Source organism: Mercenaria mercenaria, chromosome 4, assembly GCF_021730395.1.
Source record: "Mercenaria mercenaria strain notata chromosome 4, MADL_Memer_1, whole genome shotgun sequence".
In the NCBI taxonomy this organism is placed as follows: domain Eukaryota; kingdom Metazoa; phylum Mollusca; class Bivalvia; order Venerida; family Veneridae; genus Mercenaria; species Mercenaria mercenaria.
In genome coordinates, this window is record NC_069364.1 from 4,445,109 (window position 1) to 4,557,614 (window position 112,506).

Genomic DNA, 112,506 nt, shown 5'->3' on the forward strand with positions numbered 1-112,506 from the left:
ATTTGATTTTTACCAAACTGGCACACAACTTGTATCACCATAAGATCTTGGTTCCTTTCTTGAACTGGCCAGATTCCATTATGCGTTCAGAGTTATGGCCCCTGAAAGGGCCAGAATTAGCTATTTTGACCTTGTCTGCACAATATTATTATTATTATTATACCAGATTTATATAGCGCCCTTTTCACGATTAATTTCACGTTCAAAGGCGCCTTACATAGTTCAAATGCAGCCACACAGGGCGCATAATTCATCCTCTACTAGTACAGACACAGAGCGATCTGACCAGAGGGACAGAGTGAGACAAAGCCCCCAGGACAGAGAGATCAGAAATCAGATACAGGCTTGTCCGGCTAACTTAGCTCGTTGCGAATAGACAGCCTGGTTCTTTAACGTGCCCAGTGATACACGCAAGGATTGCCTGGGTTCCTGACCAGTACACCTCTAGTTGGGTGAGAAACACTGAAAAGCGTTTCTGAAAATTCCCGAGTAGCTGCCGGGGATCGAACCCCCGACCTCAGGATTGGAAGGCCAGTGCGCAAACCACTGAGCTATCCGTCCACACCACAATAGCAGCTTCATTTATGATTTGAATTTAATCAAACTTGTACAAAACTTGTGTCACCATAAGATCTCGGTTCTTTTCTTGAACCGGCCAGATCCTTTAATGGGTTCCAGAGTTATGGCCCCTGAAAGGGCCAAAATTAGCTATTTTGACCTTGTTTGCACAATAGCAGCTTCATTTATGATTTGATTTTAACCAAACTTGCACACAACTTGTATCACCACAAGATCTTGGTTCCTTTCTTGAACTGGCCAGATTCCTTCATGGGTTCCAGAGTTATGGCCCCTTAAAGGTCCAAAATTGGCTATTTTGGCTTTTGCAGCCATATAGAGACGTCGTTTATGGTTTTATTTGATACAAACTTCCAAAATATCTTCAACAACAATAAATCTTGGATTCCATGACAAATCAGATCCAATCGTAGGTTCCAGAGTTATTTTATATCTGATTACCTCCCCTGATTGTAATCAAAATGGATTTATATCAGTAAGTACTTATAGGACTTATCTGAAATTTCGTTATTGTCATTAGTTGGACTGAGCCAATCAGGGTAGATAACTATGGACTGATTTTATTTCAAATTACCTCCCTTTATTTCAAATTAAAATGGTTATATCCCCGTAACTAATGAAGATACTGATCTGAAATTTCATTTATGTCAACAGATTTATTTGGCAGATCCTTCTTTTGTTCACTTACAATAATTTTTTTTTTAATTACTTCCCTTTTACGTTACTATAAATAGCTTATTTATCCCCCCACCAAAGGTGAAGGGGATATTAGAAATGCTCTCCGTCCGTGCGTCCGTCCGTCCGTCCGTCCGTCCGCAACGATCTTTGTCCGGAGCCTAACTCCAAAAGTACTTGAGGGATTTTCTTCAAACTTCATACACTGATAGAACACATTGGGAGGAAGTGCAGTGTGCAAGAACAATAACTCTACCTTGCCTATTTTTTGAGTTATTCCCCTTTATCATATTTTCTTAAAACATTTTGTCCGGAGCATAACCCCAAAAGTACTGGAGGGATTTTCTTCAAACTTCATACACTGATAGAACACATTGGGAGGAAGTGCAGTGTGCAAGAACAATAACTCCACCTTGCCTAGTTTTGAGTTATTCCCCTTTATCATATTTTCTTAAAAAAAATTGTCCAGAGCATATCTTCTTCATGCATGGAGGGATTTTGATATATCTTGGCACAAATGTTTACCACCACGAGGTGGAGTGTCATACGCAAGAACCAGGTCCCTAGGTCTAAGGTCAAGGTCACACTTAGAGGTCAAAGGATACAAGAATAAAAATCTTGTCCGGAGCATTTCTTCTTCATGCATTGAGGGATTTTGATATATCTTGGCACAAATGTTCACCACTACGAGACGGAGTGTCATGCGCAAGATCCAGGTCACTAGGCCTAAGGTCAAGGTCACACTTAGAGGCCAAAGGTCAGATACAAGAATGACTTTGTCCGAAGCATTTCTTCTTCATGCATGGAGGGATTTTGATGTAACTTGGCACAATTATACACCATCATGAGACGAAATGTCATGCGCAGTTCCCTTCTTTAGAATTACTTCCCTTTGTTGTTACTTTAAATAGCTTTTATTGTAACTTTTTCATTACTATTCGTAGGGAAAAATCGAGACCACTTTTCTGTAGTACAACAAACATGCTAAATCCAATTTTGAGGTGTATTTTGACCAGTCTCTTCCTAATAAAGATTTTTGTGTGGACTTGCAATTTTTATCTTTTTATTTATTTTTTTTTAAAGATTAACTTCCCTTAGTTGTTACTATAAATAACTTATATTGTAACATTTTTATAATTGACCCTAGGGAAAAAACAAGACCACTTTTCTGTGGTACAGCATAGATGTTACTCTCTAGTTTTAGGTGTATTTTATTAATTTTATTATATATAAGGTATCTCTACCTAGTAAGGAGTTTTTTGTGGACTTTAAAAAACAAAAGACTTACAATGATTACTAAACAACTACAAAATTAACATTCCATTTGCAAATACAGCTGCTATAGTAAAGAAATTTGCTTTGACGGGCATATATTGTGACATTCTGGCACACTTGTTCCCTGTTAGCTTTCCATTCCTTCTTTTTACAGTAGCCATATAGAAAAACATCATAGCTATACTCTTCATGAAAATTAATAAAATTTAGCAGTAAACCACCTCACTACTGACTTATTCTTTCTTCCACATCTTAAAACCCCTGATGCGGACCACATCCTTCAATTATGATATGCCCGGTGGGGGGATTAGCCATGTCTGACATGGCTCTTGTTTTTAGTAACTTTTTTGTTATTGGCCGTAGGGAAAAACCGAGACCACTTTTCTGTGGTACAACATGGATGGTACCTTCAATTTTTAGGTGTATTTTGACATATCTGTACCTTGTAAGAATTGTTTTTTCTTTTTGGTTAAATTTCTTCCCTTTGTTGTTCCTGTCCTTTGGACTTAGATATTTTTTCTGAGGACCTTCTTGTCCTCAAGTGCAATGATAACAGGTGAGCCCTCATGGCCCTCTTGTTAGCTCACCTGAGCACAAAGTGCTCAAAAGTGAGCTTTAGTGATCGCCCTGTGTCCGTCGTCGTCTGTCCGTCCGTCCGCCGTCAACAATTTGACTGTTAACACTCTAGAGGTCACATTTTTGGCCCAATCTTAATGAATCTAGGTCAGAATGTTACCCTCAATAAACTCTTGGATGAGTTCGATATTGGGTCATCTGGGGTCAAAAACTAGGTCACCAGGTCAAATCAAAGGAAAAGCTTGTTAACAGACACAATTTTGGCCCAATCTTAATGAAACTTGGTCAGAATGTTTCCCTCAATAGAATTTTGGACGAATTCGATATTGGGTCATCTGGGGTCAAAAACTAGGTCACCAGGTCATATCAAAGAAAAAGCTTGTTAACACTCTAGATGTCACAATTTTGGCCAAATCTTAACGAAACTTGGTCAGAATGTTACCCTTAATAAAATCTTGGACGGGTTTAATATTGGGTCATCTGGGATCAAAAACTAGGTCACCGGGTCAAATCAAAGGAAAAGCTTGTAAACACTCTAGAGGTCACAATTTTGGCCCAATCTTAATGAAACTTGGTTAGAGTGTTATCCTCAATAAAGTCTTGGACGATTTCGATATTGGGTCATCTGGGGTCAAAAACTAGGTCACCAGGTCAAATCAAAGGAAAAGCTTGTAAATACTGTAGAGGCCACATTCATGACTATATCTTCATGAATCTTGGTCAGAATGTTAATCTTGATGATCTCAAGGTCCAGTTACAATCTGGGTCATCTGGGGTCAAAAACTAGGTCACCAGGTCAAATCAAAGGAAAAGCTTGTTAACAGACACAATTTTGGCCCAATCTTAATGAAACTTGGTCAGAATGTTTCCCTCAATAGAATTTTGGACGAATTCGATATTGGGTCATCTGGGGTCAAAAACTAGGTCACCAGGTCATATCAAAGAAAAAGCTTGTTAACACTCTAGATGTCACAATTTTGGCCCAATCTTAACGAAACTTGGTCAGAATGTTACCCTTAATAAAATCTTGGACGGGTTTAATATTGGGTCATCTGGGATCAAAAACTAGGTCACCGGGTCAAATCAAAGGAAAAGCTTGTAAACACTCTAGAGGTCACAATTTTGGCCCAATCTTAATGAAACTTGGTTAGAGTGTTATCCTCAATAAAGTCTTGGACGAGTTCGATATTGGGTCATCTGGGGTCAAAAACTAGGTCACCAGGTCAAATCAAAGGAAAAGCTTGTAAATACTGTAGAGGCCACATTCATGACTATATCTTCATGAATCTTGGTCAGAATGTTAATCTTGATGATCTCAAGGTCCAGTTACAATCTGGGTCATGTAGGATCAAAAACTAGATCACCAGGTCAAATCAAAGGAAAAGCTAATTTACACTGTACAGTTATGACCATACCTTAATGAAACTTGGTCAAAATGTTAATCTTGATGATCTGTAGGTCAAGTTTAAATCTGGGTCAGGTGGGGTCAAAAACTAGGTCACTAGGTCAAATCAAAGGAAAAGCTTGATAACACTCTAGAGGCCACATTTATGACTGTATCTTCATGAAACTTAGTCAGAATGTTAATCTTGATGATCTTTAGATAAAGTTTGAATCTGGGTCATGTCGGGTTAAAAACTAGGTCACCGGGTCAAATCAAAGGAAAAGCTAGTTAACACTTTAGAGGCCACATTTATGACCATATCTTAATGAAACTTGGTCAGAATGTTAATCTTGATGATCTATAGGTCAAGTACAAATCTGGGTCAGGTGGGGTCAAAAACTAGGTCACTAGGTCAAATCAAAGGAAAAGCTTGTTAACACTCTAGAGGCCACATTTATGATGTATCTTCAGGGAACTTGGTCAGAATGTTAATCTTGATGATCTTTTGGTCAAGTTCGAATCTGGGTCATGTCGGGTCAGAAACTAGGCCACGGGGTCAAATTAAAGGAAAAGCTAGTTAACACTTTAGAGGCCACATTTATGACCATATCTTAATGAAACTTGGTCAGAATGTTAATCTTGATGATCTTTAGGTAAATAGGTCAGTTGAGTGATACAGGGCCTTCATGGCCCTCTTGTTTTATGGATTTAGTCACATTTGTTAAGGTGATTCTGCTTGGGCTATTTTAGGGGCTGTCAGAGCAGAAAAAGAAAAAAAACAGTGAATTGATTTCTTATCATGAACTCCTTGATTGGTTGTTAAGGAACTTTCAAATGTGTTTAAATCAATTTGCTGGACTGTGACCACTTTTAATGGCAACCAGAGCAAAAAATAATACTAGAGCACCACAGTTCACTGTGTGGAACTTATTTCATCCAAAGCATTGTGCATATCATACCTTGAGAATCATTGGTCAAAGAATTCTGTAATTACTGAGTGGAAAGTAAAATAAAAAACAATCAGACGGATGACCAGTGCTATCACATAATGTGTCTATGTGGTCACTTCGCATGGCAGTGACATTGATCTTTGACAAACAAACATTCAGAATTAAGAGGGGTCCATGGTGTATGTCCTTTTTATCCCCCGCAGAAGGCAGATGGATACTGTTTTGGCCGTGTCTGTCCGGATGTTCGTTCATCCATCTGAAATTGAAAATGCATATAATTCAAAAAGTATTTAAGCTTGAATCACCAAACCTCACATAATTATTAACACATGACATTTGCTCACGCATAGTATTATCCCCTTGACCCAGTAAAAACAGTTTTCCCCCTTTATTTGTTTGGAAAAAATTGGAAATGCTTTTTAATTCAAAAAGTATTTCTGCTAGAATCCCCAAACCTCACAAAATTATTAATTAGCACATAGCCTTTGCTCACACATAGATTTATCCCCCATTGACTTAGTAAAAGCAGTTTTTCCCTTGATTTTTTTTAAACAAATTAAAAATGCTTATGATTTAAAAAGGATTTTAATTAGAATCACCAAACCACACATAATGATTAATTAGTACATAACCTTTGATTACACATAGTTTCACCCCCCTTGACTCATTAAAAGCAGAGTTTTTCCCCGTCATTTAAAAATACTTAAATTAAAGTTCAGTGTTTTTAGCCCACCATCATCAGATGGTGGGCTATTCAAACCACTCTGCGTCCGTGGTCCGTCATCCTTCCGTCCATTAACAATTTCTCATTATCGCATCTCCTCAGAAACTACAAGAGGGATTTTGACCAAACTTTGTCAGAATGATGTATTGGTACCCTAGTTGTGTCCCCCTGAAAATCAGACTGGTTCAACAATTTTTTAGTGAGTTATGGCCCTTTGTTTATTTCTATAATTTACATAGATTTATATAGGGAAAAACTTTGAAAATCTTCTTGTCCAAAACCACAGAGCCTAGGGCTTTGATATTTGTTTTGAAGGATCATCTAGTGGTCCTCTACCAAGATGATTCAAATTATTTCCCTGGGGTCTAATATGGCCCCTCCCCGGGGGTCACATGGTTTATATAGACTTATATAGGGAAAAACTTTGAAAAACCTCTTGTTCAAAATCACAGGGCCTAGGGCTTTGATATTTTGTATGTGACATCATTTAGTTGTCTTCTACTAAGATTGTTCAAATTATCCCACTAGGGTCAAATATGGCCCCGCCCCGGGGGTCACATGGTTTACATAGACTTATATACGGAAAAACTTTAAAAATCTTCTTGTCCAAACCACAAAGCCTAGGGCTTTGGCATTTGTAATGTAGCATTATCTAGTGGTTCTCTACCAAGTTTGTTCAAATTATCCCCCTAGGGTCAAATATGGCCCCGCCCTGGGGGTCACATGGTTCATATAGACTTATACCGGGAAAAGCTTTTAAAATCTTCTTGTCAATAACCTACAACATTCAAATTTGGACCACATGTATGGTTTTGAGTGGCAAGATGAACCTTGACATGAGTTGACCTTGATTTTGACCTAGTGACCTACTTTCACATTTCTGTAGCTGCAGCCTTCAAATTTGGACCACATGCATAGTTTTGTGCACTGAAAAAAACTTTGACCATGACATTGACCTAGTGACCTACTTTCACATTTTTGAAGGTACAGGCTTCAAATTTGGACCACATGCATAGTTTCATGGTTCGAAATGAAATTTGACCTTGATTTTGACCTAGTGACCTACTTTCACATTTCTCGAGCTACAGCCTTCAAATTTGGACCACATGCATAGTTTTGTTTACCGAAACAAGCTTTGACCTTTACATTGACCTAGTGACCTACTTTCACATTTTTGAAGGTACAGGCTTCAAATTTGGACCACATGCATAGTTCTGTGTTCCGAAATAAAATTTGACCTTGATTTTGACCTAGTGACCTACTTTCACATTTCTCGAGCTACAGCCTTCAAATTTGGACCACTTTCATAGTTTCGTGTACCGAAATGAACTTTGACCTTAAGATTGACCTAGTGACCTACTTTCACATTTCTGTAGCTACAGGCTTCAAATTTAGACCACATGCATAGGATTGTGTACCAAAACAAACTTTGACCTTGACATTGACCTTGTGACCTACTTTCACATTTTTGAAGGTACAGGTTTTAGATTTGGACCACATGCATAGATTTGTGTTCTGAAGTGTAATTTGACCTTGATTTTGACCTAGTGACCTACTTTCACATTTCTCAAGCTACAGCCTTCAAATTTGGACCACTTGCATAGTTTTGTGTACCGAAATAAATTTTGACCTTAAGATTGACCTAGTGACCTACTTCCAAATTTCTCAAACTATAGCCTTCAAACTTGATGCACATGCATAGTTTTGTGTACAAAGAATTTTGTCCTTGAAATTGATCTAGTGACCTACTTTCACATTTCTCAAACTACAGCTTTCGTATTTGGACCACATGCACAGTGTTGTGTACGGAAATGAAATTTGACCTTGAGCTAGTCAATAAGTCTTGAAATTTCGAACACTCAAAAATGGCACATTGGTGGGCGCCAAGATCACTCTGTGATCTCTTGTAATTAGAATCACCAAACCTCACATAATGATTGATTAGCACATGACCTTTGCACGCATGTAGTATTATCTCCCTTTACCTGAGTTTTTCCCCTTGCTTTGGTAAAAAATAGGGATTTTTGACTGTATCTAAGTAATCTATTTATGGATCTTAATGAAACTTTACACAAATATTGATCACTATACTATAGAGCAGTGGTGGATGTGCAGTTTTGTCAGGATATTTTCATTAACCAGAGTATTGCCCTTTAATTATTTTTCATTCCATTAAATTAATTCCCACATAACAAAGTAATCCATTGATGGATCTTCATGAAATTTAATTCATAACTTTATCATGACATCAGGAGTTCTAACTGACCAATCAGAGAACTGCATTTTCAAGTACCTGCCAGTTTCCACTTGGGTAAAACTAAGTATTTTTACAATGAAGTTATAGTGACTTTAGAAATAAATATTAAATTATTTCAGAAATCAAATTATATTTTATATTTTTGACTGCACATGCCACATATGATGTTAGAAACTACAAAACTTTGAAGTTTCATTGAAATTTTTAATGGATTTAATACCTTTATTTTAGTTACAAGTTTGAGATTTTACACAGGAGTCTATGACAAAGTTTGAGTAAAATGTAATCATTACCAAAGTGTAATTAGTATCATTCCGCAGTGTTTTGGACATGTTAAAATTATGAATACATATATCTTTCATCAGAACCTCTTCAGTTACTGGGCAGTGGTGCCTGCAGAATTTTGTCAGGATCTCTTCATTAACCAGAGTTATTGGCCTTTAATTGTTTTAAAATTCATAGATTCCCACAAAACAAAGTAATCCATCGATTGATCTTCATTAACTTAATTGGTCACTATAGAACTGAGTTTTCCCCTTGATTTTGTAAAAAATAGGGAACCAACAAACCATTGCAGGGTCCTTTTGTACATAACTTGTGTATATCTGGATTAGAATATACTCCCATCATTCTCAAAACAACTTATTTGGTTGGGGATATAAATGCACTGAATTTACTTGTTTAAGTAACAGTCACCACACCTTGACGTTTGACCCACTGACTTCAAAATCGATAGTGTTCATCTACTGTCCAATGGCAATGTGCCTGCAATGTTTGAGAGTGACAGGTCAGATCACTTTCAAAACATTGTAAGTAAATGGTTTTTGTACTAAGTTTGACCTTGATCTTTGGCCCTATGCCTTCAAAATGAGGGTCACGGGTAATATGCCTGATTAGTAAGAGGATCATCGGTCAGCGAGTTTTCAAGATGTTGTGTGGAAAATGTTTTAAGGTCACCTGAGCTTTGTTCAGGGTGAGCTATTAGTATAGGTGGATGGTCCGCTTCCATCGTGCTGCATCCATCAACAGTCGTCCGGTGTCCTGCATTAACATTTTTACTTAAACATCTTCTCCTCTGAAACTACTGGTTAGAATTACACAAAACTTGGTCAGTAGCATCTTGGCATGGATCATTATCATATTTATTCAAATGGTTCACCTTCGCCCCTTTATAAGGCCGCCAGAGCTAACTTCTCATGAACCGCTAAATGGATTTTCATCAATCTTGGTCTGTAGCATCATTGTAATGGTTCAGCTTGGTCCCTTTTTGGTGCCACCAGAGCTAAAAGTAGAATATATTTAAACAGCTTCATCATGTGTATGCATTTTTGGGCTGTCGCAGCAAAATATAGAAAAAACTTTTAAATAACTTGTATTGTAATTAACTGTTCACCAAACTTGGTCAGAAGCAAGGTCAGATGGTCAAGGTCCATTTCATGTGAACGCCTGAGGCCTATTTGGGCCTCTTGTTGTAACAAAAATTGCTGTGACTTTTGACTCACTGACCTTAAAACCAAATGGAGTCATCAACTACCCATAAGCAATACCTACCAAGATTGAGGATCCTAGATTCAGGCCTTACCGCGTTCCTACTTTTTCCTACATTTTTAAATGCCTCCTACTTTTTCCTACTTTTTGATGAAAACCTACTTCTCCTACTATTTTGCTTGACATAAAAAAGGAAAAAAAATAAACAGCCTTTTCAGTAGTTATATTTGCAGATGATGGACTCTTGATGTGTTGCTGGCTGTTTCTGGAGCCATTTCAAGATGAAATACTAGTATAGATACACTCCTACAAGAACCTCAAAAAATGATTTGTATGGCTCTGAAATTACTGGAATTTCACAGCTTCCAGGGGCTTCGGGCCTCCTCGACCCCTGGCTAGGGCTTTGCCATGGATCCACCGCGGGGGCCTGGCCCCCAGCAATATTTTTAGGTTTTACAAAATTTTCTACATGCACCCATGCATTTGGTGCCTCCTGCAATACATTGCCTCATATCAACGTACCTATAATCCTATCAAACCATATCTTATATTTTGGAAACTCCATAAGCATAGTACTTGTTTTATGCTGTGATGCTCTGCTGAAGGTGCTTGCTTAAATAGCACATTTTATTAGTGTTTTGGTTTGGGTTTGGAATACATTTTTATGTTAATAACCTCCTATTTTTCCTACTTTTTTGTCCGCAAACCTCCTGTTTTTTATCCCCCGACGAAAGTCGGAGGGATATAGTTTTGGCGTTGTCCGTCCGTCCTTCCGTCCGTCTTTCCGTCCGTCCGTCCGTCCGTCCGTCCGGAGCCATATCTAGGAAATGGTTGGGAATATTTATTTAAAACTTCATATACATGTTCACCACAATGAGTTCTTGCGGCCCGTCAAGTTTCAGTCAGATTGCCCAAGTAACACCAGAGTTATGGCCCTTAGAAGTTTCTAGTGTTAACTATATAGGGTACTATAAATATGGCAATTTCTGCATCATAACTTTTGATATATTTGACCTAGAACTATGAAACTTAAACAGAATTTAGATCACCATAATGTGGTTGTGTACACACAATTTCATTTGGATTTATTTGTAAATTAAGAGTTATTGCCCTTTAATTGTATAAAAATCCACATATTTGTACATAACAAACTTACCATTTGGTAGAATTTCATTAAATTTCTTTCATTCTTTTCCATGAACATTTATTGTAAACATGTGAAGTTGTGTACCCACACCTGGTCACCCCCTTACCTTGATCACACACCCCCCCCCCTACCCCCCGGCACCCCCCCCCCCCCCACCCACCCAAAAAAAAAAAAAAAATCATTCCTTACTTTAGATTTTTTTCAAACAAACTTCATATACATGTTCACCACTATGAGGTTATGGGGCCCATCAAGTTTCAGACAGATTGTCCAAGTAACACCAGAGTTATGGTCCTTAGAAGTTTAGGGTACTATAGATCTATAGATATGCCAATTTCTGCATCATAACTTTTGATATATTTGACCTAGAACTATGAAACTTTAACAGAATTTAGAGCACTATAATGTGGTTGTGCACAGACAATTTTGGACGGATTTCTTTTTGTAACTTCAGAGTTATTGCCCTTTAATTGTCTAAAAATCAACATATTTGTACATAACAAACTTACCATTTGGCAGAATTTCATTAAATTTCTTTCATTCTTTTCTGTGAACATTTATTATAAACATGTGAAGTTGCGCACCCACACCTGGTCACCCACTTGCCTTGGTCACACCTCCTCCCCCTCCCAACCCCCCTCCCAAATTTTTTTTTTTTTTTTTTTCATATTTTAGATTTTTTTTCAAACCTTCCAAGTTGTACCATTCCCCCACCTCACTTCTCCACCCAGTCATGCCCACCACTGATCATGCATCCTCTCACCCCCCCCCCCCCCTCCAACTTCACCCTTTTACCTTTTTTTTTTCATTTTTAATTTTCAATCAATATTTATAATCAACATGTGAAATTTTGTTTCCTCTCCCGTTCCCCTGCACCCCCACCCCCTAAAAAATATATATATTTCCATTCCTTTTTTTTTTTTTTAAATGTTCAAACCTTCAACATGTTAAGTTGTTACTGCACAAACCTTGCCCTCAGCCATGTTCAAGATATCTTACCTGTGTTCTCTTAAGGACATCTGATCTTTTAAGTTCAAATGTACATGTAAAACAGCAACACCTGGTGCCAAACCACTCAAAGACAATATTTCATTCCAGTTAAACTTCAAGCTCACATTTCAATTAACTGCATTTAATTTTAAAAGCTAACCTTATTACAGTAAGCATATCCCATTCAAAATAAATTCTTTAGTCAGGATCAAAGTATCATACATTTATTATGTACTCTTTAATTAAACATTTGTTTTCTGTTAAATTGATTTTGACTAATGAAATTATTTGCTTCTTATTAACATCCTTAACTTTTTGCCGGATATATCTTTTTGCCATTCCTCACCACAAACCCTTTCGGCGGGGGATACCAATTCATCGAATTTGCTTGTTCCTACTTTTTTGTGTAGGGACCGTCTACTTTCTCCTACTTTTTGGCAGGGCCATGCTAGAAGGCCTGTAGATTAAGCGATCTCAAGATATTTAGCAGAAAGGGTTTTGGTATTACCAGTCACAGTGACCTTTGACTCACAGACCTTAACGTCTATAGGCTCGTGCTCTATCAACGAGCAATACGACTGCCAAGTTTGGGGCTGTACGCACTGACACAGTTAAAGGTCATATGGCCACTTTCCAGCTTTGATGGTGGAGGAAGACCCCAGGTGCCCGTCTGCGCATTATTTCATCACGAGTGGGCACCTGGGTAGAACCACGGACCTTCCGTAAGCCAGCTGGATGGCTTCCTCACTTGAAGAATTCAACGCCCCGAGCGAGGCTCGAACCCACATCAATGAGAGGCAAGTGATTTGAAGTCAGCATCCTTAACCACTCGGCCACGGAGGCCCCTGGATTTAACTCCCTGGGGCCGAAATGCGACTATAGGCGTTATATTTTCTACCCCTGTAGCGTCGATATGCGACTATACGCGCGTTATCAGGACTCCCCAGGACGGCGATTGACGAGTATAGTCGCGGCACCGAGATCATGATGATTGCGATAAGTACTTGTTGATTTTTGATAATCTTGACAAAAGCAAAATTTCTTTGCATACTGGCTATTATTTCTTTGATGTAATAATTACTAGTTGTGCTAATAATTAGTTCCCTTGTTAAAATAAATGTCTGTAACTATGCGGTAATGTAAATGAAATAAAAAGACGATCTCCGCTGTGTTTCGTTCATACTGTATTTCAAAAGAGTAAAATAATAACGTCGACCAGAGATCTTTCTTAAAATGATGAAAATATTTATTTATTATCATGCTGATTCTGAAATATCAGTTCCGCCGGATGATGATTCCGACGATGCGATTCCATTGTCAGATAAAACGATAATCAAGAGAGCGCACACTAAGGTGGCAAACAGTAACAAAATGGCTGCCCTAGCGCACAGTAAGGCTTCTGGGTAAAAATATTCGGTACTTAACGGCGAATATTCCAATATACGGTCTTGGATGCAATGTGAATGATCATTGGGGGTATATTCAACAGCTTATACACAAACTGTTAGGGAATGTGACACAACTTATTATACATGGATTTAAAGGTAATGTTAATTTCCTTTAAATGCATGTAGTGCAAAGCGCATACTTTGAGGATGAATAGGATGTATTAAACAATTTTATATGTAGGTGTCAAGAAACGCCGTTAGTGAACATGGTGAAGAGCCAACAATTACTATGCCAGGGAATTTGACACCATTTACTGTTCACCATTTTAAAGGCATTTATATTGTCTTTCAAATGCTTGAACATGCAATGTTCTATCTTGGGGATGAACTGGATAAAAAACAAATCTATACCTTAAGTTTTCTTGGAAAAACGTCGTTCGGATCACTTTTGAACAGCCCAAAGACCCTATATTAGGGAATGTGACACCATTTGTTATACATCATTTTAAAGGTATTTAAACTGTGTTTCAAATACATTAAGAGCTAGATTCCTATCTTGGTGATGAAGAAGGAATATCATTCAATCTTCGACCTTAAGTGTTCACGGAGGACGCCATTCGGAGCGCTTATGAACAGCCCACAGGCCCTCTTTCAGGGAATGTGACACCACTTATAATATATCATTGTAAAGGTATATATACTATCTTTGAAATGCATTAAGACCCGGGTTTTAATCTTGCGGATGAATAAGGTACTAGTAGTTCATTCACCTTAAGTGTTCTTGGAGAATGTCGATTGGAGCACTTTTGAACAGCCTAAAGACACACATTCAGGGAATGTGACACCACTTGCCATACATCATTTTTTAGGTATTTATATTGTTTTTCAGATGCATCGAAGCTCATGTTTCTATCTTGGGGATGAATTACGTAAAACATTCAATCTTTCACCTTAAGTCTTCATGTAGAAAGCCTTCGGTGCATTTTTAACAGCCCACAGACCATCTTCCAGGGAATGTGACACCACTTGCTATACATTATTTCAAAATATAATAGTGTCTTTCAAAAGCATTTAAGATGAAGTTTCTATCTAGGGGATGAATTGGATATATTATTCAATCTTGTACCTTAAGTATTGAAGGAGAAAAGCCAGTTGGAGCACTTTTGAACAACCCACATACCCTTTTACTGGGAATGTGACACCACTTGCTATACATCATTTCAAAGATACTTATATTGTTTTTTAAATGCGTTCAGACCGAATTTCCTATCTTGGGGATAAAGCGGATATAATATCTAATCTTGTACCTAAAATCTTCTCGGAGAAACGCCGTTTGAACATTTTGAATAACCCACATACCCTCTTTCAGGGAATGTGACACCACTTGCTGTATCTCATTGTTAAGATATACCTATTGTCTGTCATATACATTTAGGTTTAATTTGCTAACTTGGGGATGAATTGGGTACATTGTTCAATTTCGTGCCCTAAGTATTAAAGGAGGAAGCCGTTTTGAACATTTCAACAGCTCACAACCCTCTTTCAGGGAATGTGACACCACTGGCTATACATCATTTCAAAGGTACTTATATTGTCTTTCAAACACATATAGGCTCAACTTCCTATCTTGGGAATGCATGAAGAATATTATTCGATTTTGTATCCGAAATATGAAAGGAAAGAAACGCCGTTTTTAGCATTTTGAACAGCCCAGAGACACTCTTTCAGGGAATATGACACCACTTGCCATACATCATTTTGCAGGTATTTATATATTCATTCAGACGCGTTGAGACTCATGTTCCTATCTTGGGGATGAATTAGATAGATCATTCAATCTTGTACCTTGATGATTCTTAGAAAAACGTCGTTCGGAACATTTTGAACGGCCCACAGACTACGCTGTATTAGGGAACGTGACACCATTTGTTATACAACATTTTAAAGTTATTTGTACTGTCCTTTAAATGCATCGAGAGCTAGGCCCCTATTTTGGGGATGAATAAGGTAGATCATTCAATCTTAGACCTTGAGTGTCCATGAAGAACGCCGTCTTCTTTGAGAAAGCCGTTCGGTGCATGTTTGAACAGCCCACAGACACTCTTAGGGAATGTGACACCATTTGTTATACATCATTTTAAAGGTATATATACTGTGTTAAAATGCATTAAGAACCATGTTCCTATTTTGGGGACGAATAAGGTAGATCATTCAATCTTCCTCCTGAAGTGTTCATTGAGAACGCCGTTCGGAGCACTTTTTGAACAGACAGACCCTTACTCAGGAATGTGACACAACTTGCCACACATCGTTTTGCAGGTAATTATATTGTCTTTCAGACGCATTTAGGCTCGTGTTTCTATCTTGGGGATGAATTAGTTATATCGCTCAATTTTGTACTTTGATGGTTCTTGGGAAAACGTCGTTCGGAACATTTTTAACGGCACAGAGACACTCTATTAGGAAATGTGACATCACTTGCTATACGTCATTTTAAAGATATTTATATGACACCACAAACGATACATGTATGAAGAGGTGATTAAATACGGTAGTTTAAATATTCCAATTTGTGGTTGAAAACGAATACAATACTAGTATTTCTGCAATGTTTTTCGGACTTGAATTTTGTTATAGTGAAAGAACCTTTTCTGGTATTGAAAAGAAATGTGACTGAAGTTTCTAGAACGCTTTAGATATATATAAATGTATTTACTGTTTGTTTGTTTTTTTTTTTTGTTTTTTTTTTTTTTTTTTTTGTTTTTGGTTTTTTTTCTAGCTCGCATCTCAGTCAGAAGGAAGTGTTTTGCTATACTCGAGAAATTATTAAAGGGACTCCTTTCGATTCATTTAAAATTTCACGGTTAATGTGACACCATAATTGGCACAAAGTCGAAAAGGTAATAGATATACATGTACAGGATATTGATGTACGTAATTTATTCAGAATAGTATCAACTTTCTAACTTGGAGATGGAATAATGCGTTTTTGCCTATTGTAAAACAACAGAAATATGTATTATCACTAAGTTTTTGATACAATTTGAACGGCCCTTTTATGACATTGAACGTACATTATTTGAAGTATCACATGTACATTTGTATAAGATTGTCTTAACAATACATTCATTCTCATTTCATTACCTTAGGAATCCCTTTATAAGTATAGAATCGCTATTAACCGATCGGTCATACATAAGTTATGTTCAGACAATTTCTTTTCAAATACTACACCCTAATATTTAGTTGAAAATGTAATGTAGGCCTATATACATTTTAAAAAGGATAGTTATTTGTTTCAACTTGGGCATGGAAATATGTTTTCTGGATTACTGGAATACAACAGAAATGTATATTGTTACATTTTAAACAATTTCTGTCATTTGAAAGGAATGTTACATGGGTATTGAAACTTTCTTTGCTCTAAAACATTTCAGTGTGTGATTATGTGTGTGTGCGTGCTTATGGGTCAACTTACAAACTCACTTATAACCAAGACCCGTTTATCGGTTTTCATGAGATCGGTTACAAGGTTCCATGCAAAGCAAGAGAAATACTGGAAGAGTTGTCAAGGTGACATTTGCGTTGGAGACAGGATTCACATTATACTGAAGCCATCTATCGAACTTGTCTACAATCCAAACGTGGAATTTTGCGTGACCCGGAATCTGCTGCTTTATACATAGACTATTAAGGCATTAATACTTTTTTTTTCAATTATGATAATAGAAAAAATTTAATGGCCAACACAGAAAAAATATCTTCTAAGGACGTATCGTTCCAAACGAAAAACGATTATATACATTCGGGCGATAAAGGTAACCATGAGAAAATTAATTCCGATAATACAATTTAGTATAAAAATCACTCTAATCACTCTTAAGAGTAGTGACAACAATACTATATATAACTACCTAGTTTCCAAACGATGTACAAAACCATATATACTTGTACGCAACTGCAAATGACGCGTGTTAGTTGCAAATGGCGCAAATGGCGTTTTTACAACTATTTCCCAAAATATGTATGCTAGGTTAAACAAATTATAATATAGATAATAGATAAACCTGAAAAGTCAAAGGCAAACAGAACCAGCCAATGGTTGATATATTTTTCTAACGAAACGTGATACAATTTACTTTTAGATAATTATGTGAGTATATTGCTGCACATAATAAACAAGAAATATCTTTAAAAAGGGTATTCGGCGTTTGTGTATACGCCCGCGCATTTTTTTACATAAGAAATGCATTATTTCTTGACAAAATCATGACGCTTTACAAAAGAATGTTCCGGTGCAGTTTTGAAATAATACTACATTTCTGTCACTTTTTGGTAGATATACCAGCAAATGTTTCAAAGTCAATCAAACACTTGAATAATGGCCATTAGTTTAATCAGGCGGTGGAAATCATTACACGAGATAGCCGCGCTCACTACGACCACGAACTACGCTACACATAAATAGTTACACAAATAGTCGTGTACTAAAAACAATTATCATTCAAGTAAAAGTATAAATACCTCCTGTCTACAGTAGCCTATTGTCACATTGAATGTCGACTGTCGCCGATTGAGGGCAACACACGACAATCAACGCGACACACGACACAACGCACGACATAGCAACTCGACGGACGACAATGTACAACGGCACACGACATTTTAACATTTAAATGTCTCATTGTGGCGCTAGGTTTTGGCAAAAAATAGTGCAGTAACAATTGAGTGTCATTGTTCATTGACGAGTGTCGTGTCATGTGTCGCGTTGAATGTCGTGTGTCGTATCGTGTGTCGGGTTGAGTTGTCGTGTGTCGCCCTAAGAATGCGACACGCAACATTCATCGCGACACACGACAATGTACAACGACACTCGACATTATATCGCTCAAATTTCGTGAAATTGTCGACTATTGCTTAACCACGACATTCAACGTGACACACGGCAACAAGCAATGACACACGATAGTCTATCGCGAAATGTCGCGGAATTGTGGCATGTCGAGGTAATTTAGATCAGATGTTGTTGTTGTAGTTTTTTTCTCCAAAAATCGGTCATTTTCAATTAAATATTGCGATAAAGTACTTAAAATTTCTTTATAAACTTTACATGTATTTGTAGAACTATTCAAGAACTATTTCATAGAAGTATAGCGCAAGGCTCAAACTCGACCCTAAGCCAAAAAAAAAAAAAAAAAGCAAAAAATGCACGAAAATACACCTTATTTTTCTAATAAAAAATATTTCACATCAACTAAGGCTCTAAAGTAACACGCTTTGGTGTATATCAATTATTTCTATGGAAATAAATAGTATTAAGTAAGTTTTGTCCGTCTGTACGATCTGTAGACTTGCTATAGGAACCGTATAACGATAATTTTGGTCGCCCTTTTCCCGAAACATTCATCAATTTCATTTTATTATAAAAAGCGTTAGGAGTAATATATCAAACTGAATTTCTTTTAATAAGTAGTTGGAAATATTGTCTAAACGAATATATATATATAAAAAAAATTTTCTTCACCGCATTTGCTGAACTCATATATAAGCCGTAAAATAAGGAAAAAGTGCTTATAAAATATTTCTTTTGGGTAGATAACTGCAAATAAAAACTTGTTTTGATAGAAAATGACAAAATCTGAAAGTTTGTGCCTGTTCGTCCGTGTGTACGTAATTATTGGTAAAAGCTGTATTTCCGTACTTTTCCGTACGGAAAAAGTCTGTGTTCATTAACTTCACATAATTGTAGAATGTCCCAATCACAATATATTTTGATAAAATAACTTTTATAACTTAAACATTGTCTAAACAGATTTTTTGTAATTTGTATATTTTTACGCCGACGGTTTCGTCTGGGGACCGTCTCAAAATGTACCATTTTTCGTGAAAAAATGCAAACTTCTTCATATATCAAATAGAGGGATGGGCCTTGTCAAAGGAGTCATATCTTCATAACCTGATGTCAAATTTTAATAAATGATACCTTATTGCAAAGGACATGCCAGTACCTAGAGAAAACAGGCCAAGTCGGGTTCGAACCCAGTCTGCTAGGGGTCAAGGTTATAGGTCAAAGTCTGCTTGTATTGTCAAAATATGAACTTTTCAGAGCAGTCAAGACAGTCCTGAAAACTCAACTTAGTCTTGGTCAGCACCCCACCGCATATAACAACTTTGGTCATTTTCTGGTACCTGTCCTGAGCTCTGATGGCATCATATGGATTTGTAAGTAGCTTAAACGTAAAACTAAGACATCTGCAAACATATTTATATATGGTATAGGTAGGTACCTGGGGTGCAGAGACTCGAACACGGGTCATAATCTAACTTCGTGTCATTAGTTTAAATTACAATACTGTACCTCCATGTATTACCTCCCCTGACAACTATGGCACACCCAGGGGTTCAAACATGGTCTTAATCTGTAGTCAGGACCCGTACCTAGTCGACATTGCATAAAAGTGGTACAAGTCAAAAGTGATCCAGCTGGGTCGAAAATCTTTAAACCTGGTCAAAAAGTCATTTCGAACCCTACCTTGTAGCCGTATATGACACGCCCTGACTTCTAGGGCTATCCCAGATACTTTAACATGGTCTCAGTCAATAGCCAGGACTCCCACCTACATGACAATGAATAATATATGTATATCACTGGCATAGGGGCTCGAACCCTGTATAAAACCTCTTAGATATGGTAAAAATAGGAACTTAGAACACCAAATGGTGACCCTACATGTCCCACCCGAACCCTATAGCTATCCAAGGTATTCGAGCAACATTGTCTCAGTTGATAACCAGAACCCATACCTACACGGCCATGTATAATACGGGCATATTTTTCTTGAAATCATTTTATGGTATCTTAAAATCTTAAATTATAATTTGTGATAATGTTAGATACACACTATTTTAAGGAAATGCTTTTAATAGTATCAACGTTAATTACGGATATCATGAAATGAATTTAAGAAATCACAAAATAATACATGAACAGTACTAATTATGTCATCACATATGTTTCACCTTTGTAATGATGGGAGGAGATACCACAAGTAGCTAAGGATAGGGTCTGTTGAGGCCCTGAGCAGGTTGTATCTCCAAGAAGGGACTAGGGACTTGAAAGACTCAACACCACATGATCATTTAGTGGTACTGATTTATGGTGTTGTGGTTTCTTCAAAAGTTATTGCCCAACACATCTATATTAATGCCTATGTTTCTGTTGGAGTGTCATTGCTCTCACCTCTTACCATCAACAAACTATTTACCCATACCCGGGATGACAACAAACTAGTGATCATTGCATGCTTCATGTCTGCAGGAATACTTTTTCATTGTTTGAAATATCCAGGTGTTCATTTGCCATGTGTGGCCAAAAGCTACTGAGAGGCGCTACGTAGGTCTTGTCTACAGAGAGACTATATTTTAGCACATAGACTTCTTAACAGGATTGTGGTACGGACTAAACATTGATTTCAACATTATCAGATACATGATATACAGTGTCCACGGGCCTGATACGGATTTTGTCATCTTTGGTTATGTCTTTCAGGGTCAGCTATTGCTGTTATTATTTTTTGAAACATGAAGAAGGTGAGATAAGGGTAAAATTTAGTTTTTTTATGTTTTTGCGTTGTTTTAAATTTAATTGGAAAAGACATTTGAAACGAGTCACCATTACTGCTTTCAAATTTCAAAAGAAATATATTTTCTTTATGACAACTGGTGCAGGTCTATTTGATTATTTTCTCAGATTTTGTGAATTGTTGGGTAGATCCGTTTGCCTTTGAATTTTCAGGTTGATAATGTAATAATATGTTCATTCTAGGATTATCTTTATCACGCCATTTGCAGTATTAACGCCATTTGCACCACACTATTAACGGCATTTGCACTATAAACGCCATTTGCAACAAACTTTAAACTATGACGTACCGTTTGGGTCAAAAGTCTGAAATCGCTCGAGCGATACCATAATACACGGTTAGCGTGTAAATTTACACGCTTACCGTGTAAATTTACACGCTTACCGTGTATTTCAATCGGTAGATCTATAAAAGTACACGCTCACCGTGTATTTTTACGCGTTTACCGGGTAAAATATACGCTTAGCGTACAAATTTATACGCTTAGCGCGTATCGCTCGCTTGAGTTACACTTTTAAATAAATTAGCCAATCAAAATACATGTTACAAAGGAAGATATTTATAATGTTTATGATTGAATTATTACTTTTAAGGAAACATACATAATATTTTCATTATATTACGAAATGTTTTGCCACTGTAAAGATGATTTCAGTCAAGTAATATATTCTACTGTATATATGCTTTTATTAAAGACATGTATATTTTTTCTTATATCTTACCTGAAAAGCCTGCTTTATTCTTATTTTCGTCAGAAAAGAACAAGCATTTCAAGTCTAATTCCACACATCAAACATATATAAAACTTGTACTTTACATTTTAAAATGCCATTTGTTATCATATATCTATTTTTCTACAACTTCAAATAATATATATATAAATAATAATAGTATTTATTTTTCTCCGACTTTAATGACATGTACATAATTGGGGATGGGGGGGGGAATCGAGCGGATCCATGTCACTGAAGTTGCTGTTTTAAGTGATCTACCGGAAATCATTACGTAACTTTATGCAAAATGACATGATAAAACATATGTCACCTAGGTTATCAGAACAGGAAATCCTTTCGAGGTTCACTAGAGCGGATCATAAAATTTACTGAAGCATATAAGATGGCTTTGATATGATATAATTTAATGCCTTCGGTCATCAATGCCACTACATATGAACGAACACGGATTAATATATCGCGTGGCGGAGCTGTCTTGTGAAACGAAAATAAAAATTTCACAGGATATCTAGTATTCTAAAATCTGTAAGAATATATTTGGAAATTTAATGGACATTTATTTTTAAAACGATGAACGTGTAGTAACTAAAAATGTAAATTCGTTAGATATGAATCAAGGACTTAAACTACTACTGATGGGAAATACCTAATATCTGGAACAACTGATACGTATTAGATCTTCCTGCTAATATAAATCTATAATTTTCTATTTTTTAATTTACATGCTGGATCATTTTCATATTGAAACTGTATCGCGCGCAAAGTCATTATCCGTAATTTAATAGAATAATTATGATAAAGCTGAATTCCGCAAAATATAGAACAAGATTTCAAGTCTAGAACACTCTTCCCTGCTGCAACACGCCTCCCCCTTCCCCCCCCCCCCTCCACTCTCTCTCTCTCTCTCTCTCTCACACACTCTCTCTCTCTCTGTCTCTCTCTCTCTTAAATCTGACCGCTGCCATTTCATATTTTCAAATAAAAACTTTCAATTCGAAGAATCAATAGAAACGTCGTTTGCAATAGCATATTTGACATTTATAACAATTGTGTGTCAAATGGAAGTGATTACCACAAAGTATATAATTTAAAAAATGAATATTAATGAAACAAATTTAGAGGAATCTGACAGTATTTTGCTGATGTCCTACAGGTCGTTTTATAAAATAGACATACGACACATTAGTTGATTTGCAGGTAAAAACATTACAGTGACAGTGTGCATAATACATTTTGTATACCTAAACCATTTCGAAAATATACTTCCTTCAGATACCTGCAGGGAGAGCGCCGATCTACGGATCGGAGAATTGTGAGTTCTTTCCTCGTGCGGGCCGTGAGTTCTCCGTGACGATTTGATAAAAGACACTGTGTTCTGAAATCATTAGTCCCCAACCTCTGATTCATGTGGGACAGTTGGCACTTACTTGCGGAGAACAGGTTTGTACTGGTACAGAATCCAGGAAGACTCATTAGGTTAACTGCCTGTCGTTACATAAAATGAAATACTGTTGAAAAACGGCGTTACCGCCCCCCCCCCCCCCCCCCCCCCCACCACCACCAACAACCCCACATAAATTCCTTGAGATATCTTTTCTCAAACTCTAAGAAAAAGGATATGTAATGCTGTATGTGTTTCCTACAAATGAAATAAAAACACGTCGGAACGAAATGTAAACTTTTTAATGTGTTCATTTACTTAAAATATCAAGAAACAGTTTTTCTCCAAGAAGACATAAAATGGAAAATTGAATGATCTACATTATTCATCCGTAAGATAGAAACATGACTCTCCATGCGTCGGAAAGACAATATAAATACCTAAAAAATGATGTATGGCAAGTGGTGTCACATTCCCCTTAAAGAGGGCCTGCGGGCTGTTCAAAAGTGCTCCAAACGGAGTTCTCCATTAACACTTCAGGTGGAAGATTGAATGATCTACCTTATTCGTCCCCAAGGTAGGAACCTGGCACTTAATGCATTTTTAACACAGTATAAATACCTTTTAAATGATGTATAACAAATGGTGTCACATTCCCTAAAAAAATGTCTGTGGGCTGTTCAAAAGTGCACCGAACGGCTTTCTCAAATAAGACGGCGTTCTTCATGAACACTAAAGATCTAAGATTGAATGATCTACCTTATTCATCCCCAAGATAGGAGCCTAGCTCTCAATGCATTTAAAGGACAGTACAAATAACTTTAAAATGTTATATAACAAACGGTGTCACGTTCCCTAATACAGAGTAGTCTGTGGGCCGTTCAAAATGTTCCGAACGACGTTTTTCTAAGAATCATCAAATATTGAATGATATATCTAATTCATCCCCAAGATAGGAACATGAGTCTCAGTGCATCTTAATGAATATATGAATACCTGCAAAATGAAGTATGGCAAGTGGTCTCACATTTCCCGAAAGAGTGTCTGTGGGCTGTTCAAAATGTTCAAAACGGCTGTTCTCCTTCAATACTTAAGGTACAAGATTGAATAATATACCCAATTCATCCCCAAGATAGGAATTTCATCTTAAACGATTTTAAAAGACACTATAAATATTTTTGAAATGATGTATAGCAAGTGGTGTCACATTCCCTGAAAGAGGGTATGTGGGCTGTTCAAAAATACCCCGAATGGCATTCTCCAGGAACACTTAAGGCGGAACATTAAATGACCAACTTAATTCATCCCCAAGATAGAAACCTGCGCCTTAATGCATTTCAAAGAGAGTATAAATAACTTTCAAATGATATATTATAAGTGGTGTCACATTCCTTGAAAAAGGGTCTGTGGGCAGTTCAAAAGTGCTCCAAATGGCTTTCTCAAAGAAGACGTAAGGTGAAAGATTGAATGATTTACGTATTTGATACCCAAGATAGAAACATTAGCTTCAGTGTTTCTGAAAGACGATATAAATACCTGCAAAATGATGTATCACAAATGGTGTCACATTCCCTGAAAAAGCACCTGCGGACTGTTCAAAAGTGTTCCAAACGGCTTTTTTCAAGAAGGCTTAAGGTGGAAAATTTAATGATCAAACTTATTCCTCCCCAATATAGAAACATGAGCTTCAATGCATCTGAAAGACGATATGAATACCTGAAGAAAGATGTGTGGCAAGTGGTGTCACATTCCTTGAAAGAGTATCTGTCGGCTGTTCAAAAGTGCTCAAAACGGCTTTCTCCAGGAAGACTTTAACTAGAAAATTGAATGTTTTTGCTAATTTATTCCCCAGATAGAAACATGAGCTTCAATACGTTTGAAAGACAATATAAATACCTGCAAAATGATGTATGGCAAGTTGTGTCACATTCCCTGAAAGGATATCTGTGGGCTGTTCAAAATGCTAAAAACGGCGTTTCTCCTTTCATATTTCGGATACAAGATTCTTCATGCATCCCCAAGATAGAAAGTTGAGCCTAAATATGTTTGAGAGACAATTTAAGTACCTTTGAAATGATGTATAGGTAGTGGTCTCACATTCCCTGACAGAGGATCTGTGGGCTGTTCAAAATGTTCAAAACGGCGTTTCTTCATTAATACTTAAGGTACAAGATTGAACAATGTACCCAATTCAGCCCCAAGTTAGAAAGTTAAATCTAAATGTATTTGACAGTCAATACGTATATATTTACAATGAGGTACAGCAAGTGGTGTCACATTTCTTGACAGAGGATCTGTGGGCTGTTCAAAATGTTCAAAACGGCGTTTCTCCATTAATACTTAAGGCATAAGATTGAACAATTTACCCAATCCATCTCCAAGTTAGAAAGTTAAACTTAAATGTATTTGACAGAAAATAGGTATATCTTAACAATGAGGTACAGCAAGTGGTGTCACATTCCCTGAAAGAATGTATGTGGGCCGTTCAAAATGCTCAAAACGGCGTTTCTCCGAGAAGATTTAAAATACAAGATATACATAGATATTATATCAGCTTTTTCCCCAAGATAGGAAGTTCGGCTTAAACGCATTTATAAAACAATACAAGTATCTTTGAAATGAAATGATGTATAGCAAGTGGTGTCACATTACCTGTTAGAGGGTATGCATGCTGTTTAAAAGTGCTTCAAACGGCTTTCTAAAAGAATACTTAAGGTATAAGATTGAATGATCCAAATCACTGCAAAAATGTTCTTTAGCGTATTTTTGTTGGGCGAAACATGAAATTTGCACTTTAATGTTATGTTATATTTATCGTATTATTTGTTAATTTCTTCGCATGCATGGTTCTTGTGTCGATTTCCGTGTAACAGAGCAATAACACTCCGGGAGAACTACGTTCCAACGTAAGTCATGTCTCAACGATATCATGTGACAATATCTCGACGATGTCTGGTTACGGTATCGCTCAATATCACGCGGCTTATATAATTATCATTTATAATAATTACTTTGGTTATATTTTCTTGTGTCTTTGCATGAACATGTATTCAGGTTTTAAAAGTAATCGCATAAATTGATTAAAACATTTAGATTTTAAAAACAGTCGTCTTTTACTTGAGAAAATAGAAGTGTTTTGCTATTTTCCAGAATAAAAAATATAATACATGTTTGCAAAAACAATACTTACAGACAGTCAATGGGCGATTGAAGGCAATGTCAGTTTTAATCTTAGAAATATATTTTTGCAACTGCTTTATCATAAACAGGCAATATTTTTTTAATATCACGTTCCTCATTCTAACCGATGATGTTACTAACTCTAAACGCGACATATGCAAGCGTTACTGACACTCATCGAATTCTTGCGGCTAAACACATTACTTATATTCGAGTAAAATATACCAGCAAGTCTAAATATGACTGAAAATCTGATTTTATTCAAAGTGTGTAGTATTTTCTATCCGGTTGTCCATTTAACGGTTTCCCCCAAGATATATTAGTCCAAATGAAAGCAAAATGTACGCGGTGGCACAGAGTTGACTTATACTACTGCATGCGCACACCTTAATTATAATTATGTCTGCAAACAGATCTTTTAGAAGCACATACGCGACGAAGCAACATAAAGTTAGGATGTAATTTTAGGGTACATTTGTATTAGATTTGTATCAAGAAATATGCACGCTTCTACAGCAGAAATACTGCGCGACTTTAGGAAGAATGAATGCATATTTCTCGATGCAAATCTAATAATCTTTTTATAATTACTACACGTGTATTATTCATTATATCAATGATATAGATTTTGTTCTTTAGCCCGAGTTTAACTGAAAATGTCGTGGTTAAAGAACTTAAAAACATGACGACATTCATGAATCTATGAAAGTGACGACACAATTGACGACGCGCACCCAATATGAAACTGGAACGTCAATATGGAAAAATATTTCTTGCACACCGGACTGGCGTTTCCGTTGATTTTACCCATGCCGACAAAACCCATCTGACACCCCGTGCTCTCGTTCTGTCAATGACAACTAGCGTTTTATGCATTGATTATATATGGTATTGTTTATGTGAACTACGAAATATCAGGTACCTTGAGAGATTCTCTCCGTCCCTTTTACATGAAGTATAGTTCTCGGTCCAAAAACGTTATTTTACAGAAAGAACATACCATTACGCTAGAAACGATAAAAACTAAGTGGGACTTTGTTATTGTGCTTCACTGAAACGTCATGACGTCACTTCAGCTAATGGACGAAAATTCCCCGCGCTATGCGTACATACCCTACTATAAGAAAGAGTGCTGCAAATAAAGTCTTTATATTTGCTTTTTTTTTCTTCTATAATTTGTAATATACGGTATGCAAAAAATAATCTGTCAGAATAAAACGCTTATTTGTTTATGATATGCAAAAGAAAAATTCAGTCATGTGTTTACGAATCGGATAGAAATATCCGTCCTGAGGACACCTGCGCCTTGTTTCGGGTTATGACGTCTCAGGTTCCTAATACATTCGCACGTAATAATAATTATTATGTGCGGACAAAATTAGTGACACGCTTGCACATGATGACGAAAACATTTGTTACGAAATAGCTATTTTTTGTGCAAAGCTCTGGAAGTAATGCTTCACGATCCAGATAATCTATACAGTATTGGTTAACTGCGTAGTACTACGCATGTATCAGTTATTACGTGTTCTTACGTGAACACGGACTATTTAATAAGTGTGAACGTAAAAGCTATTTTGAGCCGATTTAGTAACATTAATGAAGCGTTTACGTCCCTCTGATAAAAGATATTAAGGTTCGTGGTGATGGAAGGCCCTAGGTGCCCCACTGAACATTATTTTATATACGGACGGGCATCTTTGTAGTGCAAACGACCTACTGCGAGCGTACTGGATTGCTTTCTTACATGAAAATCCCACACTCAAAGCTGAATTTCAAGCACATAATTGAGAGGGCGAGTGATTCGAAGTCAGCGACTTTTGGCCTCGGAGGTCTTTCACATTATAACTTACTATGGGCGCACAGAATATACAATGCCAATTTTAATGATTTTTGTAAAATTCATACAAAATCCTATTATAGATCTTGCGGATCATACATTAACCTTTAAAGACTGAAAATCTTTTTTTAAAGGAATCTATTGTAACAAAACCAAATCTTTTCACAAGAAATCGGGGGAAAAATGTAAAACTATACGGGATTTCAGTAAAATAAAAATATCTCATTAAATTAATTGTGAATTTTAAAAAAGCAAAGGGATTAAACAGACCTAGTAAAATAGCGAAATGATCAGGTATAAATACTCGAGTCACTGCGAACATAGATTGGAGGGAAGAAATAAAAACTGATTCAATGAGATTGTTGAAAAGCAAGTTTATTTTGTTTTTTTGTTTTTTGAGAAAGGGACGCAGTAAAATGTAAATTTGTCTGAGACTAAAATAAATGCTTATATTTACATACCTTTCAATTCAAGGGAAGGAAAAGGGCGAACTAGTAAAACGACAATGTAAAAGAGATTCGAGTAACTGCACGACTTTTATGAATTTAGTTTGAAAAAGAAAATTAAAAAGGTAATGCAATAAACTGCATGAGTATGGCGTTCCGTAGTAAAACGCAAGTTTCGTGAATTTAATAGGGACATTGGGAGATGAAAACAATGCGAAATAATGAAATTTTAAGGAAATGCGCGTGTTTAAATAGGACGAGGAAGACAGAAATGCAATAATGTATAAAATTGTAATGTTCTTCCAAGTATTAAAACCTTACATGTTCTCGACCCACTTTTAACGTAAAATGTAAACATTGAAATGAATAACATGTATACACTTTTTTAAAACTATATGAGCAATGGTTCAGCTGAACACCACTATTGTGTAGAAGTCACCAACAATGCTTACAACATTCCATTGTATTTAAATTAAATGAAAGTATTTCTATAGCGAACACCTGAAAATTCTTGTTTCTATTTGTAGAGCATTAGCTTTACGTTTTAATTTTCATGCTGAAATTGTACATAATTGTATGCATCCATTTCAAATACTTTTACACCAGCCTGCGTAAGACTATAATGTGTAAAATGATAACGACAACTGAGCCGCACCATGAGAAAACCAACATATTTGGTTTGCGACCAGCATCCGCGCAGACTGGATCAGGATCCATGTTGTTCGCTAACGGTTTCTCTAATTGCAATAGGCTTCGACAGCGAACAGCATCGATCCTGACCAGACTGGGCTGATGCACAGGCTGGTCTGAATCCATGCTGGTCGCAAACGTACTATGTTGGTTTTCTCATGGCGCGGCTCAAATACATTTGTCGTTGTACCATGCTCAGACGTCATCCAGTCATTTATGAAAGTGTCTAAGAAATGTTCCCAACGTAAATATAAAATGTAAGTATGAATTTTCTACAAGTTCAAATGGTAATTATGATGCTGAGACTTTGCAACACTGTACGTGAGACGTTGTCACATATTGTCCGTTATCGTTGCGGCCTTGCAACATTTATGTAGCTTACATAAGTTTATTTGTAGCTAGTTCGTTTTATCTTTCATAATTCTGCAAATAGTTAAAATTGCTTCCACACATAAAACTCATCTTTTCAGTAAGGAAAACGTAGAATCAATGCTTTATTGCACATAATAATTGAATCAACAAGGTCATACGGAGCGACACCGTAACATTGTCGTTGAGATATGTCACATGATATCGATGAGACCTGACTTACGTTGGAACGCAGTTCTCCTGGAGTGAATAATGTAAGTCTAAATTTCTAATCGAAGTGGATAAAATGTAATTTGTTACCGGTATATGTGTATAATATCAGATGACAACGAGATAACGTGTACATCACAGGAATTAATGCCGTTTTGTACTTCTTTTATACGTTTGCAACTTATGACATTAATTTTAAAACCTTTGAATAGAAAATAATTTTACTAGTTGCAAAGAAGGCAGAGTATAAGGTATCCCTACCTTGATTTTTTAGAATTGAGATCCTTTTTCTACATTTACATTGACATCTTTAATAACAAACTCCAACGCAGTGATCTCCCTTGCCGCTTCGCTCATAGATCACTGCCAACACAACATTCACGTGACCATTGTTCATCACGTGACAATCTGTTTTAAAATAAACTTATATGTTGATATAATAGAAATCTACCAAATTTTTGACAATAACATAATTGTCTTGGCCAGCAGGAAAATATTTAAAAGCCTCTATCTGTTTCGGCTTGGGGTCAATGGCAGCATTATTATCGTGAACGGCGTCAAAGATTAACGTCGACATACTCGTTTGTTACTTTCAGTTTCGTTTCAGGATACTTAGTGGTCGTGTAAATAGATACCCATTTTCATTCAAAATCGTTATTTTTTTTATTATGGAACATTCGCCTGTGCTAAAAGAAGTGTAAACTTGGAAAACATTGGGGAAATATTAACTAAATAATTATAAAATTAAAAGAAGTCCACTTAGCTGAATTTTAGATAAAAACATTGTGTTGGCAGTGATCAATGAGCGAAGCGGCAAGGGAGATCACTGCGTTAGAGTTTGCTTCAATAATTGTAAAATTATCTCGCATTTCCCATCGTTTACATGTAAGGCAATAACTATGACTCTGTTGTGCATTTAAGTAAGTTCTGCGCTTTTGATAAACCGGAAGTAAGCCGTAACGTCACTTATCGTGATAATGGTCAGACACTCCTATTACTTTTCCCATAGACTCCCATTATAAGATATTACCCTGTCACATGTCCCAAAATTGAGAAATGACCATTAAAATGTGATTCTTTCAGTAAGACAGCATTTCAGACACATAAAAATAGCAATTTTATATAGGCTTATCCGATCCAATTTCTTACAATTTTTCTTCAGACAAACCTACCCCCTTTCTTGAATGGCATTTACAGGCAAAATGCCCACTGTCACCTACTTTTCTAAATACTGAGTTGTAAAGTCTACCATTCAGCCAGACACTAGTAAAATATTCCAAATTTCTCAGAAAACATTATATTGCTTGATTTTGACACAAATTTTATAATTGTAAACATAACCTTTTTATCCAATCAGCTTACGTCTCATTGAATCTTACGGGTTTCCCTACACTTTTTTCAACCAATCCAAAGCCGGCTTGCAATAACAACATCTGACCTAAAGAGAATATAAAATTTCACTGTAGTAATTACATGCCTTTCAGTTATTATTATTTTAAAGTAAACACTTACCAAAGTAACAAATGTGTTGTTTTCACTCTCATCTAAAATTCTAGCCACCAGTACCATTTTATGTATAGTATGTCACAGTGTCTTATGTCAGCTGTGCTGAAAATATGAAATAAAACTGCATTTTCTTCTTTAACTGACCACCATGAAGTCAATGTTGAGGCAACATGTCTAAAACCCCTCCTGTATTGAGTGCATGTAGTCCCCTTTAAACAAACACTACTTACATACAATATTAAACATAAATGCTGCAGCAGGGTACTGTTTTCATACCCCACCCATCACTAAAAACAGTGATTTTTTCATTGTCAGCACATTTTCTCATCCTAGGGGATTACTGAAAGTGACTTAAGCATTAAATAGACAGTAAACAAACACTAGCTGATATTTATATAGAGCTTACACACTATATACACTACCATCACAATATTTTAGGACTTACAGGTCTTTCAAATAAAGCCCCACTGCAGTTGTTTTCATCAGTTTCTGGCCATAGGGCCACAGATAAAAGCTGCTATTACTAATAAAGACACAATAACTTGCAAAATAACTGCAACATTCAATAAGGAGAAGCATAATCTTGCACAAAAAAATAAAAATTACCCTTGAAAAGTACTTTACTCTCAAATAAATAGCTGTCAAGCATCACTAGAGTGCCATTTTTAGGTTATTTTCACACAATTTTAGACCATGGACAGCCTAAATACATCTTTTAGAACACATTTTTACAATTAAGACTGTCTGTCAAACTTCCTGTAGATAAAATAACATTTCCAAGCCCAAAATACCTTACTGAAACAGTTAAAAGTTGAAATATTATATTATAAGAATTAAAGGGAGATAATTCACTTCTAATATGTACCAATATTTCAATTCTGATTACTCCTGGATTCAATTTTGGCATTTTTACTGACAAAGTCACTATTACCAGTACTGAAAATAAGTTATAAAACCTGTACATAATGCTGTAAATCTATTTAGACATGTGTAAACCTATCCAGAAGTCATTTTGGCAGAATGAGAAATAATTTTCCAGCTCTATCCAACAAAACAGCACACATAGACTATCATTTGATCCTCAGAATGCCTACATAATGTGACTGTAGCCTGAACACTTACAAGTACAAGTAAAATAGCTATATTTTGCAATATGAATTCCAATTGAAACACACAAACAACACCTTTTACAGGATTAGTGATTCTGGGGGCAGTGTCTTTTTCTCTTGAGAATATATCACAAACTTCTTGTGCTTCTTCAAGCACTTTTTTGACATATTCTTTTGAGCAGGAAGCTTAAAGATATCCTTACATTAAAATTTCAATGTAACCCCTGCTTTCAATTCAACTTTTGAGCCACTGAATCAGTGAAAAACATCTGAAATTAATTAAACATTATCACTAGTCACAAAAAAAGGACAATATAAAACAGACAAAAATACATCCCGCAGACTGTTATTGCTTCAATGAAAAGAGAAAAAGTTTCCATATATAATGCAGAAGATTGTAGGAGCAAATTTTAAGTTATGCCTGTCTGAAAGAATGTATTTCAGTGTCCTACCTTTACTATTCTTCAACAATAACCACTCTGGCACTGTCAGTAAACAGGTTTCCTGCAGTCTTGTCATAAAATTTTCATGGAATCATAACCGGTAATGTCTGTATGGAGACCTAAATGAAAGATTTATGAAAAGAAAACTATACATTCATCTTACACTCCACCCCTCCTTATGTTGTGCACACAAAGAAAATTCTCAGACATCAAATACTGCAAGTATCACCTTAGTCACATGCAATCACCTGTTTGAAATAATACCAATGCCAAAACTGAGGACCCCTGGTGCTGATAATGACTGAAAATATCTACCTAATGGACTAAATTCCTGTAATTTTATTGCTGAACAACCTAAGAGGCTTTGATTATCCTAAAACAATCCAACAGAAGAATGTACAATCACAAAATCTTCCCTCAGAATCAGTTTTTTCAGTTAATTCACTAGTGTAGAAAATTCACTTTAGGTCAGACACTCCTATTACTTTTCCCATAGACTCCCATTATAAGATATTACCCTGTCACATGTCCCAAAATTGAGAAATGACCATTAAAATGTGATTCTTTCAGTAAGACAGCATTTCAGACACATAAAAATAGCAATTTTATATAGGCTTATCCGATCCAATTTCTTACAATTTTTCTTCAGACAAACCTACCCCCTTTCTTGAATGGCATTTACAGGCAAAATGCCCACTGTCACCTACTTTTCTAAATACTGAGTTGTAAAGTCTACCATTCAGCCAGACACTAGTAAAATATTCCAAATTTCTCAGAAAACATTATATTGCTTGATTTTGACACAAATTTTATAATTGTAAACATAACCTTTTTATCCAATCAGCTTACGTGTCATTGAATCTTACGGGTTTCCCTACACTTTTTTCAACCAATCCAAAGCCGGCTTGTAATAACAATCTCTGACCTAAAGAGAATATAAAATTTCAATGTACATGCCCTTCAGTTATTATACTTTTAAAGTAAACACTTACCAAAGTAACAATGTGTGTGTTTTCACTCTCATCCAAAATTCTAGCCACCAGTACCACTTTCTGTATAGTATGTCACAGTGTCCTATGTCAGCTGTGCTGAAAATATGAAATAAAACTGCATTTTCTTCTTTAACTGACCACCATGAAGTCAATGTTGATGCAAGATGTCTAAAACCCCTCCTGTATTGAGTGCATGTAGTCCCCTTTAAACAAACACTACTTACATACAATATTAAACATAAATGCTGCAGCAGGGTACTGTTTTCATACCCCACCCATCACTAAAAACAGTGATTTTTTCATTGTCAGCACATTTTCTCATCCTAGGGGATTACTGAAAGTGACTTAAGCATTAAATAGACAGTAAACAAACACTAGCTGATATTTATATAGAGCTTACACACTATATACACTACCATCACAATATTTTAGGACTTACAGGTCTTTCAAATAAAGCCCCACTGCAGTTGTTTTCATCAGTTTCTGGCCATAGGGCCACAGATAAAAGCTGCTATTACTAATAAAGACACAATAACTTGCAAAATAACTGCAACATTCAATAAGGAGAAGCATAATCTTGCACAAAAAATAAAAATTACCCTTGAAAAGTACTTTACTCTCAAATAAATAGCTGTCAAGCATCACTAGAGTGCCATTTTTAGGTTATTTTCACACAATTTTAGACCATGGACAGCCTAAATACATCTTTTAGAACACATTTTTACAATTAAGACTGTCTGTCAAACTTCCTGTAGATAAAATAACATTTCCAAGCCCAAAATACCTTACTGAAACAGTAAAAGTTGAAATATTTAATTATAAAGAATTAAAGGGAGATAATTCACTTCTAATATGTACCAATATTTCAATTCTGATTACTCCTGGATTCAATTTTGGCATTTTTACTGACAAAGTCACTATTACCAGTACTGAAAATAAGTTATAAAACCTGTACATAATGCTGTAAATCTATTTAGACATGTGTAAACCTATCCAGAAGTCATTTTGGCAGAATGAGAAATAATTTTCCAGCTCTATCCAACAAAACAGCACACATAGACTATCATTTGATCCTCAGAATGCCTACATAATGTGACTGTAGCCTGAACACTTACAAGTACAAGTAAAATACAGTGAAACACCGCTCGCTCGAGGTCGCAAGGGGATGAGCAAAATGCTCGAGTTATCCATGGGTTCGAGCGACCCAAACATTGACCAACATACGAAGAAAATTGAAGTTTGTTTTACCAATTGTCATTGAGACCATTTGCAGAGGAAACGGTGATGCGTAATGATAACACACTCGTGACATTTTCATTAAACGTATTACAAACGTTATTTACGGCGCATGTGAAGAAACAGCTAAGAAATTTTATTTCATTTATTTATTTTTTTTTTTTTTTAAATACTATAATCGAATTCGCAATTTTCTTCTCCAAATTTAGATCTACTAATTATCGTCTCATATTTATGAAAAGGCTATCTTATTTCCTTTATTTGCAATGCAATCAACTGTTGATTAAAATATTAAGATCTCATAATTATCTTCTCGATCCCGCAGAAAAAAGTAATAATTAATAACAATTTTGATCAATAAAATTTTTCTTCCACCTTTCATCAACAATTAATCTCATTATTAGATCAAATATACCGGCAAACAAAAACTTAAGATAATCGGGGAATAGACCATGCAATTCTCACGACGTGCGAAAATTTTAGATTAACCGATACATTCTGACCGCCGAAGGTGTGAAAAATTTTGACATCTCTGCTCGAGTTTGCCATAAGCAACATAGAGTAAATTAATACAAAGGGACCAGATGTCATGCTCGAGCGATCGAGTTATCGATGCTCGACCAAGCCATGGTAATTCCACATAGAAAATAGAAGGAAATTGGCCGGGACCTCATGAATTGCTCGAGCGAGCCCGGGTGCTCGAGTTATCGATGCTCGAGCGAGCGGTGTTTCACTGTAGCTATATTTTGCAATATGAATTCCAATTGAAACACACAAACAACACCTTTTACAGGATTAGTGATTCCGGGGGCAGTGTCTTTTTCTCTTGAGAATATATCACAAACTTCTTGTGCTTCTTCAAGCACTTTTTTGACATATTCTTTTGAGCAGGAAGCTTAAAGATATCCTTACATTAAAATTTCAATGTAACCCCTGCTTTCAATTCAACTTTTGAGCCACTGAATCAGTGAAAAACATCTGAAATTAATTAAACATTATCACTAGTCACAAAAAAAGGACAAATAAAACAGACAAAAATACATCCCGCAGACTGTTATTGCTTCAATGAAAAGAGAAAAAGTTTCCATATATAATGCAGAAGATTGTAGGAGCAAATTTTAAGTTATGCCTGTCTGAAAGAATGTATTTCAGTGTCCTACCTTTACTATTCTTCAACAATAACCACTCTGGCACTGTCAGTAAACAGGTTTCCTGCAGTCTTGTCATAAAATTTTCATGGAATCATAACCGGTAATGTCTGTATGGAGACCTAAATGAAAGATTTATGAAAAGAAAACTATACATTCATCTTACACTCCACCCCTCCTTATGTTGTGCACACAAAGAAAATTCTCAGACATCAAATACTGCAAGTATCACCTTAGTCACATGCAATCACCTGTTTGAAATAATACCAATGCCAAAACTGAGGACCCCTGGTGCTGATAATGACTGAAAATATCTACCTAATGGACTAAATTCCTGTAATTTTATTGCTGAACAACCTAAGAGGCTTTGATTATCCTAAAACAATCCAACAGAAGAATGTACAATCACAAAATCTTCCCTCAGAATCAGTTTTTTTCAGTTAATTCACTAGTGTAGAAAATTCACTTTAGGTCAGACACTCCTATTACTTTTCCCATAGACTCCCATTATAAGATATTACCCTGTCACATGTCCCAAAATTGAGAAATGACCATTAAAATGTGATTCTTTCAGTAAGACAGCATTTCAGACACATAAAAATAGCAATTTTATATAGGCTTATCCGATCCAATTTCTTACAATTTTTCTTCAGACAAACCTACCCCCTTTCTTGAATGGCATTTACAGGCAAAATGCCCACTGTCACCTACTTTTCTAAATACTGAGTTGTAAAGTCTACCATTCAGCCAGACACTAGTAAAATATTCCAAATTTCTCAGAAAACATTATATTGCTTGATTTTGACACAAATTTTATAATTGTAAACATAACCTTTTTATCCAATCAGCTTACGTCTCATTGAATCTTACGGGTTTCCCTACACTTTTTTCAACCAATCCAAAGCCGGCTTGTAATAACAATCTCTGACCTAAAGAGAATATAATATTTCACTGTAGTAATTACATGCCTTTCAGATGTTATTATTTTAAAGTAAACACTTACCAAAGTAACAAATGTGTTGTTTTCACTCTCATCCAAAATTCTAGCCACCAGTACCACTTTCTGTATAGTATGTCACAGTGTCTTATGTCATCTGTACTGAAAATATGAAATAAAACTGCATTTTCTTATTCAATGACCACCAGGAAGTCAGTGTTGATGCAAGATGTCTAAAACCCCTCCTGTATTGAGTGCATGTAGTCCCCTTTAAACAAACACTACTTACATACAATATTAAACATAAATGCTGCAGCAGGGTACTGTTTTCATACCCCACCCATCACTAAAAACAGTGATTTTTTCATTGTCAGCACATTTTCTCATCCTAGGGGATTACTGAAAGTGACTTAAGCATTAAATAGACAGTAAACAAACACTAGCTGATATTTATATAGAGCTTACACACTATATACACTACCATCACAATATTTTAGGACTTACAGGTCTTTCAAATAAAGCCCCACTGCAGTTGTTTTCATCAGTTTCTGGCCATAGGGCCACAGATAAAAGCTGCTATTACTAATAAAGACACAATAACTTGCAAAATAACTGCAACATTCAATAAGGAGAAGCATAATCTTGCACAAAAAATAAAAATTACCCTTGAAAAGTACTTTACTCTCAAATAAATAGCTGTCAAGCATCACTAGAGTGCCATTTTTAGGTTATTTTCACACAATTTTAGACCATGGACAGCCTAAATACATCTTTTAGAACACATTTTTACAATTAAGACTGTCTGTCAAACTTCCTGTAGATAAAATAACATTTCCAAGCCCAAAATACCTTACTGAAACAGTTAAAAGTTGAAATATTATAATTATAAAGAATTAAAGGGAGATAATTCACTTCTAATATGTACCAATATTTCAATTCTGATTACTCCTGGATTCAATTTTGGCATTTTTACTGACAAAGTCACTATTACCAGTACTGAAAATAAGTTATAAAACCTGTACATAATGCTGTAAATCTATTTAGACATGTGTAAACCTATCCAGAAGTCATTTTGGCAGAATGAGAAATAATTTTCCAGCTCTATCCAACAAAACAGCACACATAGACTATCATTTGATCCTCAGAATGCCTACATAATGTGACTGTAGCCTGAACACTTACAAGTACAAGTAAAATAGCTATATTTTGCAATATGAATTCCAATTGAAACACACAAACAACACCTTTTACAGGATTAGTGATTCTGGGGGCAGTGTCTTTTTCTCTTGAGAATATATCACAAACTTCTTGTGCTTCTTCAAGCACTTTTTTGACATATTCTTTTGAGCAGGAAGCTTAAAGATATCCTTACATTAAAATTTCAATGTAACCCCTGCTTTCAATTCAACTTTTGAGCCACTGAATCAGTGAAAAACATCTGAAATTAATTAAACATTATCACTAGTCACAAAAAAAGGACAAATAAAACAGACAAAAATACATCCCGCAGACTGTTATTGCTTCAATGAAAAGAGAAAAAGTTTCCATATATAATGCAGAAGATTGTAGGAGCAAATTTTAAGTTATGCCTGTCTGAAAGAATGTATTTCAGTGTCCTACCTTTACTATTCTTCAACAATAACCACTCTGGCACTGTCAGTAAACAGGTTTCCTGCAGTCTTGTCATAAAATTTTCATGGAATCATAACCGGTAATGTCTGTATGGAGACCTAAATGAAGATTTATGAAAAGAAAACTATACATTCATCTTACACTCCACCCCTCCTTATGTTGTGCACACAAAGAAAATTCTCAGACATCAATACTGCAAGTATCACCTTAGTCACATGCAATCACCTGTTTGAAATAATACCAATGCCAAAACTGAGGACCCCTGGTGCTGATAATGACTGAAAATATCTACCTAATGGACTAAATTCCTGTAATTTTATTGCTGAACAACCTAAGAGGCTTTGATTATCCTAAAACAATCCAACAGAAGAATGTACAATCACAAAATCTTCCCTCAGAATCAGTTTTTTTCAGTTAATTCACTAGTGTAGAAAATTCACTTTAGGTCAGACACTCCTATACTTTTCCCATAGACTCCCATTATAAGATATTACCCTGTCACATGTCCAAAATTGAGAAATGACCATTAAAATGTGATTCTTTCAGTAAGACAGCATTTCAGACACATAAAAATAGCAATTTTATATAGGCTTATCCGATCCAATTTCTTACAATTTTTCTTCAGACAAACCTACCCCCTTTCTTGAATGGCATTTACAGGCAAAATGCCCACTGTCACCTACTTTTCTAAATACTGAGTTGTAAAGTCTACCATTCAGCCAGACACTAGTAAAATATTCCAAATTTCTCAGAAAACATTATATTGCTTGATTTTGACACAAATTTTATAATTGTAAACATAACCTTTTTATCCAATCAGCTTACGTCTCATTGAATCTTACGGGTTTCCCTACACTTTTTTCAACCAATCCAAAGCCGGCTTGTAATAACAATCTCTGACCTAAAGAGAATATAAAATTTCAATTACATGCCCTTCAGTTATTATACTTTTAAGTAAACACTTACCAAAGTAACAAATGTGTTGTTTTCACTCTCATCCAAAATTCTAGCCACCAGTACCACTTTCTGTATAGTATGTCACAGTGTCTTATGTCATCTGTACTGAAAATATGAAATAAAACTGCATTTTCTTATTCAAATGACCACCATGAAGTCAATGTTGAGGCAACATGTATGATCCCCCCTCTGTATTGAGTGCATGTAGTCTCCTTTAACCAAACACTCCTTACATACAATATTAAACATAAATGCTGCAGCAGGGTACTGTTTTCATACCCCACCCATCACTAAAAACAGTGATTTTTTCATTGTCAGCACATTTTCTCATCCTAGGGGATTACTGAAAGTGACTTAAGCATTAAATAGACAGTAAACAAACACTAGCTGATATTTATATAGGCTTACACACTATATACACTACCATCACAATTTTTTAGGACTTACAGGTCTTTCAAATAAAGCCCCACTGCAGTTGTTTTCATCAGTTTCTGGCCATAGGGCCACAGATAAAAGCTGCTATTACTAATAAAGACACAATAACTTGCAAAATAACTGCAACATTCAATAAGGAGAAGCATAATCTTGCACAAAAAAAAAAATTACCCTTGAAAAGTACTTTACTCTCAAATAAATAGCTGTCAAGCATCACTAGAGTGCCATTTTTAGGTTATTTTCACACAATTTTAGACCATGGACAGCCTAAATACATCTTTTAGAACACATTTTTACAATTAAGACTGTCTGTCAAACTTCCTGTAGATAAAATAACATTTCCAAGCCCAAAATACCTTACTGAAACAGTTAAAAAGTTGAAATATTATAATTATAAAGAATTAAAGGGAGATAATTCACTTCTAATATGTACCATATTTCAATTCTGATTACTCCTGGATTCAATTTTGGCATTTTTACTGACAAAGTCACATTACCAGTACTGAAATAAGTTATAAAACCTGTACATAATGCTGTAAATCTATTTAGACATGTGTAAACCTATCCAGAAGTCATTTTGGCAGAATGAGAAATAATTTTCCAGCTCTATCCAACAAAACAGCACACATAGACTATCATTTGATCCTCAGAATGCTACATAATGTGACTGTAGCCTGAACACTTACAAGTACAAGTAAAATAGCTATATTTTGCAATATGAATTCCAATTGAAACACACAAACAACACCTTTTACAGGATTAGTGATTCTGGGGGCAGTGTCTTTTTCTCTTGAGAATATATCACAAACTTTTGTGCTTCTTCAAGCACTTTTTGACATATTCTTTTGAGCAGGAAGCTTTAAGATATCCTTACATTAAAATTTCAATGTAACCCCTGCTTTCAATTCAACTTTTGAGCCACTGAATCAGTGAAAAAACATCTGAAATTAATTAAACATTATCACTAGTCCACAAAAAAAGGACAAATAAAACAGACAAAAATACATCCCGCAGACTGTTATTGCTTCAATGAAAAGAGAAAAAGTTTCCATATATAATGCAGAAGATTGTAGGAGCAAATTTTAAGTTATGCCTGTCTGAAAGAATGTATTTCAGTGTCCTACCTTTTACTATTCTTCAACAATAACCACTCTGGGACTGTCAGTAAACAGGTTTCCTGCAGTCTTGTCATAAAATTTTCATGGAATCATAACCCGGGAATGTCTGTATGGGACCTAAATGAAAGATTTATGAAAAGAAAACTATACATTCATCTTACACTCCACCCCTCCTTATGTTGTGCACACAAAGAAAATTCTCAGACATCAAATACTGCAAGTATCACCTTAGTCACATGCAATCACCTGTTTGAAATAATACCAATGCCAAAACTGAGGACCCCTGGTGCTGATAATGACTGAAAATATCTACCTAATGGACTAAATTCCTGTAATTTTATTGCTGAACAACCTAAGAGGCTTGATTATCCTAAAACAATCCAACAGAAGAATGTACAATCACAAAATCTTCCCTCAGAATCAGTTTTTTCAGTTAATTCACTAGTGTAGAAAATTCACTTTAGGTCAGACACTCCTATTACTTTTCCCATAGACTCCCATTATAAGATATTACCCTGTCACATGTCCCAAAATTGAGAAATGACCATTAAAATGTGATTCTTTCAGTAAGACAGCATTTCAGACACATAAAAATAGCAATTTTATATAGGCTTATCCGATCCAATTTCTTACAATTTTTCTTCAGACAAACCTACCCCCTTTCTTGAATGGCATTTACAGGCAAAATGCCCACTGTCACCTACTTTTCTAAATACTGAGTTGTAAAGTCTACCATTCAGCCAGACACTAGTAAAATATTCCAAATTTCTCAGAAAACATTATATTGCTTGATTTTGACACAAATTTTATAATTGTAAACATAACCTTTTTATCCAATCAGCTTACGTCTCATTGAATCTTACGGGTTTCCCTACACTTTTTTCAACCAATCCAAAGCCGGCTTGTAATAACAATCTCTGACCTAATGTAGAATAAAGCCTGGCCTCGTTATATGGAAATGTTAGCTATTTTATGAATTAATGTCAACCCCGTGAGTAAATTAATTAAAACGGCAACATTACTATCTTTCTAATGATATAGTGTGAAATTTAGACGTTTGAAACGTAATAGTCCAAACTATGTTTTAAAATCAGCGTGTAATTTGCGGATCTCTTTAATCACAAGCAAATATCTAAAAAAAAACACGTTTTATTTCATCATATTATAGCCAAGATGTCAATTTACAGTTGTGAGAAGTTTCATTAAAATCTACTTTGTAGGGAAAATTTATTCACGAAAATCTTATCACAATTATGATATTCTCATAGACGCATATATTAAAACCAAAAGCTTGTGAGAGATCCACATTTTTCAAATCAGTGTAGCAAAAAATCAAGCGCACGACCCTACCTTTTTTATCTGCTAAAGTGTCTAAGTATATTCTAAAGTTTTCAAGAGTCTGGGTTTAATGAAATTCTACAATGTAGAAAAAGGTTTTATACGAACGTGTATAACTACCTAATACAAAAGCAGTTCGTTTTAGGCAAGTTTTGTTGTTGTTTTGTAAGGGATATGAAACGCCATTATTGTTTTTAGTTAATGTGATGTATGTCATTTTACTACATTACCATTCAATTAAATATTACTATATACGTTTATTGTCTTAAGACTTTTGTCTTATTTTTAATAGTTCGGTAATATATAATGCACATAAAAAAGATGTGTACAACAGTATTTGTATGAAATGGATGTTATGTAACATTCGGATGATATTTTTTGTAAGATTCATATTTACATCTTTGCCTTAATAACAGTAAATATGAATAAGACGCATAACATACAGTTTTGAGTTTATTCACAGAGAGAAGTTTTTGTATGATAAGACGATCTTTATGGCCGGTTCTCAAAATTGTTGGCGACTTGGAGAGGTTATTAACCAGAACGATTAAATTGGTCCAAAAAATTCGTCTTATAAATTTTGGGAACCGAACCATGAGTTTAATATGACTCTGTTAACAATGAATGTCAGTTTATATTTTCAATTGTCATTTAGATAATATGAATAAAAGGGATGTATGAATTCTATATTTGTTAAGTTTTATGTCTGCATCACATTTTTGTGCCAATCAAAATTGTTTTTTGGGCACTTAGTGTTGCTCTTGACCGTCCGTCCGTCCGAATTCGTGTCGTGCATATCTCAATAGGGAGTCGTCGAACCTAATATGAATCTCATTCAGCATATAGAGTTGTGTACCTGGTACTTTAATTTTTGGATTTAACACAATCAGACCAGAGTTATGGCCCTCGATTTAGTCAAAAAATGTGAATAAAGAAGGCCTTTGAGTTTGTGTCGCACGTATGTCAAAAGGTATTTGACCAAGGCTTATTAAGCGTTATAGTACATTTGTAATATTACTAGGCATGTGAAATGGTACGTCTGGGCTTTTCTTTGAGATGTCACTAAGCCAGACTAGAGTTCCGGCTCTTAACTTTGTCAAAATATGCATAACAGGGCTTAAAATTTGTGTCGCACGTGTTGACCTAATTGCGCTATACATAACAGGAATATTATTCAGCATGTTAAGATGTGCACCTGGAAGTATGTTTGAAATTTTCGTCCGTCAGAAAAGAGCTTTTCATTAAGGGCATACGAGTTTTTATCGCATGTATTTCAGAAAGTATCTGTCATAAGGTCAAAAACACGGAATATTATATAGCATATGATGTTGTGGACTTAGTCTAGTGTTCTGTTTGGGATTTCACTCAGCCAGAAAAGAGTTATGGTCCTTGACTTGATGAACATACACATGAATAGCCTAAAGTTTGTGTTGCATTTATATTAAAATATATTTGATCTAGAGACATGAATCTTCTTCTTCTTCTTTTACGATAATGGCCTCGTTCAATTACTGATACATTTTGACCATGCTGGGCGGGAGTGGGGTGGGGCGGTGGTTGAAAAAATGAAAGACTGTCAGGTTTCCCGAGCTACTCAGTCCACTTAGTACTTCCTGGCAGTTTGTGATAAAAACGGTGCAAAAACCTAACACCATATAGCCTTAAGTGTAAAACATGTACATACATAAGCTGTCGTGCAGGAAAAGAGAAATATTAGTGCGGTTAAAAACAGGATAAAAACAAGTATATATAGTAATCATGGTTGGAACATCGATGCAGCTAGTGATGATTTGAATCCGAAGATTGTTTCAGCACTGATTACATGAGATGGTAAAACGTTCCACCCTACCACAGTTCTGGGGAAGAATGAGTACTTGTAGTAGTCAACTGTGGTAGAAGGTATTTACAGAGGTAAGTGATGGTAATGTCTAGATTATCTAGTAACTGAAGCGAGATATTGTTTAGGATCGACATCAACATAATAATGAACTATTTAACAAAAAAAAAACTACCAACTTCCTTCTGGATTGGAGGGAATTCCAACTTAAACTGGTTAGGACATTTGACTGTGCCCGGGGTATACTTGCTATAATTATTTACTACAAATCTCGCAGCTTGCCTCTGAATATTTTCTAATTTGTCTGTATCCTTCTGATGGTAAGGATCCCAAACACTGGAACTATACTCTAAAGTTGGTCTATGGTGTTATAGGCAGCTGTTCTGGTACTACTTTTAGCAGAATGTATATTACGTTTTAAGAAACCAAGACTTTGACATGCTTTACTGGATATTTTGTTTATATGAGGGGACCAAGAAAAGTTAGATGTTACTTCTACATCTAGGTAAGTATCTTGACTGACAACAGACAGAGGCTGATCATGTAAGGCATAGACAGTATTTACTGGTTTTCTGGATCTAGAAACATGCATGATATGACATTTGCTCACGTTAAAAGGCATCTTCCATTTTTGCTCCCATAATGACAGACTGTTAAGGTCCTGTTGCAGCTGACCTGAGTCTGCCTTTGACTTAATTGTTCTGTAGATAACACAGTCTTCTGCAAAAAAGAAGATACAGAACCCGGTAGGTCATTTATGTAGAGCAGGAATAGTGGAGGTCCCAGGACGGACGACTGGGGGACGCCTGATATAGCGGGAGCCAAGCCAGATGTTGCCCCATCTACCACCACCCTTTGTGTTATACGTCCTAGGAAAGCTTTGATACAGGAATGTGCAGAGCCCCTGATGCCATAATGATCCAATTTTAATACGAGCCGGCCATGGTGAACTACATCAAATGCTTTACTAATGTCCATGATGGAAACATCAACTTGGCTTCGCTGTACTGATTAAGCTAAGTCATGAATAAAACCAACAAGTTGGGTCTCGAAAGACCGCCGGGCACGAAAACCACGCTGGTTGTCCACCAGGATGTTAAATTTGTCTAAGTGATCCGTGACATTTCTGACTACAATGTGTTCTAATAGTATGCAAGTTATACATGTCAATGAGACTGGCACCCGCCCGCTTAGCTCAGTAGGTAAGAGCGTTGGTCTACGGATCGCAGGGTCGTGAGTTCGATCCTCGGGCGGGGGTATGTTCTCCGTGACTATTTGATAAACGACATTGTGTCTGAAATCATTAGTCCTCCACCTCTGATTCATGTGGGGAACAGGTTTGTACTGGTACAGAATCCAGGAACACTGGTTAGGTTAACTGACCGCCGTTACATGACTGAAATACTGTTGAAAAACGGCGTTAAACCCAAAATAAACAAACAAACAATGAGACTGGTCTATAATTTAAGCTTGAAACGTTTCACCTTTCTTTAAAGATTGGTGTTACGTAAGCCTCAGACCAATCTGAGGAAACAATTCCACTATCAAGAGATATTGTAAAGATTGGAGTTATTTCAGTTGCACATTCTTTTAAAATTCTAGGTTTGATTTGGTCTGGACCTGCTGCTTTGTACGGGTTTAAATTTTCAAGCAATTTCTTAACACCATTTTCAGTTACTTTTATTTTGGACATGCTAGCAAATGGGCTAGGACAAAGATTTGGGACTGGCTGATTTCTAATGTTTGCAAGTCTTGTGGTCCAACCCTTTTGTATTATCGCACATTTGCAAAGTTACCGAATATTTCTTAATGTACAGTAGTATTATATATGTTTTGATGTAATGATAGTTTGCTGTTGTATATATATTTACATATGTATCTGTATATTATTGTCTTGATGTACATTTACCATAATGTCTTGTGTAAAAATTACAACAAAATATTATTAAACTGTAATTTGGTAAGCTTGGACTGGGGTCATTTGTAAATACTGAAGAAAAATGTTTATTTTAATTTCTGACTTATCCTTGGCACTAGATTTCAAGACACCATTTTCTCTCAGAAGAGCAACACCACAACAGTCATTTTTCAAACTTTTAATCACACCCAAGAAACGTTCAGTTGTGCAATCTATAAAGGAATATTATTGTGCACCCGATTTTTTTTATTTCAGTTTGCAAGACCAGAGTTATGGCCCTTGACATAATCAAAGTATGCTTTTAGGGTAAAAACGTTTATGTCCCGTGTGTCTCAAAAATGATTTGACCTAGAAGCTTAAAACATGTCAGGATTGTTATATAGCGAGGGAAGTTGTGCATCTGTTTGAAATTTCTGTCAGGTACACTAGAGCATATTCCTTCACTTAGTGAAAATCACACATAAAATGCTTAGAGCAATAACAAAGACAAAATGTAAACGACAGAAACCCTACATATTACTCTTCACAAAGCGTACGCAAATTGGAAATGTTCAATGTACATAATGTTATAAAGACAGAAAAGAATTGAAACATTCAATCAATCAACACGTATACACTGCACACAATAAAGTACGGCGGATTGAGGCACCCTCGCTCACTGCTTTTAAAACGGCATGTCCCCAGATCGTTCGACAACAACAAAAAAAATATTTTTAAAATATCTTGAAATAAATGCTATATTTCTTAAGAAGGCTTTAAAAATTAATTACTGACAAATTTTATGTTATGGAAACACATGATAATTTGCTGTTTTTACTACTTTTTATGATGAAAGTCACTCTTTTACTCCAGGTAAACTGTCTCGATTATAAATACAACACACATGTATCTTTATTTTGGAGCCATTTTTCACTACTTCAGCTATAGCGCTATTGGTTATGACGACGGGAAAATGTCTATATTGCCGCGGCAGTCCGGGGTTCGATTCCCGACTCGGTCATCTTTTTTTTCTTGATTTGAACTTTTAAAAAATTTTAGAAACAAAAAATCATATTCTAATGTTCATAATATGACCAAAACTTCAATTTGAAAGAAAGATTATTTTTTAGCCAAATCTGGAGGCATGCTGCTTTAACGATCAGTTTACGACATGCTAATAACGAGAAATATATTTATCTTCTAAGAACGCAGAATCACTGAAACTGTTTGTTTAGATGTGTAAATGATTGACAAAATACGTAGACTATAAGGACACAACAAACAAAGAACACATTTGGACACAGCATTGGAATGGTCAGTGGCAAAAGCACCACTGGAGAATTTGAATAGGTTTATGATACATATCAAGCTTAATGTTTAACCCCATCACAGATCAATTAACTGAAAGTTATTCTCGCCGGATGATTCTGTGAAAAACGAAATGATAACAAAACGCAGACAATAGAAAATATGAAAGATGCTCGTGTAAAAATGTTTATAAAACAAACCTAAAAAAAAACAAGTATGCAGAGAGGAAGATTTTGAAGAGTCCGATGATACAGGCCAGAACAAAGTTACAGTATCAGAACAGATCTGTCCCAGTAGGCGTTATGAACTATTAGTCGGAAGTACTCCTCCTGTTCCGTCAGTCACATGGCCTAAGACCAGAGTTATTCTTACTGTATCTTCTATATGGACAAAATACACCATTGCAATTCTGCCTGCATTCCAAACGCCCTATAAATATCTGCACTCAACAGAAGTATTCAAGAGAAAACTTCCAGCCAAAATAAACATGGAATTAACATGCTCTTTTTCCGCCACCATCAACCAAATCACGTATGAAGAATACTCTCTAAATTCTGTCAAATTGTACATGTACCTAGTATTTCATATTTCCTCTATTGAATTATGCAATTTATCGCAGGCTTTTCCATAAAAAATTCATCAATATTCGCAATCAAACGTTGGACTATTTTCCGCGTAACCACTTCCTTATTAGGGTCAACCAATGGCAAATAAATGTGCTCTGGTGCCAAATGCAGCATTCAAATGTAAATTCGGTTAACACTATACATGTGGTGTGTCTCAAAATATTTGGTTTAGAACCTCTTAACAAAACGTTTTTATAACATACAATCGAAAATTGCCATGATCAAAAATCTTACGTAAGCCTGTAAACGACATCTTTATAGATATTAAATTTTGATATGCTTTGTCGCAGAATGTTCTTAAAAATTAAAAAAAGATCAGAATAATGATGACAAAATATAGTATTTTCGCAGTTATGATATCCAAGGTTATTATTTTCTCGAACAGATCCACGTCGGATACTGTTTTAGCCTCAGGCAGATATCATTACGATAATTTTATTACCCCTGTGTAAATTTTAAAAAGTTATGATACAAATTAATTTAATTAAAGCGCTTTTTGGACATTGATGTTTCCAAGAAAAGAAAATTACTTTAAGCACTATAATGCAAAAATACAGGTTTTTCCCCCAGATGTTAGCTTTTACCTAAAATTTCCTTTCTTATTAACCTTATTCGCCTTAGCAACTGATTTAAATATCACATTAGTATAAAAAAGAAATGAATCAAAGGTCGGTGACAAAACCAAAAACTGGCATCTGTTTTAGCTTTAGCTTACGTTTTTGTTAAGTGGCAGGGGCCAGTTTTGCATTTGGCCCGGTTACGTTTTTTAAATGAAATAGACAGATGCACTTTAAAGGCATTTATATTCAACTGGTTATTTATGATGTTTATAGAACTGAGTACTCCTGCGTACCAGTAGTTATTGTGTAAAGTAAATATGTGCTTGAATCGATTTTCCTAGCTCCGTGTAGACGGCCGGGTCTAAAGTCTTACCTGATGTAACGGAATTCAGACGAAAGGGAAACAGTCATCCATCCGTCCAGATTCAGCTCAAAATTGCAGAATAAGTAAACTGTTATGAGACACTTTTCTTCCCACCATTATTTTCGTCTGGCCACATGCTTTGAAAATATACATGTGTTTTAGGTCAGTCATTTGCAGATGATACGGTACAGGTCGCGCAAGGTGTGAGTTTTGGGCCATTTTTGCCTCAAGATTTAGTGTCCTGAAACCTGCGTTTTACTCGTTTTTATCACAGAAGCAACAGAATCGGCAGTCTGAAAATGTCACATAATGAAGTGCTAAGTCAATTCGCTCAACACTTGCCTTGAATTTATCAAAATTGGATTTTGCATGCTTTTTATCGCACTGGTATCAGCGCAGATTTGTGGAATTTTCAAATCTCCATAATACTAGAAACATCAAATTATGGAAGCCGGAGTTAATGATACAAAACGTAATCTTTAATGTTTACAAACATGATGTTTACAAAAACGAACTGTATATTTATAGTGGACGCAACTTGATCCCGATGGTTGACCTTTGTATTATAATACATAATGAGGCACAAACTATTATTGAAAAGGAGTGTAGATAGACAGACAGACAGACAGATATGTTATTAACGTCTCACTTTCATACATAATAATATAATATACAACAATATGAAGTATACGATATAAAATGCATAAAACCACTCAGCATTGAGTTATGAGAGACAAGTATAAAACTTGTGAGTGTAAGAAACATAAATGTGTGTGAATATAAATAAGTGTATCGGAAAGTTTTAACTGATCAAATGTAAGTACTACTCAAGCACGGTATTTGCAACTATAACATGTTTATGTTATTATTTAGAAAAGGGGCATCGGATAGTGAAACCATTATCAATGACAAAATAGTTGTACTACTTTTGAATCGTATTGACTATAAAGAAAAGCCTGAATTACAAATAAAGAATTAATCGACTTTTCCGATAATGTTTTCGTAATCGTTTTTTATTTATATACATACTTTGATACTGAACTGTGTACTAACTAATTCCATATAAATGTACACGGTTACCCTAAGCACCCCTTATTTTTACAATGAAATAATCAAAATGAATAATTAGCATAAGGTCAACCATCGCGGTCAAGTTGCGACTACATGTACTGATGTATCTGATCATTGTTTGATTGCTTTATTATGTATTATAATGCAAAGGTCAACCATCGGGGTAAAGTTGCGTCCACTATAATCGAACAGTACCATAACAATGTTTACAAAATAAAGTGATGTAACGGTAAATGCGTGAGAAATACTGCAAATATATACCCGTAAAACTGGAAACTAGAAACTTATTAACCATTTAGTTTCATGTAAATATATGAAACAGTGGTGTCATTTTGACTTTCGGTGATATTTTTTTTTTTTTTTTAAATACAGTTCACAATGTGTGGGTTAGTCGCTATAAGGTCTTAACAGTTGACTTTGAATTATGTAGTTTGTTTTGATTAACATCGGAATGATATATCCATGAAGTCAGCAAATCTCCCGAACGTCACGAATAAGAAAACTATAGTGGACGCAACTTGACCCCGATGGTTGACCTTTGCATTATAATACATAATAAAGCACAACCTATTATTGAAAAGGAGTGTACGTAAAACAAGAGTTGCACGAGAAAAAGGAAATATAATTTTTTGTAAATATAAATTAGGTTATTGGAAAGTTTTAACTGATCAAATGTAATTATATATACTTTGATACTGCACTGTATACAAACTCATTCCATATAAATATGTACATGGCTACCCTAAGCACCCTTGATTTCCACAATGAAATAATCGATATGAATAATCAGTATAAGGTCAACCATCGCGGTCAAGTTGCAACTATTATACAACTATTTGTATCACCTGTGTACACAAAGAAACAAAGAAACCTATTGTCCGTTAAGTTTTGACCTGGCACTCATTAATCTTCGCCAATATTTTCGGGCGTTTTCGTTATTTTACGCGACATTTGTGTCCTTGAAATATCTAGATTTATCAAAATAATCAATTCAGGTAACCAAACGGCACAGTGGTCTAGTGGTAAGCTCTCCGACTTGGGAACACGTAACCATGGGTTCGAATTTATTTTAACAATTTTTTTAAAATATAATTCCGTGTGCTTTTATTTGTATTTATATTGCATTATATTACGAAATATTTCATTTTGTGTTGTTAACAACAGTACTTAGGGAGAGGACAACCTTAAGCTTATAAAGCTTCCTGTCCAATCCTTTATTGTATATTTGTAATCATGTTGTAAAAATATTGCAAAATAAAATATGTTTAAACCAACAACAGTACTTCGAATTGTCCGTTGAATGATCGAATACATGTCCGGTCCTGAAGATTTGAACAACATTTTGTAGGACGGTTTTATGTACGTAGAAGACTGTTGATGAATAGTAGAGTATTTCATTGATAAATCATGACTGGAACAAACAACCCTGAGATTAGTGGCAAAAACGTTTTGTCCGCACAACTATACCTGCGCACGATACACGATGGTATATAATCGGCTTTTCAATAGTTATATCGTTGTTAAGGTTCGGACACCGAAAATGAATGTACGGAAACATACGGAATATTCACGAGTGCCATGTCAATACTTACGGACAATACATCAATCATGAAACAATTTTGAAGATTTTCGTCTCCGCATTACATTTATTAGTTGCTAACGTTTATCTCAAGCACCCAACGATGACCTAAACTGCCGTTTCGGTCAACTGAGCACCAAAATATGCCTAAATTTTGTAATAAGGCCGTCTTTGGACTAGTCGAACTAATCCGAAGTATACAGTTTGTTTATATTGTGACGGTCAAACTGTAACGTCGGACCAAAATATGCCAAAAACTGAGTGGAAATTGAGTTCAATGAAGTTTGCATTTAACACCAAATTCTGCACTCTACTTGTAATACATAATAAACACAGATGAATACCTGATAATCTTGCTTGTCTCTATCAGTAAATCGGTAAAAAATAAGTTAGTTTCAAAACGAAACACGTTAGCTGAAATCCTATGTAAACAACTGCCCAACTGCATTTGTAATCATTCCAGCATGGCCGTACCGAGAGACTAAATTTTACCGAGGCAATTGAGTATGCGCGTTTGTTCGTGTTTATATTGTTCTTGATGGAGCTCCTGGTTTATCTCATTCGAAATTAAATGTAAAAATGTAAAAATGTTCAAACAATTTTCCCTACAACCAAAGTTCCGTCTAATGTTGCTTTCATGCTGAAAAGGACATTATTTTTCTGTACAAATGTTCTTCTTTCATACAATTACAAGGATGTTCCTAAAAAGACTGGATATCAGAATACAGAGAAAAGAGCAGAATGCGTTTTAAAAAATTGTTTGCAGCGTAAAACTAAAATAAAACGTTATTAGGTTGAAAAGAACATTCAAATGTATATTAAATAATGATTAAAGCATAAATGAAGTTTCAATTGATCATGATACCACATATCCACGCGGCATTACCTATCGTCTGCATGTGACGCTTCAACAGCTACTTCGCGTTTACTATTCGTCTAAATAAGTGAATATAATCGCACCGTTGTCCATCAATGATATTTTGATAAAAATGAAATACTTATAAACTATAATGATTAATCATTAAGTTTCAAATGATTTGTTTAGCACAAACAAATTCATCGGTTTATTTTGAATCTTAACCATACTTTGAAATCAGATTTTGTTTGGAAAAAAATTGAATTTATGTTGTAGGAAATTAAACATAAAATAGCCAGAAAACGTAGGTATGTAATTTTTTTCTGGCGGAGCATGTAATCTACCCCGGGTCCGTAAATTATTGCTCCGGTTATGAGTGCCCAAGTACGACATGACGATGGGAGGGGTGCGAATTTCAATTCGGGATCCGAATTTTACACGAGTGAAAAATGCAATCCTTGTGAATGTTTGGAAATAGTTATTTCGTGGAATTTAACGGGCCTATTTTATTACATATATAGGGTAGTCAGGGTGTAGCGCAACCAATTCCGAAGCTACTCTGCGGGGTGATGTGAAAAAAAGGGAATCCTCTTCCGTTTGTGTGGGTCAGTTGAATCTACCCACGGGTAAAGATTCTGAGAATAGAAAGAGAACTTATGGTTTCTTGTAAAAGCGGCTGGTCAGTATGACCTGCGTAGATCTATATATAATGCTCATGATAGGCATGTAGCTCAGCATACTAACATACGCACGGGCATATCGTCATTTTTCGACGATAAAAATATAAACAAAGAAATTTAATAAATACAGGGCGTCAAGTTACCTATATTTACCCATATTTTCCTATATTTTAGCCCTCTACCTATAATAACCTATAAAATCCTATATTTTGCCAAAATACCTATAAATACCTATAATCTGGAAATTTTGTGGTAAGCAAGGAATACAAAGGTCATTCAAACCATTAAAAAGAAGTAATTCTATGATAATTGAGTTTATAAATATGCTGTTACCTTTTAGGCATTGAAATTTGTATTCCTTTCAGGTGTAGCGACCCTGCCCAGCCCAGCTTTAGGAAAGCTTTAAGTAATGGAAGTTCTTTTTTCAATTGGAATATTTTCCATTTCTTAAAGCTTTCATGTATAAAAATGTGAATAGGAAATGCACATGTTTTTATTTTGTTTTCAGAATAAACAAGCCTTAATGTTTCATAATTAAGCCTCATAATGCCTGCTAATAAGAGTCAGTTTCGAGATAGGTGGCTATCAGAAGTAGATGGCAATGGACATGAACTGAAATTATGGTGTGTCAAGGGGAAGAGTGACTCTTATGGTCACTGTACATTGTGCAAAACTGACATAAAGTGTGATAATGCTGGACTGAGACAAATTCTTCAACATGCAAAAGGCACTCAACACAAGAAGTTAAGTAAAGTTGCTTTCTCATCAACACAAGCTAAACTGAAATTTAAACCTCCAACAGCTGATGAAAACCCATGTTCAACTTCAGAAGGAACAGTCCATGGTAGCATTAGTGAATCACCAGCTTCCACCTCAAAGCAAAAGCAAATTTTAAGCTATTCATATGCTAAAGATGATGTTATTTCTGCTGAAGTATTGTGGGCAGCAAAATGTGCCTATTCTAATATAAGCTTTAGAGCCAATGATGGAATTGGAGAAACATTCAAAGCTATGTTTCATTGTCCAATAGCAGATGGATTTAGTATGAGTCGAACAAAATTGTCATACCTCTTGTCTGATGGGTTAGGACCTTCCTTCACCAAACTGTTGCTGTATGATGTGAGACAGTCAAGTAACTATTTTTCTCTTCAATATGATGAAACTACTCAGGCTCAAGTGAAGAAGCAAATGGACCTTTTAATAAGGTATTGGTCTCCAACGTATGATGAAGTCTGGTGTAGGTATTACAAATCCTTGTTCTTTGCTCATGCAGATGGAAAGACTGTTGCATCAGCAATGGTAGAGACTCTTCTTGGGGACACTGTACCAATTAAATATTTAATTGCACTTGGCAGTGATGGACCAAATGTCAACAAAACAATTTTTAGGGGAGTGTCTAAACAAATTAAAGAAACTTCACCTCAGTGGGAAGGACTATTGAATGTTGATACATGTAATCTTCATACCATGCATAATGCATTTAGCAAGGGCATTGAAGAGTATGGTCAAGAAGCAGAAGACCTTGCAATAGCCTTATTTGGTTTGTTCAAGATCTCACCAGGCAGGAGAGAAGACTACAGAGACATTCAGATAAGCTTGGATCTTCCAGAGGAGTTATTCATTAAGCATACTGAGGTTCGTTTGCTAAGCATTGGACCAGCTTTGGAAAGAATTGTAAGGCAGTGGTCAGGTATCAAGGCATATGTTTCAAACCTAGAGAAAAATGCTAAGACCATTCCAAAGAGTATCAATTTCAAACTGAATAGGGAATTTATACAAAGACCTGATGTCAAGGTGAAACTATTATTCCTGCTGTCACTAATACCTTTGTTTGAAGAGTTTCTCAAAGACTTCCAATCTGATGTCCCAATGATACATCTTCTGTACAGCCGAATGTCTATGCTAGTGGCCAAGATAATGAGGAGATTCATCACATCTGAGTCTGTGAACAACACATCACCAGAAGACTTGAAGACATTTGACTTCAGTATTGTTAATCAGCTTAGTGATGAAGATATTGTCTTGGGAGAAGCACGACAGAAAGTATCAAACATGAAATCATCAGCAGCTCAGCACAAAGAAATCCTTGGAATTCGAGCATTCTTCACCTCAGTATCAAAATACTTGGTCACTCGACTTCCTTTCCAGAACAAACTTATAAAGTCATTAGGTTGCCTGTCTCCAGTCAGAAGATTTGAAAAAGACTCTGTAATTGATGCTGAAATTTTGTCCAGAGAGATGCATTTTGATGAAAATATGACTGTTAATACTGTGGATGAATGAAAGGTATATCAAACAGAAGATGATTTGAAAGAAGAAGATAGAATTGACCATTATTGGAGACAAGTGTTTGTGAAGAAGCTTGCTAGTGGGCAGCTCAAGTACAGATTTTTACCCCAACTTGTCAAGAAAGCTCTGGTATTACCACATGGAAATTCAGAGGTTGAGAGAAGTTTGTCAGTGAACGCTAGTGTAGTGACTAAGGACAGAGTTGCCTTGGGTGAGGACAGAGTTGCCTTGGGTGAGAAAACTGTTACTGCCATCAGAACTGTGAAGGACATAGTTAAGTTCAGTGATCCTGTAGATGAGCAACCTCACAAAATACCATTAAACAGTGAAATACTTCTGGCAGCAAAAATGGCCCATAACAAGTATAAACAGAGGATTGAGACAGAAAAAGAAGAAAGAGAGAAAAAGAAACAGGAGAGATAGAAAGAAAGGCTTGAAAAGAAAAGACTGGAAGAACTTGCAACAGAAGAGAAGAATAAGACCTCCTCCATGCTTGAAAAAGAAAAAGCCCTGCTTAAAAAAGAAATGGAGATTCAGACAAGGTTGACTGTAGCAGAGGAACTGTTAAAAGATGGGAACAAAAAGCTTTCTAAAGCTGTTGAAAGTAGTGACATGCAAGGTGCTTCTGTAGCACAAATGATGATAGCAACAGCCACATCGAAGATAGAGGGTATATGAAAGGAAATAGACAGGGTACGTGAAAACCAAAGGGAAGTTGAGCAGCAAAAGAGACAGTTACTGGTTAACAGACTAGATAAGTGCAGTTCTAAATCATCAAGCAAAGGAAAGAAACAAGAATCAGCCATATCAAGTTCCAAAAGCTCTGCCACTGCTTCAACAAGAACTTCAAAATCTGAACCAGACAAGCAAGCTGCCTCTTCTTCCAAGTCAAGTCCTTCATCAGAAAAGCATTCATCCAAGAGAAAGAATAAAGATAAAGAAACAGATGCCAAGAAATCCAAGAAGGTCTAATGTAACAATATTATAGGACCCTGGGTCAAGGGACTCCATGTGTTATCATGTTTACAGAGATCATGGTATTCATAAGTATGAAACTGTTGTAATTTTGTTCTGTAGATGGTTTGATTATAATTGTTTTCTTTTTCATTCATGTACAAATGCAGGCCCAACACAATATTTTATACTTGTAGTAACAATGTACTGATATATGTTGTTAGCAATATGGCTTGGTTTGCTTAATTCCCTGTTAAACTGATTTGAGTACCAGTATTGGTAAAGTTTTGTCTGTTGGTGAATTAATAGTTTATTATGAAAGTAAGATATATGTTAGAATATTATTTGTTTAAAATCATAAAAGTAGCTACTTTTTCTGTTCCTTTGTATTTTATGTTTAATAAAAGAGAGTGCTGGTAGGTGGTGGAGGAGGATAAAACACTTGTCTGACTTGTTTTCTTCATTATAAGCAACCTATATAATCCTATATTTCTGGCCCCCAAATACCTATATTTCAGGATCCTACCTATATTTTTGACTCCCAAAAGCACTTGACGCCCTGTAAATAATATTTGAGGGCTGAGTGGATGAGGTGTAAGATGAAATGAAGATTCAAAGAGACTTTTTACACACATTTAATGTTGAACTGTGATAGAGGTATACAGTACGTCCTGCCTTAGCGGTTACCTACAGGTATTAATTAAGCAGCCTTAAGTAGCCAACCAAGAAACTTCCCAAACTGACTTTTCTATTGCTGTAAATGAAAAGTTCTAAGATAATGTTTCGACATAATTATGGGCAACCTTTGACCCTCATCCTTGCCTGATGCAACAGTACTGGAGCTTATGTGAAACCAAAGTACAATGTATGACATGAATTGTTTGAGACAGACAGTATGGATAATCTTAAAGCTGTAAGACTTAAAGTGTACTACACGAATATACTTTTGATTCGACCGGTGTTCGCCCGTCTGTCTGCCTGTATGTTAGCAATTTCGTGTCCACACTGTAACTCTTGAACCCCTCGAAGGATTTCAAAAAGTCTGACACAAATGTTCACCACATCGGGACAACGTGCAGAGCGCATGATCTGGATGGCTCGTTTCAAGGTCAAGGTCAGACTTAGGGGTCAAAAGTCATATGAGTGTGTTTAGTGTCCGCTCTGTAACTCTTGACCCCCTTGAAAAATTTCAAAGAAACCTGACACAAATGTTCACCACATCAAGACGACATACAGAGCGCATGTTCTAGATGGCTCGCTTCAATGTCATGCTTAGGGGTCAATAGTCATATGAGTGTGTTTCGTGTCCGCTCTGTAACTCTTGAACTGCTTGAAGGATTGTAAAGAAACTTGGCACAAATGTTCATCACATCTAGACGACGTGCTGAGCACATGGTTTGGATGTCTCACTTCAAGGTCAAAGTCACGCTTAAGGGTCAACTATCATCGCTATGTAACTCTTGAACCCCTTGAAGGATTTCGAAGAAACTTGAGACGATGTGCAGAGCGCATGGCTAGCCACAAGGTCAAGGTCACACTTAGGGGTCAAAGGTCATACCTTCTGGCGTAAATTGCTCTGCACTGCCGTGCTCTTGTTCTGGTATGATAAATATAAAATTACAGATTTTTATTCGTATAAAATACTCGTACAATTTTGTTACCGTTAGGTTCAACACATCTGATCAAATTAGTTTTGCTTTCTAAATTTGATTATTAAAGTCTATAATTTCTATTGAAGAATTTGACGAAAAAAATTATTCCGTGACTCTTCTTGGAATGAAAGTAACTACATACATCTCCAGTTGATATAAGACGTTGTTTTTTTTTTTTGTTTTTTTTGTTTTTTTTTCTCATGTGGGATCTTTTGAATTTTCTTACATTTATAGTATTAAGGTTTCTGTCTGTTTATCTCATTCGAAGTAACCAAAAGCTTCTTTTTCTCATTTTGTTTTACAAATGCAACTTATGTCTTACCATGTAATGAGATCCAAGCAACTAAAATGGCAAAAACACTAACTTTGCGGCATTCATTTCGCTATTTACATTTAAAAGCAGTTTCATCGGACCATTTTATCTTTTATATAGTATTGTAGATACTTTTTGCAAGTGTTTAGATTATGATGCAAATGTATCTGATAACGCATACTGTCATTTTCATACAGTAAAAACAATTTGACTTGATTCAGTATTGTATCTGATAAATCTTTTAGATATTACTAAAATTTCTTTACTTACGTGTCTAAATCATGAATGAATCATGAAAGGATATCAAATTATGTTAACCTGGCATCCACTTTTTGTAAAAGTGGTAAAACTTTTGTTGATACAGACCAGTATGATATCACCTACATTTAAGCACGGTGAACATTTACAGTGAAATAAAAGTGCGCGTCTTCAGTAAAAATATTATATGAATGACAATTGTGAAATATTTACTAAGCTGTAGGACTAGGAGTACCAAAATCTGCAAAGGTAAATTTAAAATATATACTCAAGTACATTTTTTACCGTATCCCAGAGTTTGAGATATGCATATGCAACAGAAATGTTTTGTCAGTTAATGAACTAGCTAAAAATTACATTAAAGAGCGGAACATCTTTATAGAACGGCTAAAACGTCGAGATGTGATATTTCTTCAAGCATATCCTCGTAAATAGGAGTTCGAAATTGGTGCAATCTGTAAACATTGCGCAATTATTTGTAACAGTTTTTATTTAGGGGAGGAGGCGGGGGTATGTCGTGATTAAGATCAAACAAATTATCCAAGCTACGGTCTTGTATTTTCTTCTGAAGTTTACAAGTCTACAAAAATATAGTTTACTAATATATGCGCAAACATTGGCACACTAGCCTCATACCCTCGCCTGACCTGTTTCATTGCTTTTTTCGATCTTTAATCCTTTTTATTTTAATGCTTTGATTGCAAATGTTACTCAGCAATCAGCAGAGAAACTAAGTGTGCAACGCTACGCGTCTGGGAGTGACCTCTACATTACTGACTGGTATTTTCGGATGCTGCTGGAGAATATTGAAAACACTAATCGGAAATGCGCGCACCAACCTAAGTCTGATACTGACATTTTCAAATGTTCTAAACAATATTACAGCAATATACTGTATCCAGTGAGAGACATATATGCAACATTTAAACAACTTTTACCGTGTCGTTTTTTTTATAAATTTTGTATAATTCATGATATTTCTTCAAACACAAGTAAAGACACATTTCAAAGTGATGGCCACTGCCCAAAACGTTTGCAGAGAAATCACTTTGCCATTAGTTTTTTCTCTCCAACATTGAAAAAGTAAGGTCGATGACTGTGGGACTGTTTCAAATTTTGCTTACTTCATTCAAAACTTAGCATGGACAGGAGTAAAACCTACCTACATTTCTTCCACAATATGTAATCTAAAGAGTAAAGGCAAAATATAGAACTTTTACCGCATGAAACACAATATCTTTAAAGATGTCTAACACTAAACCTTCTGTTTCAGACGTAAATTTACTTTAAACAGCAAGAGATCACTTATCAAAAGAAAAAAAAGGTTTATTGTAGGAACTGAATACTCTTCAAAAGGAGGTATTCTATTACATGGATCATACCTAAATAGAGAATGACAGGCTACAGTCTTTTCATATCAAAGTTATCAAGTCGAGGTTGATATGGGAACCTCACCTTTCCGCCCATATCTGCTGAGCCTGATAACATTGATATCGAATGGCAGTAGTTTGTTCTTCTATTTATCATGAAACTCTTATAACCTGCCCAGAACAACATAATTATGTCCCCACCCCTTATTTTGTAAAAATTGTACATGTCCCGAGCACTGAAAATTTCACTTCCAGTTCCAGACTCAGCATGGCCGTAGCGAGCGACTAAATTTTACCGAGACATTTGTTTGAGGTTTTTAGGGAAATCTGAATGATATAGGCATAGTGCCGGCAGGGATAAGTGTGTATGTGAGGTGGGGGGGGGGGGCGGGGGGGACGGGGGGTTCTCATATAGGAGTAAGGTTGCCGTATTGAAATGCTCAAACAATTTCTCCCCACAATCAATGTTCCGTCTTATGTTGCACACATGAAGTCTTTAAGACAAGCTCTTCTATCATCCAGTGACAAGTATGTTACTAAAAAAGACTGGACATGCGATTAAATGAAATAGTAAAACACACTACAGAAATTAGAGCCGAACACGTTGAAATGAAATTGTTTGCTATAACAAAAATACAATAAAACTTCATTAGTTTGAATAAAACATTCAAAGAGATATTGAGTAAAATGATTAAATCATAAATTAAATTTCATCTATTGATTACGATACTACATGTTCAATATTCACGTCTGCATATGATGCTAACACAACTACTCCATGCTGAAGTTTATTATTCTTCAAAGTATGAAAAAAATAAACTATAATGGGTATCTATCAATTGTTTTCATAAAAATGAAAAAGGTGTCATATTTTGAATATAATACCTCGTGTCCACCCGGCACTATTAACTGTCTGTATGTGGCGTCACAACAACTTCGCACCACTGAAGCTCGCCATCCTTTCCAGTAAGTGAAAATAAACTTCAGCTGGGTTAATCAAAATCTCTTTTTTTTTAAAAAATGAAATATGCATCTTTCAAAAGATATATATAATGCCTGCATGTTAAAAGTTTTCACTTAAAGTTTTATATTAATGATTTTTTATAACAGTTGCATGTAAGACATTTCTGTAAAGACCGAAGGAAAATCAAAGCCCTGAAAGGACTGATAGCCAGTGCTTTTTGAGTGATATTTCAGGGTTAGGTTATAGGTTAGGTTAACTTTGACATTCCTAGAATATGTCGCCAGTTTATGCTGTTAACCAATCAAAACACCGTCTCTCTATGCTGTTAACCAATCAAAGCACGCGGAATTTGTTTATGAGTGTTACATTACGAGTAGAATTTTTGTTATGCGCGAGAGTGGGTTCATGTAGAAAAAGTGATTACGAATATTTCGAATGTGAATTTAAAGTTCATGATTATTCTAGATTCCGTTGTTGTTTATTTTTGTTGTAAAAACAGAGGTCCTCAGTTGCACACACACACTCAAACAATTACAAGATTATAAAAAATAAATGCGGAACTATTTTTTACGCGATCAGAATATTTGTGTGATGCGGTCACAAAGAAATAGAAGGAAAACTCAAACGACTTGAGATTGAAACTTGGTAGTTGATTAAGAGCTATAGCCGGTTGCTAAAGCACTGGCTTAAAACGGATTTATGACATTAAAATTCATGGCCCGTGACATTAATTTATTTCAAAAGAAAACGTGACTATTGTAATGAATGCTGATAAACCTTTTGTACCTGAGGATTCTGATTTTTAGTATTTTCTTTATTAATTTTAACGTGTAAATGTTCTGTTTATATTTATACATATAAAGCAGAAACAGCATACGTCTTATTGGATGTTCCATGTACTATAACAATACACTTATTATTGAAATGAATAATAAATAATGGACGATTTCTGAGTTTTAGAAGTAACTGCCAAATTTAGACGAACACATATATCTAACAACATTTTTAAGATACTAATTTCTTTATCGTCTCGTTCAAGTTTCACTTTAAATCACCTGAAATAACTGGGGAAAAAATCAACTAAAAGCAAAATATTTTGTACGATGATAAGGTATGAAAACTTTTCTGGGAGAGTATACAAACAACCCCATCACTACAATGCTCATGATAGGCACGTAGTTTCGCATGATGTAAGTATGGATTCCTAGTTATTTTTCGAATGGTTTAGCTAAAAGGTTGTGTGTACTCTTGTCTACACATAGAGACTATGATGGAAAGCAAGTGTTTAAAGTTTCAAAGCCATATATCAAACAGTCTAGACAAAATATGGAATGATACGCGAAATGCTACTAATTTCTATGTCAAAATGGGCCATAACTACGCCATTATCATTGTCCTTGTTATGTAGTCTTGGAATCTACATGGTGGTAAACAAGTGGTTAAAGTTTTAAAAGTTTAGACACAATATTGACTGGTTCGAAAGAAAATTAACTGCTTTCCAAGTCAAAAAGGGCCAAAATTCAGCCAGATATCTTTGCTATGATTACATACCCTTGACTACAGATAGAAATCATGACAATGAACAAATGTTCAATGTTTCAAAGACATACTTGTATTTCAGATAATTTTGAGAAAACATAGACTTGTACAAATTTTGAACCAAGCTTCAAGTCCAAAAGGGCCATTATTTAGCCAAAAAACTTGACAGAGTTATGTACTCTTACCTACAGATAGAAACTGTTATAACAAACAAGTGTTCAAAATTTCAAAGCCACATGTCATAAAGTTTTGACAAAACATGGACTTGTACGAAAATTGAATCAATTTAAGTCCAAAGAGGACCATAATTCAGTCAAAATCCTTGACAGAGTTATGTACTCTTGCTTACAGATAAAGACTATTACAGTAAACACGTGATAAAAGTTTCAAAGTCATATGCCATACACTTTGCACAAAATATGACGTGATACGAAAAATTTAACCAAGATTTGTAGGTTAAAAGGGGCCATTATTCAGTCAAATTCCTTGAGAAAGTTCTGTATTGTTGCCTTAAACTGGACACGATGATTGTACACAAGTGTTGAAAGTTTCAAAGCTAAATGACAAAAGGCTTTGTCAAAATGTGGACTGGTACGAAAAATTTAACAAAGGTATGACGCTGACGCTGACGGCGACGCGGTTGTGTGGCAAAACATTACGGATTAAATAAAGCTACGAAAAGTGCAATACACGTATATACTTTTCTAGAATGATAAATTTTACAAATTAGTATTCGTATAATATAATCGTACAATCTTGAACAATACATTTTATGTAATGTAGCAATGGTATGTGTAAGCGTGTAAAAAAAGCCATAATTGACCGGAAGATCTTCTTCATTTTACATCTGAAAAGTTAAACTTCCAATAATTCATTACATTTACAGTATTAGGCTACTGTCTTTTTCTTTCGAACGGAGTTATCCAGTGCTTATTTATTCCCATTTTATTTTACAAATTTAATGACACTGCAACTTATGCAAATATTACCAAGTAATGTGATCCCAGGTACTAAAAAGGCATAAAGAGTTTCTTTGCGGCGTTCATTACGCTTCATACATTTTAAGATAAAAAATTTTCTACAGTATTGTAGATATTGTTTCATTAAGCGTGTTTAGATTAACATTTTTTGACTGCAAAACTTTATTTACTATTATATTTGGTAAACCTTTTGAAGATCACTAAAATTTCTTTAACTGCATGTCTTATTCATGAAACAATATCAAAATACGTCACCCTGACATCCATTTATTGTTATAGCGGTAAAACATTTGTTTAAAATCACTCACTGTACTAATAAACTCCCTTAAATAATGGGGTGGGGATAGGGAGTAGGGTGGTAGGTAGCCTTCAGTGCTATAAACAGATTATTTCCAATTTTAACTCCATCAAACTTACTTGAGCGATTACTTGCATTAAGAGATATGAAATGCGCGCATATTCTGAAATATCTCACATATATCACACAATTGTAACGTCGTATCGAGTATTTACGCTTTTGTAAATTTGTCTGTTCCATATTTTGCATAACATACCTATTCGAAAATGAAAAATTGAAAACAGAATTACTAAACCGAGATTAAATACTACCGGAAAGCCTGTTAATTCATACAGCTAGGGCAAAGTAAAAGACAAAGACTAAAAATAATGGCTGCGGTAAAAAGATATCGGGGCAGTTGAGGCAGAAATCTCGACCGAAGCAAGTGAGGCAGAAAACATGACCGGGGCAAGTTCAGAATTTGTACAAGTCTATGTTTTGTCAAAACTATATGAAATACATGTATGTCTTTGAAACTTTGAACATTTATTCATTGTCTTGATCTCTATCTGTAGTCAAGGGTATGTAATCATAGTACAAAATATTTTAAGGTTAAAATTTTCCTGTTATTTCAGGTGACTACAGAAATTTGAACGAGACGATAAAGAAATTTATATCTTAAAATGTTGGCAGATACTTCTAAAATTGGTAGTTACTTCTAAAAATCAGAAATTGTCCATTATTTATTATTCATTTCATTAATAATAGGTTTATAATTGTATTACATTGAACTTCCAATAAAACGTACGTTGTGTCTGCTAAGGTTTAAGAAGAATATTCCCCAAGCCGATAATTGATATCGGTCAGAGTTTATGTATATATATACTAAAACTCAGAATCCTTAGGTACAAAAGGTTTATCAATGTTCAAAATTCATTCGCATTATTCTAGGAAAGTCGAAGTTAACCTTAACCCTTACCTTGAAATATAACTCAATAAGCACTGACAATCAGTCATTTCAGGGCTTTGATTTTCCTTTGGTCTTAACAAAAATGTCTTATATGCAATTGTTATAAAATCCTTATTATAAAACTTTAGGTGCAAACTTTAAAAATACAGGCAATAGATATATTTTCTGAATGTTGCATATTTCATTTTTTTGTAAAAAAGAGCATTTGATTAACCCAGTTGCAGTTTATTTAAGAAATAATTTATAGCAAAAGAGTGTATTAACACTATTTATGCACGATGTGTGATTATACGTCGGACGTAATAATTTCACCAGGGCGCAGTCCTCGTGAAATTATTTGTACGACGTATCACCGCCCGAGTGTATAAATAGTGTTAAAACACGGTTTTGGTATACATTATTTCGATGCTATATGCCCTTAATCCAAAACAGTAGATTAAATATAGTAGCGTTGTTTCTTGGTCGCAACAAAAACATTGACGTCGCCGCACGTTAACGTGACGTCATATTAGCGTAAGATCGTGTTAACAGAAAAAAGCATATTAGAATTTCACTTACTGCAAAGGATGGCGAGCTTCTGCGCGAAGTTGTTGTGTCGCCGCATGCAAGCAATTGATAGTGCCGGGTGGACACGAGGTATTATATTATGATCAACATATGACACATTTTGGATATTTCAAAAGCCAAATGCTGAATCCTAGGATAGTTTTAGGATAACATTATCAGTATGGTCTGTATAAGAAGGAATTATATATATTTATTCAAAAAATGGTGCTCCCCTCCCCACCTCCATGCACTTATGTCTATGTATACAGTATAGTTAGTGTGGTATTACAAAAAATCGTTCAGATAATTCTACAAGCAAATCACTTTGTATGTTTATTATTTGACACCATAAGCTAAATTTTTGGTCGAGACCAAAGCGACAAAATCAACATGGCGTCTGAAATTCAAAATGGCCACCAAGATGGCCGCCGATTTTCTAAGACTATAAAAATGATTATCTAAGTAAAATTTATGTTGGAAGTAGGCAAAACGGGTTTTGATAATGAAATCTTTATTTATATTTTTTGAAATAAAAAAGATTTTGAAAGTCTATATTCAAAATGGCCGAAACAATTCAAGATGGCCAACATAATTTGGCCAAAATTTTAGATTTTTAAAATATGTGAAACATTTTGCCCATATTTCTCCTTATGTTGAAAATCTTATTGAATAAATTTTATAAATATGAAATGTAATGCCCTTATACCACCTTAAAAACTAAATGTAGCTCAACTGACAGTTTTCCAAATTCAAAATGGCTGTCATGATTCCCCCTCAGATTTTATACTGATTAAATTTCCATTGGTTTCGTTGATAGTTTATGCCCGCTTGCATTGGCGAGACGGAATAATGATTAAATTTTACTGTGAAAACTAGCTTAAACATTGAACAGTTCCAAATCAGGTAGTGCATGACTTCCAGCTTCTCCATTCACTACAAATTTGAAGCCGGCGACGACATAATAGGCAATTAGCTGATTGAAAAGTGACCAATACCTTTTTAGTAAATATGATGTGATGTAAATTTCTACATTACGAAATGTGTATCATAGTGTCAGTTTACACTTTTTAACAACAAGATATTTGCGGTAACCCTTTAAAATCAAAATGGCAATCAATATATTCTCCAATTTTAAATACAAAAATACAATTGTTCTTCTGTTATTCATTTCTTTATATAATGACGATATTTAACAGAATGTAAACATATAATTCACATAGACTGAATATCAAGGCTGATTTACGAAATAAAAGTATGTTGATATAAGTACATTTACAGATATGTAATAATGTGATAGCAGTTGTTAGTATATCCAAATGTGCATACTAAACATTTTATTTTGCTACATAATTATATGACATAGAAGAAATACAGATATCTAATACAGATATATATATATATCTAACAACGAATTTCTTAAACCAATATCATATTATGTCACTCATATCAGTATTGAATCCATGCATATCACAAAGACCAATACATCTACATATGGTAGTGATCGTAGTTAATAATGAAATAGCTTTAAATTTACAAGTTTACATCTCTCTCCCCTTTTTATTATCACATCCACTTTTCAACAATCCTAAGTAGGTGTTAGGTTGACCAATAAAGATTGTCATTGTAAATGCATTACTACTCCTTTTGCAGATACAGAGCAAGATCATGTAAATTTGCAAAGGCATGTTGCTGAACATTATTGTTATTGTTAAGTAGACATGCGGTTATAGTGTTATTTATTCAGATTTATCTACCAGTGTGAATGCATCATGTACTGAAGTATTTTCATTTTCTTAGTAGATTTCAAACAAACTTAGGCTACATACATCTGCACGACAATCATACTGTTTCAGAAATGAAATGCACATGAACAATTCTCAATATCTTTGTATATTTGACAGTTGTTTTCTTGAATTTCTTTGGGCAAAAATTCTACAATTCAATCACAAGAAAGTTGTACTGATGCATTATATGCTTCTAAAGGATATTCTTATAGATTTTAATCAACTATAATAACATCAGTCTTTAAGTGTTGCTTGGCGGTCTTAAAACAACTCCCCGTGTCTGTACACAGTGTTAGTTTATATAAAAAGCAATTCTTACAAGCGAATCAGTTTAACAACAGATACGTCAAAAACAAAAACTGTTTAACTAAAGTGTGTCTGTTAGTCATAATTTGGTAACATCTTCAGTTGGTTGCAGCACATGGTTCCCTTAACGTGCCTCCAAATATACATATACAATGTACTTTTAATTATTTATATTTCATATTTTTTTCTAATAAGTTTCAATATTTTCGGAAACGAGTAAGTGTCTATCTGAATTTCCTGAAAAGTATTACTTAGTATAAAGTAGTGTTTACAGTCATATTTTATGATCCTTTAAGATCATGGAATCTGTTCAATATGAATGCATACTATTATTCCGTTTAAACCGGGTCGGGTGTTGCACATTTCATTACCAACCATAAACAGACTCTGTCAAACCAAATACTTTTGCTTGATTGCATTCTTACGCTTCACCTCTTAGGTTATATTGACTATCTGACCAGGAGACTTTTTTGCAGTGATTGGGTAGTCAGAATTGTTTCCAAGACAAACCAAAGTCTTTTTTTTTCATAAAATTCCCTTCTCCCCTAAACCTAGCGGGCTGAGAAGTGACCTATACTCCAGCAATGCACCAGAGTTTACCATTTCACCAACCATATTTTTCATAACTTTCCAGGGGTGACACCCTGGCCCTCACAGCTGGGGTACCTATTCAAAACCTTTCACATACTTCTCCCATGTATACCCATAGAGTTTTATATTTGAACATGATGGGAGGTCCTAACAAAATGATGTTTAGAAGTGAGGTCATTATATGCCTATGTCTTTTCCTATACTTAGACTAATCACATGTTGAAATTCAGAATTTAGACCGAAATACACCAGAGGTCACCATTTCATAACTCCGTTTTTAAAACATTCAGTGGTGGGGGTGGGGGTAGTTCCCTCACAACTACCGTATCTGTCCCAACTTGACGCTACACGCCTATGCAGTGAGGACTGCACATTCAACTTGTGCGCCCATCCTCCCCCACCTCCTAGTAAAAACAAATTGGATTCAGGTCTGTGTACTTGGAAACAAACATTTTAAGGTCTTAAGTAGTGGAAAACCACAGGTCGCCCAGCACGACATAAACGAAAATGTTGCAGGCTCGGTTTGATTGAGCCTGTTTATGGACGGTAGTGGAAATGCAAGCTACAGTCCACGCCCTCTAGCCCCGGGTTGAGTAGAACTCAACATTTACATATGTTATATGTACTAGAATATAATTTAGAGACATCCGCAGATGTATTCATACTGCGGTGCACATGGAACCTTCGAACTCCCTAACGTATGACCCATTTCTACATATATTATGCAAGATATAACACCTAGGTGTTGTACACATATTCGGTATCTATACTTTAGGTTAAGGTGGTATCACGTTTTGAATTTCCGATGAATGACAAAAACAACAAAGAATATTAAGTTCTTTCCAAAAATAGTTTCCTTTTCCCACCAGAAAGTAACAATACTTGTATCTTAATATCGGGGTTTGCTACCTTTATAACAGACAATAAACTAAAACAATAGAAATTCTTACGTGTCTTCAGTGAGCTCAACAAAGTAACTTCAAGCACAAATATTGATGTGGAATGTAAAGTAAGTTACACACTAAAATGTCCTACCAAGATACTTAAAAAACAATGCATTAGTCCTGATGAGACCAAGTAGGACCATGTTTGGGGGTAGATAGAAATTTTTTTACTATTTTCAGTTGCCCTGATGGTGAAAAAGTTGAATCCGTTTGATGACACCCTGTCATCATTAGGCAAACCTTTTAATGAAGGATTAAAGATGGCGACCAAAATGGCGTCTTAAGCAAATGATAAGTTTATGTCACATTCAGATAACATATATTTAATCAAACAATATTGCCATCAGATAGTTCCATTTATAAGTAGATATCTCCAGAATGATGTGCTAAACAAATGCAACAAATGTTTTCATAAAAATGAAGTCTACGTTAAAATACTTTACCAATATGTTACCAATAAATTTAATAAAGTCTTACAGTAAGTCTTCAGTCAGATATTCTGTGCATTTTCAATGTTTGCGACAATTATATTATACAGAACAACAACTTTGAAAGAAAATATATATCATAAGATTTCGCCATTTATAACAGAAAGTTACGTTACCATTATGTATTTTTAGATACAAAAGCAAAGACTTAGTATTCATAGAATTATTTGCCAGAGTTCTTTATTTGAATATACCATTTACAAGTTAACAAATACAGCGTTTTCATAGTTTCAGACATTTACCACCTTTTTAGAATAACTCAATCATAATTTACATTACACTACGTTACCATTAAAAACGTGAATAGCATTTGCATTAAAACATATACAGCAAAACAGATTGACTAGTGGGTAGTCTAAGGCATGTATTTGAACTAGAATTTGTGAATTGTAATCAGCATAGTTTCAATTGCACATATATATAATTAACATAAATTCAGTTAAACAGTAAAATTTATAAGGTTTTAAGTACATATGATTATTACATATTATACGAAAAATGTATAACAAAATATACAAAATGTTTGTCCTGCCTATGTTAATGACTGCAATGGTGTGCCCAAATGTTCTTTGCCATAAACATGGGTCACATTATCAATAACATGAAATTCCATTATAGCAAACTGCTATCATTCAGAATATCAACAAAGTACTGACTAGGTAGTGATCACAAAAACTGTACTGAGACTAGATTGGGAATGCTGAAAGCTTTGCTTTGCTATACTAAAACAACCTACATTTTTTTGAGAGTGGTTACAAACTACACTTCCCATGCATGCACAAAATATCGCACATGAAAGGCGCGCCGCACTGTTACATCTACATCTTGCAGATGAGCAAGTCTGCTGACTTTCGCAATCATATGTGATCATTTGAAATATTTCGGGTGGCATGAGCGCTATGCTGTCTTCTATCATAACGGGACAAAGCGATTTTGTCGCTTTAACTTTTTCCGATCCAAATAATGTTGGGTCGAGATTAGAGGCTTTTTTTTCCAGAGCGCTTTTCCATATGCGTGTTTGCAGATAAGCACGTTTTACATTCTATTAAAAACGACTCGGTTGTGAGGGGCAATGAAGAGATTTTCGGTGCCGAAAAAGGGTGTTTTTCCTATTTCCCTGAACCCACACATTTTGACGTACAGCTGACATACTTTCAGGGTCCGTATAATAACCATAGCACTTTGCAATATCTTCACAGCAGTTCCTTTTCCAACTCTGAAATGACTTGCAGTGCTATCACAACCGGACAAAGCATGTGCTGCCAGAATGTCATGTATTATAGCTATATTCTCGGACGCTGTTGCCTTAATGTGCAGAACCTGACGCAGTATATCTTCACAACAGTTCCTTTCCAATTCTGAAATGACTTGCAATTGCTATCAAAAACTGGACAGACCCATTTGTTGTCAAAAGGGTCAGGTATTATAGCTGAATGCTCAGACAGGTTGCCTTAAGGGTCTACTGACACACGATCTCCTACAGGTGACTCCATTATGACGTTCTGTGTGAGCCCTTGTTGTAAATAGTGGTCCAGGAGTAGTACAAATACATCTGTATTATCGGATATTACAGACGCACCTTGCATGCTCTCTTTGAATACAAAAACCACTTGTTGTACCAAAATATTATTAGCCTCTTTGTGTGTTGTATTTAAATCTTCACGTCGGATTTTAACGTTCAAATTAATTTCTGTTGATATTTTATCTTGTCCAATGATAACAAACTTTCGCCTAATTTTTGTGCGAGCAAGTGTGTAAGATTCCAAGTCATCTACTTTCAGCTGTATTATTTGCCTCTTTTTGCTATCAACTGATGTTCGTCGGCGATGGGAACTGCATTGTAAGCGGTCAAAAAGTAGATAAACGTCTTGTGTTTCTAATTTTTGTTCAGTGTACTTTTCACATAAACACCTATTGTCCCAATAGCAGGCCAACGTATTATATACAATATGGCAGAACCATCAATGATGACTGTTGAAGCCTGTTTGGCAATGTGTGTTCATAAAATGAATGAATGAGTCGGGTTTTACGGCGAACCGACACAAAAAGGTCATATATCGCCGAGCAAAAGTTAAATGGATTACGTAAATTGTAAAGCATATATAAAACTATTAAAGTAAAAATGTATATACATATATAAAGTAAAAATCATTTGCAAGCATATAAAGTGTAAAGTTGTGAATAAAAATCAAATAAGGTTCAGATTTTTGATATAAGCCTATTTGTTTCAAAAATTGAAAAATTTTTGTCGGCAGAAATTTGCTCAAACTTTCCTTTTAAACGATTCAACATTATAGTATGAATTGCGCTGTGGATCGAAGTCTACACAGTCAAATTTAAACATGTTTAACAGTAAGCGTTGTTTGCCCATGGAAACACATTCAGGTTTTTTTTTCATTGTTCAAAAGATACGAAGAGTCAACCGAGAAATACCTATTCGACAACGAGAAAGAACAACTTCCTCCCTGCGAAAAGATCGTTTCCTTGGTGCCATTCACCAAAAGTAGGTTTAATTTCACGAGTTTTTGAACGAAGCATTTGTTCCAGAAGACTGCCATTTAGTTAAAATGTATTTGTTGGTATTTGGCCTAAAATCAGTATATGGTAATTTCAATTTAGATTGCTGTAATGAAAGTGATTTCTTTGCTGCAGTATCAGCATTCTCATTTCCATGAATACAAACATGGCTAGGAGTCCAACAGAATATGATGGACTTCTTAAAAGATAGTTCATGAACCTTGAGAAGAATATTTGAATGAAAGGATTTTCCGTATTTCGGTTGTGAATTGATTGTAATATGAAAGTGAATGGGAAAAGATAAAAACTTTTCTTCATTATATTCTGAAATAAAATTAAGGGCCAAATCAATACTTTTGCCTCAGCTGAAAATATTGAAGCGTTATTTGGCAAACGTAATTTTGGTGATGTAGGTGGCTAACGGCGGCACATCCAACCTTTGAATCATTTTTTGAACCATCTGTATAAATTGGAAAATGATCTTTGAAAGTCGATTTGATTTCGTTATATTTGGACTTGAATATTTCAGGGTTTGTTTCAGACTTTTTCAAGGGGGTTTTTCATATCAAAAAGAATGTTTGGAGAATTAAGAGTCCATGGTGGTGTATTCATAACTAAAATTTTCTTTTAAAACCATCGAAGTCAAAATCATTTCCTTCATAGAATTGTTGATGCGAATCCAAAATGTTTAATTTGTTTTGGTTTTCTGTCATACGAATCTTGGTACTTGGTTAAATATGATATATGAGCGGATTTGATTTGTTGGCAGCTACCCTCAGAGCATATTGCAATGACAGTTTTTCACGTCTCGTGTAAAGGGAGGGTTCGTTTGCTTCAACATACAAACTTTCAACGACGATGTTCTAAAATGCGCCAAGACAATACGAAGACCTTGATTATGAATATATCCAACATTTTGTAAATACGTTTTCCCTGACTGAACCATAAACAACACAACCGTAATCAGCTTGGAAACTAATCAAAGCTCTATAAAGTCTTAACAAAACCTTGCGATCTGCTCCCCAATCATTTGAAATTACCTTTAAAAATTCAATGATTTCAAACATTTGGGTTTTCGTATTTTATATGTGGTATTTAAAAAGAAATCTTTTTATCAAAAATAACATCAAGAAATTTTGCTTCGTCAACAACGGGGATTTTTGTACCATTTTGAAAAAGCTCAGGGTCACAATGATGTTTCCGTAATTGACAAGGTGGGCCACTGAGTTTTTCGATTGGGAAAAATTTAAAAAACCCTTTTCCATGGCCCAGGTTTGAACTTTATTCAAACACTATTTTAGTTTTGGCGTTCTTGTACCATATTTTTTTGAACGATAACATATCAGAAAATCATCAACATATAATGAACAATCTGTCCCTGGTAACAAACATTTCTCAATATTATTAATTTTGATGCTAAAAAGTGTAACAGATAAAATTGAACCTTGTGGAACTCCCTGTTATTGCTCAAAAGAGTCAGAAAGGGTATCTCGAACACGTACTTTAAAATTGCGATCAGATAAAAATTGTGATATAAATGTTGGAAGACGACCTTTAAAACCTAAGTCGTTAAGATCATTCATAATACCATATTTCCATGTAGTGTCATAAGCCTTTTCTAGATCGAAAAAGACAGACACAAGATGCTCCTTTTCAACAAATGCATCACGAAAAAAATTTTCCAGTCGAACAAGATGATCAGTTGTGCTGCGCTGCTTGCGAAAACCGCTTTGAAAGTTAGTAACTAGGCCTTGAGATTCAAGATACCAAACTAGCATAGAATTGATCATACGTTCTAGAGTTTTACATAAACAACTAGTAAGGGGCAATCGGTCTTAAAATTTCTGGGTTTGTACTATCTTCCGGTTTTAGTATTGGGATAACTATAGCTTCTCTCTAGGGAAACTGGAAAAAATGCCAGTTTTTCCATGTTTAAATTATAAATTTCAAGGAGGAGGTCTAATGATTCGTGTGGTAAATGTTTTAAAAGTTGATAATGAATTTGGTCTGGACCAGCTGCAGTATCACGACGACATTTTTCTAAAGAGTCAAGCAATTCTGTGAGCGAAAAGGGTTTATTACTTTTATTTACACTGTCCCATGTCTTTGGAACATGGTGGGGTAAGAGTGAGGTTAGTGCACCATAAAACCCGGTTTTAAGCTCCCAGTGGTGTTTTTTTTCCACTGACCGTTCCAAGGGGTGCCCCACTGTGTTCCTTTGTTTGTTCGTTTTGTCCTTATGTGTTGGCTTTGTATGTGTGTGTTGTTCGTTTTGTCCTTATGTGTTGGCTTTTAGTGTGTGTGTGTGTGTGTGTGTGTGAGTGTGCGTGTGTGTGTGTGTGTGGTGCGCGCGTCTGCGTGCTGGGGTTTCGTTTGGGGGGGCTGCGTTTTTGGTGCGTGGCATTCCCTGTTTGATATTTTTTCTTGTTTTTTTTTATAATCTCATCATTATTTTTAATCAAAATTTAAAGGTTACTTTCTTTATCGATTTAATGTTTTGAAACCTTTGATCATAATTGTTTGATGAAGAGTTGTTCGAAAAGATTCACCAAGTGTATTGGCAATGTCCTCCTTAGTAGATGCAATAGACTGTCTGATTTGTTAGATGGGGAAAAATTCGATGTTTTTTTCCCTTTTTCCCCCCTTATTTTACCAAATCATTTCCCAACCTTTTTAAACCGATGACCTAGAATTAATTTTGGAAACGATGAACGCCATGATTTTTTCTTTGCTTGTTTTATAGTTATGCGAGCTTTTGCTCTCAGAATCTTAACTGATTATAGATTGTCTATTGTCGGCCGTATATTGAATTTTTTAATGGCCGCTCTACGTTTTCGAACAGTGGTCTTACAATCGTCCTTATACCAAGGCTTATTTGTATGTTTACCATTTCTTGAAGTTTTAGGAATAGACTTGTCAGCAATATCGGACGAAGAACCGAAAACCGATCAATAGGATCATAAAAATTTGTAAAATTCTCCAAGTCAAATCATTTTGCATAACGTTTGAAATTGCTTCCAGTCAGCTTTATTAAATTTTAATTATGAAGGGTGGGCTAAAGGGGAGATTAGAAGTATTTGAAATATAATTGGAAAATGGTCACTGCCCCTGCAAGTCATCCAGTACTTTCCCCTTCAAAATCAAGAAAGGTGTCGGTTGACAAATTGTCAAATCAAGCGAAGAAGTTACCTGTTGCAGGATAGAGATACGTTTTTGATTTATCATTTAATAAACACAGGGCATTTCTTTCAATAAATGTTTCAATTTTTGACCTCTAGTGTTGCTGTCAGAACAGCCCCAAAATTCAGATGACCATTAAAAAACTCCCTAAGCAAAAATGGTTGTGGTAATTGTTTTTTAAAAATCATCAAGATCTTCAGATTAGTTTAACTTGGAGTATATAAATCGAACAGGTAGTAATTGGTCGATGCAATGTAAAAGTTAAATGCAACTGATTTAATACTTGTATTAGAACAATTTTGTCTGTTTCGGACATGCATTATTAATAATAATAGATGTACCACCAGAAGCTCTGTCAGTGTTATTATTAATGAAGTTATACACTGAATAGTTTTTGAAATCTATTTTCTCCGTTTCTTTCAAAAATGTTTCACTAAGGCACATAAGTGTAGGATTATATTTTGATAGAAGAAGGAGAATTTCATTGTAATTTGCTTTAAGTCAACGGCAATTCCACTGGATAATTTTATTTGCCATTAATGTGTGTTCATAATATCTGATGATAGTGATGTATTTGTACTACTTCTGGACCACTATGTACAACAAGGGCTCACACAGAACGTCATAATGGAGTCACCTGTAGGAGATCGTGTGTCAGTGGACATTAAGGCAAGCTCGTCTGAGCATTCAGCTACAATACCTGATCTTCTGACAACAAATGCTTTGTCCAGTTGTGATAGCATTGCAAGTCATTTCGGAATTGGAAAAGGAACTGTTGTGAAGATATACTGCAGTCAGGTTCTGCACCTTTGGTTTGTGTCGGCGGTCCGACGTCGGATTTCGGAACTGTTATGAAAGTCTGTACGAAGTTTGTTGCAATGCTATGGTTATCATACGGACCTTGTAAGTATGTCAGATGTACGTCAACATTTGTGGGCATCAAAAGTAGGAAAATCACCTTTTGCGTCACCGAAAATCTCTTCATTGCCTCCCACAACCGAGTCTTTTGAACAGAATGTAAGACGGGCTTATCTGCAAACATGCATATGTAAGACAATCTCTCTAGAATCAAACCCTCCTAATCCCGACCCTACATTATTTAGATGGGAAAAAGTCAACAGGCTTGCTCATCTGCAAGATGTAGATGTAACAGTGCGCGCCTGTCATCTACGATATTTTGTGCATGCATGGGAAATGTAGTTTGTAACAACCGTCAAACAAAACAGATGTAGGTATTTGAAGTATAGAAAAGGAAAGCTTTCAGCATCCCAATCTAGTCACTGTACAGCTTTGTGATCACTACCTTGTCAGTACTTTCTTGATATTCCGAATGATAGCATTTTGTTACAATGGAATTTTATGTTATTGATGATGTGACCCATGTTTATGGCAAAGAACATTAGGTCACACCATTGCAGTTATTAACCTAGTCAAGACAAACATTTTGTATATTTCATCATACATTTTTCGTAAAAAACGTAATAATCATATGGTACGTAAAACTTTATAAATGTTATTGTTTAACTGAATTTATGTTAATTATATATATGTGAAATTGAAACTATGCTGATTACAATTCACCACTTCTATTTCAGATACATGCCTTACACGTGTATCATTGAAGGTTCCATGTTCACCGTCGTTTGAATACATCTGCGGATGTCTCTAAATTGATTTTTGTACTTTTAGCATGTGTAAATGTTGAGTTCTGCTCAACCCGGGGCTAGAGGGCGTGGACGGTAGCATGCTTTTCCACTACCGTCCATGAACAGGCTCAATCAAACCGGCCTGCAACATTTTCGTTTTTTGTCCCTGTTGGCGACCTGTGAAGCGTCCACCCTTTTCTCTATTTTATTGTCACAGCAGCGTTGTTTGTGCCGTTGTGGCGGCCGAAAAAATCTCCCCGTACATTCAATCAGGGCTTTTTATATTTCGATTTTCGCAGATCGTTCAGCAAAGACTTTTATGTCAATTATTGGGACTGTTTAGTTTCTCAAATGACCATTTCGGCATGGGTGGTTCCAATACTCCCGCTTTTATATCCTTGGGTATTTTTATAATCACTCCTTGGATATGGGCCTGCTTTTTAATTTTGTCTTTTGACAGTTCCTGTGATACGCAGGCTCCATAATTCCCCAGACCCCTTTCTAAATTCTAGTTTGTTTGTTCTGCCCATTGTTTTCTCGTTGGGGCAAACCCCATACTTATCTGGGGACCAAACGCCGCTCTTCATGAATTACACGCCTCAACACGTGTCTCATTGAAGGTTTCCATGTTCACCGCCCCTTGAATACATCTGCGGATGTCTCTTAATTGATTTTTGTACTTTTAGCATGTGTAAATGTTGAGTTCTGCTCAACCTGGGGCTAGAGGGCGTGGACGGTAGCATGCATTTCTATTACCGTCCATGAACAGGCTCAATCAAACCGAGCCTGCAACATTTTCGTTTTTGTCGTGTTGGGCAACCTGTGAAGCTTCCACTTTTCTCTATTTTAGACTACTCACTAGTCAATCTGTTTTGCTGTATATGTTTTAATGCAAATGCTATTCACGTTTTTAATGGTAACGTAGTGTGATGTAAATTATGATTGCGTTATTATAAAACAGAACTAATTAATCTGTAACTTTAAGACCTCTGTATTTGTTAACTTCTTGTAAATAGTATATTCAAATAACCAATTTTGGCAAGTAATTCTAAGAATAATAAGTCTTTGCTTTTGTATCTAACAATACACGATGATAACGTAACTTTCTGTTATAAATGGCAAACTCTCATGATATACATTTTCTTTCAAAGTTGTTGTTCAGTATAATATAATTGTCGCAAGCATTAAAATGCCAGCTTTCCTCATCAGGACTACATATGCAGAATGGAGAGATAAAAATAATTCTGACAGATCGTGAAAACTAAGGGCAATTATGACAGGTGTATGTGATGACTCATGACGTAATTAAAAGTTTGCTTTTATTTCTACCTTCCAGTTTGATTTTCTTAAAATACATCCCTTCTATATTGTAGCTTACAAGTCATAAATTAAAACATTGTTACCTCACTGTCGTTTTGTCTATCTAAATCACGTAAGAATTCCTGTCATTTGTCACTAATTAGAGCAACTCACAGTGTTGTAATCATATAAATCACATCCCATATTTTCACATAGATATTGAGGATTAATCTAATGTGTAAATGTATTAGAAACACCATTTTAATGCCAATTGTGTATTGCAATAATGCTAAAATATCTCAAACGTGACGTGTCTTTAACTCTTGCAGAACACCCTTGCTAAAGTTAACTTTCAAACAACAAGATGGCCAAAAGAATATGTGTCATCGGTGCAGGACCCTCAGGAATGTCAACATTGTTTCACTTCGCAAAACTACAACCAATGCCAGAGGTTGTATGTTACGAGAAACAGGGCACATGGGGAGGACTTTGGAATTTCTCATGGAGAACAGGTAATATACAAAACGGATAATATATTTCTTTTTCGTTATATTTAAAGCACAACTTCTGATTACAAAACTTATAGTGTCATTCACAGTTGACTATTTTTACGTTGTGTTATGCATATAAACTATATGAATTCTATCTTTGAATTAGAATGGTATATTTAAAAAATATACTGTCTTTCAATGGAAGAAGCTAAAAGGAGAGTGTATTTTTTTAATCACATCTTTCGTTCTATTTGCACTCGTCAGGTATTTATGAACACCATTTAGTTACTCATATACGCACGGCTGTGTTTCCAAACAGTGAGAAAATGAGATTCGTGACCATGTCGAATCACCATTTAATTAATCTGGGTTCGAACCTTCGCTTAGGGGGAATTATTCATATGAGGAAGCCATGAATCTAGCTAACGGAAGGTTTGTGGTCCTGTGTGATGATGAACTTTATACCAAAATCTCGAGCTGATTTCATATCAATACTTTTATTGTAATGAATTTCGCGATTAATTGATAACCGTTTAAGAGCAAGTTATTTATCAATGAAAGGTATCATTTAACCAGTATGTCAGAACTCTTTTAAGATACACGTCGACAAAGTTAAATAAAACCGATCAATTAAGGGTTGTTTATCTGAATACTATGGTGATATGTTTACGACAGGTACTTATTTTTTCTTATATAAAATATTTTGAGCGCTCGCGATATCAGTTAAGCGTTCGAGATACGATGACATATTATGTCGGGATTTAAGGTAAAAACGGTGCATGTTCTAAACATATCCCCATCTTCATATTTTCTAATGTATAAAACACTTATGTTATTATACAGGCGTGGATGAACATGGAGAACCATGCCATAACAGCATGTATAGAAATATGTGGAGTAACACTTTTAAAGAGAACATGGAATATCCGGATTACACTTTCGAGGAGCATTTTGGGAAAAACACACCTTCCTTTCCGCCACGCCCCGCTGTAAGAGACTATATGGAAGGTATTAAATTATATATGAACTTGTCTTCTGCACTGAAAATGCGTGTAATATATATTTCAAATTTAATATTTACAGGATAATTGTGAAACCAGTCGGGATGTTTTCTTAAACTGTTTATTATTTAACCATATAGTACCAAAACAGTGGCATTTGCTTCAGTCTATTGCCGTGTTATGTTACAAAATCGAACTTTCATCTCAACCTTTAGTTTAAAGAGCCCTTCGTCATAATAAAATATACTTTATTTTTTAAAAAATCTTGATACTGTCGGTATAATTTTTTGTTACAGATGGCTCCCTCATAACGAAATTTGAAGATGAATGTCAGAATTTCCTTTGGTAATTCGGGAATTATTAATGTAAATACAACTAATATGTTCATGTCTGTCTTCATTTACTTTTTACGAAAATTGGATGCTATTTTCTTACCTTTATTCTATGTACCCCTTCCACAACCATGACAGAATGACTTACTAGAGAAATACAATGAACCATGGCTAGAGACGACACTTAAATACTGACATACTGCAATACGTCAAATAATTTTTTTTTTTTTGGTTGGATTTAATGTCGCACCGACACATGATAGGTCATATGGCGACTTTCCAGCTTTGCTGGTGGAGGAAGACCCCAGGTGCCCCTCCGTGCATTATCTTATCACGAGCGGGCACCTGGATAGAACCACCGACCTTCCGTAAGCCAGCTGGATGGCTTCCTCACATGAAGAATTCAACGCCCCGAGTGAGGCTCGAACCCACATCGATGAGGGGCAAGTGATTTGAAGTCAGCGACCTTAACCACTCGACCACGGAGGCCCTCATGTCAAACAAAGGAATAATAGTTCTTGTTATGATTGTATGAAAGACCATATTGAAAATACTAATTATTCAATTTATGATTTCGTATTTATCTGAAATTTTACATGTATGTAATTTTCACAATGCAAGTATTTATCTTTATGGTCGCTGGACAAGAGGGGCTTACAAAGATCTAAAACAATATATCCAGTTCAACACAGTTGTAAGATTTGTGAAGTTTGATGACGAAAAAGACGAGTTTGCGGTCACAGTGAACAATCTAGAAATAGGTGAAACAAGGGAAGAAATATTTTCTCATGTTATTGTTGCAAGTGGAATATTTAGCACGCCATATATACCAGAACTTAACGGCATTGACAATTTCCAGGGCCGCATACTTCACGCACATGATTTCCGTGATGCACGAGAATTTTCCGGTCAAGAGTTCTACTCATCGGAGCTGGGTATTCTGGGGAGGATATAGCCCTCCAGTTGCTGAAATATAAAGCAAAGCGAGTTCTGTTATCGTACAAGAATATTCCAAAGAGCGACACGTGTATCTTGCCAGTTGATCTTGAAGAGCGACCAATGGTGGAACGGTTCGACTCCCATAGAGTTTATTTCAAAGACCAGTCATATGCAGATATTGATGCCGTCATATTAACAACAGGCTACAAAAACTACTTCCCTTTTCTCGAAGGACGGTTCCGTATAAGTGAAGAAACACATCTTTACCCAAAAGGGCTGTACAAAGCTGCACTGTATTTCAAAGCAGGAAATAATAGATTGTTCTATGTAGGGGCACAGGAACAGGCCAGCACATTTCATAAGTTCGAAGTTATTGCAAACTGGACGGTAAAGTACGTACAATTTGACGTATGAACATATATACTTTTATATACTTGAATACTTGAATTTTGGAACTGAGCCCAGTACCTGGTATAACTTTCTGTGTAACTTCAGGATCTGTATTATCGTTTTGTGCTATTATATGAGCCGTGCCCTGAGAAAACCAACGTAGTGGCTTTGCGACCAACATGGATCTAAACCAGCCTGCGCATCCGCGCAGTCTGGTCAGGATCCATACTATTCGCTTTTAAAGCCGATTGCAATTAGAGAAATCATTAGCGAACAGCATGGATCCTGACCAGACTGCGCGGATGCGCAGGCTGGTCTGGATCCATGCTGATCGCAAACGCACTATCTTGGTTTTCTCATGGCACGGCTCATATGTTTTAAACAGCAATGTTAGTCGGTTGATTTACATCACCGTGAGAATATTGTGTTAAATTCTACAATCTTGAGTAATGTCTGTGCTTATTAGTTGCTGCATTATTGTTTTAAAACCTTTTTCTGTTTATATATACCGTTTTGTGATACATAATATACATTTTAAAGTAAATTATTCCTGGAATACCTAAGTTTTAAGTCTATTGGGACAGGAAATATTCTAATATAGCATACAAAGGCATCAATTTTGTAGGCAATGTTTAGATACTAAAATATAATAGTACAACATATGGCTGTAAAACAAATGCGAAAAGTCGAAGTCGTAGACCATGCAGAGATCAATTTTAATGTCCAATACCAAGTGCTGAGATAAACAATTTAAAAAAATCAAAATGGAAAGTATTCGATTTTAGATATGAACTTGATAACTTTCTCATTTCAGGTTTATCATGAAACAATTCAAAGACGAGCCAGTTTCACAGAATGAAATGGAAGAAGAATCCGATGTCTGGCACGGATACTTCAGTGCTGTCACTAGCGAAGCTGATGTTTTTAACAGAGATCTGGATCTTATTGGACATCTTGCGGAAGTCGGGGGATATAACATAGACGTCCAGAAATTAAGACCAATGTTCACGGAATGGATAAGAATTAGAAAAGAAACTCGTGGGATAGCCAAGTACAGAGATGCATGTATAGAAAATATATACAGTGGTAAACTGGCAGAGAAACAAACGCCTTTCATGAAAAATTTTGATGACAGTGTTGATGGGTATGTTAACTGCCAGTGAAAGACATTAAGGTGTGAGTTAAGCTCATCAGTAAAAGGTACACGAAGGCCAACATAATAATGCCAAAACCTTTTGTATATGCATCTAACGTTAAGGGCATTTTTGACAGTAGCGAACATCACGCAAATGTAAAATTCAATTATATCATCATATGTATAACTTCTTAAAATGTGTTTAAACTTATTTTGCTGTTTAAAACCTGAAAACAGTCGACAGATGTATATTGAAGCTCATGAGCAATTTATAAGCGAGTGAAATGTTAACTCAGATGAAAACATAAAGATGTGTCAGGTTGTACAAGATGCAAGTATGCAGCGATTTGTGCAATTTGTGTCAATGTACAAACTATTTCTAGAAAATCAATATTCAGCGCGGAATTCCGCAAATATATAACCTCTTTTGGTTCTTTTTTCTTTCTAAATGTCAGTAAATAAAAATATTCAAACTTCTTTTCACTCCAATTTTGGAAAGGTAAACAGATAGATGTACATTTTACTACTAAAAGTAAACAAGTAGATGTATTTTTTCTATCAGGTGATGAATATTAATAATTATATATTACATATTATATTATAGTGTTATCAATCAATCAATTTCATACTGGCCTTGTTATTTGTCCAAGGGTTGTTGTATTAGCCCAAAGCCTACGGCCTCGGGCCAATACGACTGCCCGAGGACAAATAACTAGGCCAATATGAAACCGCCTGATTAATGATAATATTATTATTCAACTTTCTACTGTTGGCGGTAACACCGTAAGAACTCTGTCAGTTACCTTATGGCAGCTATGCACGTTCAGGTGAAAATCTTGACAAGTTGTTTAGACTTATTTTAGAAATCATAATTATTATAGCCATTTGCTGAGCTTAAAGCCCTGCTCTGCGGCTATTCAAATTCTATTATGTATATACAATAGTAACAGTTAACGGCCACGCGCTCACTTCAGTACGCAAAACCACGGGTATTTTATATAGAATTTTACATAAAATAGACTCTATTTTGCCAGTCGTCACTTTTCATAGTCAGGATTTTTATGCTTTTTCAGTGACAATATAAGGTTAAAATGTAGGACTGGAGCAAGTCTTTAAACCATATTGCAATAGCCGCCGCCAAGGTATGAGTTCTTGTTCGGTGGTGTGTAGCTATACGAACACCTCACGGTTTGTTCAAACGCGTGGCGCATTTCGGTTATTGCAATCTGGCGCTTTATTTGGATAAATACCCATTCGAAGAAACATGTTGGACTCATTCGCAAATGACGTATATTCATTTGAAAAAGGAAACATATTCAAAAGACGATAGGCGAGTCTAATATGTTTCTTCGAATGGTATTCGTCAAAACATATCGCGTATTGTACCAAAACATTTTGATCTTAATACTATGCGTATGTTTCTGAATAAAAATGGCAAGTTTGTACAAGACGTATATAGAAACACCGTGTCAAGCGTTTATTGACGTTGAATTTCATACGGATACTTTACCAGTCAACGGCTTTTATCGTTAGTATGTATTCAGTGCGGACATGTATGTGACGATCACGTGGTACAAATGCGAATATCAGTGGTTATAAGAAAAATAGGTATTGAATTGAATAAAAGTACACTATGTGTCCATACAAATGTTCACGACTTTGCTAACTTTTTTTCTTTACTTTTTTTACAAAATTAATATTGAGCAGTTGACTTTTCACACATTATGGCATTATGACATTAAAAGTACGCAAGGCATTCACAAATAGCCAACTTTGAATACGTTTAACACTGATGCTGTCAAAAATAACAAATATAAAGGAAATATCAAACATGTCAAAATACATGTATCTCTACACGTAAACAAAACTGGACTAAAGAATGAAAATGATCAGTTCAGTCCACAATTTTAAACATAAAATTTGTGAATTAACATACATCAGAAACTAATCAAATATCATATATTGCTTCTCTCTAAATTTAATTTTCTTTTCTCTAATAACCTGCATTGCTTGTAATCATATGTTATCGCTTCATGCTTCTATATACTGCAACCTAGATGCGGTGTACCATTGTTTATTCGCGAACATACACAAAATTTCGGAAATTTGCCGGTTCATATTTAATTGTGAAATACAAGCTGATTTGTTTACAAAACTTTATAGGTATATAATAAAGTTCGATATTATTCACAAAGGACTGTCTATAATTATAATATGGATTTAATTACATAAAAGCGATCAGATGAAAGAATTATGTGAGGGGAAAGTTTGCCTCTTTTCATGCATTTTCTATAACGTTGCATAAAATATGCAAATTTGCCGAGTATATAATCTATTTACGTTAAAAAACTCTTTAAATACGATACATAGGGTAAGATTTAGTTCATTTGATAAAGAAAAATTCTTTTATGCTAAAAGTACATAATAACACGGTCTGTGGAAGGTGGTTGATTTGAAGGAATGTGTTTGCGCTTTGAAATGTATTGCTACATTTGAGCCACGCCATGAGAAAACCAACATAGTGGCTTTGCGACCAGCATGGATCCAGACCAGCCTGCGCATCCATGCTGTTCGCTAACGGTTTCTCTAATAACAATAGGCTTTGAAAGCGAACAGCATGGATCCCGACCAGATTGCGTGGATGCGCAGGCTGGTCTGGATCCATGCTGGTCGCAAAGCCACTATGTTGGTTTTCTCATGGCGCGGCTAATTTAGATTTTTTCTGATTTGAAATATTTAGGTTCAAACAGGTCCTAATAATGTATTCTTTACACATTCAAACGATAAACACATTTGAGAGAAATTAATTTTGGTTTAATATTTCTTTCATTGAAAAAAAGGAAAAACTGTGACACTATATTCAGGGTGCCAGACTAAAATATAAGATGGGAATATCTAGCTGCTCGAGGATGACTGTTAAGGCGGTAATGAGAGTCTGTTTGTTGCATGTCATATTGAACAAATAATAGTAAAATTAGAATCACCAATGACTATGTCATAGCACTTTTTTCTTGCAGTGGCGTTTTCTAACAAAGCACGGGAAATTCACGTGCGTTAACAGGAAGTACGTCATGATGTTACAAATATACGTATTATGATTTTGTTTTATCATCTGCAGCGAAACGTTACGTTATATTTTTTTTCTCCGTAAAATAACGTTTTTTAAATCGGGAATATATATAAATTGTAAGATTTGTATCCCATTTTACATAAGAATTAATTATTTTTTCAGCAATAAGGGACAATAACCTGTAAACCTTCATGATAGATACAACTCGGTCAGCGAAAAACCAATATTGCCGACCTTACTACCCTGTGTTTTATATTTGAAGCAAACAATTTATTTTCAGAAGATAATAGGTAAGGGTAGATTTCTCGGAAGCACAGAGCACCACAAACACAGCCTCAGAGCCACGAATTTTGCAAAGTAGGCCAACAACAAAAAGTTGTAGGGAAAAATATTACAGACGTGTTGCTTTAAAAATCCAACAAGTATATTTTAATTTTATGCAAAATATAGATAGAGGGGGAGGAAGGGGTAAGTGGTAAAAGGGGGTGGGTGGGGGTTGAAGAGGAAAGTAGAACAAGGATAAATATACAAAGGGAATGCTACGTTCCTTCATAACAGTTACACTATAACGTAAACCACAGTAGCGCAGACATTCATGTACCAAAGACAAACATTCACATCCACACACAACTAACTAACATAGATAAACAGACAAGTAAGAAATAACAACACTATAGGGCGCCGCCCAAGACACACAGACGCACAAGTACATAAACGCACACATATAAGCTGGAAAAAACAACAATCGGGCACCGCCTTAGGATTCTGGCAGCAAAAATTAAGGTGAGCACGAAAACTTTCTCAAAGTAAAGGGTAGGGGATGCCAAAAGAAGGGAGCGCCTTAGAACGGTCTGTACCTATATAAAGGAAACTTAAATTATATCAGAAAAGTAGTGAACTTTGTCCTTTTGACGTGTGAATCGCAAAACTATATCACTCCTAGTAAATTGTTTAGTGTTGCACGTCACTGTTATTCAATATTTGTTTGATCATGTTTACAGGTTTTTGATAAACTGATTCTTTAAATGTATAACTGGCCGAGTGGTTAAGGTCGCTTTACTCCAGATCGCTCATATAGTTTTGATATGGCTTCGAGCTTAACTCGGGGCGTTGCATCGCCATGTGAGTAAGCCATCCAACTGAAGGTCAATGATAAAATAATGTACGGAGAGAGCACATGTGGACTTCATCCACCAACAAAGATGGAAAGCCCCCATATAACTTACAATTGTGGCGGTGCGACGTTAAACTCAACAAAAAATATAAAGGTATTACTCATGCAGAGTTAATTGTATAAACGTAGAAGAGCAATATGACTCGAAGAATATGCTGTATAGGTGCAGGACCTTTAGGAGTAACAATGCTGTTCTTCTTCGCAAAATTAGAACCAATGCATGAAGTCGTGCGCTTCAAGAAACAGAGCACAATGGAGGACGTCAGAATATTCTTAGAGAATTGGTATCTCAAATTTCATTACATATATTCGCTTTAACCAACTTAGCACATCTTTTCAGACCGAACACTAGCAATATGTGTCTTATTTTTGCTCCCGGTATGATTTTCTGCTATTGCTTTAATAAGAGGTAAAAGACATTAAGCCTGGTCGGTATTATTCACTGAAAGACTAACTAAGGGCATGATGCTTTAGGTTTTAATACTGGATAAGTTCTGATGAATGTATTACATTCAATGGAAGTTTGTCTTGTTTTCATGTATCAATATAGAACCTAGCATTCTAAACGAAATTCAACAGGGGTAGGACACATGCATACGTAACAGCACAAATAAGTTATTATAATAATAAGAATTTATTTGTTTCGTTTTATAGTAGTTGAAATTATATTGTACAAACAAGTATTAAAATTTGGCATAAATTGTTATCTTTATATCGATAAAGACAGAAAACTTTTGCTAATTTTTAAAAGTTGATTTTCCTCCTGAATTTACTGAAAAGAATAAATTGTGTGTTATCCTATACCAAAATCAGAAATTAACCAAAATTATCAGCAATATGACAACACATCTATTTGTTTAATCAGACGGAAGAAAACAATAAATGTCTAAATTTCTATGTTTTTACTATTTTAGTTTACTTTTCCAAATGGGACAAACTTTTCAAGGTTAGTTTACTGAGAAGATTGACAGTTGAGTAAGTTCTAGTTCTCACATAAAATGGCGGTCTAAGTTCTTGTTTGTGCAAAATCTAAATTTTGATATCTCAATGAAATACGATACTACACGAGCCTTTAACCTAATGTCAACAATTCTGTTTTCTTTTCTGGTCCCCGGCTGTCGACTCCTGCTGAACTGGTATTTTACAAGTTTTTCTTTACAAAAGAAATTTGTGAAATGCTGTACACCATATAAATTCTTTGCTTGCGTTCTGCATTTCCAGAGGATCTACTTATAGATTTTTTAACTGTAACTTCCTAGAAAATTAGAAATTCAATTCAAAATAGTATCCAGTTAAACACACTCTTAGCGCATGCAACAGCGGTGTGGAATCTTAGATTGTACTCCTTTACAGTCAAGATTTACCAATTATCAAATAATACGGTGTATTGTCAGAAATCATAAAAACAGAATACATAACGGACTATATGACAGGTCTATATCAGATGGTATACAAATATATTTGAAATAAAAGATAATTATTCCATACAGTTATTCTATATATGCGTACGTACGTGTGTGTTAAACCTTTAACATAATAGACGTACAAACGCCATGTATATTATTACTGCTTTAGATCACTTGTTTTTAAGGAAGGTTTTGGGACTGTCGTCAAATGCCTTTAAGAAAGTGGTTTGCTTGGGCGCCTGATTTCCAGTATATATAGAGCAAAAACAATGATCTCTGTAATCTGCAATTCCTTCTTCTCGGTGTTCAAACCACTTTTCAAGAATTGGAACAGCTTTAAGGACATCCTGTCTGTACCCTGTTTGGTCAGCCAGATCTTTTATGATCGCTGTCTGGAAATCTAAAAATCCACGAGGTGAAGCCACCAAAGAGGCACGGTGGTGCCATTCTTCTGCATCAGCTTCCATCTCTGATTTTGGGTTTGGTTTTCCAGGCAAACTGTTTGTAATATATCTGTGAAAAAATAGTTGTACACAATTACTGGTGGATCCCACCGCTATTTGTAACATTTGTAAAAGAGTCTACCATCATTTGACCAGAAAGAATGAATTTTTCCAGACTTTTTCAACATGCAGAATTGCTGGACTATGGTCTGCCTCTTCTTAGTCAGGTCCTCAGTTACAAAGAATTGTATGAGTCAGATCTGTGCTGTTTAAAGCTTGCTATTTGCCTGACGACCCTATTTTCGGTGTTCCAGGAATCAAATTTGCATATAATGGGCTTTTCCTTCCTTGAGTTTAACCATCACATGAGATCTGTCTATATTTCTTTCTGTGATTGGTGGGACCACTTTCAGTTTATCATTGCAAATTTTCACAATGATGGAGTCAGTGTTTATATTTGCTGGTGTTCCATTCTCCATTGTATTTATTGGTACATTGTGGAATCGGAGAATTCGGCGTCTGCTGTATTGTTCTAATTCGTCGAACTGATCTTTCAAGTTTTCTATATTTTCATTTGCATAAATGCGGATATCTTTTAATTGCTTATTCTCCTTTTCAATGTCATTTATTTGTTTATCTTGATCTTGTATTTGACTATTTAAGATTTTTATTTTGTTTCTTATATCGTTTAACAGACATTGTTCTTCTGTAGTAATTGATGATTCTTTTTAACTACTCCTTATTTTATTTACATATATTGTCATATACGCCACCCCCAGGGTCGAACTCGCTTCAACGTAACTTACTTCAATATTTATGTCCAAAATATATAAAAGGTCGTGTGCGGACTCGCTCTTTTCAGTTGTTTCGCTGTTTTGATATTTATTACTCTGTCATGAGATAACCTCCCTTGCACATACTTCAATGACCCGATCACGATCAACTTAGTCCAATATCAAAGAAAAAAGGTTCCGGAACCACAGAGCACCCAATACACAGCCATAGAGCCATGCATCACAAAGTAGGTCCACAACAAAAAAAACAACGCTGTAATGAAAAAATATTGTAGACGGGTTGCTTCAAATATCCAACAAAAATTACATTCTAAAAATATGCAAAATACAGAAAATGGGGTTTGGGTGGTAAGATGTAGATAAAGGGGTCGGATATTGAGGGAATGTGGAGCAATGGTGAATATTAAACAGGGAAAGCCGCATTCCTTAAACGCAGTATTCCTACAGCGTCGCAGACACGCACGTACAAAAGCCGAACACACACTTACATCTAACAAACACAGATAAAGAAACAGACAAACAAGAAAAAATATCACTGTGGGACACCGACCATGAAAAACACGCGTAGATACATATACTCATCAAATAAGTAGAAAAACAGTCGGGCACCGCCTAAGGGCGCACGGCGGACAAAACTATGTTGGGCACGATAACTTACTCATGGTAAAGGAGAGAGGAAGCAAATACAAAGACGCGTAAATGCAAGGGAAAGGGATTTGATTGGGCGATGGGGATAAAAAGTGGTAGTGAGGGGAAAGCGGAAAGAAACGCAAATAAAAACAAGACAGCCTACACAACACAAGATACGAGACGGACAGAAAACAAGTTGAAAAAAGGGGCACCGCCCTGGAACGGGCAGTAACCTATAGAGGAAACTGGGGGTTTAAACGCGTTTAGGGCATGCCAACCTCGCACTAACCCTATTTTCAACACGTTAGAAAAGAGACTGTAAATAAAATCACTCCCCGCTGACAAAGGCCCTAACATTAGTGAACAAATACCAGATTATATTAAATAAAACATAAAAGGATAAACTGAGCATGAAATCTCGTTCATAACAGTATAAGAATAAATCGGTAATGATTGGGGCGCAGTTAGTCCCCAGCGAGATACCAGTTACTTGTATATAAGCTTTATTGCCTTTGATAAATATGTTATTTAATAGAAATCTTAGGGCTGCACAAACCTGACTTCACAAACGTCATATCATAAAGATATAACACCGAAAATGATTATTTCGTGACCGACCTATATGTTACGAATAAACCGATCCCGGGTGAATTTTCCAAGTTCAAATTCGATAGATAGTGATTGTATGATTCAGTCTCTAACATAAGAATTCCTTTTGTTTTTCTGATTGTTTTTATTAATGAAACAATACGAAAAACCGAAATGAGTTGAGCTAAGAGAAATCACCCGTAACTTCGTATTCGAAAAAGATAATCGATACAAATAATGCACTATCGAAATAAATAATGCACTAACGGGAAAATAATCCACCATCGAGAAAAATAATGCACTATCAAGACTAGACTTGTATCAGTCGTTAGAGTCATTCAAAACAAATACCTCTACCATAAAATCCTCTTTAATAGCACTTTCTTGAAAAATTTACAATATCTCTTTTCTCTGACTCTGAGATGAGTCTAGAGAGAAAATGGTTTTCTGAGAAAATATCAGTGTCAGCACGAAGAAAGAAATTAACATTATTATAGATTATTTGATCTCAACAGACTTTGCAAGTCAATATCAAGACACATATAGAACTATCTTGAAAAATAATGTACTATCAGTAAAAACAATAAGATAAATAGTGCACGATTAGGATAAATAGTGAGATAAATATTGCACTATCGGGAAAATAGTGAGAATAATCATACATCATCGTAATAAATAATCCATAGTGAGAAAAATAATGCGCTGTCGAGATAAAAAAAATGCAATATCAGGAAAAATAATGAAATAAATAATGCACCATCGGGAAAAATAATTCGCTATCGAGTAAAATAATGCACTATCGAGATAAATAATGCACTCTCGAGATGAATAATGCATTTTCGAGAAAACAATAACGAGATATATAATACACTTTCGAAATAAATAATGCACTATCGAGGTAAATTATGCACTATCGAAATACAAAAATGCTCTGGACCCTTTGTATCTTTCAAGAGTATTACTTTTTACGAATTCACAGTTACGCATGTTTTTTCTATACATATTTATTGAAGTTCCGTTGCAGTTTGATATAAATCCTGTCTATGACTCGTTTATTGTCATTTGGTGGTAAGTGAACAACTATGTTATCTGATCTCATGTTATTTAATATTTAGTATTTTTGTATCTTGTGACCTCTATTTTGGTGCTAAAGTTTGAACAAGTAGGTCGGTTTCAAGTTACGACTTGTCGGGTTGAAAGGAGTAATTATCATCTAGAACGAAAATGTCAAGGAAGTCCCCAGAGTCACAATCTGGGACGAAGTGTTTACTGATGCATATACAGGTTAACATTCCAGCTTTATATTACATGAAGACACTTTTGCATTATTTTAGACATGTGCGTACCAGGTCAACTACTATATAAATGCCCCTCCCATCTCCTCCCAATTCCATAACAGCAATTAATACACAAGTTCTGATTTTTCCGTTTTCGGTTTGTGGTTCTATAAATGCCGTGTTAAATGTGCACAGTGATATTACTTTTCTTAATATTTATATGATGTTAGAATTATCTCGTGAACATGCTCAAATCCCAAACTTATTCGATGGCTTCTTTCCATTATAAAATTCAACTTAATGACAATAATATTATCCGACGGCACGGGCCTCCGTTGCCGAGTGGTTAAAAGTCACTGACTTCGATTCACTTCGCGCACCCTTCCCCCACCCCCACGCCCTCCAACTCCCCACCCCGATTCGATGTCGATTTGAAACCTTGCTCGAGGTGTAGAATTCATCATGTGTGAAAGTCATCAAGCTGGCTAATGAGAGGTAGATTGTTATACCCAGGTGTCCGCCCCTAATGAAATATAGTCAGGAGAGCACTTTTGATCTTCTTCCACAATGTAAAGATCAAAGGTTGCTATTTGTCAAGTGACACTAAACCTAACATAAGAAAGTGTACAGCATACCAGTATAGGGATCTACGGAACGGATCGCGGAATCATGAATTCGACCCTGAGGCGAGGCGTACCGGTATGTTCTCCGTGACGATTTGATTAAAGACGCTGTGCGATCACTGATAAAGTGTAAGACTTCATGATGCTTTTCTCCTAATTCCTACAAAAACGGACGGAGGCAGTGGAATTTTGTCTTGTCGTGCGCTTAAAGTTAGGCTCTTGGTACTCTGACTTCAGACAAATTATAGAATACATTGGTGTAATTATACCACCTTAGATTTACCATAATTTCAAGTTTTACTTAATATAATCTAATATTTTTCACTAATGCTAGAGCCTTTCTCAGCGGGGAAAGATTTTATTTACATTATGTTGTCTTACTTGTTGAAAATAGAGGGAGTGCGAAGTTGGCATGCCCTAAACCCGTTTAAACCCACAGTTTCCTTTATATACGTTGCTGCCCGTTCCAAGGCGGTGCCCCTATTTTCAAATTGTTTTCTGTCTGTCTTGTATTTCATCTTGTCTTGTTTGTTGTTAGCGTTTCTTTCCTCTTTCTCCTCGCTCCCCCTATCGCCCTCTCCCATCCTTTCCCCTTACATTTGCGTTCCTTGTTTTGGCATCCCCTCTCCTTTTATGTCTATCTTAATTTTGGCTGCCGGAATACATAGGCGGTGCCCGATTGTTGTTTTTTTCTGCTTATGTGTGTGCGTCGTGTGCTGGTGCGTCTGGGTGTCTTGGACAGTGCCCTACAGTTTTGTTATATCTTTCTTGTCTGTTTTGTTTATCTATGTGAGTTAGTTATGTGTGTGTGTGTGTGTGTGTCTTTTGTACGTGAGTGTCTGCACTGCTGTGGTTTACGTTGGTAGGGTAACTGTGATTAAGGAACGTAGCATTCCCTTTTGAATATTCATCCTTATTCTACTCCCCCCCCCCCCCCCCCCCCCCCCCCCCCCCCCACTCCCCTCCACCACCTTTCTACCCCCTACCCCTTCCTCCACTTTTTCTATTTTTTGCATAAAATTAAATGTACTTGTTGGATTTTTTAAGCAATAATATAATACTTTTTCCGTTACAGCTTCTTTTTGTTGTGGGCCTACTTTACAAATGCGTGTCTCTTTGGCTGTGTTTGTGGTGCTCTGTGCTTCCGAGAGAAATCTACTCTTATCTATTATCCCTTTTAAATCAATTGTCCTTCACCTCTGATTAATGTGGGAAGTTGGCAGTTGCTTGCAGAGTGGTAAACATCCAGGAACACTGGTTATACTAACTGTAAGCAAAACCGAAATACCGTTGTAAAACGGCATAAAACCCAAACTAACAAACAAATGAATCCCGTGCGGGGATATCTTAAGCGGGGGTCTCCGCGATTGAGTGCTTAAGGTCGCAGGCTTCAAATGTCCTACCCCTTCACCGCTGTGAATCTGAAGCCTCCCTTAAGATGTAAAATCTTTATTTTTCATGGAAGAAAGCAATGAACATGCAGGTTACCGTCAGTACTGTAATAATGTCTGGAGGGTAACTTTGAAGGCTGGAATGTCGCCATATTATCTGTATCGCCGTCGGTGAATCAAGAAAAAGAGTGTGCGATGTATATCAAACGCGTGCTAGAATCCTATTTAATATCAACGTTCGGTGTGCAATTTTATAAAATTCTAACATTTATATTTTAAAAACGTAAACTATCATTTTACGGTCTCGTCTTTTTTAACCTATAAACGGATGATGTAAGTAAGTTTTACTGTTTCATATTCTAATTACTACGTATTCCAAACAAGGAGTGCATTTAAGTCAGTGAAACATACCATACATAATTTTAAAATACAGTCTTACAGGGAGTAATTTTATTTACGCAGTCTTGTATATAATGTAGGAATGTGGTTGGGGTTAAAGAGTGGTGTTTTGGCGCTTGTAAACCAAATATAAACTCCCAGTGGTGTTTTTGACCGTTCAAAGGCGGTACCGTACTATTATCCTTCTTCATAATATAATTGTTATTGTGTCTTGTTTCTATGGTTTTACTGCATTGTTTGGTTAAAAATATACATGTGCTCAATCACTGTGTACATGTATACAGTTTGTACATGTATACAGTTACACATATTTCCTTCTGAAGTCCTGTATGGGCCGCTGCGGTTTGTTTAAATGTGACTTTTCCTGTTGAACTTGTGTCCTTGTTTTTTTAGTTTATCGCAGTGTTATTTGAAAGTAATCCTACCTATATTAGTCAGATGTGTATCTTAGTTGTATATGGGCCTTATATCCAACAGACTGTTGAACAGACATACACATGGCATGAAAAGTTGGAAACAAATTTAAATTCAACTTATAAAGGGTTAGACACACTGCTAATATCTATGGGAAAGGGAAAGATATATTCCAATTAACGTCGCATATAATCAACAGAGAACACGAGCTACAAAACTCTTGTGTTTGTGCCTTTTTTACCTCCTAGTACAACCTTTTGAATAATGAGTCCCGAGCAACGGAGCTGTACCATTTTTCACGTCTTTGTCAAGACATGGCCAGGGACTGAATCACAAACTTCCTGCACTCAAAGTAGACACTCTACTATTGAGCTATTCAAGCGTTTGTTTGTTTCTCTGTCCGTTTAAACATGAAGCAACAATGATTTTAAATAGACTAGAGAAAGAGGAAACGTTCAATTTATAACTTAAAATGTCTAACATTTCTTGTGTATTTCAGAAACCTGTATCTGTATTAGCTATCATATGCTATACCATGTGTGTGTGTGTGTGTGTGTGTGTGCGTGTGCGTGCGCGTGCGCGTGCGCGTGCGCGTGCGTGTGCGTCTGCGTGTGCGTGTGCGTTTTAGGGGTGTGAGAGAGGTGTTGCACATTTCACTGTCTTTCATGAACAGACTCGGTCAAAGCGAACCTGCTTTTGTTTTGCTTGGTTACCTTTCAAAGATCCCTGTAATGGATTTATGTTTGTAGTAAATACCTACTACTATATGTAACGAAAGTTTATGCCTGTTAAGTAGACAATGATATTGGTTTATTGAGAAGTAGAAGACAATAAGAACATGCTACCTACGTACAGGGTGCTTTCGGTTTAATTACTGTACAAGTTCTGATAACTGTATTACATTCAATGGAAGTTTGTCTTGGTTTCATGCAACAATGCAGAAAATATCATTCTATACCACAGTTCTACCTGGGTAGGGCACTTGCATACATAACGACATGAATTTGTTGCAAAAATAGTAAGAATTCATTTATTTCGTTTTATAGTATTTGATATTGTATTGTACAAACGATTATTAAAATTCTGACATAAAATGAATATCAATGTAAGCAGAAGCATCTTTAAAAAAAATCTGAATAATCAAGATGTGTTTTATCCTATAAGGGAATATGAAATTAACCAAATTTCTGTATCAGCAATAGAACAACACTTAAGTATTTAATCAGACGGGAAAACGATTCATGTCTTAATGTTCATGTTTTTGCTATTCTAGTTTACTTTTTCTAATGGGACAAAAATTCCAAGGTATGTTTACTGTGAGGATTGACAGTTGAAATAAATTCTAGTCTCTAATTTTAAGTTCTCACATAAATGGCGGTCTCAGTTCTTATTTGTGCAAAATCTAAATATTGATATTCCAATAATATATGATACTACACGAGCCTTTAACCCAATGTCAACGATTCTGTTTTCTTTTTTAGTCCTCGACTGTTGTCTCCTGCTGGACTGGTATTTTACAAGTTTTTCTTTACAAAAGAAATTTGTGAAGTGCTGTGCACCATGAATATTGTTTGATTTCGTTCTGCATTTCCAGAGGATCGACTTATAGATTTATTAACTCAAATTTATAAAATTTTGTGACAACATTGTAACTTTCTAGAACATTAGAAAATCAATTCAAAATAGTATCCAGTTAAACATACTCTTTGCGCATGCAACAGCGGTGTGCAATCTTAGATTGTACTCCTTTAAAGTCAAGATAAATTTTACCAATTATCAAGTAATAAGGTATAATGTCAGCAAACATAAAACTTAGAATATATAACGGACTATATGACGGGTCTATATCAGATGGTATACAAATATATTTGAAATAAAAGATAATTATTCCATATAGATCTAGTTATCCTATACATGTATATGCGTATATATACGTACGTGTTTGCATGTGTGTTAAACCTTTAACATAATAGACGTACAAACGCCATGTTTATTATTACTGCTTTACATCATTTGTTTTTAAGGAAGGTTTGGAGACTGTCGTCAAATGCCTTCAAGAAAGTAGTTTGCTTGGGTGCCAGTTTTCCCGTGTATATAGAGTGGAAACGGTGATCTCTGTAACCTGCAATTCCTTCTTCTCGGTGTTCGAACCACTTTTTAATAATTGGAACAGCTTTTAGGAAATCTTGTGTGTACCCTGTTTGGTCAGCCAGATCTTTCATGATCGCTGTCTGGAAATCTAGAAAATCATGACGAGAAGTTACCAAAGAGGCACGACGTTGCCATTGTTCTGCATCAGCTTCCATCTCTGATTTTGATTTTGGTTTTCCAGGTGGATTTTTTGTAATATATCTGTGAAAAAAGTATTAACGAAGACTTTAGACAAACTATTTATACACGTGAAGAATGCTCAGACTGTACACAATACAGTAAATAAAATGTTCATGTGAAAAATTAGTTTTGAACGAGGATTGCCAAATCTATCAAAATTAAGTGTAAACAAGAGCTGTCTCCATAGGATGACACATGCCCCCGATGGCACTTTAAATGAATAGTTATGGCCGATGTTAGAGTTTAGGACCTTTGACCTACGGACCTGGGTCTTGCGCGCGACACGTCGTCTTACTGTGGTACACATTCATGCCCAATAATTTTAAAATCCATGCATGAATGACAAAGATATAGACCGACACGCCCATCAATGCACTATCATGAAATATGACCATTAACGTCTAAGTGTGACCTTGACCTTTGAGCTACGGACCTGGGTCTTGCGCGCGACACGTCGTCTTACTGTGGTACACATCCATGCCAAGTTATTTGAAAAACCATCCATGGATGACAAAGATATGGACCGGACACGAATGCATTATCATGAAAAATGACCTTTAACGTCTAAGTGTGACCTTGACCTTTGAGCTACGGACCTGGGTCTTGCGCGCGACACGTCGTCTTACTGTGGTACACATTCATGCCAAGTTATTTGAAAATCCATCCATCGATGACAAAGATATGGACCGGACACGAAAATTGCGAACAGACTGACAGACTGACAGACCGACAGACGGTTCAAAAACTATATGCCTCCCTTCGGGGGCATAATAAAAAACAGAATAAAAGACGGTTCTTAGTTTGAATATTAAAGATAATAGACATATATTGGTGTGTGTGTGTGTGTGTGTGTGCGTGCGTGCGTGCGTGCGTGCGTGCGTGTGTGTGTGTGTGTTCGGGTTTAAAGTATTTTTCAACAATTTTTCAGTCATATAAACGACGGTGTCTACTTGTAGCAGTGAGCACAATGCCCAACTTTGCTGCCTCACTGGAATATCACGTCGTAGACACGTGGCATGATACCCCACCCAGTCACATTATACTGACACCGGGCTGACCAGTCCTATCCCCTTAATGCTGAGCGCCAAGCGAGGAAGCTGCTAGTACCATTTTTTACGTCTTTCGTATGACGCGGCCGTGGATCGAACCCACGACCTCCTGCACTCGAAGCGGACGCTCTACCACTAGGCTACCGAGGCGGTTGGTAATACACTGACAGTTCACTTCATCAAGAATGTAAAGTTATTCAATGTCATGAAAAAAAAACATTTTACTGGCCGCAACTCCATATTAACAGAAGTTATATTCAAAAATGCGTTAATAGACACTTTTGTATCACTATTAAAGAAATGTTTCATTTGTTAAACCATTCTAGCGTGTCCCGTTGTGATGGTATCGCTGTGATAAAACGTTCAGAGTGTTCAGCTTATTTTGAAATATTACGGAGGCTATCAAGCAGTTAACACAGCTGTAAAATAGTATAATGAGATTTTAAAACTTTTTTTTTAATTTTCATAATCCTATCAAAATTAATAATATGATATAATATGAAGCATATTTTACCTGCAGACCCAAAGAGCTATATTCTCAAACAGCGAGAATGTGTAGAGCTGCTCTTGAGCGCCTATGTAGAACAACTTATTGTTTCCCGCCTTTAGGAACAGAGACGACTTGTAAAGTCCTGCAGGGTAGACACATGTCTTTTCGTCAATCCTCAGCCTCTTTTCTAGGAATGGGAAGTGATTCTTGTATCCTGTACAGCAAATGACAACATCAATATCTGCTTTTGTGCCGTCTTTGAAATATGCTTGCGTCTTACTAAATCGTACAACCAACTGGCGCTCTTCAATTCCTGATGGCCATTTCAAACCAAGCGCCTTTGTTCTCCAAGATATTATAATTTGCTTTGCTCCAAACTTCAGACAGTGGATAGCAACATCTTCTGCAGAGTAACTGGCACCTATGACCAATATAGTTTGACCTTTGAACTCATTTGCATCTTTAAAGTCATGTGAGTGCAGTATGCGACCGCTGAACTCGTCTAATCCGGGAAAATACGGCATGTTTGGCATGTTAAAGATACCATTGCATACTATGACGTGTGTAAAAACGTCGTCCTTAGTTTCACCATTCTTCAAATTTTCGGAAGTAACTAAGAAACGATCTGTGTCGTCTTGGTAACGGACAAACCTAACGAGAGTGTTGAATAAGATGTAGCGTTTAAGGTCGCTTTCAGCTCCTTTTGTCCACCTTCCTGTGAAACATAAATGTAGAAATATAAGGAAAACGTTATGTATGACATTTATCTGGTAAGCTAAGTGTATTGTTAAATTGTTAAATATTTCCTATAATGGACAGTACACGTTAATATATTTATAGGAAGTACGTGTGTACTTACTAGTATTAGAAACTCTCTATACACGCGAAGAAATAACTGTTTCATCAGCTATCTACAGGCAAACCAATAACATGAGCTCCACAAAGCGCAGCAATAATCAGAGGAGGCGGAAGTAAAATAAAAAAAAACTATTTTGATGTGTGTGATGTGTCAGAGCGAGATATAATTTGGAATTCGATTTGGAGTTTTGCGAGGTGGTAGGGATCGAATACTTAGGCACAAGAAGCTAAGAGTTTTTTTGTGGGATGATGAAGGAAATGGGTTTATTTGTGGTAGTGGGGGGTGGGGGGTGGGTAGGGGAAAGAAAAGTAAAACTTTGCATTCCTGAAATAAACCCGTCACCACCAATCTATATTCCCAGTTTTAAGTCAACACTTATTTAGGTATGCTCAGGACACGAAGTCAATACCTTGAATGATAATGGAGATATGTTCCGGCCAGACAGGTAAACGGACAGCTGCGACATTACATAATATGGCCGTTTTTACAAAATGGGAGTACAACAAAATCTTTAGCGGTATTTATGGAACCACAGAATACATTCTAACAGAAGTTATAGTGGTTATTCAAGAAGATGCCCCATGCATTCAGACCTTTGAATATGTAATGTTTTATAACTTAAATATTTATATCCCTTTCCCTTTTCATTGTAATGTGTATAGCTTTATAGCGGTACATTTCACCGGTCTTGTCTTCAGTTTACTCAGTGAAAGGTGGACATGTTGTCATATTATTAAGATGGATGTTTCAACAGTCTTTAATAGATACAAGCTTTGGAGAGCTTATTTTTTGATGCTCTGAGTAGACGGACTAGATCTATTGCGATCACAAGCAGTTTCCTCAAACCAGCTAGAGATGGTGACGGTACACAGTGGAGAACCACACTTGCACATCGGTCAGTGACGAAAATGCCACTTTGGGGTTTACACCGGCTAATGGTTAACAAAACCTGGCTCTTCAGCGCTACTATGTTCAATCTAAATAATATTATCTTCGCTTTGTAAATTTCTCGAACACGGAATGGTAACAAAAGGCAGAATATGTAAACCACAGAATTGTGCATGTACATTTATGTAAAAAGATAATCATATTTATAATGACTTTGCATAAGGGATACCAACAAGGTAAACATAACAGACTCGAAAAAGGTAGAAAGTTAAATATAAAAGTAGCTCAGTGCCTGTGGGTTCTTAGAGCTGTCATCCTTTCGCGTCAGTCAACGAGCTAAGTGTAGCGCCCATCACACCCAACTACGCTTTGTTTTTAAAAAGTTGTATAATAACCTCTTAATTAAACTACAAGAAGCATGAATGTGTTTGAATTGATCGACTAAATACTAATTCCTTTTGGGTACGCACTTACTAAAATACGTACTAAAATTATTCAAAGTTACGTAAACTTTTTCGTCGATTACGCCTTTAGCCTGCTAAATTTCTAAAATGGACTGGTCCATCATTCAATTTGAGCGACACCATTTATCATTCGAAAGATTGACTGAATAGCGAACAGTGCAGACCACGAGATGTGCAAGCTAATCTTGGTCTGCAAAGGCAGAATCACTTGCTAGCAGCAGGCTAAAGGTTAAATTACAAAAACATTCCATTGTTTTCTATATTTTATTTCTAAAGTGCAATTATGCGTACTCAACAAAAATTTCTTTCATAACAATACGGGAGTACCAACAACCTATCGTAAAACTACATTAAAACAGACATAATCGGCTTTGCAAACTTACTGCTATAATGTTTCAAAATATTTCTAGTGAAAATAGTTTAAAATTTATCGAAATTACTGAACGTATTTAAAATAAGAGCAAGTCAAACTCGTTTCATTTTAATAACTGATTTCTGTGTCAAAACGTTTTAAACATGTAACTTTGATGAAAACACAAATACCTTCAAGGTAGTTCCTTACGACAGATACAGGAGGATAAGAAGAAACTGGTTGACCAAAATGTTTTTCAAATGTGTAGTCTGGGTACTCTATGCTTGCTTCCTTGGGTGCGTTTGTCCACAAGTCCTTATACATACTGCTGTGACTGGGTTCACCATATTCATCTAGCCCTTAATGTAATAAACACACAATTTTAACTATCATGTTTTGTTATTTTGGTCTTAAAGTGATCCATACACAGTTAATAATATTGGCAATGATATTGAGTTAATACTTTTGAAAGCCTTTCATTTTGCCACAAACTGCACAATCATTTTACCCAATATTTATTCAATCATGCTTTGGCCACCATTCTGCATGCATGCGCCCCGTTTTAGTAATAAGCGTTATTCTACCATTGGATAAACATAATGAAAGAAGTATTTGACCTATAGGTGGTTGATGAGAAAAATAAATCAAATTTAGCCTTTTTATGCTACTTCTCGAACTATGTGTCAACCAACTTGAAGTTCTCAGACAGCTTCTCTATTTATAAGTACGTATGTACCTTCTAAAAGAGACTTTTGTTGGTCTTCTAAGAAGGTTTTTGGACATGTTAATAAGGTGACAGGATTTAGTACGTTTTGATATGTCAATATGGCGTGCGCACATTTCGTTGTGCCGTCCTGGTTCGCATGCCATAACGAGGCAACAAAAAAAGTATTTTTGTCTTGGTGGGTGTTCGCATGTCAACGGGAAACAAACATTTCATTTTGTTTCGGCATGCGCGCCAATGCGCAGATCGAAGATTTTATAAATGTCTCGCGGGCCAGCATGACAAAAATGTCGCTTTCTATTTTTCGTTATGTTGCATTGTTAGTTTCGTTTTGTCGCATTCGCTCGCACACCAAATAACACATAAAACTTTCAAAATTACATCATGACAAGTAAGTGCGCTTGTCAGGACGAGGTGTGGTACATAAACCGCGTGCACGCCAATGCCACGTAACACATTATCCTATATCAGCCACTATATGTTCCCAGTAGTGACTACAACAGCTAAGAAATATTGCACAATATTATTTAAGTGCCAAGAAAACCTGCAATATCATTAAAAATCTGTCCATGAATTTTTGTGCTTTCCGACTGTCGTCAATTTATTGCGCAAGTCTTCAATATAGCCCATTCACTTAAAATCAATATATTAACTGATAATATTCTATATTGACAATAATATTGCCAATATTATTGACCGTGTACGGGACACTTAAAGATACGTCACAACCTAGCGACCTATATTTTTCTCCCCATATAATCTTCATGAAAATCACTCTGACAGTACAGGTACAATACAGCTATACTACAAGATGAGAGCCCTTCCTGAATTAATGTGTTTTCATAACTTCATTCTAATCTATTCAGTCAATCTCTTTCCAAATATAATTTTACTGACAGCTGAAATAGTGCAAAAACGATACGCTTAGTTCAACACCAAGCACATATCTATCATTAATACAATAAAGTACATGAGGCACAGCAGTGAAAAGCATGTTAGTTGCCTGAGATTTATGCATTGTACATGTTGTAGGGAAATTTAAAGATGGCAACTAAGCGGAATGACAAACAATGATTAAGGACTTCATTCACGTCCATTCTTTATTTTGTTCAAATCTCGAGTTCGAAGTATTCATTTAAATCTTGGTTGCCTATAGATCTACACTGTATCATTCACATCATATATATTTTAAAACCCTGCTGAGCCAGCTCAAAAAGATGTTTGCTTTACCGTATGTAATATTGTATAACAGTATTAACTCTCAGGAAAGTGGAGATGGTCTCGTTTGTATATTGGTTTCTTTCAATATACGCTTTAAGAAAAAGGGAGGATTTCATTTGGACAGGAAGCCGATGGCATTATTTTCTGTATTGATAAAGCAAGACTTCTCAGTAGCATTATTTCAGCATGATTAATACAAACTGGAACAAAAATAAAATCACAACCTTGTCATGTTATTGATGGTGGTTATTGATGATATAATCTGCAGTTACCCGCTTACCTTATTTACAACAATATATAAAACACCTTACAGTTTGTTCAAGGTAGTGGACCTGTAAAGAAAATCGTCAAATTACGTACTCGGCATGTATTCGTTTTTCATGAAAAACAATGATCGTATTAAGCTATAGTTACGTCCAGAGAATGTCAAATTGCTTACAAATACATAATTTCATGGGAATTGCAGAGAGTCGTTACCTATCCACTACCTTAAAATGTAATTCCATTATATGACAGAGACTTTTTTAGTTACACGATTTGCAGCAAAGTACTCCTGAACAGTCAGAGAAATGCTTAAAATGTGTAAAGCATAAGAAACACTTTCAAAATGGATAATTAAAATAAATATAACAGCAGTCTACCTATGTTGTTACACATAATGTGATACCAAGCTAACTTCTTTGTAATTACTCTCATTGTAAGATATACCTTTTACATTTTTATACATAAAATTTTGTGAACCAAGTACCATCATTGAGAACAAAAACTAAATTTAGCTAAAAAGCCAAAACTTGAGGTAACCTTTCTTAATGTCGTAAAATTTCTTTAAGGGTATTATGCATTGATTTACAAATTATATGTTCCTGCTTCCATATTTATTCTACTGTATACTTATTATGTTACATGTTTTTTTTTTAAAAAGCAATAAAATATTATTAAATCATTGATTTACTTAATTTTGATGCACTACTAAACTTTCTAGCAGAGCCTCAGCAATTTAAAAAAGTGTATGCCATGAGAAAAGTGTGAATGTTGTATATGAATACAAAGAGATTTAAACAAATGTATGTCATATCTTGTCTGCCTGGTTAGTTGTTGAGAAAAGGTCCTAGATCTATATTTAGTTTTTCTTTCACTTTTGACCAAGGTGTTATTTTGACTTTAGTTTATTGGTCAATTAAGAGTTGTCCCCCTTAGATTTTCTTGGGGAAGTACCATCTCTACCATACGGCTAGCAAATGGTCTAAAACCTTTCTGTCGAATAATCATTTACCAAAGGAAAATACGACATTGAGTGACAATTTTATTAGATACCGCATGGCTCACGATGATAATTTGGTTATTTTCTAAAAACTGTAGAACTACGACTGCAAACACAAATACTTTATTATTATTGTTCACAGAAGCCAAAAATCTTTCGTTGATAAACAGCTATTGGTTTAAATGAAAGAAAAGCGTTTAGCATTTATGTATGATTCATTGCCAACACACATTTCAAATATGATTTATGGCACCTTAACTGAACTAAACTGCAAACATATTTCATACCACTCAATCATGCGATCTTACACCAAGAAAACAATCAAACAAAAAAAATGTTTACTAGCATAACTCTGTTTATAAGCGAAAACCACAAAAATAATTGTTTTATGTTAGGCAGATATTACCTAGGCTTCGTTTAAAGCTAGGAAAGATGCTGCAATTGTTCGCTACAGTACAGACCTGCGGTAGCTTGCATTTTCAAGTAACATCCATGAACAGGCTCAATCAAACCGAGCCTGCAACATTTTTGTTTTTGTCCTGTTGAGCGACTGTGAATTTCCACTTTTTCTATTTTACTAAAATGGTTGCAACGCAAATATGAAGGATTCGAAATTGAAAACTAATACATTCTGTCCATCTACTGTCTGATACGCCTAATCTGTGCAATGTGTCAGTTGCAGTGTAATTTTGCAAGACTCATATATCCTGTAACTCATTCTAAACGTGTCCAAGTGTGGTGGTAGGATCTATTTTAATTCTTCAAATATCTTTAATAATGTTAGTTTTTTTCAGTGACAATCGTTCTTAATCACAATTTTGAAAAACGAAATAGAATTTAACAAACCTTTTACTAATATATCTTGATAGTTATATAATAATCCATTCACAAATTAATTCAAAATTAATTCAAAATTGGTTGTTTAAATGCTGTCGTTTTCATGAATTAAGATATGTTGAAAATTTAAAATGTTTCTATTATGTATAATATGAAGTTCCCCAGTGTTCTTTTGAATAATGTATAATATCAATGGCAGGGACGTACCTGGGCATACGCCTATACACCTGTGCGTACAATTCAAATTCGGCACCGTGAAAATGAAAAGGCTTAAAATGCAATGAAAATGCATAAAATGTAAAGCCTGAGGAGGTTAGGTGTCTATTAAAAGTTCTTTATTTGAACAAGTTTTCAAGTTTTCAAGTTTCAAGTTTATTGTCAAAATCGACAAATAATTGCCTTTGGCCATTTACAATATAGCAAACAATATGGCAAAGACGTGGCATAAACAAATGACATATAAACAAATATTATACAAACAAATGTAAGTCACATACACAATGCATAATCAGCCTGACTATGGCATAAGTTTCTACGAAACAGTTAAGTTATCGAGGGTATTTTTTCTAATAAACAATGCTTCTTTGATAAATTTTGCAACATTAATCACCAATTTTCTGTTTTCAGTTGACAAGAACCTATTACATTTTTGCAGTGAAGGCCATAACATATGACCTAAATATTAAGTACGAATTTCTGTGTACCTACTACAACACATCAAGAAGTGGTATTCGCTTTCAATAACCTGTTGATTACAAAGTTTACATAATCGATTTTCTCTAGGAATATCACGATATCTACCAAATTCTATTTGTAATGGGTGAGAAGAAACTCTTAATGTTGTAAAATGTTTACGTAATACATCGCTAGTAATTATATCAATATATTTCTCATAACAAAATGAACACTTGAAATTTCTATAATATTCTAGTTTAGACATATTATTCAAAGACTCATTCCATTGTTGGATAAACTGATCTCGGATTCTTCTTTGTAACATTGGCCAATAGTTAACATTACAATTGAAGTTATCATATATATCACTTAAACCAAGATGGTCAAGAATACTTTTCAACTTATTTGACCAACAGCTATTATGAACATTGTTATATTGATCTAAATACATAGTGTACATAAGTGAGTCAGGGCGTTTCATGAGCTTCAACCAAAACTTTAGTGATCTCTCTTTGGCAATAACTGCTAATGGGTATCTACCCAGTTCGCCATATACGGCATTATTTGGAGTTTGAGCCCTGACTCCTAACACATATTTACAAAATCTGATATCAAGTTTTTCAATTTCCTTGAAATTGTATACACCCCAGACTTCAGAGCCATATAATAATATTGGTACAATCATAGTATCAAATAGTTTTAACTTTGTTTTAACATCCATTTTTACTCTGTCAAACAAATATAATAAATTGTGATATGCCCTTAAGGCTTAGTCAGATAACGCTTTCACAGCTTCTAACAATTTACCAGTGTGTGTGAATTTAACACCCAAATAAATAAAATAGTCCACTATTTCGATTTTTTCATTATTGATATAAAAATCCAGTTCATGTGTTTGTTTGCGTTTTTCAAATACACAATTTTTTGTCTTTTTTACATTAGTATTAAGACCCCACTACCTAGAATATAGATAATTATTATCAATTTGTGCTTGTAAACTATTTGGGTCTGTAGTGAACATAATAATGTCATCTGCAAACAGAATTAAATACATAGATAGCAGATCTAGGTCATTATTAGTCAGTGTATTAAAGTCAATAGATTCGTTGATATCATTTATAAATAAAATGAACAATAAGGGAGATAATGGTTCGCCCTGTTTCAATCCAAGCGTAACATCGAAAAAATCAGACAAGGGCATTGACGCTGATAATCTTACACAAGATTTAACAGTGTTATAAATAGATTTTATCATGGTAATCATTTTACAGCTGATACCAGTATTAATAAGTTTTACCCATAGGGCATCTCTGTTTACCGTATCGAAAGCCTTATCATCTTAATGAGATTATCAAATTCGTTTTTGAAACATTAAACTGATTTGTGTTTTTTAATTATCGCGAAAAACATAAAAGGTAAGTGTAGATTTCCTGCAAGCATACAGCACAGCAAATACAGCCAGAGACACAGATCGCCAAATAGGCCTACAACAAATAAAAACACGCACGCACGCATGCACGAATGCACTCACGCACAAGTACACAAACTGACAGTGAGGACAAAACGAACAAATTAAGTAACACAGGGTACTGCACAGGAAGTGTACATCTATTTATATTTTTCTTATTTCTTAATCGTACTGCTTACAAACAAGCAGTTTTACAGATGAAAGCTGATTTTACCCACCGTATCATATTTGCAGTTGCAGTTCTCATGATCATCAATTTTCATTAGTTGAATCAATATTATTGTAACCAATAGCGCAAAAGTGAACAAACATCGAATGGTGAGTACGGACATAACATCTGGTATCGATAATGTAATAATTATTTCAAATATCGTATATTTATAATTGAACTTGTAAAGGTTTCCACAACCATATCATTTGATCTTGATTACACATGTGTATATTGGGCATCCATTTGTTTTAATAGAAGAAATTTCACATAGATATGTCTCACAAGAACCGAAATGCCCAAGTGGCAAACTTTAGTAAAAACATTCGAACAATGAAAGTAAAGCAAGTGTATTAATGCCGTGGAAAATATGCAGGTAAACCCTGAAACGTTTAGAAAGTTTAGTATAAGATGATCAATTAAAGTAAATATTTTACAAGTTCGTCTCAAAAGAACTATCCAGCTTTTAACAGTGTTTAACCCCGGGTGCCCCCCTTTGGACATAACTTTAGCCATGAACTGGTACCTAGATAAAGCCATGAATTGTTCATAAAGCCAGCTTGATGGCTTACTCTTATTAAAAAATAAACACATCGTGCGGGGTTTCGAACATACAAAGATACGAGCGGTTACATGCTGCAGACCATATCTAAAAGGTATACTAGAGAGGAATTTTACATTTGAAAATATGAACAATTGCTACATATAGTTGATGTAAACATGCAATTCACAGTACTATGTACTATGTTTAAAATAAAACGCAATGCATGTATAGCCAAACACAGTATGAATATTTATTTCTAGTACAAAAAGTCTAGCCTATGATTTATATTTAATATACATGTATACATGGATGTTTAGGTTTAGAGCACCACTTCAGAGGAATCATTTTGCAACAATCTCCAAGTTGCGATACACAATTTCCCATATAACCTAAATCTGTGTCGGTGCGTCGTTATACTCGGCAAATCTATTGTGCATGCAAGTTCCTACGGCAACTTTGCCAATATTACATGTTGTTTATGTTAACTATGAAAAGGTTACGTTTCGCGTGAGAAAACATGAAATATTTGCAATGTGTGGGTATAAGCATTTGTCAAAAGCCTGTCAAAGTCATGCATTAAATTAAAATTGACAACGACTTTAAAAACGATAACAACAAAAAACTAGTATATCCTTAATGTGTGAGTATTGCCTATGCAATCTTCACATTTAAGAGGATATTGAATGAACGAATAAATATACATGTATAAAGTCTCTTTCAGGTCCTATATTTTTGGCCATTTCTAAAGAAACCTCCACATTTTATTTACTTTATTTACTTTTTAAATTTATTTTGCTTGGTACAAAATTTCAGAAACATGTTTCTGTCATACAATAAACATGTTATATGTTTTTTCTGTGTAAAAATAAACAAGGTCATTTCATGGCCATTAAACCACATTTTATGTTTGATTTCTCCCATACCTGGTCATAAATAATGATAATAACAGCTTTGCACACGGTTCGAATATGCTATTTGTTCACATGTATAGCAGTTGGGATTAGGTAAGAGTTTAGATACAGTTACCCTAACAGACTCATTGTCAGGTTCCTTTGACGATATTCAATATGCCTGTGCGGGTATTGGCAGCTGCACAATAAAATATATCAAAGAATGACACAGTGTTTCAGTGACGCAAATATTTTGAAACATAACTATATATCTACTGTTACTGTTGATTTAAAGTGTGTATTGTACAGAGCAAGATTCTAAGCATGGCAAAATTCATTTTGTTATTTATCCTTGTGCTGAAATAATTCAAGGAAAAATCTGCGAAATATATATTAACTCCCTGAGGCCGATATCGTAACATACCTGCTGCGGCGGGATAAGAATTACCACCTGACGTCGAAGAATATTATCTAACCTTATCATAATCACACTCGCATACAGTCAGTTGAAATCATGCAGGGATTAACTTGGGTGTAAACTGAAATCATGATTAACTTGGGTGTAAACTGAAATATACATTGAAATTTTCACTTCGAAATATTCATAATTTTAACACACCAACTGCGTTTAATAGATATTTGAACATTAAATTCCCATAAATAGAAATGCATCATTAACACTGAATATTTACATCAGCATTACATAAATTTACACCCGTTTTTGTGTTAATATCAGTGGTTTATTTTGATGTATAATCTATTTCTAAACATGTACACAAATGTTGTGTGTCACGCGCTGAGACAGTTAAGTTGTAATATTTACATCCATCTTTGAATAAATATTAAAGTTACAAACATGCGTTTATTTACATATACTTTTTTGTATTTTATGAAACATGCTTTGTTGTGTTATTTTTTATCCATTTGTATCGTATGTAATGTAAGTGTACCAATATTTCAGCCTTCTAAAACTTAACATTTTCCGACCATTCATTTATCTGATAATGGAATCGCATCGTCGGAATCATCATCCGACGGAACTGATATTTCAGAATCAGCATGATAATAAATAAATAATTTCATCATTTTAAGAAAGATCTCTGGCCGACGACATTATTTTACTCTTTTGAAATACAGTATGAACGAAACACAGCGGAGATCGTCTTTTTATTTCATTTACATTACCGCATAGTTACAGACATTTATTTTAACAAGGGAACTAATTATTAGCACAACTAGTAATTATTACATCAAAGAAATAATAGCCAGTATGCAAAGAAATTTTGCTTTTGTCAAGATTATCAAAAATCAACAAGTACTTATCGCAATCATCATGATCTCGGTGCCGCGACTATACTCGTCAATCGCCGTCCTGGGGAGTCCTGATAACGCGCGTATAGTCGCATATCGACGCTACAGTGGGAAGAAAATATAACGCCTATAGTCGCATTTCGGCCCCAGGGAGTTAAACATTTTAAAATTTTAGATAAAATTATTAATGAATACTAGTACCGGCCAATTATCGTGTCAGGGCGATCGAGCTACTGAAGCACACACTTTCCAGGGTAAAGATACATAGGCTCTATACGAAAAATGGTTATATTCCTCAAAATATCCGGGGCTGCTCCAGCTGCAATTTAGTTCACGCTTGCCGACAATTTTTCAATATTTTCAAGGGGAGACCCCAAAAATCCAAAACGCCGGGAGATGGAGACCTAACCCTAACCCTGACCTACCTCACACTCGCAGCATCTCTGCTTAGTTCGTAGCTATGCTGCTCATATTTGGCGTACGGTTCAAGATCATCCAGATACGCCCCTAAATGGTATTGTTTTATACTTACAGAAAAATTGAAGGAACCTTTGTTACGGAAAAGATTGATCAAACTGTAGTTAAACACCTTTTTGACTTTCTCCTGCATCAAGTAAAGCCTTCTCCAATTAAACTTTTGTGAGCCTGTTACACTGAACTAAACCATATTATTTTCTTTGGCACCCTTGTTGTCATACAAAAAATGAACAATATAATCAAGGCCTTTGTGTGGTTTGTCGCCTGATTTATCATGGTTCAGAGTTCAGATGTGCTGGAACTGAACCAATGGTATGTTTAAGAGGGTATAAAAGTGTCAAAGAAGTTATCATTTATGCTTGTGGAAATATAAATGGAAAGAAAAGTGGAATATTTATTACCTGTTCTCCAAGTTAGATTCCACTGTCCACCCCAAGTGCTCTGCTTCTCATAGCATACAATATCGGGAATATTATCCTGCTGGACAAAATGGTACAACGCCGACATTCCCGACGGCCCGGCGCCGATGATACATACTTTCTGTTTTGCTTCCATCTAATTTTGAAGAAAAATATGAGGCAACTTAGAAAAAATGTAAAAACAGTCACAATTTTTCTGTACACATATTTTTCATGCCCATTCCTAAACTTCTATGTACACAAAGAATCTGTTTTGCAAGAAAGTTGGAAAAGTTTTCCATCATATCTTTTTATCAGTTTTATAAATACTTACTACATTGCCATTTATTGATATACATTGTATTTATTTAATAAATCTTTAGTTTTAAGAAGAAATATATTTCAAACTTTTTTCACAAACCACATATATTTTAAACTATCCAGTTGTGATGTTCATCTGATTTAAGTAATTTATGTTCTACATGGAAATAAGTTTCGATGAGTTTTGTCCTACTTTACGCATCACTGCTTACCCACATATGTATAAATTATGTAATGGTGTTTACAGGGGACCCACTCAATATAATTTAATTATAAGTTGTGCGGTGGTAAGAAAAACATGCCAAAGTGATATGGTCAGGCTTATTCATCAATAAATTTGTGACGAGGGATATATATTCGGCTTTGTCTGTACGTCCGGGTGCACATGTCGCCAGAAGTATTGACATGCCGTTACTTTACTGAATTTACTGAAATGTTCTTCAACATTACAAGCTGTACATCTGAGACAAAGGGTCGTCGTCTGACGTAAATAATTTTTGTTCTACAATTTGTAAAGAGAAAGGTTCTGACTAAGTTTCATATAGAAAGTTATGTGTTAAGGACGTACGCTAGAGAATTCGGGGCGAACATTTTCCAAGTAATAGAATTTCTTCAAACTTTGGATATTGAAGAATAATCATCTAAGAAACAAAAATATGCAATAAAAATCGTAGGTCACCGGTATTGAAAAAGAGTTATCTGTCCTTGAAAACGGCATTTTGGGGGAAATTCTATTATTGGGAAAACTTTTGCCAACTTCTCATATACAGGAAATTCTAGCGTACGCCTTTGAATGTTTTTCTATGCTTTAACTTACTGACC

General features: G+C 35.4%; 2 protein-coding genes, 1 long non-coding RNA gene and 1 pseudogene across 4 annotated transcripts; 2 read left to right on the top strand and 2 right to left on the bottom strand.

Moving 5' to 3' along the window:
* Window positions 1–35,050: 35,050 nt before the first annotated feature.
* Window positions 35,051–40,104, bottom strand: LOC123544035 (uncharacterized). The gene is made up of 4 exons (XR_008370793.1): window positions 39,893–40,104; window positions 38,915–39,024; window positions 37,361–37,456; window positions 35,051–36,479 (listed from the first exon to the last, which is right to left on the bottom strand). It is a non-coding gene; the product is annotated as an uncharacterized LOC123544035 (long non-coding RNA).
* A 19,029-nt stretch (window positions 40,105–59,133) lies between these two features.
* Window positions 59,134–80,260, top strand: LOC123552622 (flavin-containing monooxygenase 3-like). The gene is made up of 4 exons (XM_053540020.1): window positions 59,134–59,267; window positions 78,749–78,931; window positions 79,754–79,918; window positions 80,208–80,260. The coding sequence occupies exons 2-4, from the start codon at window positions 78,784–78,786 to the stop codon at window positions 80,258–80,260; spliced, it is 366 nt and encodes a 121-aa protein (XP_053395995.1). The 5' UTR covers window positions 59,134–59,267; window positions 78,749–78,783.
* Window positions 80,261–80,530: 270 nt separating this feature from the next.
* Window positions 80,531–82,735, top strand: LOC123553162 (uncharacterized; annotated as a pseudogene).
* Window positions 82,736–95,925: 13,190 nt separating this feature from the next.
* Window positions 95,926–111,875, bottom strand: LOC123553161 (uncharacterized). Of its 2 annotated transcripts, XM_053540228.1 has the most exons (5): window positions 111,785–111,875; window positions 111,367–111,520; window positions 101,541–101,708; window positions 98,811–99,501; window positions 95,926–97,268 (listed from the first exon to the last, which is right to left on the bottom strand). In XM_053540228.1, exons 2-5 carry the CDS (start codon window positions 111,518–111,520, stop codon window positions 96,926–96,928), a joined length of 1,356 nt encoding a protein of 451 aa, XP_053396203.1. In that variant the 5' UTR covers window positions 111,785–111,875; the 3' UTR covers window positions 95,926–96,925. The 2 variants fall into 2 exon arrangements, with proteins under 2 accessions (XP_053396203.1, XP_053396202.1); XM_053540227.1 differs by lacking the exon at window positions 111,785–111,875 and having other exon boundaries at window positions 111,367–111,769.
* Window positions 111,876–112,506: the final 631 nt, after the last annotated feature.

Bases quoted from the DNA above. Each gene is read 5' to 3' on its own strand.
- LOC123552622 (XM_053540020.1), top strand. From the start codon at position 78,784: ATGGCCAAAAGAATATGTGTCATCGGTGCAGGACCCTCAGGAATGTCA. The intron at 78,932-79,753 runs GTAATATACAAA...GTTATTATACAG, and splicing joins GAATTTCTCATGGAGAACAG to GCGTGGATGAACATGGAGAA. The intron at 79,919-80,207 runs GTATTAAATTAT...TTTTTGTTACAG, and splicing joins TGTAAGAGACTATATGGAAG to ATGGCTCCCTCATAACGAAA.
- LOC123553161 (XM_053540228.1), bottom strand. From the start codon at position 111,520: ATGGAAGCAAAACAGAAAGTATGTATCATCGGCGCCGGGCCGTCGGGA. The intron at 101,709-111,366 runs GTAATAAATATT...TATTACATTAAG, and splicing joins GAATCTAACTTGGAGAACAG to GGCTAGATGAATATGGTGAA. The intron at 97,269-98,810 runs GTAAAATATGCT...CTTTTTTCACAG, and splicing joins ATAGCTCTTTGGGTCTGCAG to ATATATTACAAAAAATCCAC.